This window comes from Elaeis guineensis, chromosome 12 (genome assembly GCF_000442705.2).
Source record: "Elaeis guineensis isolate ETL-2024a chromosome 12, EG11, whole genome shotgun sequence".
In the NCBI taxonomy this organism is placed as follows: domain Eukaryota; kingdom Viridiplantae; phylum Streptophyta; class Magnoliopsida; order Arecales; family Arecaceae; genus Elaeis; species Elaeis guineensis.
Genome location: NC_026004.2, coordinates 19,786,463 through 19,930,641, shown reverse-complemented (window position 1 = coordinate 19,930,641; position 144,179 = coordinate 19,786,463). Strand labels below are relative to the sequence as shown.

Genomic DNA, 144,179 nt, shown 5'->3' with positions numbered 1-144,179 from the left:
GATCCTCCGACGCTTAAGTTAGATTCAGAGAATAACATGAGCAGCAATGAGTTCTCTGAGAGGGATTGATTGGCTTACCTTGGTCCTCAGAGTTTTGGTTGCTTATATAGAAGGCTGTCGAACAGCTGGTCACACAGCTATATAAAGATTATGAGATCTCGAGATTGCAGAGTTGTTCAACATGCCATAACGGATGAGATATTTCAGCCCTCAATGATTCCTGTGAGATTAAGGGAGTTAGTTATGCCTGAGTCTATCTACTCAAGATGGACAGCTGTTGCGTACATTATGAAGTAAATCGACTGTGATAACAGGAACAGCCCACGCACTAAGGGATCGGTCTGCCAAGGCAACAAAATATGCCGGATAGACTCTACGATAGACCAAACGCAAACTACTCTGCACTATATATGGCTCTGCTCTTAAGTCAACGATTTTGGAGATAGCTTGAAGATCTGAGATGTCCCATGATTAGCATGCCCATCTGAGGTACTCACGATAACCATCGTAACAGCTCCCATAATAACAGTTTAATTGATCTTTTTCCTAACACTAATAGTATTTTTATCATTAGGTCTGCAGAAACCATGGATCGAAAGTCCAACCACATGCTCGGGACTACCATACAATGTTTAGATTCATTAACAGGTAAAACCATTTCATTGAAAGATAATGTCAAGTTTTAATTAATAGTAAAACAATTTTTTTGGAGGACGATACTAGGAATTTCTCACCAGAGCTTTTCCAACATTGACGTTCCTCAAAGATGCATTGTCGCACCCAAATCTATCACCTAGGTTGACCATGTGACATGGCCAAATAACCTAAAAATAAATCCTAAAGGTCATGCTCAATCTATAGTATAACAAGATCTCCAAGAATCATCAAACTAATCATTAAATAAATAAATATATTATTATCAAATAATAAAATTTATAAAATTCAAATGTCTATTTAGTATTAGAAAATCAACTAACTAACTAAAAACTTCAGCACTCGAAGCTTCATGTCCATCCCGATCAATGTTATGCATCCTACAACTCTGAAAGAAAAAAATATCATCAGTAGTTTCATCTGACTTATCATTCGCATCTCAATAATATGATTCAAGCCAATAGTTATCTTTCAGTTTTCAACTAACCACAACTACACCTCGATCTCTAATTGATAAACCATAATTCATACTTCAATCTATGGTAGCAAATCAAAATATCTGTACTTTGACCCACAGTGGCAAATCAAGATTTTCGTACTTCGACCCATGGTGGCAAACCAAGATATCCATATTTTGGGCTACAATGGCAAACCAAGATATCATGGTTTGATCTATAATTGACAATCCAAGATATCACAATATAGCCCCCGACTAATAGTTCACATCATGGCCAGTACAAATCCACTTACACAATTAATAAACTATTCAATAATTTTGAATTATATTTCTTGCTCAATTTTAGAATAGCTGATGTCTTATACCAAACAATCAATATGTGATATATGTATATAATAAAGAACCATATACTTATGTATTCTCATATCAATAATTATACTCTAACGATAATCATTTGGCACAAAATCAAATCCTCACACATAATACAAAAAATATATATACATACATATAGGTGATCATGTAAAGGGATCCTTATCTTCATCGATTTTAGACTCAAGCACAACAATGGATCAATTTCTTGATCTACAAACTCCGAGATAAGATGTTTTGTGGGACATCTTTTTGTGTAGACTGTTGCACCTTTACATAATCAATGTCAATATAAAAATAAAAAATGATGGTGGATGGTGGAAATATTAAGATAGGTGGTTATAATACTACAGGTGTGGGACTCCTCCTAGGATCAATCAATTAATCTAGGTTTGTGTAGATTCTAAATTCTCCATTGATCCATAGATATCTAGAGAGATAAAGTAAGAACATGGAGAGAGAGTGTAGAAGAGAGAGAGAGAGAAGGGAAGAGAGTATTCTATTTTTTTTCTTTTTCTCCTCTCTCTCTCTCTCTCATTTTTTTTTGTTATCCATGGAAAGGGAAAAAGGAGAATCTTAGGCCGACCAACTTCCACGGCCGTGTCCCTTGATGGCAGTGACCCCAATGATTCCGACAATAGTGGTTCTGGCCCTAGACTATCCGATCATGACTGTGTCTTATGACGGCGGTTGTCCTAGTGAAAGAAAAGAAGAAAAACAACAATATGGGAAGGCCCAATCCACTAAAAAATCCAATGGCTAATGACTCAATCAGGCTGTCATAGGCTTTCTTGGGTTCGAAAAAAAAAGTGAAGAAGAATAGGAGAGCAATACCAAATGATAAATTGATGGTGGCTCATTGGAGGCACTGATTGAAAAACCCAATAAATCTCATGGATTTTACCAGAGGTTTCACTAAAGATTAGGGCGATGCTTAGAGAAAGAAGGGAGGGGAAATTATAAGCTACGTCTTAGGGCTTTCCTTAGAGTTCGGTGAACCTTAGGACTCCTCTTATCCCTCGGAATCGAAGAAGAGGAATACTCCATTTACGAGTCTTCAACCCTCATGTTGGGCATATGAGCAGTGGCCTAGGTGGCCATTCTAGGCCCATATAGGCTGGACCAAACACAACAGGAAGCGGACCATTACATGCATCAACTCTACGCATGATCTCTCTAAGCATATATGGGGACTGCAAATTTGCATGCATTCTCCACATCTGTGCAGAGGAATATGTGAACCACAATCTCATCAACAACCACAGACTAACATGCAGGAGTGCATCCTCCTTTGATAATCAGATTGCGTAGCATCAGCTAGCCGAAATGGGGAAAAACAATTACTTGGGCAAGAAGACTGAAGAGAACAGGATAAACCAAACAACAAATCCAAACATGATCAACAGAGGATGCAGTAGCATTGTGGAAATTTCAGCAAAGCATCGACCTTCAGAGTAGCTCTCATTTCAAACAACTTGTGCAGGTACCAACTAGCATATTTCGACAACAACATATCTGACATAACCAGGCAAGAAAAGAAGTCCACAACCCCCACCCCACGACCCTTGGAAAAAAAAGAAAAAGAAAAGAAATAAACAAACACACAAAAAAAAAAAAAAAACATAAAACTAACCAACCAATCAGACATACCTCAAATGCATCATCAGATATATATATATATATATATATATATATATATATATATATATATATATATATATATATATATATATATATATATATATATATATATATATATATATATATATATATATATATATATATATAGAGAGAGAGAGAGAGAGAGAGAGAGAGAGAGAGATGAAAAAATAATATCCTAAAAGAACACCTAAAAGCACTTCCTGTGAAAAACAATCACTACCAGAAATCAGCCTTTCACCAAAGGATACCACCCAGGGATATGTCCTTTTGAAAATCACTAAGGGATTACAAATAGATTTTTAAGGGATGTTAAGTTGTGTTCAAAGTTCAATTTCACTAAGAAATCTTTAAGTGATTTATGAGAAACTTATTGCCCTCGATAAATCCTTTGGAAATCCTTCAATAATCTACAAGGAATCAGTGAGTGATTATTTTAATAATTTTCATCAAGAGATTTGTAAGAAAAGTTTTATCCCTTGAAGATTTATTGAGGGATAAATCCCTTGGTGTTCGTAAGATATTTTTAAAAATAAAAAATTATATTAAAAAGGGATTTTTTCTTAAAAATTTCTTAGTGATATTGAAATCTAGTATCAAGTAAAAGTCACTTGTAGATTCCTCCATTGATATAAAAATAAAATTTATAGGCAAAATTAGTATCTTATACTGATCTCTAATACCAATTAAACCAAAAAGCTCCTCCAACCCCCCCTCCCCTTTCTCGTTAACCCATTCATTCAGATCTCATCAGAACATCCCTTTCTTTTTAACTTAAGAACAAACCATCCATCTCTCCCTCTACTCTACCACCCCTTCATCCCTCCATCTCTCCAAGGTGCCAAGTTGATAGGATGCAGCAGCCGGTGATGGTGGTGCTCCCATTGCTGCCATTTGCACCTCTTTGTCGATGTCGGATGCCATGGCCCACCACCTCAAAAACCCCAAATTAGTGGCAGCTTTGCCCATGATGGTTGTCGGAGAGCATGAATCTAATGGATAAACTCGAGAAAGATGGTGAACTAGTTGTTGGATGGTGTGGCAATGGTGCTTGTCATTATTGCACTCCTAACCTCCCTTTCTTGCTTCCCTTTTTTCTCCCTTTCTCCTTTTTTGGGATGGTGTTGTTATCGAAAGAGGCACCAGCACGAAGGCTTGCTGCTCTGAGCCTTGCTCCCCTCCTCCTTCATAGGGTTCATAAACCCTCAAAAGATCGTGACCGACCCAAAAGAGAAGGAGGTGCATGTTTCGGTCACATGCCCTTTTTAATTAATTCTTTTAAAAAAAAACGGAGGAAGGAGTGGTGGTGACATTGGCATGTGTGTGAGTCTCCTAGCTGATGTCCTAATGTCAAGACTTCGAGCCTTAGCCACATGCACCAACATAGATTTTTCTAATATATTTTACACTAAAAAAGAAATTTAAAATACAAAAGGTGAGGAGAAAAATAAATATATTTGGCATAGATAGCTAGCGTGTGGGTCCATTATACTAAGATCAAGAGTTCAAGCCAGTCTTAAGCCATTAATTTTTTTCATATTTTTCATGGATTTTTTCTTTGAAAATTCATAGAAAATTGTGTAAAGCTGGGATTAATATGCTTTTTGTTTTAAAAAATTTTCTGATTTTATGCTCGTATTGCTATAATGATCGATTGGTGTGACCTATTAATAATAGGTAAAAGTATATGCTCAGACCCAATTTGGTTTTGAAACTTAGCGATAATGATTATAGTATTGGACTTCATGACTTATAAGATGAATGTAAAATGCATAATGAATCAACATATATGGATAATGTGGGATATGATTTTTAACCTTGGAGATGAGGGTATCATTCTCAACAAAGAGGAGCAAATTCTTGGCTTGATTAACTCGTTGTTGGAGTCTTGGAATATAGTGAAGCTTGCTCTAAGACAATATGAGGCCATCAAATGTTTTCTCAATGTCGCCTATGACCCTGAGCTAGAGTGCTGAGTACCAAGGCAAACAATTGTGCTATCAATGTTCCCTAACCTTCATAAAATTAGGCATTTGGGTTTCAGCACAAGCAACAAAGGATTTTGGCTAGATTGGGTGGGACTAAGAACTTTTCATAAAGAAACAGTAACACAAATATGCGGTGAAAAAGAATACAAAAAATAGAAGAAAGATATAGCAACATTAAGGCATGTCATATGAAATCTAGGGTTCAGCAAGGCTTATTGATTGTACTACGTTTAATTTCATAATTATGTATTGAGTAAAAAAATTGTATTTTTGTGAATATTAATGGCATGTTGCCTATATATTTTTGAGTAATGGAATATATTTGGATGCGTTTAATTTACTACCCGAGATGAAATTATGCAATTCTCGTAACATGCCCCGGTGTCCTATTTTGAGTAGGAGTTTTTCAATTGGTAGGATTCCAAGGAAATCTCATTTAGAACTGAAATTTTGTGCAAATAGGATTAAGTTATGATAATTAGAATTTGTATCATGAAAGACGATCAGGAGCATAATAATGAATTTTTTTATTTTATCTTATGTTAGATTATCATTAATTTAGCTTATTTTCACTGCAAAACAATCATGTGATGTGCTAGTATTAAGTCAGCATGTTTGTGTTTCAATGCAATTAGCATTAACCATAACTTCAGCTTCTAAGAATATTGTAGCTGATTTAAACAAAGGTGAAAAGTTGAACGGTGACAATTTAATATATGGCACCAAAAGTGAGAACTAAAAAAAAAAAAAAAAAACCCTCCTTCGAGACTCTTGTTTTGAATGAAATAAAGGAATTGGAGGGCTGACCCTTCCTCTGCCCCTCCATGCCTCTCCCCAATGCTCTGCTAGCCATCAGCCACCCTCCATCTCACTTCCTCCCTTTCACTCCCTCACCCTTCTCTCTCTTCATCTCTCCCATTCTCCCTCTTCCCCACCTTCTCTACCATGTTGGCATAGGCACGGCAAGGAACGGTATGGGAGCATAACAAACCACGATGCAAGCAACCGATATAGATCATGGTATTAATCACACCCCAATCCAACACCCTGGTCGGCCATGCATATGCGACAGCAGCACACTCCCTAGAACAAGGCTCTAAAGAATATACAAAGCCTTAAAATTTGTTACAATCTCAAAATCTTATAAATATTATTGATCTCAATTCATAACAAATATTCTATATTAATAAATATCTAATCTTATACAATTTACAAAACTCGATCATCCAACTAATATTGATCGTACTCTATCTAATCAATCCTTTCAAATCGAAATCTAAACCTTAGCCAAGTACAAGCATCCTGTAGCTCTGAAAATGAATCGAAAGAAGAAGGTTGTAAACTTTATAACCCAGTAAAAATCTCCGCACATCCACACCAATAAAATAATATAATTTAAAAATAGCAATAAGCATAAAGTAGAAAATCTTATATCGAATATCTAAAATAACTCAAACATCCATATAAATATATATCAAGTATCTATCTTATCAAAAGAGATGTATCACAACATGTCAATAAGTGAAATCCTTTATTCAGAATTAGTTTCATATATGTTATAATCCATTTTTGTTATCACAATTCTAGATTTCTTAATCTTTTTCTTTTTAAGTTTGGACTAATCAAAATCATATCTTATTTCATGATTGATCAAATTTCAATGTATAAGCTCATAGATGCTATCCCATTGTATAAACCCATGAATATTGTCACAGGCATAAGCACCTGACCGACTATCCCATGCATAAGCTTATGGTGGTTATCCTAGGCATAAGCTCTTCACTGGCTATCCCAAGCTAAACCTGTGGAGGCTATCCTAAGTATAAACTCCTAACCAACTATCCTACGCATCAATCCATAAAGGCTATCCCAAGCATAAGCTCCTAACCAACTATCCATATCACGAGGTTAGTCCAAATTATATATTTTCCATCTAACTATTTCGTTGATTTCATCAAATCAATTTCAATTTATAGTATGATCAACATAAATATAATCATTAATATACAAATATAGTTAACACAATATACTCATATCGAGAAATTGTATAAGAATAATAGCATCCCAAGCAAAGACAATCCATCAACACGAATCCAATGATACAAAATCAACCATATAAATAGTGTATATATAATGGTGATTATATATAGAGATTCTTATCTCTATCAATGACAATTCTAAAACAGGCTTTATCGGTCCACGACTAGCATGTTAATCAATAACATAATCCCAACACATCCTTGATCAACCATCAGCATAATCAATAATAAATTATTATTAAATTTTTATTTTTAAAGCTCTAATATTTGAATTACTGTATATTTTAAATTTCTCAACTCTATCTAATACATGAATAATTAATAAATAAATATTTAGATATTTATCTTGATTTAGCAATCAGAACTTCAACCCCCCTTTTCTCAATGTCTTCTCATCCATTTGATTGTACTCATATAGCACTGAATCAATATCCAAGAATTTAAAATAATTAAAACTAATTATCGTTTAAATCAAGGATGGGTAACGTCCAATAATCTGAGTGATTTAGATTTGGATGACTGTCATGACCAAAGCAAGAATGGAGAGATAGAGTCATAAACAATGAAGTTCAAAGATACCCAGTACTGATGGATGGAACTCAACAGATAACACGATCACAAAGGGGACTAGTCCAGAACTCTCTACTATAGTTCACTAGGGATCTAGTGTCAAGTCCCAATCCCTCCCCACTAATAGTTTGAAAGAAAGAGAGAGGAGAGAGAAAGTAAGAAAGAGATAAGAGGGAAATGAGAGACATGGAGAGAAAAGGTCCTCTTCAAGCAATGACCATGGTCGATGGGTGGTGGCCCATGGCAACATCCCTTAGCAACGGCACAGCAACAACGACGGTGGTTGGTTGGAGGAAAATAAACTCAAAAAGAAACTAGGAGAAACAGGGGACCATGGAGACTGTGTTCGGATTGATTCCGTAACCACTCAGTGGTGACTAATGATCTCCTCCTAGCACATATAAAATATATAAGTTCTGACGGCGACCAACATTGGCGGCGGTGATGGTAAACAAAGAAAAAGGCTGAAACAGGGCACTCCTGTTTCAACAATATTTCGACAACTCGCCAATTCTAACCAAGGTGGAATGATAGCCATGGGATCCAGGAAAGGAGGCGAACAAGGGCTAGGTCCTTATGTAAGTCCAATGAGGCATCGCAGTCGGATTGATGGAGAAATCGAAGACAATCTCACCCAAAAAGAACTTGAAATCAGCAGTGATCTTCTCAGATTCTGGTGAGAGTCCTAAGAGGAGAGTAACCCTATATAGATGCGATCCTAGGGTTTAGTTCGAGATTGGAAGCCCTAGCATCCCTTTTTTCTCGACTGGAATTGGAGAAGAGGAAGATTGCCGTTGGAGTCTTCCTTCCTCAGTTCACATGCATAGCACGTGCAGATCCTCTTTTTTGGATACTTTATAATTCGTGCAAAAAGCAAAAGGATGGGTTCTTACGCTCACTCCTCAGAATAATTTAGGATAACTCACTTGAGGCACAGACTCCAAAAATATATATCTATCATGTCATCCTTGTGCTCTCAAATTATTTACCTCTCAAAGTACTTGCTTCACAAGATCTCAACATACAAAAAATATGACATCCCAAAACGCGATCCTTTCGTTTTACCATACATATCAAATTATTTAATTCTCTTTTAAAAGAACATTAGCATCCCAATTTTAAATTAAAATATCACAATTGCTTGCCTTTAAAATTCGTAGCTTTTGATTTATTTCACTCAAAAAAAATTATTGGCCCAATCTATCTTTAATAGAAGGCTTGAGTATCAGTAGCCATCTTTCTTCCCTTAGCATCATCCATGTTTAACAATTAGACTTTTCTTTTAGAAAAACCTCAAGCCTCTTAAAATGGATGGAGCAACAGTTTCAGAGCTTGAAGGAGATCAAAACATTCCAGATTTGAGCCTAACCATCAATCCATTAATGCTAAATTTGAGATGCTCAAAATCCATAGGATTGTTAATAGTGAAAATCACCTCTAGATTAACCAAAGCATTTGCAATATTTAATTTCACTTTACCAATAAAATCCTTTTTTGCTAACTCAAGTCTTCCATTATGATAACTTTCGAATCAAAGGATAATATTTTTAATTAGTTCAAACCACCACACTTTCGCTGTGTACTTTCATCTAAATTTATATAATTATGTAGGTTTATTGGATGAATTTTGACAATAATACCGCTTTACATCAGAATCTTAAAAAAAAAAATCTAACTTTTCAAATTTTTGATAGAACTAGAACAAAACTTTTTACTTTTTTTATCATTACTATGCCTCGAGCATACTGCATCAAGATTAACCTTATCCATTTTTCATATTTGAAGACCCTCAAATAAGCTTCATCACTTATCTAGAACACCATAAATCTAGAACAAATTTGAAGTGAGTTAATCCAAGATTCACTTGACTATCAATTAAATAATTTCAGACTGATCTTTCTTTTTAAAAGAATTAACTCCAAACATCAATAAATAGAAAAGTTCAAATTAGCATCTTTATGAGTAGAATCAACCGATTATTTCATATAGAGCTTCCTTCACCACAATCTTTAGCATCAATCCATAAACTCACTTGAAAGAAAAAAAAATAAAAATAAAAATAAAATAGAGATACAATATGAGGACCGTGATAATATGAGGATCGTGACAATACTTTCACTGATCTTTTTATAAACACATATTTTCCTCAAGAAATATTTGGTCATGTCAAACTCACATTCTTTATCTTCCACAAGGAATACTTTCTCTATGTCCTCTGTCAAATACCTAAGTATTTTGGAGTAGGATCGGAGATTATAAGATGGAGGGACTATATGTACTGACTCAATATGAATAGATTTTATGACTCATTGCTCTTAAGAGACTTTCTCTTTAAGCTCAGTTTTTCTCTCACTATTTTATCTTAAACAAACTATTTCTCTAAGAACATAGCATATTGGGCCACAATCACATTGTGATCCTCCGAGAATAAATTAGTATTCCTAAAACTCTTTAGGATACTAGAAAAATGAGTCTCATAGATTTAATCTCTAACTTGATTCACATGTCAATACTTAACATAGGCCGAACATCCTAAACATGCCACATCTCATATGGTAAAATAGAAAAAACTTAGAGGAAACTTTATTCATTAAGTTAAGCTTATTCTTAATAAAAATAAGAGATGATCAATGATGCTCATCATGGATCGAACTATATTGAATAGAGTCCAATTCCTCCTCACCGACACCCCATCAAGTTGAGGTGCACTAGTAAGAGTCTATTATGAGACTATGCAATTTTTTTAAGATAGATTAGAAACTCCCACTAAGGCATATACTTCTTCGATCTTATCGAACAATCTTAAGGGTTTTTCAGTTTATTTCTTTACTTCATATTTGAATTCTATAATCTTTTCAAGATTTTCAAATTTGTATCTCACACATATATCCATAGTCACCAATATGAGTTATGAAGTAAAGAGAATCAATCCTAACCAGCTCATCAAATATGGGATGAGCTCATATCTTTCTAATTTATTTATTCTGTCCTCTTCAATATGACCAAACTTGAGGTACCACATATACTTCAGATTTATCTTATCTATGGATTTCTCAGATTCTACAACACTCACTATCTTTTCACACATTCTAAAGATATGTCCCTTATCCTTATCTCTATATTCTCCAGGTATACTAGAACCCTTCTCCTTGAACTCTTCAAGGTCCCATCAATAGTCACCAACTCAACCAAGGTGCAATCAATTTTATTTATTTGATAGTTTACTATAAATTGCCCATATGAACTAGTAAGAAACTACGGGATCAAATCCATTTGCAATTCCTTGGCTTGGATATACTGAGCTTCTCAAGCTCATCCAAGTCCTTAATCATTGTCAGATAATAATCATGAACTGATTGCTTTTTGATCAATATCGAACATTTGATGACTTAGGGATATTCTGATTAGCTCAACTTCTCGAAACTTAAAATCATTTTAGGTTCCAAAGCCAGTCTTTATAACTTGATTGGTTAGTCAATCGATTCTAAGTTTATGAGGATTGAAAGATAATTTTTAATTCTATTGGAGAATAGAGATTCTAGTTAAATATTTGTACTTAATTTTATATTTGTTCTACAGACTTTTAAAATAAATATGCTCCTACTAATTTTTTGGATCCCAACACTCCTCGAGTTGGGAAGCGAAAACTCCTTTGCAAGTTAGGATTTCTAATGGATACTGTAGTCCCACCGACTGGCACACCACCTCATCTGACAGATCTTGGTAAATATGTCAATCAATGAGTGAATAACTCTTATCCAATGCTTCTCAAGCAAATTACAGTGGACCTGATCTCTAAGTGCTGAGACTTCACCTAACATATGTTGGCTTTATTTTTTAGTTAAATCAGACCCACCATTGAGCATGAGTGAAGCCGTTATTGAACTCTCATCTAATAAATCTTGAACCCAACCCTATCTCCACACCGTATATAGAGTGATTGCTTCTCCTCTGATGCAACTGAGCCACTGTATCCAATCGAGAACAATCAATATCGGAGAAGATACAGCACTCTACAACGGTGGAAGGACCCTCGACTTAATATTATTGAAGAGATTTTAATTTAGTTTTCTTTAATCTTTTAATTGCTAATTTACATCTCATGTAAATGCACAATTATAATGGATCTAATCCTAATTAGTCATAACTGTTATGACTAACCCTAAGGACATGGGCTAGCTTGAATCACCAAGCAACCACATCAAGACTAATCAACCAAATTGATCAGATAAGTGTAAGATCGGTAAGGGTCCCCTGATTATTTTTCTTAGACATCAATAAATTGATCAGGTCAGCGAATGAAACTAATTAAATAACCATCTTTTTTTAAATCATTTTCCTTAGATACCAATAGGTCAATCAATTTTGAATAGGTTAGCTTGTATAACTCAGGCTCGAGTCACTGAGTCAAATCAGATCTTCGAGTTAATCAATCCAATATGAGGCTGTTAATCAATGTGACCAATCTATAATTATTGGGTTGATTTTGAGCACTCTTGACCTAATCCTAATCAACTTTTGATCGAGTTGAGTCAACCACTCATCTTGATTGACTCCTACTATGTACAAATCGATTACTCAAAAATAATCAAATTACTAGACCTAATTAAACCACTCAAACCTAAACCCTCATATTTTATGCTTAAGATTAAGATTTTAAATTCTTAATTTTAGATCTTTAATTAAGTACATTATGAACATGAGATAGCTTAGATATTGAAACTATTTTCATATCTAAATATTTAATTATGTATCTCATATATGAATCTAGAGATTTAAATTAAAGGGTCTTATCTCATAACATCCTAAGACAACTATTCAGCATAATTTTCATTATGCCAGGACAACCTTATATCAGGATAATTTCGGTTAACCCAACCAATTTAGATCAAATCTAAAATAGATTTGATCATTTATACATCTCATGTATATTTAGATCTAATAATATGCATCTCATACAATGTCAAATCAGATTATGTATCTTATACATAACAATATCTACACATATCACATATGCATATCAATTATACATCTTATGTATAAATAAAATGTAATACATCACGTGTATTTAAATTAGATCTAATTTAATTAACTAAATCTAATTTTTAGATCTAAAAATTTAATTTTCAAATCTACACATATCACATATATATATATATACATCTCATGTTTATTTAAATTAGATCTAATCTAATTTATTAGATCTAAAGATCTAATTTTTAGATCTTAATAACATGCATGTGAAATAAAACTATAGCTCTGACACTATTTGAAGAAAGTATGACTTTCGGAATATGCATGCAGAGATCAGAATATGCAGATTTTTAATTTTTAAAAATTATAAATATAGCAGAAATTGAAATTGACCTAGATTTAAAATTATTTTAAATCTAATATGTATAAAAATTATAGATCTAATCTATACATGCCAGAAAAGTTCACATACTGAAATTAAGATGTTGAAAAATAAAAATCAAATTTAGATCTTTACCTTTGCATGGGTAGATCTTCACCATGATCCGATGGTCTATGATAATCTGGTGAGATTCCTGTAGAGTCACACACATGTTCGATTTCTATGGATATCCACTGAGACTGATCTGATCAGGAGGACTCGATCTCACCGAGGTGCTAGCTCTTTTACAGAGATCGCTCCCTAGATTGTCGAATCGGGTTGATTTATAGGAGGATGATGAAATCAAATCACATCTGATTTTTTTTTTTTTTATCTTCTCAAGAGAAAATCAAGATCTATTGAAAAAGATAAGAGATCTAATCTCTTTTTTCTTCCATCTTGTCCAACCTATGGACTAGATCTAAGAAAGGTAGAGGAGAACCGTCCATCTCATGGATCAAAAAAATTAAATCTGATCAAATCTGATTTAATAATGTCTAACTCTTGAACATCTTTAGGAGAGAAGAAGAGGCTAAAATCAGATCAAGTCTGATTTTAATATCCAACTCTTGGACAAAGGAGAGAGAAAATTTTTGTGTCCATCTCATGGATCAAAAGGGAGAGAAAAATCAGATCAAATCTAATTTCTATATCCAACTTTTGGACATCTATGGAGAAAAAGATGATGGAGATATGTCCAACTCTGGGACACAAGAAAGAGAAAGGAAGTTACCTGCAACAACCAACCTTTGGTTGTTAGAAAGAAAGGATGTTGAAGATGGGCATCCCATCCTTTCTCTTACATGAAAAATCCTTCATGCCAACCACCTTGGCGTCCTCCCTATCTCACACACACCTTTTCACATATGGGGCGTCAAAGCCCTTATTCTTATCCCTTAGGAGCCGCCCACAACTTCTCCTATTTAAATACTGGTGGTTAGGGTTAGTTAGGGCTTGAAAAGTCCAACAAGGATTGGACTCTAAAAATAGTTGCCACCCCTCCCATTTTATTTCTTCCTATCTCCATGCCAAAAGCAACGTAGAAATATTTTGGGCATCCCAAAAATAGGGGAGAGTCCTTCTCACGTGTGAATTCTTCTTTGGATTTGGTTAAGGGGTGGTGTGGGTTCAAATCCAAATCATATTTGGAGTCCAACTTAGTTTAAGTTTCAATATAAATTAAGTCTAATCCCATTAGACTAATGAAACTCAATCTAAGTCAAATTCAAACCATATCAAGTCAAATTAAATCTGATTTAAATTGACTAAGACCCTATCCAAATCAAACATGGCTAAAGATTAGGTCAAATCTAATCAAGATAGATTTGGATCAAGTGTTCATTAGGTCTAATCTCATTTGACTTATAAAATCTAATTTGAGCTAAACTGAAATCAAAATTAATCAAATTAAATCTGATTTAATTCGATTAGGATCCAATTCATATATTTGATCAAATCAAATAATCTAGCAATATTTATAATTTAGTCTTCCTATAATTTACTAACTCTTAATAAGTCCTTATGTAACTTTTATATTTTAGTCCAATCATTAATCAAATTAATAATTAAGATCATTTACAATTTATGATTCAAAATCATGATTCGACAGTCCGATCAATCAGGATCTTTTTTATGTGTGATCCCATAGATTCTATTCTGTCTGATAGTGAGAAATATTTTGATCTCCATCAAAATATCATTGAAACTCCTTTCAATGGATTAGAATAATTTTAACTCACTAATTAAGAATTCTTGACTATCAAATAATTTTTATTGATCTCATAATCCATCAGTGATGTCTAGCAATATGTAGTGATAATCCAACAGAATAGAAGGATGAACCTCTAGGTGTAGTTACTGTGTGATTCAGTTCTTCTATTGTAAGTTTTGACAAGATAGAGATCATGAAAAACTCATCAAATTTTATTGTCTGTCATATGTAAGATTAATTCAACTTGAGTTCATTTATGAAATCTGATAAATTTTTTTTTCATCATTCATACTGTCCTGACCAAGATCTTTCGAACTCAATCTCATAAATTACATAAGACTACTCTTTTACTACTAAAGTCAATAGATCCTATCTTAGTGTACATCCTATTCCTACAATGAACCTACTACAGTCAACATATACCTTGAGATTTTGTATGGCTCGAAGATCAAGTTATGGTACAATCAAACTATAGCAATCTCATTGTGAACAGTCAATGCACCATAGGTTTAAGAACCACTCACACAATTATAGCATCGAGAATGTCACTGATGAGTGAGTAGACATCTAAGTGACTTCTCGTGTTGATCATACTTGGTATCATTATTCTCTAACAACCACCTCCACTCTTGCTCCAATGTCGTCGTACTATAGACTCAAAACTCATCTATCCTAAGGAAAGCGATCCATGTACCAATCTTACCGGATCATTCACCGTCTCTATAATGATCCTTCGATTAGAAGTAATTTAAAAATTAACTATCAATGACACATGCCTTAAATTTTTAACTTTTGAGAATATGTGCTATCATCTTATTAATTTTCTCGATGATTCATGGATATATACACTACATGAATGAAATTAACTATCCTAATTAATTAGATCAAATATAAAATTATATTCTAAAAAGAATTAATGTGTCGATTCAATTGACTTCTAGGGCACACATCTAATAACCACCGCCTCTCATCCATTTTCAAATAGACATGGGTCAGATTTTGCCCACCATGGGCACCCAACCCAATTTATATCTAACATCTCTCACTCGCACATGATGGATAAACATACCCATAATCTCTATGATTTTATACAAGCAAATAAGTCGTATGACCCACATGCAAACCTGCAATTGAGAGCTCTTGCTATATACTTGTTAGGGTTAGCATAGTGGCTACTACCCCTTTAAAATAAAATTTTATTATGCCCTAGACATGTTTAATTACGTTAGATTAAAAAAAAATATAATTCCGAAAGATCATGTTTAATCCTTAATCATGCCTATGTATTCATAATTATATCATAACTAATATTAAATGATCTAATTGGTCGACCAATGAATGCACAATCAACATACTCTAAACAGTCTTTCTTTTTGCCCTTATGTCTTTCAATTTTCAACAATCACTTTCCTAGATGTCTCGTAAGACTAAATTATTTCATCACCATCGAAAACATACTAAGGTAGCAGACATTAGCCCATTATATCAAAACATAGTCAAAAGTGACAAAAGACATAAAAAAGATAAAATAATATTTTTCTTTTCCTCAAAGAACTCACATAGTGAGGATGCATGATTTTTACTCATTTTCCTCATGGTCACTTAGCGCACATGATATGAAACATGTGCTATAATGTAATATCTCCAACAATGAGCATTATGTCCTGTATTTAATTATAAATATGATATAGATCTCAGTTTAGTCACCATCATGTGCCTAATTCGAGGTCTTCTCAAAATGCCTACTTTGCATCAGAGATCTTGTATCTGACTAAAATAGGATCACATGATAGTGGGAATGTTATATTCAGTCTTAAAATTTGACCTCATCTTTGATTTACATCAAGGCCACAACATTTTCTAAAAATATGTACACTTCAAACTCTCTCTTAATTAAATAGTGTATTAAATGTCTCAAATTAGCTCACTATGTCAGTGCCTGAGATAATCACTCATGTGAAAAATCTGACTAATGACTTGATGACATACCTTTTAAAGTATTTATGTTTGTGCTAACTATAGTATTCACAAGTTATATGATATAAGATAAAAAAATACTTCATAATTAACAAATTGATCTTCACAATGTACATGTTACAAATCATATTCTATGCAAACCCAAAAACTCAACATGAGTGGAATATACCTCTAGGTATGGACTTAGTAAATGGATCTGCTAACATCAGATAGGTAGAAACATATTTAAGGACCACCTCCTTTTGTACGATAATATCTCTAATAAAGTTGTTCTTAATATCAAGTTATTTTGTCCTCCTATGATACTTTAGATTTTTCATATAGGCAGCTGCTTGGCTTTCACTATGAAGAGTCATAGGTTCATTTGCATTCTTTGCAATTTCTAAATTTGCAAGAATCTTCTAAGTCAAACTACCTTTAGCACCGTAGCCGAACAAACTATAAATTCCGCCTCCATTGTGGATAATGCAGTGCAATTTTGTTTCTTACTACTCTATGAAATAACACATTTATTAAGCAAGAAAATATAACCAAAAGTAGATTTGAGCTCATCTAAATCTCCAATCCAATTATCCCATTAGCTGCAAATCATTTCTTTGATGACGAAAGGAATAGTCAACTGTGCCTATCAAATATCTTAAGATCCTCTTGACTGCTTTCCAATACTTCTTACCAGAATTTGATAGATAATGACTCACCAATACCAAGACATAACATATATCAGATCTTGTGTACATTATGGTGTATATGAGACTGCCAACATTATTAGATGTGTGCCCTAGATGCCAGATTGGCTGACACATTTTTGTACAAATGTAAGGATAAATTTATAATTTTGACTATAAATGAATAAAAGGGTTATTCTACTATCACATTGTGTACATTATGTCAATGATACATCCTTTGAATTAGTAGGAATGTTAATCTATATTTTCAAGAGTTGAAAAATTTAAGGCATGAATTTACATAACTAACTCATAAACAGCTCCTAACCATAGGATCATCACGGAGATGGTGATCGATCTGGAAGGTTAGTGTACGATCGCTTTCTTAGGGTAGATGTGTCTTGAGTCTACGATGTAGAGACACCGGAGTGAGAGTACAGATATTCATTGAGAATGAGAATACTGAGCGTGACCACCTCGAGCAGTCATAAAGAAGTCTACCTTTTTATCGATGACTAGCTCGATGCTGCAGCCGTGTGTCTAGTTCTTTGACCTAAGGTACATCGATAATTTACCTTGAGTGTGTTATAGTTTGACTACACTATAGCTCGGTCTCCTAGCCATTCGGAATCCTGAGGTGTATGTTGGCTGTAGCATATTCATTGTAGGAACCAGATCGCACCAAGAAGGGATCTATCAATCTCGGTAGATGAGAGGAGTAGTCCTATGATGATCGAAAGATCAAGTCCTTAAGCCCATGGCCATGGCAGAGTGAAATAATGAAAAAAAAAATTTCATTGAGATTTCACATCTGACTCGGATCAATCGATTGATTCATATGACTGATGTTGGATTTGACGAGTTCACCTTAACTCTAATTCAGTCGGGACTCATGATAGAAGAACTCAATCACACAAGTAGCTGCACCGAGAGGTTCGTCTTCATTTCTGATGGGTTGCCACCATATACTGCTAGGTGTCACTGGTGGATTTTGGGAGCAATTAGAATATTCTTGATGATCGATCATTCTAATTGTCTGAATCAGAAGAGTTCTGATCCATCGAAAGGAGTTTCGATGATGTCGATGATGAGATCACGACATGTCTCATTGCCATACGAAAATGAACCAACTGGATCACACAAATAAGAGTTAGAATCTGGATGTCATCAATTGAGCTAGTCCAGTTTGATTGATTTGGATTAGATCCAATTAGGTTCAAAAAAATCATGCTAGCACACGATTGAGCCTAACTTTTTTCTCGTGTAATCTTTTCTATCTCGATTGAGCCAAATGTGATTTGACTCAACCAGAGAATCTTGAGAAAGTTTCTCACAGTCTGATTAGAGCCAGTCCAGCTTAGAAAGGACTTGTCTTAATTCATGAGATGAATTTAAGACAACACCTACTAATTTCTGTCACCTGCCATTTTCGTTTTAGGACATTGGTCAAACGTTGACCCATGGACCTTGGACTGAAGGCCACTTAGCAAGAGGTTATTGGAGAGTTTTTGTGGAGTGTCCACCTGCTAATTTTACTCTCAAAGTGGGCGCCATAATCAGATATGACGTGCGCCTCAAGTGGATAAGGATAGAGTCCCATGAGATGAGGACTCTGGTCTCTTGATCAACTTGGACTGTGGGGCGCCAATCTCACTGTGCTTATCCAGTGTTGGCATCAACAGTAGGAGGGATTGTAGAGATTCTTATCTAATATGATCAGATAACATCACTCTACCAATCAAAATTTTTTCAAAATTAATTGAAATTTTTTGATTGGTCGAATGATGTGGCACTGCATGGCGCAGTAGGGTCTATTTAAACCCTGTCTGCGCCTAGGGTTTTGAGACTCTGCTCAATACCCAGCAAAAGCCTGAATCCTCTCCACTTCTCCATTCCCTCTATGCTCCTCTCCCTTCCCTCTTCACGTCCAAGAGGTTGGGCATCCATCTGGTACTTGTCCAAGGCGTGGTGGCTTCCTGATTAGAAGCTTTAGGAGCAGGCTCCTCAGGTGCCAGATCCGTTATCACATAAAGGATCCGCTCGTGCTCTAAGACTACCTTTAGCTTTCAATATTAATTATCAAAATTCGATCCGATTAGCTTCTCACTATCCAACAGTGAACGAAGCGATAAGTTTGAGGCCATATCTGCACATACAAGGATAAACCAAAACCTAAGTAGTATATAAATTTATTAATCCTAAAGACTTGGACTTTAGTCTAAAGATCCTCCCACTATTTTATACGAATTCATATCTCTACCTCCAATTCGAGGAATAACCTTAATTTCTTAGTAGGTACTAGAATCCACAGACTACATATAGGCCCGAGGATGGCTCGATCAACCCATATGCACCTATAGATCGATTCTCAATCAATTATTTCTCTAAACAACTTCTAGTATTTAATTTAGTCCTAGATTTCATTTCAGTAAGTGATGGGCCTCCACTGAAAGTTTCGAATAGGTCAAACCATTAACATGAACCTACTCAGTGATTCTACCTAATGAGTGATCAGGCTCGAGGATTGCTCGATCAATCCAACCATCATCAGATAGTTCAAAGAGTCATCATATGATGAACGATAATTCGATTATTCAGAGTGAACACCAGACAGATGACGCCTGCAATATCAATTATAAATAATAGATCCATTATCACTCATCTTAATTGAAGGCTATGAACTAGTTATCACCACAACCAGCTCATTCTAGGGACCTAATAATTTAGAAGATTTAATTAATTTAGAGGAGAGAAGAGAAGATCAATCAGTAGATTATTATCCTTTCACTGACTTCACCAAATCATTGAATAAGGTTAGATCATGTTGATTGAACTAGCACCTAGATCAGTCATACTGATCAACCTTAATGACATGGGCTAGCTCGAATCACTTAGTGATCAAATCAAAATCTAGTTCACCAAATTGGCCCGATAAGTGAGATCGATGGGAGGGTCTGCTAAGCTTGCCTTAGACACCATCAAAATAGTCAGATAAGCCGCTCCCAATTAAAAACCACCAGTGAAAATGCCAAACTTATCTTAGATACCAATTGGTTAACTAGTTTCGATTTGACCAACCAAATGATTCAGGTTCAACCATTGAGCCACAATCAAAGTCCATTTGGTCTAATCAAAGACATGGACTTGACCATCTATAACTATTATACTAGAAAAATCCTGATTAATCTATATTTAGTTAGATTTAATCAATTTCTCTACATGATCAAGTAATTCTTTGATTCTAACCTTAGGTCAAACCCAATTAAAGAGAAGGACCTGATTTGAGCTAACCCATGCCCCATGTTTTATGCAATGTTATTAAATTTAAATCACAATTCTAAACCTATTGAGTTTAACACTTAATTTTTAATTAAGTTTTGCATCAACATGATTAAGATTTTAAAAATAATTTTTCATATAATTTTTTTATATTAAATCATAAAATTTTTTTAGATCAAATCTAAATTTTTATGATTTTAAATCAAAATAATTGTGATTAAACAAGATTAGATGTAACTAGTTTCTTCGCAACTTGCATCACATACAACAACACCTAGAATTTCAAGATCTAAGATTTTATAAAATGGTAAGTTTTCTCTTTTCACTTACTTTTTTATGGGACCTCACAGTGGCACCTCTATATGCCATGAAGAGCACCTCATTGAATGGAAGGAGAGGGTTATAAAACTCTACTTGCTCCTATGATCGGACGGCCTAGTGATTACAAAATCTCAATACTTTACCACTCAAAACATCTAATCTAAATAAATAATAATCAGATCTAAAAATAAACTAATTTAGATCTAATCTAAATCATAAATAATCAGATCAAATAAAAAAATATCAGATCCAAAGTCATATTAATTTATATCAAAACAACATGGTACTGATACCAATTGAAGAAAATATACAGTAGTACAGTACATACGATTTTAAAAATTTTGTACAGTAAAAATAAATAATTTAATAATTTAATTCTAATCACATACATAAAATCTAATCTTAAACTATCATATTATGATCTTTGATACGAAAAATATATATTTTAAATCTGAAAGTAAAAACACGCATCGATCTCATCGATGCTGAAAATTTAGATCTAACTATTAGATCTACCATAGCGATCAAAATAAGTTAGAGATTGTTATCAAACAATTTTGATATTAATCTTTTCTGATCCAATGATTGAAGAGGATATTCTTTAGATCACTCATAGCCACACGGAGTCGTTTGGCCTCTACGAAAAATCAATGCAAAGACTGGCACAGATCAGGGGCTCGGAGATGCTAGTCTACAAGCAATCCTTCTTCTTCAAGCACCTTGGACACTCCAAAGTAGTAGAAAATCTAGAGAAGGAAGAGAAGAAAAGGAGAAGAGCTTTGGAAAACCAAAGAACAGCAAGAAAATTGATCATGGGACGTCCAAGAGAGAGGACCCCTTTTATAGACTAGGAATTAGGGTTTTTTTTCAAGGAAGGGCACCAAAAGTCTACACCAAAATCATCATTTGGCATCCTAAAAAAATTCAGAAAAATTACTAGGATGTAGAAAAAGATTCTGAAGTCTCGCACATCAAAAAATTCTTCAAGAAAAATAAAGAAAAAAATAATATGGTGCCAACAAGATTCTATGTATGAAAAAAAAAATTTCTAGTTAATATTTTATCTCTAATTCGGATCGCATTTGAATTAGACAAGAGATAAGATTATGACTCATCAGCTATTGCCACCCACCCTTATTGGATCTTCTCTCATGATGTCAAAAATCATAATCCAAATCCAATTAGGCATGGAGAAATTGGCATGGATCTAGGTGTGGCACAAAAGATAAAGATAGAGTCTAAGTTGACAAGAACTCATCATTTTCTATTCTGATTCTAATCCAAATCAAATTTGGATTGAACCTACTAATAGAAATGAACCTAATCCAATTAGAAATCCAAATATTTCATCAAATTTCTAACCCAATTGGAAATTAGTAGTGCCAAAAACTCTTTTCGAATCAAGATCAAATTTTTTTTGTAATCGAGCTTGATCATATCAAACCCAATCAGAGTCGAACTGAATCTAATTCAATTAAACTTAATTCAAAATTTTATACTCAATCAAATTGAATCAATTAGTAATCTAATTATTAATTAATTCTTCATAAATGATAGAGTCTTAGTCTCAGTGGGACTCTCCCACAGAGTCCTGATCCAAGTAGGACTCTATACCAGAGTCACAATCCAATTGAACTCTTCAGCCATCAGATCTGACCAAATTTTCTAATGCATGTGATCCCATAGGTTCGAACCTAAGCTGATAGTATAGAAATAACTTTCTATATCAATCGACGTAACTATCTAGCAATGATGATCCGACGATCAGATAGATCGAAGTATTGTAATCTTTTAGAACTTATTGATGTATGGTTACCATATAATTCATCCTTTTGATCCAAATGCTCAAGGTGACCTAGGATTTAACTATCAACCCTAATTTAGTCATCTACATTAGATTTTAACCTTTCAAATCCATCTTATGGATTATCTTGGCAAAGATTTTACTAAATTGAAATACACTGATACATATCTCTTACTAATTCAGAGAGATCAATTCCATATTGACTCACATACCGACTTCATAAGTATTTGACTGCATCCAGTATCCTTCCATCATCGAGTTAAAAATTCAGATGGTCCGATACTAAAGTACAATGAGTTGCTTATAAATCATCATGGTGGTCTTAGATCGGAGAAACACTTATACCTATACTCTTCACGAGCTACTCTTGACAGCAGAGTACTTGGCACATGATCACGTTCTATATGAATGTACTCCTACATTTTATCTGCATACCATAACAATATCTTCACACTCCTTGGTTAAGAGGACAACCAACTCATATGGCACGTAACAATCTATCCTCGATATTGCTATCGTCCTATTAATAGCATATCATTTGATCACGAACACTTTTAAGGACTTAACGATAAATCCTCCTTTGTTGATTAATTATAGTCCTAAGAACTTCATTACAATGCAAGAGTTCAAACATGGATAATTTATAATAAAAATATCAAATAATTTTTATTAATAAAAATTTATATATAATTTATAAGATAAGCACAATCATCAATAGGCTGACGATTGGCTTTGGGGTATATTTTTCAACAAATATTTTTTCAATCTTCCACTTGCACTAAAACCAATCCCCTCTGTATCTGATGTCCATACAATCAAGATGGTGAATACACTGCTACTGTATCAAGACTTAGTGATCTGGTCCATAATATAGTTCTTTATATCAACTCACTCTATGATTACATCATGAATAAGATGAAAGTGTCTTAAAATGTGCATGGATTTTTGATGGCACCACATCCAACTCAATGATGAACTCTTTTATCAGATGACTTTTCTTAGCAATTTTCACTTGCAGCAGTATACTGAATCAACTATAGTTTTGCTGTTTAGAATCCTTCCAATTTACTACTTCTTTAGTACTTCTCAAGTATTTGAGAATGCTTTTCATAATTTTTCAATGATCTTTTTCTGGATCTATCTAAAAACTAATGCACAAAGTATAAGCCACATCAGGCTTGCTATATAACATACATAGGTAAATAAACGTTTACACCCATCCATGTTGAACCTCTTCAATATGAGATTAATGTACTGATAGGATCGTGATATTATCATTAATATGGTATATCATCACATATCACTTATTGAAGAGCATCTGCTACGTTATAGTATGGACAAGAAGTACACTCACTGGATATGGCACAAGAAGGATGATCCGAATAAAATTGTGCATGACGATGACAATATTGAAGATAATAGTAATATTGCTGAATCTATCGAACATGGTGTAAATTCACTATTGGATGATTTATATCATGGTGTTCGCTCAAATGTACCCATGAGTACTAGTGCATCTGAAAGCAGTTCTGATCATGAACATAATCTTAATGAGGCAGAAATAACTTCTGCACAATTTGTAAAGCTTGTAAGGGATACACGAGAGCCACTCTACCCAAATTGTGTAAAGTTCTCCAAGTTAGAATTTTTGATTCAATTATTTCATATTAAAATCGTGAACTAATGGAGTCAAAAATAATTTGACAAAAATTTAGCATTGATTAAAACAGCTCTTCCCCATGGAGAGAGACTTCCGAAATCATATTCTAAAGTAAAAACATACATGTAGAAATTGAGACTTGACTATATTCCTATACATACCTGCAAAAGTAATTGTATATTATTTTATAAAGAGAAGGAACAAACAAGTGAATGTTCGAAATGCATAAGCTTAGGTACAAAATCGATAATAAGAAAGGAAAGAAGATACCTCATAAAGTTTTGAGATATTTTTCATTGATTTCAAGACTTCAAAGGTTGTATATATCTACATAGACAGCTGAAGATATAAGATGACATCATAAGTAGTAGGTTCCAAAGGAGATCATACTTAGTAACCCGATCGACTCTACGATATGAAAAGACTTCGATGCAAAGCATCCGCACTTTGCGAGCAACCCACGCAATATCCAGCTTAGTCTAGTGACAGATGGATTTAATTCCTTTGGCAATTTGAATACTTCCTACAGCATGTGGCTTGTGATGCTAATACCATATAATGTGCTACCTTTGAAGTGCACGAAAAAATCATTTATTTTTATATCATTGTTGATTTCGGATCTGAAAGTATCAGATAATGAAATTGATGTATATCTACGACCCTTAATCGATGATCTGAAGGAGCTATAAAAAAATAAAATACAGACATATGATTCTTTCAGCCAAAAAAATTTTAAATTGCATACTTCGATTTTATAGACCATAAATGACTTTTTTACATATGAAAACTTATTTAGATGGAGTACCAAAGAATATCTAGTATATCCAATATGCAACAAGGATACATCCTCCTTACATTTAAAGCATGAAAAAAAAGTCTGTTTCATGGATCATCAGCAGTTTCTACCTGCTAATCATTCTTAGAGGACCCGTTATAACCAATACTTTGATCGTAAGTCCGATCGATGTCCACCACCTCAGGAGTTAAGTGGAGCAGAAGTTTTAGAATAACTTGAATCCATTAGAAATGTGAAATTTGAAAAAACATCGGGTACTCATAAGCGAAAGCATACTGAAGCTGCGCTGAATTGAATAAGCAAAGCATATTTTTCAAACTACCATACAGGAAGCAGCTACTACTTCATCATAATCTGGATATAATGTACATTGAAAAGAATATTTGTGATAATATCATCGGTACAGTGTTGAGCATCGTAGAAAAAATAAAAGATAATTCAAAAGCTCGCTTTGATTTGCAAGAAATGAGAATTCTACCGGAGTTGCATTTAGTTCGCTAAGATGATAAATTTTTTTATACCACCTGCATGTTATTCACTATTTAGCAAGGAAAAAAAAATTTCTGTGAATGGTTCAAAATCGTAAAATTTTTTGATGCTTATATTACAAATGTATCGCGATATGTTGACAACAATGATGGCAATATCTATAACATAAAAAGTCATAACTCCCATGTGATGATGCAGCGCTTACTTCCTATGATCATGCATGGCTATCTGAGTGGTGATGTTCAAGCTACATTGATTGAGCTGAGAATGTTCTTCCGAGAACTGTATTACTGAAAATTGAAGATTAACTTATTTGAGAAGGATATTGTGCTCATTTTTTATAAGTTGAAAAAAAATTTTCTGCTATCATTTTTTGATGTTATAGTGCACCTGACTATTCATCTCCCAAAAAAAGCTCTTTTGATCGGATCGGTATATTATTGGTGAATGTATCATATTGAAAGGTAAAGTAATCATAATCTCTTTGTCATATCAGTTATAAGATATAAATATATTAGTTAAATTTAAATTTATTTTTATTTACAGATTCTTATATACCTTAAATAAATATGTGCGCAATAAGATACGGCCTGAAGGATCTATAACGGAAGTATATATAGCTATGAAGTATATCATATTCTGCTCGATGTATCTTGATGATATCAAAACAAGCTTCAATCGTGCAGATTATAACACAGACCATGAATAGGATGATGATGAACCGACACTATCCATATTCAAACAAATGGTTCGACCCATGAATGAAAGGAGATATGAGTTTATGGACGTAAGTAAACTATCCAAGATATACTTTTATATTCTAAATAATTGTAAAAAAATTGAAGATTTCATTAAGTACCATCTTAGCATACTTTTTAGTATTCTAATTAATTTTTTCATGTCGATGTAAAATTAAAAATTATGACTTGTTATAATAAGCATAAGAGTATACTATTTAGAGAAAATAGTATAGATGTTAATGATCGACATAGGAAAAAATTTACAAAATAATTTGAAAACTATGTAAATTCCACTAGTATTACATTATATTTTAATAATTATAAAATTAATTATTTGAACCAACATAAGTTTTTATGTTATGTTGTAGATGAAATCTAAGCATTTTAATAAACAAGAAGGTGCGATCGACGAGTTGTACGATTTAGCATATGGCTCCGATCGAAGGATTAACCACTATGCATCCTATATCATTAGAAGAATGAGATTTTATATAAAAAAGTTTTAGATACAAAGACAGACCTAGAATAATGGGATTGCTATGATAGGATATAAAGGAGAAGAGAAAATTGAATATCTTGGTGTATTGGTAGATATCATAGAACTGAAGTATAGGTCCAATAATTCGATATTCTTATTTTAGTGTAAATGATGGGATATTAGTAATAAGAAAATCGGTATTCATATCGATCTATACTTTATCAGTATAAATTTTGCATGAACATTGTACCAGAATGAGCCATATATGTTAGCAACTCAAACGAAATAAATAATATATTCGAAGGATCTGAAGTATCGAGGTGATTGGTATGTTGTACTAAGAATAATATCTAAAAGCATATATGACATACCAACCCGACTAGAGAAACGAAAATTCAGATCTACTTGAAAAGGAAGCTTTTCAAAAGGAAGAACAAATATTGATCAAGCTCTTTGTTGATGAAGAACTTGTGACAACTCCTTTGAATAAGACTGATCTGCCACCCAACAAAGTTGAAGCTGATTTTATATTTAATCTCGATGATTCGAAGGACGATGATCAGTTCATAAATGACAATGAGATAGAAGACGATACATTACTTGATTATTATGATTCAGAGGAGGACCTACAAATTAAGGAAGATACGGATATTGATAATTAGATCTATATTCTTTGTTGAATCTTCTCTTACAATAATGGTATGCAATATAATTCTATTCATTAGCATTTATGTATTTTCTGCTATTATTATTTATTATTATATATATTTATATGTCCAGTTAGTTATATACATGGTTTAAGCATTGCAAATATGGCGTCAGGAGGAAGACGGTCACGTTCGAGTTCCTAGCCTATCCCTAAGGATGAGCCTTCTCCCATTTCCACTGCCGCACCATCAAAACCGTCAAAGGGTACTGCAAAGATGGATCCAAGTGATATTTTAATATTTTTTATATAATAATTTTTTTTTTAATTGTATCTATTAGATTTATAGATAGCTATCGTACTAATGAATTTATTCATTGTCATTTTAAACCATTCGGTGCAGGTGGTGAGATGAGGGTGAGGTCAGTCGAAAAATCTCGCCTTGGAGCGTTGGAGATACGAGTGCGAGGGACAGTATCTCCATATCGAGATTCCACCCAACTTCACCACGTCTATTAGAAGATGGTGTGAGCCATGGCAGACTAAGCTGGGTATCACATGCCACAGCTATGCCTCTGTGATGCTCTTCCATTGGCATCATGTTACACCAACTTAGAGGGAGGTCTTCTATAGCTACTTATAGGCAAAATAATATTTAGTGAAATATTTAATTAGCATCGTATTCTTATAATATTTGTTATTGGCAGGTCATATTTGATATTATTGATTTTGAACAAAATTACGTATGACGAGCTTTGGATGATCATCTGTGCTCGCATTTCAAGGATTATCGGTATCACATTCATCACCACTGGTATGCTGTGCTGTAGGATCAGGAAGTGGAGGCAATGCGGCAGCGGCCATATGATAGCATCAGTATCGAGGACTAGGCTGCCATATGCCGTAAGTATGAGGACCCGACATATCAGGTTAAGCATCCAAATTTCTTTTTTTTTAGAGTTTAGCCATTGAATCATTTATTCTTAAATTCAGTTAGTAACTTACTAATTTAACTGTCAACTGTACACGATCGATATGTCCGAAATATCACGAATTGAGCGAGACAGACCGTCTCGCACTGTGGGGGTTCGAGGCTGTTCGCTCGCCATATAGATCAGATAATAAGTAATTTTTATTTGAATATTTTAACTCTTTAGCTATTTAAAAAAAATTATTAATTATTTTTAAATTACAGAGAGATATAGAGAGTAGCGAGCTTCCTAGTAAGATTGAGATCTACCAGTGAACCCACCAGCGACGGTTAGAGGAGTGGATAGCAGCAAACCAAGAGCTTTATATAAATTTTTCCAACTATTTTTTATTAGCATTTTAATTTTTAGTACAAACTTAGAATATCTATAACTTTAATTTTCATGATCGTATGATAGAGATGAGATCCCAATCTATCTCTAAGGACTCGACCGTACCCACAGATGATGAGATCTGTGATTAGGTGCTTGGAACAAGACCCTATTACGTTAGAGAGCTAGAGCATGGGATCAGAGCTCCCCCATCCTCATGCTTGTCCAAGACTGACATCCATACTGCCTGCGATATCTGACTGATGGAGATACAGAGACCGACTGCTGAGGATCGACAGTAAGCTGATGAGTTGACTGTATGCATCGACTCGTATCAGTTGTTCCAGATGCAGATGATGAAGTGAATGGCATAGATGGAATAGACGATGGAGCTGATGAGACAGCAGCAGGCCAGTTCGTCATGCTCCATCCATTCTTCTTCTTCAGATGCTGATACTTGACGGCCAGCAGCTTGTCTTTATATTTTTTTTATTTTTATTTTGGACCTCTTATTATTAAAATTTTATTTTTTTATAATTATATTTTAATATAATGAAGTGATCAAATTTATTTATGGGTTCATTATGTGAATTTTTTATTTTAATTTAATAGATTATTAATATAAAATACTAAAAATATAAATTAAAAATAAATATTTATAAATTATTTTTTATAAAATATTATATTTTAATTAGCAACGAAATTATTTGCAATGAAGTATTATCGAAAATAAATTTATTTACAATAAAAGATTTTCATCATAAATAATTTATTTTTTAAAATTTAAAAATTTTTAAAAATTATTTGCGATCGATGATTTTCATCATAAATAATATATTTTTTACAACAAAAATATTTATGATGCAAATTTTTTATCACAAACAAATAATTTATTTTATTTTTTAAAAATATTAAATTTATTTATTAAATTATTTAAGATGAAAATTTTCATCATAAATAAATTTATTTACAATGAAAATATATTTTCATTGTAAAATCACCTATTTGCCATCCAAATTTTTTCATCATAAATAATTTAAAAAATTAAAAAAAACCGACAAATTTTTCATCACAAAAAATCTATTATTAACACAAATTTTGTGTTTCATCGTAAAATATTATCTGCGATCCCATTTTTAGCGACTAATTATTAGTGATGAAATTTTCATCGTAAATAATTATTTGTGATAAAAATTTAGTATTTGCGATACTTTTTTTGCATTGTAAATATTTTTTTTTATTATAGTATAAGATGAGTTTGGAAGGTCTTTGAAGCATATTATGAACTATACCATATCTCATATGAGGTGTCCATCTCTGACTTGAGTTATTATTAACCTTCAAACATCCATATGTATAAGGCCTAATAGCTTGTTCGTCTTCTCCCATGTCCAGTAAATGAGATCTTGATCATTTTATCCATCAGACAAAATTTATAAATTTTATATGATTCAAAATCATACAAATCAAAAAAAAAAATTTTGTATTACTTGTTTATCTTTGACTCATTAAAATGATCAAGTTGGCAATGCAAAAAATATATGATATTTATATTTTTTTATTTTTATTAATATAAAAAATAATATCATTGAGTGATAGAAATATAAAACTATTATTATAAAATCCATAGCCACAAAATTTGCCATAAAATTTACTAGAAGGAGAGCAATCTTTGTCCTTTACATTAATTTCAAAACCATGTTATAATAAAAAAAGAATTGAAATATGTTTTTGATAAATTTAGGCATATAATAATAGGCTATTAGTTTCATAACCTTGCCAAAATGGCAACAATGACAAATAGGTTTCTTCAGCTTTAGCTTGGATGGACTCTCCACCAGTGCTTAACAATATGAAGTCACCTCTCTTCAACTCTATAGTTCCAGCAATGATTTGCATAAATTGGATTCACACAAGATATCTTATACCCAAGAATCTAAAGCTGAAGCACTCAATGGTAAATTAGTGTGTATCATATACAAACTATTAACAGATGCAACTTTTAGATCCTGCTTCTGCTTCACACTTGCAAGACAACTCTTGTAATTTATTTTTCAATGCTCAACATTACTACAATAAAAATAGGTATCTTTGGTGGAAGCATTCTTCACCTTCTTCTCCTAGGAGATGCTATTCAAAAACTAAGAGAAGAAATCAGATAGCGATTGCAGGATCAAATCCTGCTTCTTACCACCATCCATGAAAAGAAACTAATTGACTTAATCGCATGATTAAGTTAATCAGGATACACTTGACAGTTACACTATCATCCCGCCATATCTCATATGTGATTTTATCTCCTTTAAAGCATCATTCCCAATTAAATTGAGAACAAAAAAATAGGAATCTATCTCCTAAGTGAGAACTATTCTCAAATTTTTCAACCAGTCCATGTGGTTTGGATAATTTAAAGATATCAAATATACCATGCGGTGATAGTGAAGATACAGATGAATTTATAAAAATAAAAATATAAAGAGACTACTCATGATGACATGCACAATTTAGATGAGATCTTTTATCTAATCGTATCTCTCACTAATTTAGCGAATTCCATAGCCCTCTAGTATCGAAAACGAAAAATTCTATCGTCAAGTTTCTTAGTGGGGTTGAGATTCCAATTCCTCTTCAAAAGTCTTATGGTTGCACAATAAATCTTCGATAAGTTCATGAGTAGGACATTCTTTTCAATTGCATCTCATATAACTCCCAACATAGCTTTTGCCTCTAAAATACTTATAGCTTTGTCGTTGCACAATAAATTATAATATTTTAATTAAATCATACTCTTCATTACCATTAAATAATACCACCTTTATGGATAGCACAACAAGATAGCAGTACCCAAATATGCTATAAGCATCACCAAGTCAACATCACATCAAGTTCTATAACAAACCTTATGGTTGTACAATAAACTCAATATAGTTTTTTATATACTCTATTGATTTAGTATGAACTAAATACCATAAGCATCATTATGTATCAAGACAGTATCACATCAGTCCCCATAATAAGCCTTGTAGTTGCACAACAAACTTATTGTAGTTCCTAACATAATATTGGCTTAGTATGAAGAAAGGCATGGATAGTATTCTTAACACTTCGTCATTATAATTTAATATAATTTAAATAAGAGACTTAGATCTCAAACATATCTATAACATATAAATCCATCACATACAATTTATATTAAATTCTAACTACCAGTATATAAGAGCATAAAAAAAAATCAGATGATTATGGACTTTTCTAATATAATCCATCCGAGCCACTGGAGGGATTAAGGATCTAATCTTAGATGCATCACAGACTGAACCATCTCATGGTCGATCTACATGCATCTCTACTCTCCAATCATCTGGTAGTCCAGTCTTCATCTCCATGAAGATTTCTACGAATGCTCCATCTTTATCCGAAAATAGAAAGAAATAATTTCTATCTATTTTCAAATAAAATTTTCTATCCTTAATTTTACATCAATATGTAAAAATCTTAATCAATAATTAGGAACATACAAAGAAAGGAACAGAAAGACACAGCTAAAAATATAATGCATCAGGGGCACCCAGCCTATATTGCAACCATTACAGATGCATCCATATAATCAGCCATCATCGATACATTCATACATACATCCATCACATGGGTGTATGAAGTCTATAATCATACATCATATATTTTATAACAATTATACAAAGTATAAAAATAAACTACCCATGTTATTCTAATTGTGATATCATTCATGCATATGTCACTTAAGATGTTTAAATTCATAGACATAGGACCCATCTAGGATTTTGATTCGAATTCAATTCTTGACTCAATTTTAATTTTGAGTCAACCATATGTCACCCTCTTGAGTTGAGTTAACCAATTCTTAAACAAACCCTAATCAAATTAGATTTGCTAAGATTCGATCAACTAAGACTCAAGTCCTAATCAAATTAGGTCAATGATAATTAGGTCAACTTTAATTAAATATAATTTCTAATCTAATTAGAACTATGAATCTGATTTAATCTACATTCATAAAACCTAATCGCATTGGATCAATGAATTGTAGTCAACATCAAATCCATCAATCAAAACCCTAATTCATGTTTGAAGCATCTTTTTATCATGATCAGATTTTTTAGCCGCCTATATGCTAAGGACAAAAATCATGATGGAAAACCCACCATGACAAATGCCCAATCAATGGTGGCCGACCCTTGGGTCTAGGGTGAACGCATCATATGCAACACCCCTAAGTCTTGACAATATACATCACATGTAACATTCCAAAGTTCCACGCATCGCATGCTCAAGACTTATAATTCCATAAAAATGGATCGCAAGATCTATCCTAAACTTATCACACAAGTTTAAAGGTCATGAAATTACATATCAAGGTTTGATCATGGATAAATAACTTTTATTCTTAATGAAGGATGCAACAAAACAATAATTAAACATCTTGAAAAATCAAATTTTGACATAACATGAATTTGATCTTATTAATATCACAACAATAATATAATGTTTGATTGAATCAATCAAAGATGGATTTGATACCACTGTTGGATTTCGGTTGCACAGCGAAATATGATTTTCAAAAATTTTTCACGTGCATTCAACTATTGAAAATAAATTTTAATACTTAAAACATGCAAATCGAAACACAAACCCTAGGATTACCTTGATGATTACAATCAAATAATTCAAGCATGCAATAAGGTAAGAGATTATACCTTCCTAAAGATAAGGATCTAATGATCAACGATCTCCACAAGATACCAAAGTAAGCACCCTCCAATGATGATCCAAATGAGATAGATCAGGATCCTTCCCAATTCGATGTAGTGCCGCAGCCATCTTCACAAGTGCACTGCTAAATTCCTTCTCAAGAATCAGATTGCACCACTACCTAATTATCTTTTATCCTTCACCGAAACCACACAAGAGATCTTTTCACAAAAGATCTCACCACACAAATCAGATTCAGATGTCTAACACTTGAACAATCTGAACCCTAAAACAAGCAACAATTGCTTTCCATTTTTCCTCTTAACTTTCTTTCTATTTTTCTCTCCTCTTTTTTTTTATCTTTTTTTCAGACCTTTTCTATCTTTTTCTCACTAGACTCCACGCCCAAAGACCCATGAAAATAACACGTCACATCCAATGTAGCTGTTGGAAAACATAAATGATTTTATGCATATATTTCAAAAAAAATTTGAAATAAAATACAGTGGAAGGCAACTAGATTAATCATATTATTCTAATATGTATATGATCAGATCAATAAATCAATCTACTCTAAGATCTATGACATGATATGATACATATAAAATCTGAAAAATTCAGAAGATAAAATCTGCATGCATGGACGTAAGCATTAAGTTCAGAACTCGATACCTGAGCACGGATCGACGATCGGCACTACTGAAAGATGTGATAAAGATGATCCTTACTGGTTACTCACAGCCGCACATACATTCGACCTCTACAGAAAGTTCACTCGAAGTCCCAATCTGATCGATCTTCTCGAGAGTGTTAGCTCACGTGAAGACCATCTTTTTCGTTGATCTGGATCCTTTCTTTAAATCTCTCGAACAATTCGAAAGTTGAAGATAAACATCTGGAGGAGATGAGGATGTAGAAGAAAGAAGGAGAAGAAAATAATTCTTCTCTTATTTTTCTCTCTTCCCAAACCCTTGGTCCAAACCCTAATTTTTTTTTGATCATACACTCACCCAAGAGAAGATAACTCTCCTCTTCTTTTTTCACTCCATAAACCCACGCCCAAGGCCTTCACCGTGAAGACCTCTTCCTCTGGTCTCTAACACTCACAAAAGAGAAATAATTCTCCTTTTATTTGGGCATGTAAGGATGTACGGTTGGAAGAGTCCATAAGAAGAAGAACTCCTCAAGAATTGTCGCCTCCTCACAATTCCCATGCCCAAAAGAAATATGGGACGCCACTTCTCAAAATTTTTCACAGTAAATCAGTTCTCCAACTGATTTTCCATGGTGAGACCTTCCTCAAAATGTTGCACAAAATAAAGATAATAAAAAAAGTAAGTGCAAGATTTTAAAGATAATATCAAATATTATCCATATGATAATTAATTCAAATCTAATTTGAACATACCATTAACATCAGATTAAATCCAAATTTGGATGTGAGAAAAGGAGGGTGGAGGACTCTTTGACATGAAAAAATCTCATGCAAAAAAACTTTTGGGCATGAGGAATATTGGCATTGAAAATTGGTGGCGTAAGGAAGACTCCAATACAATATGGACTCTTGATTTTCTTATTTGATTTCAAACTAAAGCACATCTGTTTTAGCCCAAATAAATAGATAAAATCCAATCTAATTAGGTTCATAATTTTTTAATCAAATTCCAATCAAATTAGAAATTGATTGAACCAAAGTCCTGATTAAATCAAAGACAACTCTTCCCTAGCGATTAGATCATCTCATAACCTAATCGGATCAAACCTAATTAAATCTAATTCAATTAGATTTTATCTAATCCTCTTTGCTCAATCAAATTGAGCTAATTAGCAATCTAATTACTAATTAATCTTCTATTAATTCACTAATACTTGATGAATAAATTTATTGTAACTTTTGTATCAGATTAATCATCAATCGAATTAACGATTAAATCTTTGAACGATTCTCAATCGTTGATCAACTACATGATCAGTCAGAAATTTCTTTTGAGTGTAATCCCATACGTCCAAATCTAAGCTGGTAGCATAGAAATAAATTTCTAAACCAATCGATTTAACTATCTAGCAATAGGATCTGACGTCCGGATAGGTCGAATGATGGTGAAGCAATATTTAAGAACCTACTGGCGTATAATTACCATATAATTCATCCCTTTGACCCTAATGCTCAAAGAGACCCATGATTTAACTGTCAATTCTAAATAAGTCATCCATATTGTATTTTAATCTTTGAAATCCATCACATAGATTATCCAGATCCAGATTTTACTAAATTAAAATACATTAATACATTAGCTCCTACTACTTCGGAGGGATCAATCCCATTTTGACTCATACATTGACTTGACAAGTACTTGACTGCATTCAAAAATTTTTCGTTACTGAATTAAAAATTCAGATAGTCCGATACCAAAATACAGTAAGTTGCTTGCAAGTCATCGTAGTGATCTCAGATCGAAAGGATACTTATATCCATACCTTTCATGAGCTACTCTTGACAGCAAAGTACTCTGTAGTTAGTCATATTTAGTGATGATGTACTCCTACATCTCACCTACATGCCATATCAGTGTCTCCACACTATTTGATTATAAAGATAACTAATGCATATAACATACAACGACCTACACTTGATATCACTATCATCTTAGTAATAGCATATCGTTTGGTCGCAAACAAGTTTAAGAACTATACGGTAAATCCTCCTTTATCGATCAAAATAATTATAAGAACTTTATCACAATATAAAAGTTTATTAGAAGATGTAATCTTATGATGAAAAAGATTAAATAACTTTTATTATTGATTAATTTATATGCATTTATAATTAGCACAATCGTCAAATGATTGACTTTAGGACACAATTTCCAACGGCTCCCACTTGGATTAAAGTCAATCAGTATAGTATCATATACCCATCTTCGATGTATCATTTTAGAACTCTTAAATACTGAGGCTTCGGTAAATGGGTTGGTCAGGTTCTCCTTTCTGTCAATCTTCTAAAGTTCGACATCACCTTAATAGATTTTCCGAATAAGATGGTAGTGATGCAAAATGCTTAATAAGCGAATGAGACTTTGGCTCCTCGGCATAAACTATATCTCCGATGCTTTATAATACAGCAAAACCATCATTAGAGAGTGCCACTTCTAGCTTGCCAGTGAACCTGTACAATCATATAGCTTCCTTACAAGCATCAAATGCTGCAACGTAATCTACCTAGTAAATTGAATTGGCTATATTGCTCTACTTGAAACTTTTCCAGCAAATTACTCAATTATTTAGGATAAGAATGTGTTCCAACATATTCTTGCTATTATGTCCAACTAAAAACTGAAGTCATACTCTACAAATTTTAAGTCAGATTCTTTATAACTGAGTTACTGGTCCTTAGTATTTCTCAAATACTTATGGATGACCACCAGCGATTCGCATCTGAATCTTGCAGGTATCCACTCACTACCCCTCATGAGTATACTATATCCGTTCTCATACATAGTGTACATGATAGAATAAATTCTACTCATAAACACCCTATATACGTAGACTAGGATAACCTAAGCAGCCACTTAGATCTATCTCTATAGATCTTCATCTCTAGGATGAGAGGTGCCTTCCTCAAGTCCTTTTATGGAGACCAATAATAATAGCGAAACATTTATTCCCTATAATATAAGGAATGTCAATCTCGATTAAGAAAATTTCATTCACATACAAAATAAAAAATATACTCACAAAACTATTAACCTATTTATATTTATAGAATTCATCTTCATTCTCAACGAAACCATACGTTTTGATCATTTATCAAAATGCATATTCCAATTCCGAAATATTTAGCATTGCCTTAGGAGAAAATGTCTCATTATAGTCAATACCATAATATTGACGATATCCTTAGGCAACCAAACAGGCTTTGTAGGCCTCCATCTTTTCGTCTACGCCCTCTAATCCTATTAAAGATTTATTTACACCATATGGACTTTATCCATTCAAGTGGATCAACGAGTGTCCATATATCGTTGACCATTATGGACTCCATTTCGGACTTTATGACTCCAAGCCACTAATCGGAGTTGGATCTCCGTATGGCATCTATGTAGGTGATCAAATTCTTATTGTTCTCATCGAGTTCAACAGGATCATGTCTCGAACCTAGAAATCGAAGATCTATCTGACGGACATGGTACTCTACTAGATCTCCCTAATGGTACCTTTACAATGGGTTCTGGATTTGATCTAATCAAATACGGTTCTATGGGTTCACTAGATTGTGCCGGTTCTTCTACATGTTGAACTTCATAAATTTCACATTAAAGGCATCAGTTCTTTCACCAAGGTACTCTTTTTCTAAAAGAAATGCTGAACAACTCTTATTCTTTAGCAAGGTAGAAGTTATATCCCTTAAATTCTTTAGGGTTACCCTACAAAATAATACATATAGGATCGGAATCCAAGCTAATCGGTCTGCAAATACTTGACATAAAACAAACACTCACAAATCCTAAGATAAGAAAGTATCGACTTATGTCTAGTCCATATCTCATATAGAGTCTTTGCGACTGATTAATTCGAAATTCAGTTGAGAATATGACAAGTAGTCTTAAGAGTATAACCCTAAAAAGAGACTGACAGACTTGTAAACCCTATTATGGATCGAACTATATCTAACAAAGTTGATTTTAATAAGAGAAAATTTTATTTTCTTCTAGATATGTCAAAAACTCATCAGAAAGGCATTCTCCTCCTTGTTCTGACCGAAGAGATTTAATACTCTTCCCAGTTTGTTTCTCTACCTTATTAAGAAATTGTTTGAACATTTTAAATAATCCAAACTTTATGGCAAATATGTTCGTAGACCCAATACATCAGTATGTATTAAATTCAGAACATCAATGTCTCGTTCACCTTTTTCAGCAAAAGGTAACTTGATCATCTTATTAAGAAGATACGATTGACAAATTGACAATGATTCACAATCACTGACTTTAAGAATTATCTCCTATTGATCATATTCTTATTTTACATGACTAAACCTTCAATGCCAAAAGTAGTCATACCTGATATTATCTATTTTAGGATATTTGATTGATATGTACATTACACTAACAGGCTGTGACTATTCATAAATGCTATTTCTCAGTTGTCTACACATGATTTTAACATCATTCATAATGATATCACAAAAATCATCAGACAATAGTGACAATCACTAAAATGATATTGTTAGAATTGAAAATAATCTCTATGATTCTTAAAATCAGGATTGGAACATAACTTTCATCTCCAACGTTCAGAAATATCTTGTTGTTTTCAAACTTTCTACAAATCTGAAGTCGTTGCAATAATTTGTATGGACTTTCGATATCCAATACTCATGTAGTAGTACTACAGATAGAGAAATCACAATGTGTTATCACATAAGCACCATATCCAGCAATCCTTTACTAATTTTTCTTTCTTAGCCTGTTCGAATTAAGAAACTCTACCAGACTGGATTAACCATAGACTCTTTTGTTAGTTCGAGCTCCTCAGCTCAAGTACGACTCTCTTGCACCTTCTTTTTCTTTCTCAAAAGATTATTACCTCACTGAAGATACATCTACAGAGGTGAGACACATCTACAGAGATGCAAATGAACTTCTTCAATATTTGAAGAATTTTCTTCCACTGAGTATCATCGAATTTATAACTAAATTCATATTTTTTGCTGCTCTCAAAAACACCACACGATGATACTATTATTTGGTCATTTCTAATAAGTGCCTTTGAATGTATCATGTGTGTTGGGTGTGGGAACATTAGGTGCTAGATTCGTAATCATATATAAGATCCATTCGTGCTCTTGAATATTTGCAACTTTCGATACCATCTATCGAAGTTGGATCCTATAAATTAGTTACTGTCAAACAGTGAACAGAGCAACGGACATCTAGCCATAATTAAAAGAAAAATACAAGACCTCTATGTTTATGAATTGATTTAGCCTAAAGAGTTGAACTTTAGTCTAAAGATTTTCTCACTATTTTAGTCGAATTGATAGCCTCTACCTCCAATCCGAGGAATTACTCTAATTCTTTAGCAAGTGCTATAATCCATACAGACTGCATACGAGCCCAATTTTGATCGACTCATCCATGTATATCTATGGATAGATTTTTAACTAATTATTTCAGTAAATAATTTTTAGTAATTGATTTCACCCTAGATTTTATTTCAGTAGGCGATGAGCCTCTATTGAAAATCCCGGTTAGATCAAACAATTAATATAAACCAACTCAATGATTCTAATTAATGAATGATCAGACCTGAGTATAGCTCGACCAACCCAACCATTCATCAGATAATACATCAGAGTCATCATATAATGAATGATAATTCCATCATTCAGAGAAACACTAGACGGATTGTGCCTACAATGTCAATCAGAAATAATGAGCCTATTACCATTCACCTTAATGAGAGGCTATGATCTAGTTATCACTATAATCAGCTCATTTTATGGACATAATAATTTAGAGGATTTGATTTATGAATTAAAACAAGAAAAGAGATCAACCAGTAAAGTACAATCCTCCCATTGACTTCACCAAGTCATTGAATTGGATTAGGATCATGCTAGTTGAAATGGCACCTAGATCAGTCACACTAATCAACCTTAATAGTATGGGTCAACTCGAATCACTTAGCGGTTTAATCAAGACATAATCCATCAAATTGACCAGATAAGTGAGATCGATGAGAGGATATGCTAAGCTTGCCTTAGACACCATCAAAATGGCTAGATAAGCCGCTCCCAATTAAAAACCATCGATCGAAATACCAAACTTACCTTAGACACCAATTGGTTAATTAGTTTCGATTTGACCAACCTAATGATTCAGATTCAACCACTGAGCCACAATCAAGGTCATTTGGTCTAATCAAATATATGGACTTGACTATCTACAACTATTGTATTAGTTCTAGAAAAATTCTGATTTAATCTAATTCAATATTTGGTTAGATTTAATCAATTTCTCCACATGATTCATTAACTCTTTGATTCTAACCTTAGATCTAACCCAATTAAGAAGACCTGATTTGAACTAACACATACCCTATACTTTATGCAATGTTATTAGATCTTAAATCATAATCCTAGATTTAATTGATTCTACACTTAATTCTTAATTAAGTTTCACCATCAACATGAGTTTAGATTCAGATTTGAAACAATTTCAATTTTTTATTTTATAAATAATTTACAATAAATTTTATATAAAATTTTTTTATTTTGAAACTAGATCGACTCAATTAATATTAAGCCGGATATACAAGGAGACTGGGTCAACTCAGTTCAAAACTGAGTCGGCTCAGTAATTATACGAGCACGATTCAAAGAATTTTAGATCTGAAAATTCTTACATAATCTTGAAATAAAATCAATCATAATCATCCTTTTAGATCATATCTAAACCATTTATGATTTCATATTTTATTTTCTAATGATTAAATAATTTTAATCATATAGATTAGATATTTTACCTTTCATACAACTTTGTATCACATACAACAAACCTAGGATTTCAAGATCTAGGATTTTGTAGAAAAATAAGTTCTTTCTTTCGCGTTCTTCTTCATGGGATTTAATCACATGGTACTCCTACATGCTACAAGAGCACTCCATTGAATGGAAAGAAAAAGCCTTTAAACTCTTTTTGCTCCTATGACCGAACGGCTTGGTGATTAATCCAATCCAAATACTTGCTAATCGGATCATCTAATCTAATCACACATCATATATACTTAAATTTAGATCTAATCTAAATTACGTCAGATTTGATTACAACCTTAAATCATATCTAAATCAGACCATAAACATCACATGTAATATGTAAAATCAGATTTTATCAAAGATCAACACAAACTAGGACAATCTGTTCACTATAAGAAATAAACTCTACAGCAGAACAACCTTATTTCAGTTTGTGCGATCAACCATTAATTAAATTCAGATCTAAAATATCACATACCAGATCTAAATTAAATTAAATTTTAGATTTAATAAGTACACATAATATGTCATAATGAATTTAGGTTCTGATACCATTATTGAAAAATGTAAGGAATTTCATACATGTATTTCAAAAATTTTTGAAATAAAATACAGTAGAAGGTAACTAAATTAATCATATTAATCTAATATACATATGATCAGATCAATAAATCGACCTACTCTAGGATCTATGACATGATATGATGCATATAAAATTCAAAAAATCCAAAAGATAAAATCTGTATGCATAGATATAAGTAGTAGATCAAATCTACATCTAACTGAGTTCAGAACTCGATACATGAGTGCGGATCGACGATCGTCGCTGTTGTGAGATGTGGTAAAGATGATCCTTGCTGGTTGCTCGTAGCCATACATATATCCGACCTCTACGGAAAGTCCACTCGAAGCTTCGATCTGATCGGTCTTCTCGGAAGTGCTAGCTCACACGAAGATCATCTTCTTGACTGATTTGGATTCTTTCTTCAAATCTCTCAAATCTTTCGGAGGTTGAAGATGAACATCTGAAGGAGATGAGAATGTGAAAGAAAGATGAAGAAAAAAATAATTTTTATCTTATTTTTCTCTCTTCCCAAACCCTTGGTCCAAACCCTAGTCTTTTTTTATCTTACGCTCACCTAAGAGAAGAGGACTCTCCTCTTCTTTTTCCACGCCATGAACCCATGCCCAAGGCCTTCACCATGAAGATCTTTTCCTTTGGTCTCTTATACGCACAAAAGAGAAATAATTCTCCTTCTATTTTGCCGTGTAAGGATGTAGGGTTGGAAGAGTCCATAAAAAGGACTCTTCAAGAATTATCGCCTCCTCACAATTTCCACGCCCAAAAGAAATATGAGACACCTCTTCTCAAAATTTTTCACAATAAATCAATTCTCCAACTGATTTCCTACGGTGAGAACTTCCTCAAAATATCACACAAAATAAAGATAATAAAGGAAGTAGGCGCAAGGTTTTAGAGATAATGCCAAACATTATCCATATGGTAACTAATTCAAATCTAATTTGAACATACCATTAACATCAGATTAAATCCAAATTTGGACGTAAGAAATGGAGGGCAGAGGACTCTTTGGCGTGAAAAAATCTCATGCAAAAAAATTTTTGGGTGTGAGTAATATTGGCATTGAAAATTGATGGCGTAAGGGAGGAAGAGTCCAATACAATATGGACTCTTGGTTTTCTTATTTGATTCCAAATCTAATCATATCTGGTTTAGTCCAAATAAATAGATGAAGTCCAATCTAATTAGATTCATAATTTTTTAATCAAATTTTAATTAAATTAAAAATTGATTGAACCAAAGTCCTGATCAAATCAGGGATAATTCTTTCTTAGCGATTAGGTCATCTCATAACCTAATCAGGTCAAATCTAATTGAATCTAATTCAATTAGATTTTATCTAAACTTCTTTGCTCAATCAAATTGAACTAATCAGCAATCTAATTACTAATTAATTTTTTATTAATTTATTTATACTTGATGAATAAATTTATTACAACTTTTGCATAAGGTTAACCATCAATCGAATTGATGATTAAACCCTTGAACGATTCTCAATCATTGATCAACCACATAATTAGTCAAAAACTTCTTTTGAGTGTGACCCCATAGGTTCGAACCTAAGCCGGTAGCACAGGAATAAATTTTTGAACCAATCGATATAACCATCTAGCAATAGGACCTGACATCCGGATAGATCGAATAATGGCAAAACAATATTCAAGAACCTACTGATGTATGGTTATCGTATAATTCATCCCTTTGACCCTAATACTCAAGAAGACCCAGGATTTAACTATCAATCTTAGATAAGTTATCCACATTGTATTTCAATCTTTCAAATACATCACATAGATTATCCGGATCCAGATTTTGGTAAATTGAACTACATTGATACATTAACTCCTACTAATTCGAATGGGTCAATCTCATCTTGACTCACATACCGATTTGATAAGTACTTGACTGCATCCAGAAACCGTCCGTTACTGAATAAGAAATTCAGATAATCCAACATCAAAGTACAGTGAGTTGCTTGTAAGTCACCGTGGTGATCTCAGATCGAAAGGATACTTATACCCATATCCTTCACAAGCTATTCTTGACAGCAGAGTACTCCGCAGTTAGTCATGTTCAGTAATGATGTACTCCTACATCTCACCTGTATGCCATACCAGTATCTCCATACCATTAGTTATAAGGACAACTAACGCATATGACACACAACGACCTACACTTGATATCGCTATCATCCTAGTAATAACGTATCGTTTGATCGCGAACCAGTTTAAAGACAACGTCATAAATCCTCCTTTATCGATCAAAATAATTCTAAGGATTTCATCACAATACAGAAATTCATTAGAACATGTAATCTTGTGATGAAAAAGATCAAATAATTTTTATTATTGATCAATTTATATACATTTATAATTAACATAATCATCAAACAATTGACTTTATGACACAATTTCTAACAGTAACATCCCTTTTTATAAGGTGTGAAGCGACACAACCTTAAGCACTAAAAATAATTTCACACGGGGTCTCATCGATTTCATCGGAGAATTAATTCTCCGAGAGGAATTTGTTGGGCATGGAAAAGCCTTCATACATAAGGACTCCTCCATATCAGCGCACAAAATCCCATACGCCATCAGATGGTGTGAGAAATAAATCAGGCGTGGGGAAAAACTTCCCTTGGCGCACACTTCCTTTCACGCGATTCTTTGATTTGTCTTCCACATAATAAAAGCATCATATGGAAACCAAAATGTAGAAAGAAGACCAAGGGAAGGACTCTTCCTTACCTAATCCAGAAGCCATGGTGCCATCAAATGGTGCATGAGATTAGGTGTTAGCATGAGAAACAAAAAGGAGAGTTAAAAGGAGTAAATAAGGACTTTCTCCTTCTAAATGCCAAATTAAATGGGGCATCCAATTTATTTGATGTGAACTTATGGCATGGAAGAGGTGGTTTCTCATGGAACTCTTCCATAAAAATTAGATAAGCCATCTAAATGTCCATAGGTTCAAACCTGATCCAATTAGGTCAAGGCAATAGGAATAGGATTAGCACAAATATTTTTGCACCAAATCCAATTAAAAATTTGAATTAATTCATATGCTAGCAATTCAATTAACCCATAAAATTTACAATAAATCCAAATAGATTAGATCAAGATCAAATTCCTAATGTGTATGACCGATTGGATTCCATATCTAGTCAGTAGTGGACTCAGACTCATGATCTAAACCAATTCGATTAAATTAGATCAATCCAAATGCACCAATTAATTAGAATACTTTCTAATTATTTTTTTAATTAATTTTTTTTAATTTTTGCAAGTCCACAAGTCAAGATTGATGTCTAGTAACATGTCGTGTCTATCCAGAAGATATAAAATTTGATAAAAATACTAAAATTATCCTTCCGTGATGAATTACTATGCAATTCAATTCTTCGATCACATAACATTCCAGACAGACTATGAATATGAAATCATGTCAAGGCCAAATATCTATCCATATGTATCTCGATCTGATGATAATGACTCGATTGATGAACCAACAGAAATTTTTTCTACTATTTATCTCTGCTTTGGTCAGAAATTCTTTGAGTCATCATCCTATGAAACCACATAGGATGTTCTCTCCTCTTACAAAGAGTGATCGATTTTTTGTTAACCACTCATAATTTTCATACATACTTCACTATATCCAAAACATCCCACACATGTCCCAAAGAGTCATTCTAGGGAATAAACCAAAGTAGGGATTCATATACATAAGGTATCACGATGATCTCAGGTCAAAAGATCACTTACACCACTCCCACTGGAGAACCATCTTTTGACATGCTGTAAAATTCCATCAGATGTTTTCCCTGTAGATCAGTTCAGTGAACTCATTCTCCAATAAGCACCTACATTCTTGTATTAGTGTCACCACTTAAGTGATTGTGAGATTGATCATCCTCTCCATCAAGCATATATAAGATGTACCAGTTTTAGCAACATCATCGATCTCCGACTCGATAATCCTATAATTGAGAATATTTTAGACTGAAACTATTAAGATTTTAAATCTTACTGGCATAATTTCATCATGACCTTAAAATTATTATCCTAATTTATGAGTTCATCATAATCATAAATAAAATATGATACAGCAAATGACAAAACACAATGTCTTAGTAATATAAAATAATCAATGTCATGCACACGAGAAGCGAGATTATACAGAATAGTCCCATCGCATCACCCATATGATTGACTTGTAGGGCATTATTCTTTCATCGACTTAATCTGATTACAAAAGAGCAAGAGGAAACAATTTCGGATAGTTGGGAAACCACCCAAAATCATTCAACATAATCAAAAATTCCTTTCCCTTCAGATCTTAAGAGTGGAAATAGTGAAACCAAAAGAGTCCTCCATGGTCCTAGGAAGACATGGCTCTTACGACTAGAGATTGCCTTCCGTTCCTATGGTTGTTCTCCGACGTGAGCAACTCTTAAGAGCCAAAATAAACCAGTCATTCAACTGATGTTTCCTTCACACTTCTGGAAGGCATGCGCTTTCCTTGTTCTTAATATCTTCCAAAAAGAAACGCACACACTAAGACAACTTGATGTGCATTCTTGTTATCCTCCACTATTAAGCAGCTTAGTGGTTGGTAGTTGGCCCTCAGCGTGGATAGCAATGCCACAAATGTGCTTGAGTCGAAAGGGAAAAAAAGGATAGCTTTCAATGATCAAAATTAAATGGAAGATAATTTTGCCGATATAAAATTTGAAGGGGCATGTAAATGGGAGCAACCTCCAAGTGTACTCTATCACGACCAAGAAAAGAAAGAACTGAAGTCCTATGGGCTGGTCCATTACAACAGTTTTGTCATTAACATCCAATGCAACTATGAAATTGGTGTGAAATGGAAACTGATAAACACAAATCTTGAACCAAAACACATCCATTCACTTGCTAGTTAGAAGATGGAAAATTTTCACTTTGAAGAACGTCACAAAAAGTTTTAATTTTTTTAAGAATTCAAACAGAATTATCAACATCAATTTGATAGTTGTTAAATAAAAGTAAATATTAGAATGAAGCTAAACAGTTTCTTTCACCATAAGTTTCTTACTTATATTAAAATAGAAATAATTCTTGCTCAACTTAATGTGAATATATGTGAGGAAATATCATTCTCAAAACTACAAGGAAGTTCTATTTCCACGATAGTTTGTGCAAGCAAAACTAATCTTGTGGCATGTGCTGATATAACTTCTACCAAGGTTAGCTTAAAGCAATAATCAAGAAACTTTGTTTCCGATTGAATATGCAATAGCTATATTTTCTTCAACACATTATTAACATTATCAGCCTCCCAATGGGCTTCACAGGATCAACAGATATTTCATGCTTTTAATTTCTTCAATTCAATATCAACTCTCTAAACACCACTATGGTGAAGACATTTGTACCTGTAAACACGGAGATAGCTCGTTCGCATGCCATATGTTTCCTAACTTTGAATGAGAATATGCCCCAAAAGGTGCATACCTGCCAATAGGACAAGCCTCAGGACGTGAATCTTTTTTCCTTTGTTTTGGATGAAACTCTTACCAATGAATCTTTAAAAGCAACTATAAGGATCATGTCACCTAAATTTGATCTCGAAAAAGTAAAACATATTACAACAACCATCTAACATATAAGGCAAAGCTAATATTTAGATTGATCATTTATTTTCTCTAGATTAAACCAGGATTCGTCAAAATGTCTGGTATGACCAGAGGATGAAACATTGACTATCCTTCCCTGAATCCCTGTTTCTTTGGCAGTTTATCCTGTCCAATAACAGATTTGTTAGTTGAAAATGTCCTGCATTTTATATAATAAAAAGACAACTTTAAGACCACTACAAGCTTACCATAAGGTATCCCTTCTTAAGAGTAACCTTCAGTAAGCAATTGAAATAGCATAAAGAGCAAAAAGAAAATCTAGAAATCCTAAATTTAGTATTATTTTAACTAAAATTTCCTTTTCATTCATTGAAATTATTAAGCAAGAAAGCAACAATCTGCTTCATGTTTCAAATAATGTTTTAACGCTGACCGAGATTTCCCCTTGGAACAATTCTATTCGGGCACTCAAAATGAACAAACGATCTATAATTTCAACTAGTGATACTTATTTACCAAGGTGATTCGTAGCGAACTGCAGCTCTACTCCATCTTTGGATAGCTGGAAAGGACAAGCCATAATCCTGCATTATTACTGTTCAAGCAATGCATTTTACTAAGTGCAAGCTTGCATCACACAATAAAGTGATGAATAAGTATATAAAGGAAACCAAACTATTGATTGAAAAAAATCCTAAAGATCCTTACATATAAGAAATGGCATGCTTACATGAGGATGTTTAGGTGCTGATATGACGAATTAAAAGCGCGAGCAAAAGTCTCAACCGAATCAAGTGAGCTCAGATCCATCTCCACGATATCAATATTGGCATCGGGGTTTTGCTCCAAAATGCTTTCTTTCACCTTCCTGCCACTCTTCAGTGTCCGGCATGGAATGACGACAGTGGTGCCCCTCAGCGCCAGAACTCTCACAGTCTCCTTCCTAATCCCACTGGTTGCCCCTTCTCACAGACCCACATTAACACCAATCAACCCTCTCAGACCATCAAGGAACCTTTTCAACCAAAATCTACTTGACAATAGAGCTCAAGATGTGGCTTTTCCAGAGGTAAAAGGAGCACCCGTGACTATGGCTGTGAGATGGCCGGCGTGGATGCCTTGGGTGACCTCCGCGGTGGAGGAGGACCCGAAGCCAGAAGAAGGACCTTCTCCTCCTCCCCGGAAGGAGCTCCACTTCCAAAATCCCATCTTTTGATCTCTCTCTTGAAATGAAAATTTTCACCTATATCGGCTTCTGAGCGCTATTTAAAATCGGAAAGAAAGTTATGCTGTTCGGGTTAGAATGCCAAATTCGTATATACCTAATAGAAGACTCCCACGTGTCTCCGATACACGCGGTGGGGTGAGGTACGGCAGTAGTTGGAAAGATTAGCAGTCTCAATGGAATCAGAGGCCGCCGCTTGTCGAAGAAACTAAATTCGGACGCCAAATTGCTTCCATTTTGGCTTACTCTTCTTTTAGGGCTCCGTCTCTACATCTACTTCGGCTACCGGCGCGATTTCTTCCAACTGGAGTTGTAGGGTTTCTAATTCTCCCCTTTCCTTCTTCCCATTTCCCTCCTCTCTTCCCGCCTCTCTCCAAGCTTTCTCTCTGCCTCTCCTCGCCATTGCTAGCTCTTAGGAGGAGAGAAGCCGCTTCTACTCGAAAAAGTCTCGCCTTTGAGGGTGGACTGGACTTGGGAGCCATATCAGGTAGTGTGACACCCATCTGATATCTTAAAATCGTATTTTGTTTTACTTTCTATCTCTTAGGAGCCATATCAGGTAGTGTGACACCCATCTGATGTCTTAAAATCGTATTTTGTTTTACTTTCTATCTCTTATATTTGGAGGTTTTTCCTGAATTGCTCTCAGATAGAAGTTTGCTTTTGTTTTCTCTCTTATGGCAAATTTGTTCTTTTCCTAACACGTTTGGGGTGCATGTTGCTTTTCCTTTCGTTTGTCACATACTCGGATAGAGAGTTAGAGACTTTGTTTCTGACTTAATCCTCACGGTTTTTTTTTTTTTTTTCCTCCTTTTTTCACTTATTTAGTTTTAAAGCGTGTTTTTTACTTGTTAAAGACCAGATGCTGGAATATGGATTGTTTTAATGTGGGATTCCTTCTCCTGAATTATGCCTTTCCATTCTAGCTTCTTCTCTGAAAACAGGGGGAGGGGGAGGGACTCAAAGAGTTAATTTTTTTTGTAGATCATCTGATAGCTCGACTTTGGTTTCTAAAAGGTTAAGCCTATACTTGTTTAAAACCAGATATTGGGCTTTTGAGAGGGAAAAATGTTGGAGCCTAATCCTCTGAAAGATGGTTCTGATGACAGTTGGGTGCCAAAGGTTGGTATGGAGTTTGAAAGTGAAATGGAAGCATATCAGTTCTATGATAACTATGCAAAAAGAATAGGATTCAGTATTCGGAAGAATCGGTTAAATCGAAGAGCTTCTGGTGTTATCTCATTGAGGGTGTACGTGTGCCATAAAGAGGGCTTTCGTGGGAACAAGAAGGAGGAGTGGGAAGTAAAGAACCCAAAGCTGTATGAGAGAACTGGTTGCCTTGCGGCCTTGACCCTCAAAATTACAAACAATGGCAAGTATCGTGTGACTGACTTTGAGGCAAAGCATAACCATCCACTTGTTATACCAAACAAAGCTCACATGATAAAATGGCGGAGAATAAGTAAGGATCGTGGTGTTTTAGCTGAGGATTCCAGGATGATACCAAGAGCTGATGATGAGGTTATGAATGGGCATGCTGGTGACCATCAGCATTTTATCAACCCTTCTCTAACTTATAAAAATTATTTACAGTCAAAGCGTGCAAGTGCTGTATTGCCGGGAGATGCAGGTGCTGCTTTGCAGTATGTGCAGGAGAGGCAAATTGATGATCCATCATTTTTTTATGCTGTACAGCTTGATAAGGAAGATCGAGTGGCAAATATTTTCTGGGCAGATGGAAAGTCTATAATTGACTATGATTACTTTGGAGATGTGATGTGTTTTGACACTACATATCGATCAAATAACTATGGTAGGCCATTTGCACAATTTATTGGTGTGAATCATCACATGCAAACGGTATTCTTTGGTGCTGCATTGTTGTATAATGAAACACTTGAATCTTTCAAGTGGATGTTTGAGACCTTAAAGGCGGCTATGTCTGGGAAACAACCCAAGGTAATTTGGATAGAACAGTCTACGGAAATTAGCGATGCAATTGCTGCAGTGTGGCCAGGTACGGTTTGTCATTTTTCTATGTGGCACGTCTACCATGATGCTGCTAAACATCTGAGTTTTGCCTTCCAGGGCTCCAAAACATTTGCACTTGATTTTAGCAAATGTGTCTATGAAATTGAGGAGGAGGAAGAATTTCAATCATTGTGGAAAGAAATGTTGGAGAAGTATGATCTTAAAGACAATCAATGGCTGGCAAAGTTGTATGAGGATAGGGAAAAATGGGCCTTGCCATATAGCCGGCATATATTTTGTGCAGACATGAAAAGCACATTACGGAAGGAAGACTTGAGCACTGAGCTAAAACAATGGTTATGTCCGGAACTTGATCTTTTGCAGTTTTTAAAGCATTATGAAAAAGCAATAGATGATCGCAGGCATGCTGAACTACAAGCTGATTTTCAAGCTTGTCAAATTTCCCCAACCATACCTCCTACAAGGATGTTAAAGCAAGCTGCAAATGTATATACGCCTGAAGTGTTTAAACTGTTTCAGAGGGAGTTTGAAATGTCTATGGATTGTTTGGTCTACACTGGTGGTGAGCTTGGACCCATAGCAGATTACAAGGTAGCAGCTGAGGGGGAGCCTACCGAATATATTGTTAGAGTTGACATTTCAGATGGTACACTCATTTGTAGTTGCAAAAAATTTGAGTTCATGGGAATTCAATGCCGTCATGTGCTGAAAGTGCTTGATATTGTTAATATTAAAGAACTACCACAACGTTACATCTTGAAGCGGTGGAGAAAAGATGCTAAGGCTGGGAGCATGAGAGATACTTGTGGATTTGCATTTCTTGGTGACTCCACATCATCTAAAGCAAAACGTTATGGTTCTTTGTGTCGCATTTTCAATAAAATTGCAGCAAGGGCTGCTGAATCTTTGGAGGCATATACATTAATTGAAGGGCACCTAGATCAACTTATGGACCATGTATACCAAATTATGCAAAATAAACCTTTTGAGAAACATTGATTTAAGTTTACATACCTGTTTAAGAGAGCTCATGGTTTGCAGAGAACCTGTCATTGTCTTTTCTGATGTGTAGTTTCTTCTAAAATACAATACAGATTCTATTTTGTTTTTGATGTATATTAATCATCAGCTGGCAGTAGCACTCAGTTGGGTGAGGCTAGATTGGTTTTAAATCCAAGTACTTAAATTCACTTTGTAACTGACATTTTGATTTTTCTTAATGATCGTCCGGCCTGCATATCTCAGAACTTGCATTTCTAATCAATTTTTTTGAGCAGTTTTCTGGTGGATTACCAAAAACCTGTGTGAAGCTTATTTAAGCATTTGATTCCTGTATTTTCAATAATGTAAGTTATACCATCATATTGCTTTGTTAATACCAGAACTGTTATTACCAAATCCAGCTTCCTTTTATCAATTTCCCTTGTTTTTGGGTTGATTATGGTTCTTTAATGCATAACCCATTGGAGAATGGTTAAAGTAATAGTAGGAAAGGATTGTCAGTGTAGGATCTCTTGTTGACTGGTACATCAACCATCATGATACATATAACAGCTAACTTTTTTGTACAAGAAACTTGAGATCTGGAAAGGGACATATCAGTTACTAATAACAATATAAGACCCAGAAGCAGAAGAACATATTGTTGATTTAGATTTATCTTATTTGCATGGTAATGCTACTGCTGGGTGAAGTACGATATGTTGTTTCAAAAAGGTCTTACAGATGTCATCCCTGCCTTATATTCCCTTGTTTCTTTCAAAATGGTTCTGGTCCTGGCATCTACCTTTGATCTGACTCCTTGCCTATACTTTTGATCAGTGACTGGGGGATGATGCAATGCTGTGCGCTTTTTGTGTTGCGTTTGCCTGTATCTTTCTTGTCCCACTTGTTTTTATACTTGAAATCTCTGGTCTTGTCTTCCATTTTGTCCGGGACTGGGTTTCTGTATTGATTTCCTCATTTTCCATTGGAATAGCAGTTGTTTCCTGCCGTCACTGTATGGTACCATGTTTGATTTGATGTAGTCTTCAAGCATCAAAATTAATAAAAATCATTCTAGATATTTTGAATATTCAGTTCAAGATTAATGGTTAGGATTAGTAAATTATATAGTCCATAATATACTTTTGCATGCTGGCTATATTGCTGCTGTTCATTTTGCACGTTTGATATATAGGTGAAAGATCTGTAAAACCTTCTCATGAATAGCAATAGGCTGTTCATCTTAAGCCTTAGGTGTTCCCGGTTATATCTGACCAAACCTGTGATGCAATTCACTAGCGGCCATGATGTTGATCAAGGTTCATCCTGCTGCTCCTCCCGGCATGGAGCATTTGATTATTTGATCTTCGATTACCCTCGCCATTCCACTATGAGATGCTCTTCCTCCCCTCCTTGGCATTCGAATGAACCACAAAGCCATCTCAATCTCCCTTCTTGACCCCTTCTGGAAGGAAAACTAAAACGTTTTGTTCTCGATAGCTCCTGTTTCTCTCTTTGAAACTGGTGGCCCGTTGTCCTCTGATGCCCCTGACCATCTTAGCTTCACCCTTATCAAAATCCATCATACTCCCTGTGACGTCTTGGCCACCTTGGCATCGCATCTCCACATTTATATTTGGTTTCTCTACTTTCTAAAAGTTTCAAACTTCCTCGGGATTCTTGTTATGAATTTGGTAGATTGTTATTCAATTCTGAACTTCTCAACCTTGAGTTATTCCCGAATGCTGAACTTGGTACTATGGACATAAAAGCAAGAAGTCTCCCATCCATCCACATATGCGTTGAAGGAGATTTAATAAAAACAAAAAGAACTTCAAAGCACTCTTCTTGATCCATTAAAAAATTAATGATTTCAACTTCTTTTAGGTCTCAGCATGTGCGAAATCCTTAGGTTTCAAGAAATATTGCAGCACGAGTATCATGGAAATTCTAAGAAAATGATTAGACCAAGATGGAAGATGGAGATTTTTTTTTTTTTTAAGATAGGGGAGGCCAGAGCCACCCCACCCCGCCTCAATTTGAACGTAGGCTCTAAAGTAGACCGCGTCTATGCTCCGAAGACTTTTGCCAGAGAAGGATAAACCATATCTTTTAGAATCGCTACATACTCTGCGAACTTACAGGACTTGTTTATGAAATAAATATGTACGTATACATATGTTTTTCTCTTTTCAAAAATTTACAAAGAGCATTGCAAATGTCGACAATTTTAAATTTCCTATTAAATAAGTCACTAAAAAATCATTAAATGCAGAATGAAGGGCATGATCATGTAGTGGCCGTTTAAAAAATGTTTCTATATAATTCAAAGATTTAAATAATTCAGTTACTAGATGACTTTGATTTCTTCAATCCCACGAAGACAGGCTTTATATGCTTATGAAATTATTATAGTGCAAACTTTAAAAATTAACTGGAACATTAGACATGGGACAAAGCAAAATATTATGGATTGCAACATAGGGGCCTAACCAACATCTATTTCTACTCCGTTATCATGCTTCCGGATCTGAAAGCAGCACTATCCAATCTGATGATTGACTGCATGAAAGAACATATAATATTCTTTCGCATGAGGGATACAACTAGGACCCTAAAGGGGCGTTTGGTGATACAAATCTTAGAGTGATCTAATTTTTAATAATCTAAGATGACTATATTTGATTTGCCACAATGCAGTAATTAAAAATTTTTAGATATATATACAAGCTACTTATTTTGATATACTATAAAAATTCAAGATTATCGACTATATAATATCAAAAATACTCTTGATAACTTATTTGAGGGTTGAGATTGAGAATTGGAGTAGAAAAAATTTTAGAACAAAACCAAATAGACTTTTCCTCTTTCTCTTCTGTGGAGATGACGTTCCGAGTATCCACATGCATTTCTTTTCTTTCATGGAGAAGACGCCTCAACTATCCACTCTACGTGTGCGGAAAAAATATTGCAGCAAAAAAAATAATTTTCTCTTTCCGAAAGTTTCTCAATCATGAGGATATTTTGGTTAACATATTTTAATATAAGATTACCATGATGGAATGATGTTAGATATCCGTCCTCAAGAATGGATTTTCAATCATCGTGTTGAACAGTGATTTGAGGAATGAAAATGATTTGAAAATATCACTATGTAAGATTATCATGGTACAATCAAACACGATGATTTCATCACCTCCATCCACATCATCCTTAATTCTAGATAGATCAACCCATACCAAATGCCCCCTAAGGTGAATTCATCCGCAAGCCTTGTACCTTCATCCCTTTCCATGTTTCTTTTCATAAAACCTAACCTCCTTTCACAGTTAGCATCTCAAAAACTAAGAAAAGGAGCATCAACAAGGGCATTAGGTGCTGCATCTCTCTCCTGCCCCTCTCTCCCTTTTTTTCTTCTTTATTTTATCTTACATAAATCTATATATGTGTGTGTGTGAAGATAAATTGGGCTCTGATTGATCGAATTCCAGTCCAAATCTGATCAACTCCCTATCCCTTATATCGGTGCACATCTCAAAGCATGAAAAAATGGCTAATGGAGGGCGTGGGTTACCATCTGGTTGACATGGTTTTGTTTAAAAAAAAAAAAAAGAGCTCAGCTTTGAATGGGACATGACGTAAAGTCAGGCGCACCCCTCGTACCGTCTCTTTTCCCTTTCTCCCTTTCAAAATAGTCACCTTCTTCTCTCCCTAAAACCCATGCTTCTCTCTCCCTCTTCAACCACCATTCTCATCTCCTCCGAAGCCTCCCACCTGCAGCCACCATCTTCTCTACTTATCTCTCTTCGGCCACCATTCTTATCTCCTCTGATGACCCCCAGCTGCAACCATCGTCCTCACTTCTTCTCTCTCTCTCCGATACCGTTCTCATCTCATCCGAAACTTCCCAACCCATGGCCACCGTCCTCTCTTCTCACTCTCCGGCCACCATCATCGTCTTCTTCAAAATCCTCCCACCCATGGCCACCGTCCACATCTCCTCTGAACCCCCCCCCCACCTATGGCCACCACTGTCCTCTCTTTGTCTCTCTCTCCGACCACCGTCCATGCCTCTTCTGGAAGCTTTGAAGGCCACATGCGCCTTCTTCCTCCCGTCTCTTATTCTTTTAAGGCTATGATGTGGTTGTTATTAAAAAATAAAGAAACACCTTTATGTACGGGGATGAGGCTCTTCTCTTTGTTTCTCCTTAGATGAAACTCTTCCCTCTCTCTCTGGCAAAACACATTTCTTCCTCTCTCTCCCTCTATTTCTTCTGGGAAGAAATTCTTTCAAATGAAACCCTTCCCTCTCTCTCAGTGGCAAAACATATTTCTTCCTCTCTCTCCCTCTATTTCTCCTCGAAAGAAACTTCTGCCCCATCTCTCTCTAACATAAGTACCTCCAAACTCTCTCTCCATCGTAAATACGTCGTTGACTCTCTACCTCAAGTGCAAAGACATTGTCGATTTTCTCTGCAATACAAATATGTCACCGGCATTTACTTCACTCCCTCCCTCTTTTTCTCTCTGGCGCAAACACCTCATTGGCAAGGTATATTTTAAATATTGTTACTTCATTAGAGGTTAAATATTTCATTAGATGTATGAAATATTTATGTGACATTTCAAAAAAATTATGATATTAAAGGTATAGAGACTTTTCGATTAGAATAATCCACACATAGCTTAATTCATAAGAGGATAGATGGTTAGTCTTTGAAATTTTAATTAATCTTTGAAATTTTGATTTGTTGGATAAAAATTATTATTATAATATAAAAAATAATCATATTTAATATATTTATTATTGTATTGTTTAGATAAAAAAAGTATTTAATAAGAAAATTTTGTTCTCGACAAATGTTAATAAAAACTACATGTTAATAATTAATTTATATTTATTAAATTTTAATAAATTTTTATTTTGTAATTAGTGGATAGTTATATTTTATGCAGGTAGATGATTTTGAAACCTATATCAGCAACAGTTCATTTGAGGAAGAAAAATTCGACGACCGTGTAGGCTTATCAGTGTTTTTGATCACATGGTTATAATTTTGTAACGATGGATACTATTTTGAGTTGGATAGATGATTTAAGTAAATAATGTATATGATTTAATCTATCATTAACATATAAAGATATATAGTTATACATAGTTATGAATGAATGTATGGTTCTTACATAATAATATGATTTAGGCTATTAGCTTTTGTGTGTCTAATATTACATTGATGATTGAGAAGTTGAGATATTTACTTTATATGTTATGTTATGTTTGGTTTTTTTAACTTAATGGTGCAGGAAGATGATTTAAAAGCCCAGGATAATAAATACAAACTATCACAGAATAAACACAAACTTGGGTTCCAAAAGTTGGGTGATCCAATGATCCTTCCAATATAAATAACAAAAGAGAAAGATAAATACTAACTCCTGTTGAAATAAATACAAACTATTCAAAGATAAACATAAACTCCAAATATTAAACACAAACAGATCCAAGATAAATATAAATTATCCCAGATTGCTCTCTATCCTTTATGCATCTATAACAAAATAAATATAAACTGATCAAAAATAAATACAAATTTTATATAATAAATACAAACTGGTCAGAAGCTCTACAGTGATATATACAAACCATCCAGAATAAATACAAACTCTGTTAGATGTATATCCTAGAAGTCAATCTTGATCGATACATATCATAATTGTAAGACATATTTTATACTTGTTGGACAGTTTTTATAACCATTCATGTTATATATGTTCATAAATTATCTTAGAAATAAATAAAGATGATTTTGTATATTCTCAAAATATTAAGAATTGAGACATACATTATTAATGATTAATTTCTAAATACTCTCAATTGTAGAATCATCACAAAGGACAGTGATCGATCTCATTTATATTGATACATGGATCACTTTCTTTTCAGATAGATGAGTCTCGAGTCTGCAGTGTAGAGACACTGAGATAAGAGTACAGGTGGTTGTTAGAGAATAACTTACACTGAGCGTGATCAATACGAGAAACCACTTGGATGTCTACTTACTCATCAGTAATTTTCTTGATGCTGCATGGTGTGAGTGATCTTTTGACCTGTAATGTGTTGGTTATTTACAGCAAGACTACTTAGTTTGACTGCATGTTTTCTTAGTCTCTAACCATTCGAATCTTTATTGTGTATGTTAGCTATAGTAGGTTCGCTGTTTAAGTAGGATGTACCTAGATGGAATCTATCGATCTTGATAGAAAAAGAGTAGTTCTATATGATTTACGAGATTGGATTCAAGAAATCTCTAACTAGAGTAAATGTGAATACTAAAAAAAATTTTTACAAGATTCATAAATAAACTCAAGTCGAGCCAATCTGACATATGACTGACAATGGAGTTTGACGAGTTCTCCATGACCTCCATCTAGTCGGAATTCACGATAGAATGACTATATTACATGAAAACTGCACTTAAAGATTTATTTTTCTGTTCTGCTGGGTTGCCACTACATGCTGTTAGGCATCACTGATGGATTGTGAGAACTCATTAAGATCATTTTCGGATCAATGATCCTTGTTGGGGTGAGTTAGAATCGTTACAGCCCATCGAAGGAAGTTTTGATGATACTATGATGGAGATCACAATATATCTCACTACCAGACAGAATAGAATCTAAGAGGTCACACATAAAAGGAGCTTGACTCGATCAATGGCTTGGATTAAATTCAAATTATCAAGTTGATTGATAGTTTGAATTTAAAAATTACTAATTTGTAAGTGTTATAGATTCAGTAACTACTAATTATTAGTACAGAGACTTAATTATAAATATTATAATCTAATTAGGATATATTAAATTATGGATCAAGTCTTAATTAATTTAAATTAGATTTAATTTAATTAAATTTAATTTAATTTAATACTAATTGGATTCAATTATCCAAATCAAATTTGGATTTTAATTCTGATTGAATCAAGCTTAACAATCTTTCGAATTCGATTCGATCATGCTTAATTTGAACTCAATTTGGATCCAGTTTGATCCAAATTGACCCTGACCCTTTGAGCCTAGATTCTCTAGGCTTCTCTCTCCAAGTGACCGATCAGAAAAGAGATGGGGTGGTGATTTTTCTCACTGATTTTTTTTTGGCACGTGTGAAGGGGTGCGGAGAGGTTGTTACATGGTTTCTTGATTAGTTAGGATATCTATCTAGATAGAGATTGAGCCTAATTAATTCAAACCAATTCTAATCTGATTAGAGTTGGTTTTTACTATGGAAACTACCTCTGATTTGTGTGACAAAATAAAAGAGGGGAGTTGGGATGTGCAGTATTTTTGAGAGTTCCTTTTCTTTCTTGCTGCAAGCCTATGTTCCACGCCCTCTTCCCTCCTTGTTCCCTCCCTTCCACACCCCATATCTCCCTCCTCTAGATCAGATCTGAGAGAAAAGGGAGGTTTTAGAGAGGAAAAAAAAGATCAAAAAGGGTTCTTGATCTTTCTTGGTGATCAGGTTCAATCCCTAGAAATCTACCAACGATTGCTTCAAGTAATATAAGTAAAAGGGCCTAGATCCAAGCCAAAGAATGAAACTTGCAAGGGAGCTAGCACCCCGGGGGTTTCGAAGTTCTGATTGGGATCATTTTTGTGTAGATAGCAGCAGAGTCCGGGCACTTGTGCGGCTCAGATGCAAACCCTGGACATCCGCAGGATCCGATCTGAGGAAGAAAAAGAAAAAGCATTCAGGTATAATTTTTCTTTCCTATTTTATGATTTCAGATCTATGTCTTAAATTTATTTATGTATGTTAGATGATTTTAGGGGTAATTTAGATTTTGAATCTGCATGCTTAGATGTAAAAATTATTTTTATATCTGCTTCCACTATGATTAGGATATTCAAAAAAATTTTGCATGCGAATCACCCTGAAACCAACAAACTCGGGATCCAAAACTTTGTTCATCCAAGGCTCCTCCCATGATAAATAATAAGAGAAAAGGATAAACTTTAACTTTTGCTGAGATAAACACAAACTATCTGAGGATAAATATAAACTCCAAATAATAAACATGTATAGGATCAGAATAAATATAAACTATCTCAGATTACTCTCTGCCCTTTATGCACCCATGATAAAATAAATACCAACTGGTCCATAATAAACACAAACTCTATATAATAAACACAAACTCTATATAGTAAATAGAAACTCTACAGCGATAAATACAAACCGTCCAAGATAAATACCAACTCAAGATCCAAAACTTAGGTCATCCAAGGATCCTCCCATGGTAAACAATAAGAGAGAATGATAAATACTAACTCCTATTGAAATAAATATAAACTATCTGAGGATAAATATAAACTCTAAATAATAAACACAAACAAGCTTAGAGTAGACACAAACTATCCTAGATTACTCTCTGTCCTTTATACGACCATGATAGGATAAACACAAACTATTCCATAATAAATATAAACACTGTATAATAAATAAAAATTTTATATAATAATTATAAACTCTATGACGATAAAAATAAATCATCTAGAATAGACAAACTTGAAGTCTAAAACTTGGATGATCCAAGGATCCTCCCAAGATAAACAGCAAAAGAAGAGGATAAACACCGACTTCTATTAGAATAAATACAAATAGTTCTAGAATAAACATAAACTCTATATAATAAATACAAACATACCCATGATAAATAGAAACTTTGGTGATTGCTCTCTGTCCTTTATGAACCTATGATAGGATAAACACAAACTAACCCAGAATAAATACAAACTCTATATAATCCCAAACTGTATATAATAAACATAAATATCTATAGCAATAAACACAAATAGTCTAGGATAAATACAAACTCGAGGTCCAAAACTTAGATCATCCAAGGATCCTTTCAAGATAAATAATAAGAGGAAATGATAAACACTAACTTATATTGGAATAAACACAAACCATTTCAAAATAAACATAAACTTCATATAATAAATACAATCATACCCAAGATAAATAGAATTTTCAAGATTGCTCTCTGTCCTTTATGGAACCATGATTGGATAAACACAAACTGTTCCAAAATAAATACAAATTCTATACAAGAAATAAAAATTTCATATAATAAATACAAACTCTGTGATGATAAATACAAACCTTGTATCGAAGTTTCTATTTATCCTGGATGGTTTGTATTTATTACTATGGAGTGTGTATTTATTGTATCGAGTTTTTGTTTATTATATGGTATTTCTATTTATTGTGGGATAGTTTGTGTTTATCCTACTACGGTCTCATAAATGGCAAAAGGCAACCACCAAGGTTTGTATTTATCCTGGATATGTTTATATTTATTATGTGGAGTTTGTATTTATTTTTAGATGATTTGTGTTTATTTCAATAGAGATTAGCATTTATCCTTCTCTTTTATTGTTTATCATGGAAGGATCCTTAGATCACCCAAGTTTTGGATCCTAAGTTTGTATTTATTCTAAATAGTTTATATTTATTATTTCAGAATTTCTGTTCATTATATGATATTTCTATTTATTATACGGCATTTGTGTTTATTCTAATGTGGATTATATTTATCCTGTCATAGGATCAAAAAAGATAGAGGACAACTAGGATAGTTTGTGTTTATCCTAGATATATTTGTGTTTATTATATGAAGTTTATGTTTATCCTAGCATGATTTGTGTTTATTTCAGTAGAGATTAGGTTTATCCTCCTCTTTTGTTGTTTATCATGGAAAGATCCCTTGATTACCTAAGTTTTGGATTCCAAGTTTGTATTTATTCTGGATTGTTTGTATTTATCATCTCAGAGTTTCTGTTTATTATATAAAGTATCTATTTATTATATAGCATTTGTATTTATTCTGGAATAATTTTTGTTTATCCTGTCATAGGATCAAAAAAGACAGAGAGCAACTAGGATAGTTTGTGTTTATCCTGGATATTTTTATGTTTATTATATGGAGTTTGTATTTATCCGAGTATGATTTATGTTTATTTCAGTAGAAATTAGTGTTTATCCTTTCCTCTTATTGTTTATCATGGAAGAACCCTTGGATCATCCAAATTTTAGATCTCGAGTTTATATTTATTTTGGACCATTTATGTTAATCCTGTCATGGGATCATAAAAGACAACATTATAACTTCCAAAGTTTGTATTTATCATTACGCTATTCATATTTACTCTAGCGAGTTCATATTTATTTCCACCTAGTGAAGCATCCATAATTTCTAAATGAAGAAGATTAGAACTCACAAATAATGACAAACGAGATCCATAATGCACAATAAAAATAATTCCATACATAGAAGCACAAATTGACCTGTTATAAATTCGAGCATAAAATGATCTAGAAAATAATAATCACAACAACTGTAAAATTAAATAATTATCAGACCCATCAATAAATATGATAACAACCTATAAACAAACTTAAAGAAACACAAAAAATAACTCAAATGTGATCAAATCCATTGCAACAATTGCACAAAACAAACTTGATTTACCTATTACAAAATATTTTCATACTTGAAAAAAATTGATCCACCGTAGAATAAAAAGTTTTTACAAGAGATTTCATACAACTTTATTCACAAGAGATTCACAATACATCCAAATGTTTTGACATAATACATATCTTACAAATGTATACAAAGAGTAGAGCCAACATAGATATGGTCACAAAGGTAGCACAAAACAAACTATAATGATCCCACCTTGCCATCCTTCACGATCATTTGTGCAGTATATATGACACGTATGTCCGGTACATGAGTATTCATAATTATGATCTGGGTCTCCATCACCATAGGCTCCATAAAATGCATGACATAGATGGCACGAGCCATTTTTTAGCATGGATCATTCGTTAGCACGATGCATTAGTTGGCACGGACATAATTCAGTATGAAACATTAGTTGGCACAAAAAAGCTTAGTTAACACTTATAATTATATAATTTGGTACATTCCGTTATTTTTTTTTTAAAAAAATATAATACCTCTTTTACATATAATATAAAGATACAAAAAAAATTAATTTATTATAATAATTATCCGACACTCTGTTGTGGACAGTCAACAAAACAGAGTAGCCGACCATCCATATCAAGGGAGTAGATATCTCGTACCATCTCAGTCAATCAGATTATCTACAAACATAAGATTAGAAATCAACCATATTGTTAGCAATGTATGGATGTATACAACATCCGATAAATATGGTCACTACTTACAAATCTTCTAGTGACTACTTTATACTCTATACCATTCATAGATGTGTAGTATTTGAAGCATGTGTCCTCTATATCCATAATAAGCTGATGCCAATGCGAAGACGAGCATATGGACACGAACATTTGCTTGACTTTAGCCAATGAATGTGGTATGAAGTCTCGCATAGCTTTATCGAAAACTTTCCATGTGCCAATCAACATGTTCTAAAAGGATAAAAAAATATGAAACATACATTACCATACATAGTGCTAATCCAAAACATGATATTACATAAAAATATAAAATAATTACTATAAAGAAGGGTCGTAATATAAAGGTAAACTCCAAATGTATTGAAGGATCGGTCAATATACGCTACTACAGGAGGGATCAAAAAATATCTATGACCTACATAGTCCATTGCAAAAAATAGAAATTAACTTGCATATAGCTGTTGCCTAAGCAGTTTAATCAAAAAAAAAAAGTTATAAAAGATAAGGGGGGTCTCCAAAACAATCACCATAGCTATTAAACATATAGAACCTCTTATAAGGATCATTCTGGGACTTTGGGTCATATTTTGGAAGATGTAATCATTCTTGGCCATCCAAATATTATATGCAAAATAAGCTATTAGAATTGCCACCATACTTTGGTCAATCCTACCAAATCTTTGTGGAATAGATTGGAAGAACTTTAATAGAAAGAGTAGGAATGATCCCAGCATCAAACAACAGGGCTTGCCTTGACTCCATATTTGGGATGCCAATATGCAATTCAAAATAACAAGGAAAAGGACAGTATTTTACATCCAAATATAAATCACAATAAATAAGAATATGCAAACCATGCTGGTGTAATAAACCCTAATATAGAGGTCAATTCCATGCTAGTTTAAAGTCAATAAAGAAATCCTAAGATGAACACCCTCTCTTTATAACCAACCAATGCTTCTAATCGAAGAGGCTTCAATCTTACAAAACCTACTGAAGCTTCTTAATCCAATCTATCTGTACTATCTCCATCAGGTTTAAGAATAGAAAGAATTCTCCGTACCAATGACTCTGAAAAGTGTGGATGAATTACAACAATATTCTATTAATTCTTAGCAGCTAGCATAAGATCATTTACTTTAAGATTTTTCAAAGGCAAAAGATCAACTACAGTGGGCTACTTTATAATTGGAATAGATAAAATCCAAGAATATTGAATCATATTAGTAGATATCTCATTACTTACATGACACTTGGTATTAGAGAAAATTAGTAGGGCAAAAGAATACAACCGCCGCTAAATAGGTGAGCTAGTTCGGGAGCACATAGGAACAGACATAATAGACCATGCTCCAGGCTTCATGCTCTTCAAGGATGCCCACAACTCCTCATTAGTTAACATAAATTGTGTAGCATGTTTGGCCACCAATGCATCATGTTGAGCAATTAAGGATAGAAATCTCAAATCATATGTTCTGGTAGGATGATGTACATAATCTTAAGAAATCAAGTGTACTCATCTAGAGTTATCTAATAAGCCCTGCTAGAAGATTCAAGAATACAATATAGTGTGACCCAAAAAAATAAATTTAATTAAAGTAACCCTCTCCAAATAAACGTATGAAAGCTGAAAGCAAAATATGCCATTTTGATCCTTAAAAGATCAAAATACTTAGCATTGACGACTACTACTGGTAAACTATCTAGCACCATCCTTTATTGCACATAGAACACAGTAATTCATGTCCCAATGGAGCTATTGATATGAAGCAAATAAATGAAGAAGATGCTCACCTGATATGGAAGAGGTGGACCTCTAGCAGTACGTGAGGGTGGCGGCGACTGGTGGCAATGCTGGATGGGTGCAGCAAGAGGTGGTGGCTATGCTGGTTGGAGGCCACGGTGGGTGGCGATACTAGTTGGGTGCAACGGTGGATGGTGGCGATGTCGGTTAGGGGCGACATCGGTGTTTACGGATGCCAAAGAGAGAAGATGATGCCGGGGAGTGGGAGTTGGGAGTTGGAAATTGAGAGGAGATAGAGTGCGGTGGGTGGGGAAAGTGGATGGGAGTTGGGGTTGGGGACGAGCCAGTGGCAGATGGATGCGATGAGTGAGAGTTGTCTGTTGGAAAGGGGAGGAGGTAGAGTGGAAGAAGTTAGAATTGGGGATGAGAGGAGAAGATGGGGGCAGCACATGAGAGCCGACGGCGGGTTGGGCAAAAGCCAGCAGTGGATGGGAGTTGCCGATTGAAAAAGGGAGGAGGTGGAGTAGAAGAAGTTGGGATTAGGGATGAGAGGAGAAGATGAGGGCCGCAAGTGAGAGTTGATGATTGGGGAAGAGTTGGTAGTGGGTGGGCATTTAATAGTGGGAGAGATGCATTTTGAAAGGAAGAAAGAGGGAGAGAGAGGAGAAGAAGGTGAGAGTTGAGGGTTCAGGTAGGGATTTTGGGTCGGCTAGGATTTTGATGGGGAGAGAGGAGAAGAAGGTTTGAGAGAGAGGTGGGTTTTGAAAGGGAGAGAGAGGGAGAAGAGATAGGAGGAGGGGCATGCATGGCCTTACATCATGTCTTATTCAAAGCTGAGCTCTTTTTTTCTAAACAAAGCCATAGCAGTCAGATGATAACCCACGCACTTCATTAGCCATTCTCCTATGCTTTGAGATGCATGTCGATCCAAGAGATAGGAAGCCCATCGAATTTGGACTGAGATCCGATCAACCGAAGCACAATCTATATATACATATATATATATGTGTGTGTGTGTGTGTGTGTGTGTGTGTGTGTGTGTGTGTGTGTGTGTGTGTGTGTATATATATATATATATATATATTAAAATAGAGGCATCAGCTTTTATTCACCATGTATATGTTTTTCCAAGGCACCATCCACTACGTATATATTTTGCCAAGGCATGGGGTTTTGGGCAAAGTGGGAGAGAGCCGTGAGTGAAAAGAAAAAATGATCGCTCCCACTCCGAGACTATGTTCATAATCAAGAAAGCCTTCACCTCCACCTCTGATGTCGAGGCATGGAGGAGGGCATCATGGTGGCTAGTAAAGGCGGTGAGGAGGCGGAGGGTGGTGGGAAGGCCATCAGTGGGGAGAGAGAGAGGAGGATGCGAAGGAGGGTGAGGGAGGAAGGAGAGCATAGAGATTGGAGGGGTTTCTTAGGTTTCGATTGGAATTTTTTGTCCTTTCCCAGAGGGATTTCTTAGGTTTCGATTGGGTTTCTTTTCAGAGGAGATGGAATTTGTGCGAGTTGTGATGGTATGAGCATCCCTAAAATAGTAAAATGTGGATCCTTCTCCCATTCCTTTGTTCCCCTCCTCTTCTGTCCTTATCTCGCCCCAACTGTGGTGCTCCAATCGCATCCCTAAGGGCCGCCATAGATCCTGTCTCTCACTCCCTGACGTCCATCGTCGACCTCCATCATTTTCTCTAGCGCTTAGCTTTTGGTATAGCTTTCTTCGTCGCACTCCACCCGTTCGATCGTAGGTCTAGCTATCAGATTGCCCCAAAGTTGAGGGGTAGTCTACAAGGTGTGTCGATATTCTCCTTCTCTAAACTCTAGAAGGTTTTAAAAGAGCCATGGAAGTATAACAATGCTGTTTCTTAACTAATTGCATCAATAAGAGCAATGTACGGTGCTTTCTCTCTAACATCCCTTTCTTCTTCTATGGTGACATTGGGTTGCCTGAGTATTGAATGATTTGATCGAGTTAAGGGTATTCTTATATGAAGTCAAAATTATAAGATTATTGTTAAAATAAGATTGCTTAGTATGAATTTAAAATTGTCAAGAAAACTTCTAATTGCTATTTTTACAGCATTCCATGTTGGCTTGCCAGTATGTGCCAGCATTCCAACTCCAAATGCAAACTGAAAATGATGTTTGAGACATGAAATCTTGATGCCAGCATGAAACAAGGAGAGAGCAGGGAGGAGACATTGGGTTTGGGCAGAGTAAAGGAGTGAGCGAGAACGGGGGGTGTTGTGGAAGGAGAGTCATGGGGTCTCAACGAGAGGATGAGTGTAGTGGCATTTTGGAACTTGAAAGGTGGTTCTTTATCCTGTTATCCAAAAGCTATAGTTGCCTGGATTTTTTTTTTTACTTCGTTAGAATATAGGATGGGTCCCTCCTCTTTCATACAAAAAAAAGATGACGCCAACATTTGACTCTGATAGTTATATTATGTTAAATCCCTCGTTTTAATTATATACAATAAATTTGTGTTTAGAACAAATATAATAAAATAAATAAATAAAATAAAATATTTGTTAAAAAAATTATATCTCGTGCATCGCATAAGGTTATAAGCTAGTATAGTCTTAAAATGGAACACTTGTTTGCCTTTAGAACCTTCTTTTAAGGAGGGGTGTTGGACTTCACCCGTAGAGTTCTTACCTACCACTAAACTAGAACCAACCTTGAAGCCTTATTTTCTGTGTTCTTGGCTTATCTCAAGCTAGGTAGCAACTCTATATGCATGTAGTACCCATAAACTACAACTAGAGATTACATGGGCAAAGCCCTTTGAGAGATAGGCTTTTATTTTAGCCATTACTCTAGTCATATAGTAAAACTCTATGGACTTATTTGATTCATGAAAAGAATTTTTTTTATAAAAAATAAATTTTTAGGAATTTACTTTCTGAAAAATTATTTTTTAAAAATATAATTTTGATATATTTGATTGACTATGGAAAAGTAGTTTATTATAAAGTAGCTTATGTTTGGTTGAGCATCCATTTTTTTGAGAAAACAATGTAAAATACATATTATATCCTTAATAGATATAAGATCATAAATTTTTATTCTTAAATTTTATATAAATAATAATATTATATATTAATATAAATATGAGATTAATATATTATAATATAATATTAAATTATAATAATTTAATATATTAATATAATACTAATATATATGTATTAATATTATATTAAAAATATTAATATTTTAATATAAAAAAGTTATTAATACATATAAACATAATATTATATTAATATTAATATATTCATATAAATACTATATTAATATTAGTAAAATATTATATTAGCATAAATAATAAAATAATATTATACATTATAAATATTATAATATTTATATTGATATAAATATTATATTGTATCAATATAAATATTAGGATAATTTAATATAATATTATATTAATATTTATAAGAATAATATTTAAATGATATTTTTGAGAATCTATATCCTCCACGATCATATATTTACAAAATCATCATCATTTTCTATTTACAATCTTAAAAGGGTACTTTTGAAAAGAAAAAAGGACCATCAATTTATGTCTTATGGAAAGTCTCAAAACCCACCTCCCCCATGGACTTCTATTTCTCATAAAATATGAAAAGTATCTTTCTATGAAAAGAACTTTTTCTATTCTCTCTTCTCTTAAAATTTCAATCAAACAAGAAGACTCATCTCCACTTTTCAGAAAGTATCAGTTCCCCCCTCCACTTCCCATGAACCAAATGAGTCTTAAGTTTCTTGAGAGGGTATCCTAGCTACTTTTGCTATTTATGGAGCCCTTGATCTTTATGGAAATTTTGATCTTTGGATCGAGGGTGACTTTCCTATAGTTATTTTCTATGTAAACTTTAAAGAGCACTAATTATGGATAACATCAAGATCCTAAATCTTCTCATTCTTTATAATGTTTGGAATAGGGATGGTAATTTTTTGTGATCTGATCCGATCTGAATGGGGTGGATTTTATCCTATCTGATTAATAGATGGGATGGGTATAGATTTTAAAAGAAATACTTGAAGTGGATTTAGATCAGATATGAATAATGGTATGCCCCCACCCCGATAACACCTCTCTTATTTAAATTATTTAAAAATATCTCTTTTGTTAACATAAAACCCACCCCCTCCACCCTCCACTTACCCGACCACACTATCACTCAAGGTGCTGCGATAGCTCTGCAGCTGATGGGTCACCACTACCTCCCCCCCAGCCCTCCACTCCTAGCGGCAGCCCGGCCATTGTCTATGCTTCCTTATTCGGCCGCTCCATGCCTCCCACCCCATTGAGACTCTTGAGGATGGAAAAACAACAGAAAAACCTAGGGAAAATGTAGGAAAAATCAATGAAAACAAGGGAAAGATGAAAAATATTGAAAGGTAAGTCCTTTTCCCATGTAGATTGATCATTCTTTTCTCTTTTCGCTTCCTTTTCTTTTTGGGAAATCCATGGGGAAGGAGGGTACCTAAGGGAGATCAGAGGGCTTTCTTAGGTTCTGATTGGGGTTTTTTCTTAGGATTTTGTGCAATTTGTGGTGGTGTGAGTTGGTCTCGATTGGAGAAGGAGAGCACCTAAGGGAGATCAGAGGGGTTTTTAGGTTCTGTTTGAGATTTTTTCTCGAGCATATGGGATTTTGTGAGAGTTGTGGCAGTGTGAGTTGGTCTTGGTTGGAGAAGGAGAGCACCTAAGGGAGATCAGAAGGGTTTTTAGGTTCCAATTGAGGTTTTTTCTCTTTCATATGGGATTTTGTGCAAGTTGTGGCAGTGTGAATTGGTCCTGATTGGGGAAAGAGAGCATCTGAGGGAGATGGAGGGATTTTTAGGTTCCAATTGGGGTTTTTTCTTGAGAATATGGGATTTTGTAAAAGTTGTGGTGGTGTGAGTTTGTCCCTTGAGATTTTGAGAGCTTAATCTTGGTGGAAGCATGATATTTTGTAGGGTTTGGAGATAGGGCAATGGGCGGTGGTGGGGTGGTGGTAGAGATGGGGAATGGAGAACAGAGGTCAGAGAATATTGCCCAGAAAGGTAGCAACCCAAGAGAAGGATGAATTGAGTTTTTTAAAAATTTCAATCAAAGATATCTAAGATAATTATATGCTTCAAATTAATTTAACTTATGTGATTATGAGGTAAAAACAATATACAACAATGGGATTGAGAGATAAGATAAGCTATGCAAAAATCAAGACAATGCTAAGCAAGAAATAAAAAGCAAGTAAAGCAAGCACAATAAGGCACGATACAAATACAATTAAATTTATAGTGGTTTGGTGCAATCCCATACCTATGTCCACTTCCCAAGAGCCCCTTGAAAATTCTACTATAATCTTCTCGATTATAGCATGCTTGTTTTATTTGAGATCACAAACAAATCCAGTTAATTTTGTGGGATCACTAACCATAACTTATACACTGATTATTTTCTGAATTCACAATCAATCTAGTTGGTTTTATGGACTCACCAATCAAAATCTATAAAGTCTAATTTCAGACTTGGAAGGGTCTAACCTCAAATTTTTTTTCTCCAAAAAACTTGTAGAGAAAATGAAATACAAGATATAGAAATTCATAAATAAAAATAAAAAATATAAACTCTTTAAAGTTCATAGAAGATGCTAAAGGATTGCTTCTTTGATGCTTCACTTCTTTTCTTTGATGCTTCACTTCTTTTCTTTGATGCTTGAGAGAATGTGAAAGAAGTTGATGATGATCATTCTTTGAAAGCTCTCAATTCTATGTACTTATCCCTCTCTTTTTTTTTTCAAAGATATTCAATGATCGTCACTCAATTTGATAATTTTTTCTTTTTTAAGTCTACTTAGCTTACTTTTCAATTAATTCCCTAGCCTTTAACATGCTTGACAGTGACTGGAGAGTGAATCTTGATCATTGGAACCTTTGAAATATCTATTAGATCTAAAAACTAGCCGTTAGAAATTTATAAAAAATTAGTTATTATTGTTGTTCTTATGCCAGGGGTCCACTATAATTCTTCAGGGTCAATTTTCTGTTGCCCACGAGTCAACTCAAACTCTATATGAGTCGGCTCAACCACAAGATCTAAAAAATCAACTTTCTATCTCTTCTGAGACAGTCGATTAATCCTTCATGAGAGTCAACTCACCTACATACTGACCTTGTTTCAATATGCCAGAGTTGACTCTTCTTCACTGAGGTCGACTTTTTATCGGCCTAAAACTTAAGAATTCTCTATTTTCAGTCTGTTTTAAGGTAGGAGTCGGTTTCCAACCTCCTAGGATCGACTCCACTAAGTTTAAAATTTGAAAATTTTTTTTAAAAATCTTTGACTTAGCTCCTTTTAACGGAATCTTTTCCATGGATAAATTTTTCAATTTAAACATCTAAAAAATTTTATATTCATCCTTGAAATACATAATTAGACTCATAATTATTTAAAGTTTGATAATCATCAAAATCAATTATAGAATCAATAATCTTTCTTTTTTTGATGATGACAATTTTTTTAGTATATGTGCAAATAATAAACATAATATATTTCAAATTAATTGCTAATATGAATCATGAAGTGACCACGTAATTGCATATGAATATGTACTTCATAAATATTTTATTAAAATTATAAATTTGATATCAAAATACTCATTTCATATGATTTCAAGCAAGCACATGAGCATATCGATCAATTTAAGAGCATTTCAAATATTTTTAGCATATACTCATCCTAACTCTCCTCCTTTTTGATAGCATCAAAAAGCATAAGGGGAGGATAAAAAAAAAATCATCAAAATCAAGTCATACATTCAAAATTTAGAAATTGATTTGTTTTCCCCCCTTTTCAAGCTTAACATGAATTTACCTTTCAAATTTAGATTAAAAGCTTCTTCTCTTTTTTGAAAGAATTAAAGGCTTGTATCAAATTGAGATTAGGGAAAAACAATTGCTTGGTCATTTTTAGAAAGTGCAAGCACTACAATAATCCTTTTTCCTTTTCTCAAAACCATAGGTTCAAAAGATATCTTTTTTTTGCCTTTAAAAGTATCAACCCATTAAGTTCAGAAATAATATAAGTTTGTCTCAAATGACATCATATAGAAAATATATCAATGCAAAATAGATTTGAGACCAAATATTCAATTCTCTTACCAAAGATGAAGCAATATAATGTAAGACAAGAATGAGCCATTAGATACCAAGTGTGAAAATTTTCTTAAGTAGAATAGTCTTGATACCAATTAGGAAAAGCATTTTTAAGTTCATTTTTCAAAAGATGATCAATTAATGCAAGATATTTTTCAAATACCAATTAAATGTCAAAAAGAGGATACAATCAAACTATGCAAAGTATGAATAAATCACACATGGTTGCTGAAATCAAAATCCAAATATTCATCAATAAATTCTCTTTTAAGTTTAGTAATGATTTTTCAAATAGATCAAGATAGGCGAACATCAATAATTTCTATTTTTATTAAGTTTCAAATTGATTTCTCTTTTAATGTTCCAATAAGATTATCTCCCCGTATTTTTTATAATTATTGCTAGAAAACTTAATCTACTTAATTCTCCTCCTATTTTTAATAATTAATGCCAAAAGATTTATTTATCATAATACTCCTCCTTTTTCTTCTAAATTATGCATAGTTAGATAAATTTAAAAGAATGATCTTTACACATTTCTCCTCCTTATTCTTATAAGCAAAGCACATTTCTAATCAAACAAATATTCAAAAATAAGCATCAAATAGATAGTCACACATTGAATTTTTATAAAAGGAACAACATTCATTCATTAATTTCAAAAGGGTTATTACAAGAAGTGATTACATCAATGCATCCAAAATGTATGTAACCAAAATGTAGGTTACTAGGAGAACTATAGCTCTATAAGATGAGTCCTAGCATACTATGAAGGTAGATCAATGAAATCCTAGGTAGAGGGTCTAGACTGAGATTGTGAGGATAGACAAGTATCTCTAGATGGTTGTCCTTGAGCATCAGTCCTCACAGTAGAAATCACCTGGATCATCCATGCAGTCTCCTCTATGAGTAAAGATATAGTCTTTGAGGTAAGCCGTTGAATCTTTGTACTGACCACAAAAATAATCCTCGAAGAGATTCACTCAACCAGTGAATTCTCATCCAGTTTGATAGATGATATGTCTGAGCTCTCTGAACGATCCTCTGCCTGTGCTGCTGGTGACTCCTTAGATCTGATGTCTGCCATAGGAACAGTTATCGAAGCCTCATCCTCATCTGAATCCTCATCTCTCTGAGTTGCTCCCTCAGGAATCCAATGACCGTCAATTTTTTGAAAGCACGTTCTTTTAAGTGACTGGTTATTATATATGTCTGTATGCATCAGCTCCTTGATCGTCTCTCCTTCAAGATCTATCTTATGCTCCTAGAAGACCAAAGTCAGAACTATGCCATAAGATAAGGACACACTCGATCGGTTCGCAGCATCATGCATTAGCCCAATCATGAAGGATGGAAGATTCAGGAGAATCTCCCAAACAATTTAGTACATTAGGGTGATGTCTCTCTCTAACATGAAATCAAATCTTTTCATCTTAAGAAAAAAGATCCGACCGATCATATGATGAAGCAATCTCATTTCCACACTCAGTTGGTTTGCTCTTACTTCCTTGATTCCTTCAATATCCTCACGCTCTAAAATGACTTTCAAGCCTATTTCGTACTTCGTGAGATCCTCTAATCTATTTCCAATAGTAGGCATGTGAAGTGTGCATCCAAGACTCTCCACATCAACTTCAATGCACACACCCTTCACTTTCAAAACTGCATTACCTACTCCCACCTTCATATTATTATAAAATTCCCTTACATGATTGGGGTAGGTTAGAACATCAAGTGAGCACAAGTACTTCCAACCTAAGTTTTTGATTTTTTGCCCAAATGTGAAACCTTCTGCTTCCAAGAATCCAAAATCCACTTTCTTTCCCATGCATACAACCTTGGAAGAAGAAGTAGACCTAGAGGGAGTTACCCATAGAGGAGAAGATGCCGGAGGAAACATAGATGGTGACTGCTAGGTTGCAAAGGTTCTTCCCTATTTTTCTCTCTATTTGGATCGGTATTCACGGATGGGAGGAGGGCTCGGAGAACAGTTGGGGCTCAAGGGTTCTGTACGGTAACACTTCCTTCTCTAGGCCATTTTCTTTAGGGAGCAATTGAAGATCCAATCCATGAAAAATGGGTAAGAATCAGAGGGAGAAGGCTTGATTTGAGTGGAGGAGAACTTTGAATAGGGTTTTGGCTTGGGAGATAAAGGATAGAAGGAATAGAGCTTCGGGTTGTCTCAGGTTAAAAGATCCATCCCCGAAATAATAGTCAACTCTTGTTAAACACGAGTAGACTCCTGATGAGGGGTCGACTCTAGTAAAATTGGGGCCGACTCCTCGCTAAACTATTTTTCTACAAGAAACCACAAGTCGACTCCTCGATTTTAAGAGTCGACTTCTCGATATAGAAAACAATTCAAGGGATTTCAAATCAAGAAAAAGTGATCAAAATGAATCAATGGGCAATCAAGTTAGGGATCAAGAATGATATTCAATTCAGTTTAGGGGATCAAACCGTTAATCAATTGGGTGGTTTATAATCAGTCAAATCATATAGGATCAAATCAAAATAATTTGGAGAGATGAAGGCTCTATGGTTTAGGGTCAACTAGGGGATTTTCAAAATCTTAAAGGTCAGGCTATAATGCAATGCAAATTCATAACATCAAGTATACAATTTTTTGTGACTGAATGCATTATCTCAATATTTTTCAAATCAAGCAATTTTTAAGACATTTCAATGATTACATATCTTATGAAAATATCAAAAATTAATTTGTAAGTTTTGCACCCAAATATTTTCATATGCCATCAAGCTCATTTTAAGTTTCATAAGTGATACCATCTTACAAAGAATTGAGAACATGCAAAAATTAAAATAAAACTTATACTTATAACAATCAATATAATACTAAAATTAAAAGAATAAATTTATCAATACATTGAAACCATGAGAAATCATCATAATATCATGCATATGTATGAAGCATCAAAATAAATCATTCCTGCAAAATAATATCAAAAATTAGTGGTGGTATGATTTGAAAAAAAATTAACTTTTATCAAGCAACATCACCCATTCATCTCAAGTCCTAAGCATCTATTTTTGAGAATTCACTCCTTTCATGCCCCTGCATATTAGGTATACCTATAAAATTATTTTTTAAATTTTAATATCTAAGCTATCTTGGATCCATTGGATTTAGTATATATAGTTTCTTTTGGAATCTAAATTTGTTTAACCAAACTATGACTAATTCTTTTAGTATTACATTCAAAAATTTTATTGTCTACTTGTTGCATTTAAAGCAAACTATACAACGATTTTCATGTAAAATTCTTGTAAACATATTTTTACTAAGTTGCTATTTTTTTGAAGAATCAAAACCAATTTCTGCTTTATTACAAAATAGCCTTTTGATTATTTGGCATTAATTGAAGATTTTGAGAGCTAAAGATAAATTTTTCTACTATAGCTTTCAAAACTTCAATTTTTTTTCTAAATTTTTTATTTTCTTCAACTAAAGATTTTTTTAGATTTTATATGATTCTCTTTTCCTTAGCCAAGGCTTTCTTTTCCTTCAAAAGTTTTTTTTTTCATTAAAATCTTATTCTTTTCTTCAGCTAGAGATATATTTGAACTTTTAAGCTTCTTATTTTTCAGTCTTAACTTTTTATATTTATCCATTAGGTCATTAAAGGCTTTACACAATTCATCAAAAAAAAATTCAGAAAAATTTTCAAGATATATCTTATTATCATTAACTATGAGGCATAGATTTACAATACCTTTCTCTTCTTCTTCTTCATCTGAACTAAAAATATCACTATCTCTCCAAGTAGCCATTGTAGCACTTTTCTTGCTCTTATTGGGATCTTTTTTGAGTAGGGGGGCAATCCGATTTGTAATGCTCCAGTTTGTTGTACTTGTAACAGATAATATTTCTTCCTTCATCCTTTTTGTCTTCTTTTTTCTTCATCCATTTCTTCTTGAGAAATTTTTTAAATTTCATAGTGAGTAGCACCAAATCCTCATTTTCATCTTTACTTTCTCCTTCATCTTTATCCTTCGACTCATCGCTATCTTCAAATTTGATAGTTGTTTTGAATGTAATGATTTTCTTCTTCTTTGACTCTTCTTCTTCCTTTCTTTGGTGCATGTTCAACTCATGAGTCATGAATGAACCTATCAACTCTTTCATAGACAGCTTAGAGAGATCCTTTGTTTCTTGTATCACTATCACTTTAGCTTCTCAAGTCTTTAGCAATTACCATAAAACCTTGCAAACAAGCTCATGATTAGTATATATTTTGCTAAGATTATTTAAAGTATTGATGATATTGATAAATCTTGAGAATATATTGGAAATAGACTCATGTTGTTCCATCTTAAAAAATTCATAATTATGAACAAGCAAATTAATTTTAGACTCTTTAATATAGCTTATTCCTTCATGAGTTATTTCTGATTTATTTCAAAATTTTTTTATGGATGTACAAGTAGATATTCTATTAAACTCATTTACATCCAAAGAGCAATATAAAACACTAATGACTTTTGCACTTAATTATGTCATCTTTTTATCAAATTCATTCCATTCTTTTTTGAATTTAGTAGAGGGTACTCCATTTACTTCGGGTGTGTGTGGTCTATTAGTTATGATTCTCTACATATCATAATCTAAAACTTATATGAAAATTCTGATTCTAATTTTTCAAAATATATAGTTGGTGCCAGTAAATAATGATGGTCTAGATGTAGATTGGCCTTCAATAAATGAGGAATCAATTGGGGTTGCTATGATCTTTAACTTAAGAATGCTAGGTTAACAAACAATATTAGAGCACCTGCTCTAATACCAATTATTACTCGAAAAGATAGCAGCCCAAAAGGGAGGTAAATTAGATTCTTTAAAAATTTCAACTAAATAGATATCTAAAATAATTTTATGCTTCAAATTAATTTAATTCATATGATTATGAGATAAAAATAATATGAAATATTAGAATTAAGAGATAAAATAAGCTATGCAAGAATCAAGGTAATGCTAAATAAGAAATAAAAGTAAAGCAAGCATAACAAGGCACAACACAAATACAACTAAATTTATGGTGGCTCGGTGCAACCTATTTCTTATATCCACTCCCTAAGTGTCCCTTAAAAATTTCAGTATAGTCTCTCCGATTACAATATGTTTGTTTTATCCGGGATCACAAATAAATTCAATTGATTTTATGGGATCATTAATCACAACCTATACATCGATTGTTCTTTGGATTTATCCAGTTAGTTTTATGGGCTCATCAATCAAAATCTATAAAATCCAATTCTAAGCTTGGATAGATCTAACTCCAAGTTTTTTTTTTCAAAAAAATTATAAAAAAAATAAAATACAAAATATAGAAATTCAGGATTCTCGATCTTTTCTGGAAAGTGAAGTTTAGAGAGAGACGCTCTAGTGCTCTGAGTGAGAGACCTCTTACACCACCCCATGACTCTCATAAAAAAACTCTGACACCCAAACGACTTCCCATGCATGGCTTCTGAATCACCTGCATCTCAAGCCTTTTCAAAATCCAGATGACCCCCTACTGAAACATAATAACCATCTCTCCACCACTGCATACCAACCCCACCTCTCCAAGTTTCATTGTGCTAGTAAGAAACACCACCACACCTTGCACCCCCTACCTCCACCTCCAAATAGGAACACACCTATAAACACGTACCCTAACAATCAAAAATGATTCCTTAAGCCCCCCATCCAACCTAGCGTGATGTCACCCCTCATTCTAGGAAATAGTGCCCACCTCCCACTGCATTGCCTTGTATACCTAAACTTTGGTGGTGGTGCCCTACTTCTCAAGTAGAGTTTTGGGAGCATGGATGGTGCTTTATAAAATAACATGATGGTGACAACTGTACTTATGCCGATGTGTTGAAAGGTGTTTGCCTCCCCACCGAAGCATCGAAAGGTATGAAGCATCATCACACCCCTCACCACATCTCTCAAAGATCCATCGCTTTTAGGTCGGAAGGTGTTGTTAACTTTCCTCTCAACTGACCGACAGTCGTGAACTCTCTGTCACGCATAGTCCCTCCTACCCCACTAAAATCCTGGGTTACTCCCTTTAAAAAGGGTCTCTACTTCAGATGTGGTGGCTCAGATCATCTTAGATCAGCCTACAAAAATTCAATTCATTGTTTTTCTTGTTGGAAATTTGGTTACAGAGCTAAGCATTGCAGAATTTCAAAAAATGAACCTATCCCATACACCCTTTCAAACTCCCATCATGTAAGGTAGTAGGAGTCGCCCACCTTCCTCACCCATCATCCCAAACCCAAACCCCTCTCACCTCGCTTCATTGAAAGTTTTTCTCCCATTCTCTCGTAAAATGAGTAGCATTTATTGGTACTTGTCGAGCAGTATTCGTCGAACCTTTGGCTGACAGATTAAAGTAGATAACATATCTTACACTTTAGCTCGCAAATCTAAGGAGTTTGGTTTATGGACAACCTAGAAGCTCTTCGACAATAGCTTCTTTGTCTCCTATTTAGAACAATATTTTGTTCAAGCTCTAATGGCGGAAGGCCACATTCAAGGTGAAGGGTTCACACTTATTGTAAATCATTGCAACTTGTTCCAGGGAGGAGGACCGCACAGACTCAAGCTCAAAGTCCATACCACCTTACGTAACCTCCCCTTGCACTACTGGACTGCTGTGGCTATGGCTTCAATCATATCTAGCTTCGATGTCCCTCTTCGAGTTAGCTGATCTAGCCTCTAGTGGAAAGACCTCACCGATTTTGATGTCATCTTCTTCTACAAAGACTTTGACAACATTCCAAAATCTATTGACCTAACTATGGGATCTAAAACCTACATCATTTTTATAGAGATTAAGTTTGTTTCTGAAGAGGAGCCTTCTTTTTCAGTTTGTCATCGGGCTCTCAAGGAAACGATGATGAAGGTTATGTTGGTTGGGAGTTCTGGAATGGAGATAAAGGTAGATCCTGTCGAATAACTCTAGGCGACATCATGCCACGCTGATGGAGGAAAGTCCAACCCCTGACCAAAGAAAAGGCAGTGGAGTCATGGATCACCAGGGATCCGACGCGCCTTAAGTTTCAATGCAACAACTCACAACATACCACTGTCTCAACCAAGCCTTCACTGACCCAAATCCATGCCTGAACTTGACAGAGCCAAACCCAACCACCTTCTTCCCTAACTTCTTGTCCTGGATACTCATTATCCTCCAGTTAGAATCCTTCGGTCTAAAGACAAACATTTCAAATTCATGCTTTTTCAGCATTTCAATCGTCGAGCATCACTAGATTGAGTGGAATTCAAACACAGTATTGGCTAAACCTACCATTGCGAATATCGAGTTGCACACAATTTCTACTAAAAAAATATTTTTATCCCTAAACTCCCAGCTACTACTCATCATACTATAGTCATCCTACCCAAAGAACCATCGATCTCCTCCAACTATGTGACTCACACTGGATCTATTGTCAGCCCCCCTAAAGTGGCCAGTTATCTGAAGAAGAATACCTTTTTCTACTGAAGAGAACCACTAGACTCCAAGCAAAAAAGGCTAAAATTCTTGGGTTGGCGGACTTTGAACTGGGTGCAGAGGATATTTTCTTCCTTAATTCACTCACTGCCAAGGACATGCGAGATCTGGGATATAAATGTGGGATTTTATTCTCACCTTTTGAAGTTGCTAAAGTCAACAAGCTAAAGGGTATGGAAATGGCCCGTTGTCGGAAGGAGATGGGCCTCACTTGCAATGGCTAACATGTTCCAAATTTAGGTTCTTAGCTTCTTTTGCTAGGTTTGGTAGCTGAATATATCTATGGAACTCTTGTATTTCACCTTCTTTTGCCCCCAGAGCCACATGGATGTGGAACCCTCTATTCTAAATAAAGAAGTAGACAGCTTCATCCTTGATCGAAATGAAACATCTCATATATGTGGTTTACTTGAGTCAGCTTCATGATCTCTTTATCCTAACAGTAGCAATGATCCTCAATTTGAGTTCAGTTTGGTCAACCCAAGAAAATGACAACTCTCTTGTGGAATATAAGAGGTCTAGGTTTGAAGCAAAAGAAACGTATGTCATGAGACACCATCATATCCTCCCAATGTCATATAGTATGTTTGCAAGAAACAAAACTTAAGGAAGTGCTAAAAGAAAACATCTCGAAAATCTGTGGATGTGGCTTTGACTCTTGGAAAGCAAAGGGCTCCTTAGGAGCCTTAGGCAGTATCCTAATATGTTGGAATTCAAACTTTGTATCAGGTGATCTCTTCTTTGAGGGCATATTCTCATTGTCAACTCACATAGCCTTCATCCCAACAGCAACCTACCAAACTGGCTTCTGACCAATGTATATGGGCCTAACGACTCCACGCTTCGGCAAAGCTTCCTTCAGAAACTACTCTATATCAGAAACTTCTGAAACAGTCCGTGGATTATCATCGACGATTTCAATCTGACCCACTTTATTTCCAAAAGAAAAGGACTAACAGAATCTAGTATATCATCTTTAGACCTCAACAGATGAATCTTTGACCTACATCTTATTGAAATAAAGCTCAACCAATTTTCATTTATCTGGTTAAACCATAGAGAAAATCCTACCCTGGTTAAACTGGACAGATGCTTAATATCAATGGAATGGGCTGTAGCTTTCCCCTCCTACATCTTATGACCTCTGGCAAAGATAACATTAGATCACTGTCCACTTCTTCTTGATCTTGATTTGCAAAGGAAAACCCAAAAAAAATTATTTTGAGGACTTTTGGTTTACCATAGATGGCTTCAAAGATCAGAACACCAAATGGTGGAAAGAAGCCCCATCAGCAATGGATGCTGTGTTGCGAAACTACCTTGGGGTGTGGAGATTTGGAAACAAGCAGCAAATACCTCCAAAAAAGGGGCGGCAAGGCTTAGAGGCACTTGGAATTAGGGGTGGCCAAGAAAACCCTAGGTGCTAGGGTTTGTTGGCTTCCAAATATGGCAAGTAAAGGGGGGTGACTAGGGTTTCTTGGAGAGAGGGGGGCGACAACCAGATGAAGGGAGAAAGGACAAAGAGAATTAGGGAGAAAGGCTCTTTTCATTCCTCTATCATTTGACTTAATTATATGTACACATACGTACACAAATAGATCAAATCCTAGCCCAAAAACTCTCATGGCTAACCCAATGTGATTGCACTAAACTCAAGCCCATGTACACCTATAACTCGACATGCTCTCACCCCCTTGGACCCAAACCTAGTCTAAACATAGATTAGCCTACTCAAGATCCAAATCTTTGGGGTCTCAAGATCCTTAAGGCTTCAATCCCTGGGCCTCAAAGATCGTGGAGGGTCGAATCTCCATCCTAAAATCAAATCGGTCCTAACCCTAGGACCCAAATCGGTCCTAAACTTATGGAGCAAATACTATGGCTCCTCACCTAGCCTCCCAAGGCTTAAGAGCATCACACCTAAGCCTATAATCTCTATCTTGGTGTCTTAAAGCCATAGCAAATTTAGCACAGTCTATCTGCACCAACCTGCTATCGCCGTGCATCCTGACAGCATCCTGTGCAAATCCTATCACCAATATTAAACCTTTCAGCCTTGAAGCTCCCTTGGAGGCCTCTAACATGTCTGCCTCCTTTTGGACTGAAGGTCCTTCCTTGCATTTAGGCACCCACTTACATCCTGTAGACTTTCTTCTACTAGACAGCTGCACCAACCGATGCTTCAGGCTCTCCTAGAGGGACTACAGCTCTTCTGACATGTCCTAGACCCCATCTATCTTCTCTTTAACTTATCTTAGCCTCCTTGTAGGTTTCAGGATCTTCTCTCACTGCAATCAATGTATATGACACCATCTGCTCAGAGCCATTCCTTTCCTACTGTCGCATATTTCGCATCGACTTGTGCGATACAACACCGCCACTGGTGTTGGAATTTTTCTCCTTAACTTGCACCTCTCGGCTCTGAACTTATGCTAAACCTTCCTCCACATGTAGAGGCACCTCTGGATGGTGCTCTACCTGAATATCGAGTTCTTTTGGTGCACCTATAAAAGGCAAAACTAAAAATAAGGTTAGCTACCCAATATTATCCTGTTGGGCCTCCTACTGCTCCTCCACCACTGCCATTACTATTTTGGATCCTCTACACATCGTGGATCCTCTACACATCGTAGACCCTTCCGAAACTGTCAAGAAGAAATTCTTGTCCTCTAAATTAGCAACAACCTTCAGAGAATCAGTTCCTTCTCTTTCTCGCTTGCACTTCTTCCAAAGCGAACAATCCTATTTAAAGTGTGCTGCTTCATTACACTTGAAGCACTTTGCCTCCTTGCTATTTTTTGAGATTTGTACGATCCTCTATGCTCGCTCCAATCCTTCCCTCTCCTAGGCCTCTCCCCTATGATGAGGTCCTTCCAAGAAACACCCTCCTTTATCATCTGTTCTCTCTGCTTATTAGACCTGAGAACTAAGACTATATCTTTATAATATAGTATATCCTTACCATACAGCAGGATCATCACTAACGGATCAAAACTATTGGACAATGAGCATACCAAGAGCAAGCTCTTGTCCTCCTCTTCCATCTTCATTCTAAGGTTCAACAAATCTATGATCATCTGGTCGAACCATTGAATATGACTCATAATGTCTCCATCTTTATATATCTGAAGATTGTACAATTACTTCTTCAGCATCAACTTATTGCATATGTTCTTTCCCATATATATGGTATGCAACCTCGACAACAATCCTTTGGGTGGCCTTTTCTCTAACACGTCATACAAAATTGAGTCTGCCAAATAGCCCCTAATCATCGAACATGCTCTCTTTTTCAAGAAACTCCACCACCTATCCATCATATCTTCCGACCTTTCCTCTAAGGCTGGATCCAATCCGAGTTGGACCAACAAATCCTCTACTCTAACCTTCCACATTGAGAAACTTTTTTTTTCATCAAACTTCTCAAACTCCACCTTGGAAGAGGAGTTTTTTCTTGGAAGAGGATATGCGGATTTTTTTTTTCTTGGAGAACTTCTTTCTTTCTTCCTCCCCATGCAACTAGATGTTGAGAGGCTCCTTTTCTTGACTCCTACTACGTACATTTAGAGGCCCTCACCAAGGTCAAAAAAATTTGGAACTAGCAAAAAATGGATCCAAGAAGGGTGCAAATAGAGATTCCTAGTGTGACTAGGACTTCTTTTATTGGCTGCCATGCATTGCACCTTACACCCCATGGGCTTCCCTTCCTTTCCATCTAAACTTTGGCATCTTCTTGACTCCTATCACATGTAGAGATACTCACCAGATCTTTAAAACCTATAGTCAGCAAGAAAATGATCCAAAGAAGGGACAGACAAGAATTTCTAGCAAGACTAGGACTCCTTGTTGATTGCTGCCTTGTGCTATATCTAGTTCTTCAAGATCGAACTCCTCCTTTCCTCTTCCATGCCCAACTAAACCCTAATACCAATTATTGGAAAACTAACTATCTTGGGGTATGGAGATCTGAAAACTAGTAGCAAATACCTCCAAAAGGAGGTAGCAAGGCTTGGAGGTGCTAGAAATTAGAGGCAGCTAAGAAACTCTAGGCACTAGGGTTTGTTGGCTTCCAAATATGGCAAGTAAAGGGGAGGCGACTAGGGTTTCTTAGAGAGAGGGGGTGACAGCCAGATGAAGGGAGAGAGAAGAAAGAGAATTATGGAGAAAGGTTCTTTTCATTCCTCTATCATTTGACCTACTTATATGTATATATATACTTATATAAATAGATCAAACCCTAGCCCGAACACTCTCATGGCTAACCCAATGTGATTGCACTCAACCCAAGCCTATGTACACCCATGACTCGACATGCTCTCATCCACTTAGATCCAAACCTAGCCCAAACATAGATTAGCCTACTCAAGACCCAAATCTACTGAGCCTCAATATCCTCAAGGCCCCAATCCCTGGGCCTCAAGACTGTGAAGGGCCAAACCTCCATCTTAGGATCAAATCGATCCCAGTCCTAGGACCCAAACCAATCCTAAACTCATGGAGGCAACACCTTGGCTCCTTACCTGATCTCTCAAGACTTGTGAGCACCACACCTAAGCCTACATGCTGCACAAAACTTAGTTCTAAAATTTTGATTCTTGAGGTCCAAGCTCAAACAATGGAACAAAGATGAGAATGGCAACATGATTAGAAAAAAAGAAGAAATTAAATTAAGAATCCAACAACTAGACAACTTGGAAGAAAGTGCTCATCTTCAAAAAATGGAGTTAGAAGAAAGAAGTAGGCTATAGAAGCAACTCCACGACATCCTACTTCAAGAAGAAATCATATGGAAACAAAGATCTCATGTGTCCTGGCTGAAATATGGGGATCAAAATATGAGATTTTTCCATGCCATGGCATCTACAAGGAAATGGAAAAATACAATCACTTACCTTGAGCATCAAGGAGAGGCAACTCATGATCCCATGCTTTTAAAGAAAGCATTTTTTGATTATTTTGCTAACCTCCTAGGAACAGCCACATAAAGTGAGATGAATATTGACTGGAGGAAGATCTACCAAGAGAATAATACCGACCTCAAAAATTTAGATAGTCCATTTTTAGAGCAAGAGATCAAGAAGGCAGTTTTCAACTTATCGAAGAACAAATCCCTAGGAACAGATGATTTTTCCTTATCTTTCTTCTAATAGTTTTGTTTCATCATCAAAGATGATTTATACAGACTCTTTAATGTAATACACTCGAATTCCACAGACTTAAGCAGGCTCAACTACACTCATCTAGTTCTGATTCTAAAGAAAAATAGCTGCAATTCAGTAAGAGACTTCAGACCAGTAAGTTTAATTAATGGAGTGATGAAAATTCCATTGAAAGCTCTTATCAAAAGATTTTCAAAGCATATTTCATCCCTGATTTTAGAATCCCAATCTTCTTTTATCCAGGGAAGACAAATCACGGACAGTTTTGCCTTGACATTAGAGTTAATTATTTACTAAAAACAAAAAGGAGTGATCTTAAAATTAGACTTTGAGAAAGCGTTTGACAATATTAGATGGGGTTTCCTTCTAATGTTGCTCAAAAAAAGAAGTTTTGGTCCAAGATGATGTTCTTGGATCAATGGCATTCTTCAAACAAGGTTGCTCCCGTTATCAATGGGGAACCTCTAAATTGGATTATAGCTAGAAGGGGTCTAAAGCAAGAAGATCTCCTCTCTCCTTTCCTCTTCATCCTAGTCTCTGACATGCTTGCTCGTGTCCTCATAACAGCAGCTTCTAATGCACTTGTAGCTGGGATTGGTCCCCCACATATCTCCAATAACATCCACTGTATCCAATACGTGGCCGAAATGCTTATCCTTTATAATGCATCCAAGGTACACATCTTTAACATCAAATTTATCTTCTATTCATATGAATTTTTCACAGGTTTGAAGATAAACTTTGAAAAGAGCTTATTAATTGGCATCGAACTTCATGAGCGCCACTATCAGTCTTTTGCAAAACTTCTTGGCTGCTCAACTTCCTACTCCAACTCAAAGACAATAGACTGGGCTTTTCTAATTGAAGAGATAGAAAACTCCAATCTTGGAAGGGAAGGCTACTTTCATTGGGAGGGAGGTTGACTCTTATGATCAATACCATACTAAGCTTAATACCAACTTACTGGATGTCATCATTCATTCTACCACAAGAGGTGATTCACAAAATTGATAGAAAAAGAAGAGAGTTTTTATGGAGAGGGGATAAACCTTGTTTTGGAATCCACTACTTGGTGAGTTGGGATAAGATCTGTCAACCAAAATATCTTGGGGGATTGGGAATCATTAATCTAAAAATATTCAACCAATGCCTCTTGACAAAAAGATGGTGGCGCTTATCCACAGATTGCACAAATTCTTGGCAAAAGTTGATTTTAAATCTGCATTTCAATAGTAACCCACCAAGCAGCTTGGACCTTCCTATAAGGTCACATGCTTCTAGTGTCTGGAGCATCATAAATTTTAAAGACTTCTTCAATCAAAGTTGCCAATTTGAGGTAGGCAATGGCACAAATATCTTCTTTTGGAGGGACCAATGGTTGACAGATTCTCCACTTAAGGATATTTTCCCAGACCTTTACATTCTAATGTGGGAACTGAGAATTTCAATAGCAAATTTTTGTAACAATAGTGACAAGTAATTTTTTTCAGAGAGACTCTAGGTAGATTTGATGAAGCTAGGCTCTCTCAGCTCATGATCTTGCTTAATGAGGTCAAAATATCAAGCAACCTAGACAAGCCATTCTGGAAATGAGACACAAAATGAAAGTTCTCAACTAGGAACTGCTACAACCTACCCTCTCATGGTGGAATGACTTCTTACTTCTCATCTATAATCTGGACAATACCCCTTCCAACCAAAGTCTAAATTTTCTGTTGGCTTCTCTATAATAATAAATTATTGATGATCAAGAACCATGAAAAGAGATGGATAATAGCAAAGGCAAAGTGCCCACTTTGTGCAGATCAAGAAGAAATAGCTGATCTATTTATCTCCTGCATCTTTACTAAACAATTATGGGATCAGATTATAGACAAGCTAAACATTCAGTTTACTCCCAGCACGATCACCCATCTCTGGAGTGAGCAAAGATAATTGCTCCCTACCCGAGTCTCACTGAAAGCCTGGGACTTCATTATGGGGACTCTTTGCTGGACAATATCGAAAGAGAGAAATAGAAAAAAATTTCATTTTGAAGCCTTTCTTCCCAATGCCACATATAATCAATTTGTTACCACAGCCCATGAGTGGATATCCTACTGCTCAGGTAAGCTTAATCACAAACTCCACAATATTCTGTCATTACTGAAATGAGAAGGCAATATCCAATTATAAATGCAAACTACCTAAAAAATGAAGACAGATTGAATACAGACTGAAAACTAGGACAGTCTGAAAAAACAAAAGACATTAATGCATTTTAGGGAATGTAGGGCTGTAGTGCTGATAATCATCTGCTCCACCTTCGACTCTATATAGGAGCCACAACTTTTGCCTCAACAATGTAACTATTCCTGAATGGGAACCAATCGTAGTAGCTCAATTTTTGATAACTCACAGTTAATGAGGCTACACAATAGTTAGGATCAAGTCGCATGTGCAACTCTCATAACTAAAGATCACATCTTCGTGATCACTAATGTAATCTTCCTCATAAATAAAATTCACAGGTGGTTTATCCTCCCAGTTCATCAAAAAAAGATATAAAAATTCAGTACAAAAAAACAAAAAATATAAACTCTTTAAAGCTTATAGAAGATACCGAAGGATTGCTCTTTTGATGCTTCACTTCTCTTTTTTGATACTTGAGATGATATCGAAGAAGTTGGTGATGATCATTCTTTAAAAGCTCTCAATTCTTTATGCTTAATCTATCTCTTTTTTCTTTTGTTATGGATATTCAATGATCCTCACTCAATTTGATGATTTTTTCTCTTTTTTTTAATCCACTTAGCTTACTTCTCAATTGATTCTTTAGCCTTTAATATGCTTGAAAGTGACTAAAGAATGAGTCTTGACTATTAGAATCCTTAGAATAACCGTTAGACATAAAAACTAGCTATTAGAAATTTATAGAAAACTAACTGTTATTGTTGTTCTAGGGCCATGGGTCGACTCCAATTCTTCAGGAGTTGACTTTAGCTGACCACGAGTCGATCTTTGTATGAATCGGCTTAGCCACAGGATCTAAAAAATTAGCTTTCTGTCTTCTCTAAGAGAGTCGACTCATCTTTCACAGGAGTCGACTCGCTTGCATGCTAGTATTATTTCAATATGTCAGAGTCGACTCCTCTTTCCATTGATCCTAAACTTAAAAACTCTCTATTTTCGGTCCATTTCAGTATAAAGGTCAGCTTCTAGCCTTTTGGGGTCGACTCCACTAAGTTTGAAACTTAAATTTTTTTTTTTGAATCCTTGAATTAATTTCTTTTGAGAGAATCTTTTTTATGAATGAATTCTTCAATTTAAACATCCAAAAAATCTTATATTTATTTTTGAAACACATGATTAGACTAATAATTACTCAAAATTAGATAATCATCAAAAATCAATCATAGGATCAATAGAGAAGGAGATTGATTTAAGAATACCTGATCCGACCCGATCTGTCTATGGAGCTCGACCCAAGATGGATACAGTGTGGGTATGAGTATGAATTTTTTTCTAGGAGGATAGATATGAATATCGATCGATCCGATCAATATCCGACTCATTGCCACTCTTAGTTTGGAAAGCTTCATCATATGACTTTATATGACTTATCGCGCTTCTTGGTTACTCATGTATATCAAGAAGCCAATCAAGTTGTATATTAATTAGCAAGGTGGGCTGCTAGCATTAGTTGTAACTTTGCCCAGGTACAAATATATCCTTTTGTACAAAACAAGGATTTTCATCCTCCACTCCTATAGATCATTAGATCATTTTGCACAAATCTCAATGCTCTCCAAACTCTATCATTCACCACTTTCATAGATCTCAACGTGAGCAGTGGATCATCCAATGGTGGATGGATGCGAAGAAAGGTGAATCTTTCTTCCGAAGGATACAACTACAATCCAACTTTTTTTGGGACTCGACGTGCTAAAAGAACTTTTCTATTTTCCAATCGCATAGGTGCTAATTTCACAATGAGAGTGGCCACCTACCCGCGGCACTTAAAAACCCTCATTTAGAGAAGAGTATTTTCATTTACCAATTTGGCATCACCAGCATGACGTGAAACAATTTTACACTTCAATATGTGGTGATGGGAAATGACCTGCACCTACCGGTTAGACTAGAATCCATGCGAAAGCGTGGAGTATGAGAACCGGCCATAGACCCATAAGCCGGACTAATTTTTACAAAACCAAACCAACCGGTTTCAGAGAAACCGGTCAGTTTTTCACTAATCTTTGGAAATGCTTACTACACACCATAGTTTATAGTCCTTCAATTTATTAATTTTTTTCTTACACCGTATTCTTCTTTGGCTTTGTGGATAACGCCATTGATGGCAGACACCCTCCTGCGGTCTGCCTCCAGTTCTTATTTTCCAATATTTGAGATTTCTTCAACGTAAATATGATCAGATCAAGTTGATGTCCAGTCCGGTTATGATAATTATGCTTATACTAGCATGTAACTCGTGCTTCACGGCAGACTTTAACTGAAGTCAAAAATAAATTTTAAAATATTTTATCAATGCATATATATTTTTTATATAATATAATATATAATATTTTTAATATTCAATAAACTTACATTCATGCTAATCTTTATCTCCTACAATCTTATCATTCAAACTAAAAATATGAATACCAAAATATTTTATTAAAATAATACTGAATGAAAAAAATTCTATAACAAAATATAAATTAAAATGATTGAAGAAATAAGATGTAATATTTGTAAATAAATTACCTCTAATAGAATAAAAAAAAGAGAGGAAAGACTAATAACTAAGGTATGTTACTAGATTATGCTAGAAAATTTTTTAGCAGGTATTTTTTGAAAAAATTCTATATAAATTTATTTTTAAGAGTTGAAATAATAAATTTTTGATAATTTATCAACTTGAGATTCACTTTTTGAAAATATTTTAGTGACCTTAAAGCTTTGTAAATCATATATATAATTTAAAACATATAAATGCCACTAAAGATATTTTTAATAACAATTGAAATACTAAAATTGTCACATTTTGTGTCTATTGCAAGATGAAGTACTGGAATATCAATTAGTTGTTGGGCTAAAATTTTTTAAAAATTATAAAGATTATTATATCAGTTTCATCTTCAATAGTATCATTTAATTTATAATTTAAGGTAAAAGATATATTAAAATTATTTTTAAATTAAAATATTTTTATTTTTAATAAATAAAATATATTTTTAAAAAATATATTACAATTTTTACAAAGAACTAATTATTTTTATCATATTAATTATATAAAAAAATATTATCATATATTAATTGTACTAAAAAGCATCGTCATAAATCTTTACTGCAGCCCTATAATTATAACCTACTTTATACCATCAACTATAGAAGACGTCAATTGATTTTAAACTTATCTTGCAAGTAAATTTATCCTCTAAAGTATAATTAAAAAAATTAAATTTTTTTATATATGCAAATTATTAGATATAATAATTCTAATAATATTATTTCATACTTGAAATATTATGAATCTAATTCTAAATCAATCTTAGTTGAACCAACAATGAATCTAAACACAATTTGAAAAAATAAATGAACCTCATATTTTAATCCAATCATGGCTAATGATTTTTTGAGCCCAATCACTTGCATAACACTAAAGGATCTAATCTAACATGTCTCAGGCAAACCCAAGCCCATAAATAAATTATTTATTATTAAATATTAAATTTTAAAATTAATCAGTAAATATAATTCATAATTTTTAATTTATATTTCTTAATATCAATTTTTTAAACTATATATACATATATATGTATATGTAAATATTATAATTTCATACAATCAAAACTATCAATTTTATTTATGTTGATCTTTGGATATTTTTTGAATCATATATAATAAATTTAAATATGACTATATATTTTAATCTAAGATTATTAATTTTATTTATACTAATTTTTGAATATTTTGTAAATCAAATATAATAAATTTAAATATTTCTACACGTTACAATATAGAAATTTTAAAGTTAATATTAGAAAATCTAAAAATATTTTTTTTGATGAATTAGTATCATCCAATTAATATAATCAATTTTAATTTTTTCATTTTTTAATCTTTTCATTTGCACATATTAAATCCAAATATTTTATATGAGTAGATATAAATTTTTAAAATCCATCTTAAAAATTTAAAAACATTATGTTAAAATATAACACAAGGGCCAATTCGGCATCTGATGCTATCATGATCTTAAGAACGACAATCAGATGGATTTTTATAGGATAATTGATTTATCATGAATTCTAATAAGATCTAGCAATAAGTTATAAAATTTAGAATAGATTTAAAATTTAAAATTAAAATTTATTTGAATTTAAGATAGATTTAAGGTTTATCATCGGATATTTGAACTTTAAATTTGTAGATGGCCTAAATCAATTAAATTATGACCATTTTCAAATTATTTGATAATATTAATATATTTATATCCTTTAAACTTTCACAAATAATTACCAATACAGTAACATGGACATCATCTAAAGTTCCCTGTTCGGCCGCTCTAAGCCTCCCACGGTCAAAAACAGAGGAAGTGTCTGGGGAAAACGCACGAAATATCCACGAAAACACCGGAAAGACCGAAAAAATTAAAAGGTAAGAGCCTTTCCCACATATATTGCTCATTTTTGTTTTTCCTTTCCACTTCATTCTGTTTTTCGGAGATCTGTGGGAAGGAGAGCACCTGAGGGAGATCGGAGGGGTTTCATAGGTTCCGGTTGGGGTTTTCTTTTTCCAGCATATGGGAACATGGGAAAAATCAACAAAAGATAGAAAAAAATAACCCTTTCCCACATAGATTGCTCATTTTTGTTTTTTCTTTTCATTTCATTCTTTTTATTCTTTTTTTTAGAGGTATGTGGGGAAGGAGAGCACCTGAGGGAGATTGGAGGGGTTTCTTAGGTTCCGGTTGGGGTTTTTTCCCAAGCATATGGCATTTTATGGCATTTTGTGCGAGCTGTGGCAGTGTGAGTTTGTCCTTTGAGGTTTTGGTAGCATATAGGTTTTGGGATTTTCTGTGGAAATTCTTTGGCTACACAATTTTCAGTTTATAGAGTTTTGTTGTCGTGTAAAGGTACTCCGTTCTTTTTTTTTTAAAAAAAAATGCTGTACATGCCCCTTTAATGTAGTGTGTACGCATGTATATACATATGTATATATACACACACATATGTATACACATATACATGCGCGCGCGTGCGCACACACATATATATATATATATATATGTATAATATATATATATATATATATATATATATATATATATATATGTGTGTGTGTGTGTGTGTGTGTGTGTGTGTGTGTGTGTGTGTGTATGTATACATGTATATGTATATGTATATGTATACATATCTATGTGTATATATACATTTGTATATGTGTATATGTGTATGTGTATATGTGTGTGTGTGAATATATATATATATATATATATATATATATATATATACTTACTATATATTAAAATGCGTCCCTCCACTCTCCCTGCGTGTCATGTGGGAGGGCTATATATCTATATATCTATACTATACATTAAAGCATGTCCCTCCACTCTCCCTGCATTAGAGCTAACTATGCACACACGTCAGATGCGGGAGGGCTATATATCTATACTATACACTAAAGCATGTCTCTCCACTCTCCCTGCGTGCCATGTGGCATGTAACATGTCAGAGTTGATTGTGCGCATATCAAATGCCAGAGGACTATATATATATATATATACTTTTTGTCTTTTCTTCGGCACGCTTTGTACTCTCCTGAGTTTTTTTCCATCGAATCATTCTCGAGCCCTCTCGAACCTTCTCTGCCTCTCCCGTAGGTGTTTTCTTTCCCACAGGTCTTGATTTTTTTTGCTTGGAACCCTTCCAAATCCCTCTCGCCGTAGCCTGCCGCTGGTCTCTACTGTCACCTTCCTCCGTGGCTCCATCGGCCGTGGCTCCCCCTACCCCCCACCTCCCCCCCTCTCTCATGGCTCTACCAGTCGCCATCCCCACCCCTGCGGCTCCACCGCCGTGCCTCCCTTCTTGCGGCTTTGTCGGCCGCCGCCCCTGTGGCTCCACCAGCCGCACCTCATCTGCTGCGAAGCGCGGGTGACATCCTAATATGTACATACATACAATACATTAAAGTTGGGACTAGGATCTTCCCAATGCGACAAGTGTAACCTCTCAACACCACGTAAGCGCGCCATGTGTCGAACCCTTTTCCCTTCTTCTCTTTTCTTCTTTGGCTTCAGACCTCTCTCGAGCCTTCTCGAAGCTCCCCGGACCTCTCCTGAGCCTTCTCGAAGCTCCCCGACCCTTTGCGGATGCCAACCTCCTCTTCAACGACCCCGCGCGGATGCTAGCCTCCTCCCCGCCCCGCTGTCCTCACTGCCACCTCCCACCGGTCTCCACCATCGCCTTCCTCCCGGCCTTCCCCTCCGATCTCCCTCAGGTGCTTTCCTTCCCACAGGTCGGAGCCAACCTTCTCCTTGCTCTCCTTGCTGCCATCTCCCACCGGTCTGTGCCGTCACCTGCATCCCCATCATCACCGGCATCGGCCTTACACTTCGATCTCCCTCAGGTGCTTTCCTTTCCATGTCTTCGAAAAAGAGAAAGAAATGAAAAGAAAAAAAAGAGAAAAAGGAAAAAAATGATCAATTCATGTGGAAAAAGGTTTTGCATTTTAATTCCTTTGTTTTTGACTCTTCTTTTTCCAATCTCAGGAGCCTCAATCGAGCTTTCCCATAGATCTCCGAAAAAAGAAAGAAATGAAAAGAAAAAAAAAAGAAGGAAAAAGGGAAAAAAACTGATCGCGGGGAAACATCTTGCCTTTCAATTTTTCCACCTCTCTTTTGTTTTCATTAATTTTTTTTCTATGTTTTCCCTCAATTTTTCCCAAGTGGTACATGCTATTGGCTGAATGAACTTTTCATAGGTAGTAGATCTAATGGAATCTGTTTTTCCAAACTGATGTAATGGAACATATGATTTTTATCTTTCAAAATTCTTTCAGAAATCTTTGGCAGGTAGGTGAAGTTTGCTTTTGATGTGAAAAGTAAAAATCAATTTTTGGATTAGTATTTAAAGAAAAGAAAGATAGATATATAGATGGTTCAATACTTAGATATTTTACGTCTGGCTCATCTGTTACAGAGATTTTTTGAGATCTCCATTATTCTTTGGCTGCTGTCAAAGCTTTGTGATTTTTGGCATGCAGAATGGGTCGTTTCAGTGTGTCCCTCATCATTTAAAAGAGCTTCGAATTCTTCTTCTCCAAAGGACTGTGTTCATCTTAATTTTGTTACTTCTACAGGAATGCTCTATTGATGTTGATATTCACAAGGTTATTTGGGGGTGGTCTCCTTGGAGTGCTTTTATGTTTGCTCATTCTGTAATTTTGTAATCTTAGTGGAGTCTTAGTGGATGGTTTTCTCCTTTAAAGGTTAAAAATCATGGTTGTTTTTATCCAAAAACAAGTTGCTTAGTCTTATTAAAAGGAACAGGTCTGCAGTGGAGATTTGTATTTTGTGATGCTATATCAGAATCTGCTAATCATCTATTATGTGGATGTTTCTTCAATTGCAGAAGTCTGGAACTTTTTTGCTCTTAAACTGGATATTCTTCTAATGCCATTGTTTTTTATTTCGATTTGGTCTGACTGGTAGATCGCTGATGTTAATAAAGAATTTGAAAAAAGAAGGGATTTGATAATGCTTGCTACATCATCGCTAAAATTTATTGAAATATGTTATTTTTCATAGATTATTTTTTAATGTTTTGTGGTAGTTTAAAAAATTTATTATTGTCTCGATGCTAATTTAAAGTAGAATTTTAAAACCAAAGGTGAAGTTCTAGATAGGCATAATACTTAGTGTCTTATACATGATATATGTAGCTATTTGTTATGCCACTGGTAAGTACGAATTATTTTGTATTGAATAATCGTATGTTTCTAGAGAGTAGAAATAGGATCGAGATAATTTTTTAGAAAACAAATTATATGTACCAAAAAAATTATTAATTTTTATATTATTGTGTTTTATTATTTTCTTATCATCATTTAAGCAGAATCCGCTGCATAGCGCGGGTTACTTGCTAGTATAACATTATATCTCTTCTCCTTCTTGCATCGGCTTTCCTCCCCAACTTCCAGCTTTCGAGGTACCAGATCACAGGAAGGACAAGAGAAGGAAGGGTTCAATCAAATGGCTTCTCGGCTTCAACTTCCAAGTGATGACTCTGTAGATCTCGTCGTCACTCATTCCAACATCAAGAGCTTCTCCGCCCAAGTGCGCTTCTCCCTCCAGGTAAAACCTAAAACCCTCCTTCACTCGATCTTAGATGACAAGATGCCTGGTTCCATTCCTCTCTTTCTCTCTCTTAGACGACGGTGGAGTCGGCCAAGGAGAAGCTTTGGAGAAAGTGCGGGACGTCTGTGGACTTGATGCGCCTTGAGGTCTACGATGATGCCGGGTCCAAAGTGTGCGACCTGAACGACAATCTGAGGCCACTTGGATTCTATTCCCCTCAAAATGGGTTAGTGAGTCCACAATCTTCATTGTTCGAATGTTGGTTATCTTTTATTCAGATTTGTTGCTATCTTTTATGTTTCTCCTTCTGGCTTCTTTTTTTTTTTTGTCTGATTGTTCTACTGGTTGATGAAAGAGTGTGATTGCAAGCCTCAAAGTTGTGAAGGTTGTAAGCAAATTTTCTGTAAAGGCTCCTGCTAATGACCATTTTGTAGAACCCAATCTCTAGATGATTGAGATGCAACACAGAGAAGGTCAAGTCCTTGATACATCTTTCAATGCATGACCTGAATCTGGGACCCCATTGTAGGAGACCCTCCTCTGAAAGATTTCATTGATTGTAGAGGTTAATTGAAAGAAGACAACGTCAAAAAGATAACTCTTCTATCCTCCGATCAAATTGGAACCTGATTTTTCCATTATAGGGGAAGAAAGAAACTTAGATTCAGAATGACATCCTTCACTTTGTGTTTCCCACACCAAATAGAAGAACTTCTAGGAAAAGAACTTTTGATGAAATTAGAGAGGAAAAAGACAAGAAAAACTCTGAAAGCCATGTTTGATTGTGAAAAAGATTTTTCACAATTCCCCATTGAAAAATTCTCCATCACTGTTTGCTAAACAAGGGTCAATTAGAATTACAAATATCCAAAATGCTGAATTCCCTACTACTTTGCCATATGGTGAACCTGCCCTTTGCCATTAGAAGAACATCTTCCCTTCTTCTGGTAAGTATTGTGATTCAATCTCACAAGCAGAATATAATGAGCTTGTTTAGGATCAGATGATGCCTCTGGGAAATTGAGAGATTAATGGATGGGATTCATTCTATATGCATAAGCTCCTCATGGTCATTTTTCAATGCAAATATAATAAACGAACATTGCTTGAACTAACAACTATTGTTGCTTGATAATATCCTTAACTAATTAGTACTAGAGTTCTGGAGTGCTCCAATCTCCATAAATACTTATTGTTTGGAGAGTCACAAACTATTTAAAGAACTAGCTGCAATAGAATTCAAAACTTTGCTCAGGATTACTTCTTATGTTAAGTTAGTTAAATGATTTTATGGATTCCAGGTAATGAGGTAGTGTTCATAACTCAAGTAGTACATAATTCACAATTTCATGCCATGATTTTAATTGCAAGTACTTCTTATATTGGACTGACTGAAACGGTTAACTGGATTCCAGGTAACTATACAGCTACTTAACTACTGTGTATTTCATTTATTGTCTATGGAACAACATATATTTTCCCTTTTACTTATTGAATTATCCATGATAATCTGAAGGTACCGACTGCATATTATAGATCTAGACCCCTCATCAGTAAGCTCTGGGGGCTGGTTGGATGACACTTCGCTAGTGGAGAAATATAAAATTTCTGAGGAAGCCTATAATAAACTTGATCGTAAGTTCCTTGCAGGTTTTTTTTTTTTTTTTTTTGCATCTAGCATGAAAGATTAATAATTACATGCTTGTGGAATTTTATGTTTCTTTTTTAATAGATAATGCATGCCTTTTAATCCTCAAACATCTCTCTGATTGTTTATTATTTTTAAAATCAAGTATAATTTGGACGTCCATTTTATGCCATGGATATGGATACATGTTCATGTGTTAAGCAAGAATTATAAGTTCCATCCAATTAGTTTATAGCGTAAGATGTATGCAGCTGCACTAAAATGTACTAGCATAGTTGGCATGGTGGTGGGATCACCATAATCTATTTATATACACTTAACCAACACCAGGGTATTATCCATTGGAAATTTGAAACCTTACCAGGTGATATGAGGTCTAAAACCAAATTTTTTGCAAGTAAGCCTTGATACATATGGTATTGCTATCTGTATATTCAAATGAAAATAGTCAGTGTCAGTACAAGCAAACTGTATTTGATAGTGGAATATTACTGGTCTTATGAACACCTATGATTTTGTTGCTCGGTGAAAATTATATAATGATCAAGACTTTTCTTCTATATTTTTGGTTTTCATGTGCATTGCACAACTTTTTCATTAACCATATATCTGATTTTCTTTATTTGATCAGGCAATTTTAGGAAATTTAAAGAAAAAATGATATCTCAAAATCCACCAAGCGGTGAAAGCAAAGTAAGCCATGCAGGTTTTGCCTCTTAATATTTCATTGTTTATTCCATCTATTTGTCCTTCTTCTGATTATTTTCCTTTGTGCATGAAGATGGTGCTTTGATACTTCTAAATCTCTCTCTCTTTTTTTGTTTGTTTTAATAATGGCCTTCTACTGATCTTCTCTTCTTATAATTTATGAAAGGTTTCTCCTATTCTAACCGTTTGTTGTCTTTAGTCCGTCCAAGCAGATTTTTCAAGGTGAAGCATATATGTTCTATTAACTTTTAATTTTTTGTGATTTTTACCTCAGCTACCGGACAGTTACATGGAGGACCTATGTGCAAATATCAAGGTCAGTAATCCACGATTGATTTTACTCTTATATTGTGAATATCAATGTTTAATCTAGTTAGCATAAAGGTGCTGCTTTTGTTGGAAGGCGAAATGTGACAAGGTGATGAATGCATTTTATCCTAAGTATATATGTCACAGAAATCAAATCTCCTGCTCTTTGGGTGAAAGGATTGTGGTGGAGTCTATGTATAAATAACATTCAACTATTACTTTTTGGGAAATGTCACTCTCTTTACTAGCACTTTTTATAAGAAAAAAAGTTTTTCCCTGTTTGATCAGCATATCCTTGTATAAGTTGAATGATTTGTAGCCATGTGAGCCTTACCAGTATGTTTTGCTTATAAACATTGTAACATATGTGATGAAAGAGGAAAAAGACAGTTGTTGAAAGAATAGTATGGTTCAAGTGGCATATACAATTGGAAGAGATACACTGCAGAAATATAGACACTCTACTCAGCATATACACATATACTATATTACATTTTCCACATGTTATTCTTAATAATTTTTATCATCAATTGATGGCGTACATGGTACAACCATTTTTACCTAAATTAATCCATTACATCCTCTTTAGAATGAAATTATTCCCTCAAATTTGCAGGAGGTCTTCATTGAAAGCAAATGTAGCTAAAAGCATATGCCACTAAGGAACTTAGTAAGTTGGGAGGAGCCGTGCTTTGAAAGCTCACTTTTGAGCATAAATGGCTAGCAACTTTAGGTGAGGCCTGAAAAGCTAACAAAGAGAGGTCCCAAGGATTCTCCTCACTGTCATTTTTTAAGGCTTATGCATTAGAAAAGTGAGGCACCCACTTCTACTAACTTCTCAGTGGAGAAGGGGCATAACCTCATTATATAGTTGCATGACATGCTTCAAAGCTAGAAAATTCTAATTAAATTTAAATCCACTATCATTTCCATGTTAAAGAAACCAGTCATTCAGCTTTCTTTCCTTTTTTCTGCTCTCAGATCTGAATTTTAAGTACCCTTTACCCTAAATTGGAGTCTCACTCCTTTGCATTGGTAGAGGTAGCTGTTAATATGGGAACCCTGGGAAGCTTAATTCTGAAACTAGTCGGAGTATCTAGTATCATATGTGAGCATTCTAGGCATGTCCTTTAGACTGCCTAAGGCTTATGTCTCACCTCCTTTTTTACGGCCTGACCGTTTTTGTTGTGATTGGAGGAGAAACTGGACAAGATGTCTTGGATGTGGCTGAAGTTCAGGCTTATCTAGGGACCCTATTGGTCTAAATATACCATGTTCATTTTGGAGATATCAGTTCATTCAACTGTTTTCCTTGGTCATCTTCTTTCAAATCTGAATTTTTAATAGCCCTAACCTTAAACTCAAGACTTCCAGGTACCATGCCTTGGCAGAGGTGACCAATGATGGAGCGGACCCTGTGAACCTTATGGCTAAAACTAGTGACACCATCTATAACTATCTTTTATAGATGTTCAAGATCTACGCTTCAAACTGCTTTGACATTAACATTTCTCCCTTTCTAGATTCAAAGATTTTCTTCTTTAAACATGGGAAAGAATAGTGTGCGCCAGCTGGTTGAGTTGGTAAAGTTGCTGGTTGTTGGATACATCAATGACCTGGGTTCAATCCTACCCTCACCCAACCTCAGCGGTCAGCAGGGCTTCCTCTTGTCCTAGTTGTTGAGAAGAAAATGTTTTAAAGCAGCCTAGAAAATAAGAAGTTATTGAAGTGGTGGAGCAGATATATCAATTACTGAAATGCAGGTTTGTTTAGATGCACTATTGGTCCAACCATCTTTTCTTTTGTTTGAGGCTTCAGGAATCCCTTGCCACCAAATTTGGAGCTTGTTATGCTTCTTGCTCTTCTAAAAGTTTAGTTGGCTCTGAAGGCAAAAGTTGTGGTCGTCGTTGATATCTGCATCTCAATTCATGGTCACTGGAAGGATGAACTGTGGCATTGGCTTCATGAATCTCTTTAGATGAACCTAGGTGAATATATATAGAGGCTGCTTTCTAGAGGCTTGGTCACAGATTACATACTTTCATATGTGACCTCTTGTTGTCAATGATTCACATCCACTTAACTGATAATGTGGTCGAACATCACATATGTTTGTTGTATGATGACTTTAACCATATTAACTGCTAAGTAGGTTATCAAGTGCTGCTTAAGCAATGGAATTATAAATCTTGGAAAGATACGTGATCGTTTATATTTAGAATCATATGTATTTTGGATGCATTTCTCTTCTAAATGCATCTGTATGCTTATTTTTTATATTTGGAATATCAAGCAAAGGAACTTGAATGATATACTCTAGATTAAATTGTAGTTCCTATGTAATATTTATATGCTACCTCTCTCATATTTTTTAACTTCATTATTTCTTGATATAGGTTGGAGATAGATGTGAAGTTGAACCTGGGGGAAAAAGGGGAGTCGTGAAGTTTGTTGGTCAAGCTGAGGCTTTAGGACCTGGCTTTTGGGTTGGAATTCAATATGATGAACCTCTTGGGAAACATGATGGCATGTATGTGGCCTTATACCTTTTCCATTACTATAATTTTCCTGAAATATCCTCTTATGTCTTTCCTTGTCACATCTGTAGTTTGTACGGTTAATGTTTGGGAACTCAATGAATACAATTGATCTTTCATATAGTCATCACCTAAAATCATAGTATTATATTTTGTTGATTGTATTGTTACAAGGAACATAAATAGGTGCCTTTAAAATGCTAAATGTAAGCCATAATGACAGAAAAGAGTAATGAATTAAGATGTGACTGATCACTAATGATAATGGCATTATGATCAAGGATTGAAGTCTTGGTCGGACGGGAGCCATCCCGGCTGTTCCGTCCCATTTCAGTGAGATCATGGCATGTAGGATGGGTGCAAGACCTTGAAAGTTACTTTTGGCCCCCGTGTTGGCCATCTTGCTTTCATCTCAGTTGTGTCACGTGGCAATATAGCTGTCCTGGTGAGCACATATGGTTCTTTTTTTTTTTTTTTTAAAAATACCGGACAATGCTTTGTCCTCCAATTCATCACTGGGAGGAAGGCCTTATCTTTTTTTTTGGCTGATGCATCGACATTGGCATCGTCTTATGGAGGGAGGAGGGAGGAAGCTTAGTTCACAGAGAAGTTCTGTATTTTTCCCACAGTGCCATAGATTGCTTCGGAGGGAGGAGTACGATCCTTTTCTTCCTCCTGAACCCAATCACAAGGGATAGTGGAGTCCACATGCAGCCTTAGCATGGAGTGTGGCTTTTTTTTTTTTTTCTTTCTAACCCTATCACAATAGATGGGGGAGTCCACGACCCCTACTCAGCCTTACTGCACTTATGCATGAGGGGTTCGAATTGTATCTTTCGTGCGAAAGAAGATTTCGTGACATCATCCACAGATCGCATCTGAATAGGTCTCAAAGCATTCTAAACTCATGCATCAGGCTGCATAATTCTCAAAGCCATCATAGCATGATTGAATTCACGTGAAGAAAGGTGAATCCTTCTTTTGCATGAAAGATACGATCTCTAGAAGAGTCGGGCATCAGAGTCACAGGGGTCCTCGCTCCCTATTTTCCCCTCTGATGCATTACCCAAGAGTGGGCTACATGCACATGGGGAAGAAAGAAGCTAACTTTACCTAGAAAAAAAAGAAAAAGCCAAGAAAAAGAGAGATACTATCCATATGAAGGAAAAAAGGTGGATTTGCATGGTTCATTCTTATGAATTATCCTTTGATCATCGATCTTTCCTCTCGCTTCAATTACCATACTTGCCACCTATTATGTTTGAAAGTTGACATCATTTGAGATTTGAAATAACAATCTATTGTGAAATACCTCCTATTCCCAAAAAAAACATTCATGATGATGTTTGATCCCACTATCAATATATTAAGATGGTATAAGCATCGGATCATTACCATTGCAACCAATAAATAAGAGAAAGAGGAGAAGAAAGGAAGGGAGAGGAAGGGCGAAGAAGGTTGCTCCATCTTCCATATTAGAAACACCTTGCTTAGTTAAGGTAAGCTCTTCTCCTATCATTTATTTAGTCAATGTAAAGTAAAATAAGATAATTATTATAATTTTTCCGCATGAAATTATGATATATTATACGATCAAGATGAATTTTTTTAAAATATGTATTATATTTTGTAAGATTATCATATTTTTAAATGAGTCTAATATATGAACTTAGGCTTGATCGAGCAAAAAGTTGAATTTTAATAATGGGATAATGTTTATTTTTGATGTATTGCATACTCGATAGTCTAAAATAATTTTCTAAAACAAGTAAATATCTAAATCTCTTTTATTTCTCCAATAAATGACCCCTCTTTGAAAATATGTGCCATATTAAATATCTCTACTTAAATGCAAGACCTCTATTTAAGTATTATCATTTTCTTGTCATTACTATGACCCATTGGTTATAGTTGACACGTGGCTTAATTCATGTGTAAAATATGAACCATAACTTGGAATTAACATATTCGACCTACTGTTAACATTATTTGGAAAAAAATGTAGAAGGTGGATATAACATTATGCAATTTAAATCAAATTTCCAGTTGCTTATAATGAATTTTAATAGTTACATGAAATAATAAAAATAAATTTTTAATTTTAAAAATTATAAAATGTTGTAACTAGTTTATAGCTTGTTCAATGCATGGGATACAATTTTTCCTTGCAAATTATTCTATTTCATTTACTTATTCTATCACATTTATTCTATATGAATTTCAAGAATAGCTAGAAAAATGATAAAAAACTACACCTGTTCATCTCAATATGGGCGAGTTGGTTCTGGATGCGATCAAATCCTGATCAAATCAGGAACTTTGACTTGTTGCGAGGAAGGGGTAAAGATCTCGACCTCATCATCGTAGCAGAACTTGAAGCTGTTGAAGGCTATGCCGTTTGAACCGGAACCACCGCCCATGGTCAAGGATAGTAGGGCCGGCAAGGAACTACTGATGACTGGTCTCCCTGACAACGATGAGGCATGGAGGGGTCTACACATGGAGGAAGATACCCTTGCAATGACAATAGGCAGTAGCATCCTCTGGTCACACCCTCATGAAGCGGCTGCACTTGTAGCGCTGGTACGATGACACTATCGCCATGATCTGAGGAGGCAAAGAAGGAAGAGGGTTGGGAGGTGATCGGGTTGGAGTTGATGTGTTCTTAGTTTTTGGGAATAGTTTTCATGTGCGATTAAATACCATGCATTTGATCATATGTACATGTTAGATGGAGGATTTGCCAAGATAGAGCCACACATTTTAATATATATATATATATATATATATATTATATATTATAATATATATATATATATATTATAGATTTCTAAAATATTATTTGTAATTTCTAAATATTTTATGTAATTAATAAAATTCATTTTTATCATTTCATGTAATTATTAAAATTCATGATAAGTAACTAAAAATTAGATTTAAGTTGTCTATGCTATATCCACTCTACATTTTTTTAATAACTTCAACAAGAGGTTGGAATCTCTTAATTTCATGTTAAGGTTCACATTTAGGCATAAACTAGTTTTGAGCCTGTGTGTTGCGCACGGGTTCTAAATCATATAATGGATTATTTTTTTAAAAAAAATTATGTATAAATAATAAAATAATATCCATCCAAATTTCTGATGTTCATTCATATTCTCAACTACATAGATGAGTGAACTTTTATTGCAAGAGGATAATAACATTAGACTTTAAGAATATCATTTAAGTCACATAAATGGGCTTTAATAACATCATGCTTTAATTCAATACTTGAAGAATTAAGAATTGTTGGGTAGGAGAGTTTAGACACGTGGCATATTGCAGGTTGATTTTGATCCAAATGACATTCATAGGTGATAATGTGCTGCTTATGTGCACAACCTAAATGGCTAATCCATCTTCTCTCAGTTTCTGCTTTCACACACACACACACACACACACACATATATATATATATTAGATTGAGCCACATGTTAACCATGGCCAATTGCTCATAGTAATGACGAGATAAATAACGTTACTCAAATAGACATCTTGTATTTAAGCAGAGATATTTAATATAGCACATGCTATGAAAAAGGATCTATTTATTGGAGAACTTAAAAAAAAATTGGATGTTTTTTAGCTTTTTTTGTTTTTTGAGAAAAATTATTTTAGACTATCAAGTATGGAATATATCAAAAAATAAACCTTATCTAATTATTAAAATTCATCTACTTTCTGCTTAATCAAGCCTAGGTTCATATTATTAGACTCATCTAAAAATTTGATAATCTTAGAAAAATATAATACATATTTAAAAGTAAAATTTACATCCTACTCTTATTATATATCATAATTTCATGCTGGAAATTATGATAGGTTTAGAAAGTAAAATTTACTTTATACTACTTTGGCTAAATTGATGATAGGAGAAGAGCTTATCTTAACTAAGCAATATGTTTCCAATATAGAAGATGGAGCAACCTCCTCTCTTCCTCTCTCTTTTTTTTCTCCTCTCTCTTGTTTTTTGGTTGCAATGATAATGAGTCAATGCTTATAACAGCTCAATATCTTGATAGTGGGATAAACTTCATAATGGAATCTTTTTCAGGATAGAAGGTTTTTCGCAGCAGATAGTTGCTTCAAATCTCAAATCATATCAACTTTTAAACGTAGTAGGTAGCAAGTATAATAATTGAAAAGAGAGGAAAGATTGGTGATCGAAGGACAATTCATGTGAAGAAATTGTGCAAATCCACCTTTATTCCCTTGATATGGATAGTTCTCCTTTCTTTTCTGGCTTTTTCTTTTTTTAGGAGAGTAAAGTTGGCTTTTTCTCTTCCCCATCCGCATGCTGTCTGCTCTTGAGTAGCGTGTTGAAGGCAAAAAAAAAAAGAGAGCTCCCATGACTCTAGTGTCTGTGACTCCTCTAGATATTGTATCATTCGCAACAAAGAAGGATTCACCTTTCTTTGCATGAATTTGCTGATGAATCGCGCAGTCCTGGCTTTAAGATCGATGCAGCCTGATGAATGAGGGAGTTTGGAATGCTTTGAGATCTCAATGGGGTGCGACCTATGGACGACGTCATAAAATCTTCTTTCATGTGAAAAATATGATCTGAACCCATCACGTGGAAGTGCACTAAGGCTGAGCTGGGCACGTGGACTCAATTGTTCATTGTGATAGGGTTCGGAAGAAAGAAAAAGCTGTACTCTATGTTTGAGGCTGAGCGGGACACATGGACTCCACTGTTCATTGTGATAGGGTTCAAGAGAAAACAAAGGCCGTACTCCACCCTCCCTCCCTCTTGAGCGGTTCATGGCACTGTGGGAAAAACATAGAACTTTCTGGCAAACTGAGCTTCCTCTCTCTCTTCCAGTGACAATGTCGATGCCGATGTATCAACAGCAAAAAAAGGTTAAGTCCTTTTTCTCTGCGACGAGTTGAAGGTTGAAACATCATCCAAAAAAAGGCATTCCTGCTTGGAGGGGCCTATCGACAAGTGATCTAGCTGAGGTGAAGATGCGACCATCAGGATGGGGACCGAAAATGACTTTCAGGGTCCCACACCCATCCCATGTGCTGCGATCTTGCTAGACTGGGACGCGATGGCCGGAACATTTCCCGGTCGTCCCTCATCTTGCTGGGACTTCAATCCTTGTTTCTACAATTATTATGACTATGACTTCCACCACTCATCCACAGTAATTGCCTTTTGTTTTGAAGTCTCTAAAAGCTGATAATAAGTTGACAAAAAGTTGGTTTTATAATCAGTGGCTAATAGTCTTTTGTATTTACTTCTTTGCAAGTATAAGTATTTGGTTTTAGAATGTTAATTACCATGTGTATTATTGAGATATTATATATATGATGCATCCCTTATTTTATGTTATATTGTCTTTATTTATTATATAGCTAGTGTAGTTTTCTTCATAGTTCTAAATGCCAGAAGATGTTACCACTATTCTACGACATTATTTCTCTTAGATTGAAGAGAATTGTAAGCTGGAATAAGTGAATCAAACCCTAATATCTCATTTTCCTTGCCTTAGTTTTCAGGCTTTAATTTGTTCATTTTTTTTGTATTTTGGTTATTTTTCTAGAGGTTTTTGGGGTCCTATTGCAGTCAAATTGAGGTTATGTTGGGGCCTGAAGGGACCCAAATTGGGTTGTTGATGGGCATCATCAAGTCTTCATACTGGAGGATTTTTTATCAAATTTGGTTTCTATTTATCTCTATTTTCTTAGAGTCCGATGTGGGAAAGGAAATTGGGTTGGTTATCTTTATTTAAGGGATTATATGGCCTGCAATCTGGGCAGGTTCATGGGATTGAAATTATGCAAAACAGGCTGCTGGCTTTTCTTGTCATTTCTTCTTCCTTCTATTTCTCCTATTGTTCTTCTTCTTCCTCTCTCTTTATCCTATTTTTAATTTTCTGCATTGCTATGATGAGTTTCTGCTGTGCCGAAGCAGGTATCTGTTATATAACCTAATTGAGCTGTGTTTGGATGTTTGGATGTTACTAAGAAAAATCTAAAGATTGCCAATGAAGTTCAGATCAATGCAGATCTGCATCAACCTATGGTTTTTATTCATTGTAGATCCTTTATTCATCCAAAAGGCTTTACTGGTTGACCTCTGGTTTAGGTATAAGTTGGATGCAACTTGAATTAGATTCATTCTTATGAGCTAGGACCATATCCATTACTTAACAAGTTTTGAAGGTTTGGTTTGATTATGAGTGAGATGTGACATTTTAAATCATTTGGTTTGTGCCTGCAATTTTTAATGGGTTCAGGTTCCAGCAGTCTGTAATCTTGTCTAGATCTGTGACACCCCAAGTCCAAATTTACTATACTAAGGCTTGAGTCCTGTAAAGGTCTGCTATACCGTCTTGCACCCTTAGCTAATATTATCCTAATTCCATTATCACAATTTGGATGACATGTCAATTTCAAGGAAATGATAAATTAATATGATAATTCAAGTGTCTGGCAACCTCTACCAACTAATGCTTTTCATTTTTCACCTTCTTTATTATCTATCAGATAGCATTATATTTTTCTCCACTCTTGCATTTTGGACCCACTATCTGATAACTTGCCTTTGCAGATGATATCTCAGCAAAAGTAGTTGGAGGATTGGACATAAAGTTAATGGCCAATCATGAAATCCTGCGATCTTTTTGTGCAGTCTTCTTTTGTAGAAACATGTTTAATAACTGGTCCAAGCTTGATAGAATGAGACTTCAGTTTTCTTGTTGGACATGATTCTAGGATGCCTTTTTTTTTTTTTTTTTTAAAGAAGACTTGTAAGATGCTGGTTAATGTCATTTTTATTTTCAAGATTTTTTTTTCCAGAAGACTTGATGGATGCTTGGTAATGTCATTTTCATTTCAAGAAAATCCATCCATCTTTTATGTGTAGATTATTTAATATGTCCTCATGGGTAGCATATTTATAATTTCTTATGTTCATCTACTGGCCTTTTTCGTAGTTGATCCTTTTTGTTGTTGCAGGGTGAAAGGTATTCGCTATTTTCAATGCCTGCCACAACATGGTGCCATACTTAGGCCAGACAAAGTCAAGGTATATGTGCAATACTGGTTCCGGAATACTTGTTTCAGTCCTGAGTACTTGACCCAAAAGCATAATTTTGTGAAGTAATATGCATGTAGAGCCTGTATGTAAAGTGTAGTTTATGTCTTAACCCCATTTGCTCAAGCTTCTTAACTGGTGCATAGCGATTGAATTGATCAAGCATGTGTTTATTTGTGCATGAATGTGCTTTTTGGTCAGAGGACAGGGCTGATACTTTGATTCCTATTCATGACACACAACGTAGAAAACACATCTAACTGAACAGAACCTTCTGAGATCACCCTGAAATCCCTGTCCAGAACTAGTACATGATGGGCTTGTCATCAAAGCCCTAGAAGCTGGCCAGCAGAAGCAATTCTCTCTCAGTAAACATGTAAGAATCAGTTGATTTAGTGCAACCCTTTCAGCTTTGCTGGCCAAAAAGAATTTTTAGACCTGCACAAATGGAAGCACATATACGCAAGAGCATACAAGCGAAGAAACAAAACCCTCTGATCTGCTCAGTTCATGAGGTACTGCTGGTTGATTTGAAAAAAAACTTCTAGATGTGCTTCTGCAGGCCATCTGATTTTGAAAAGAATGTTACTTGTACCATGTACAAACAGTTGTTTGGGTACAAGGTGAGCGTTATTGTGGTACATTAATATAATCAACATGCTCGTTGAATCGCTCATGTAATAAACTAGTTTGTAAATGGTGCGATATACCCCTGTGGTCCAACCTTACCAGTTTGTTAGATACCTGGTGACTGGCTGACAAGTTTGCAATAACATAGCTGACTGATCTGTCCGACCTCGTACAAGTATTGAAAATACACCTCAGTTGTTCAGCCTCCAGAATGAAAAATAAATAAATATAAGTGAAAGTGAGGGAAGAAACTTCAGCTCTTACAAGTAGACTGGATGATGTGATTTATTGATAAGGGCACCTTTATCCATATGTATGCACTTCTATAGTGAGTTTCTTAACATTTTTTTGGTGATTTACTTTATTTGTTTTTGTAATTTGTGTTCATTAGTTTTTTATCACTCTACCAATTTAATTCAGTGCAAGGAATGCAACACCATACCAAACTGCCCCATTTGGTCAGGATTGTTCTCTATCGATCATAAACGGGGATGGTTTGTAGTGTCAGTATGGGATTTTTCATAAATTGGTGTGAATTGGTCCTTACTGAGTGAATCTCCTAGAACTGCTTGGTTCAAAGTGGTTCGACTCATTAAGGGCCCCATGCTGGGGCGGGGCCTCAATAATTGGGGGAGAAAGGGACCCCCCCCCCCCCCCCCCCTTTCAAGGAAAGAGAGGAGAGGAGAAAGAGAGGAGAATGGCTCAGGGGAATGGTGAGCCATTCCCTATATCCAGGTTTCACTCGACTTGGAATTGATCAGATGTTGCCTTTCCAATTTTATTTAATATAAGTATTTTATATTTACAGTATTATACTTAGTTAATCTAACATGTATGATATAGTCAAACCATTCTTTAGGTATGTAATATAAAAAGTAAAGCATATTGCATTTAAATATCAAAAATGAACTCACAAAATCCTATTTTATACTCAAAAACAAATAAAGAAAGCTTAAAAATTTTGAAAAATTTAAAAAATATATTTTTGGTATACCATTACAGTTTTGTATGAATGTAGCAGCCTCTTACTGGTATGGAGTCAGGTGCCAAGAAGGCAAATCTTTATCCAGAGTATGTGAACAAAGTTTATGCTATTTTATTACAAAAAGGAACATAGCTAAAATTTCTGGTGTCTCGAGTAGAACTTTTCTTATTTCATTGTTGGCTTTCCATGGGTGCCCACATCAAAGCACAATCCATACAGCCCATGCCGGACACAGGATGAGGCTTATAGACGAACTTTTGATCATTACTAAAATGTTTTTAGTTTCACTTGATAAAACAGCTAGTCTTAATGCAACATTTTATAAAGATAAATATCAAATGTTCAAAAATGGAAATACTGTAATGAGACAACATATCTGTGCACATAATGTGTAGTAATAGCATAAGATATGTAACCTAGCCCCATTTTTCCCTCTTTTCTAAATCCTGAATCTTTTACATTTTTATCATATTGGTTCGCTGCAAGACATCTGTGGAAAAGTTGCCAATAAAGTTGAGGCTAATTAGCATTCATTATGCAGGTTGGAGACTATCCTGAGAGGGACCCATTTGATGAAGAAGAGATATAAACAACCGCGGAGTTGTACATACAGCATCTTCAGAGTCCTGTTAAAACTGTGATTCTCATGTTGGCCCCTTAGAAACTCTTTGATCATCATAACCTATTTTCGTTGAGTTATGTCCAATCATGCGTGGCATTGTTGTTATGATGACATACATTCCTCTGTAACTGCAAAGCATCGCAAAATACCTATTTGTTTTGAAACTGCTGTCGGACTGATACCTTCACTTCTGGAAAGTTTAGTCATTTTTTTGGAAGTACCGTATGGATGATAGATGATGGAAGTATGTGTAAGGATGATATTATGTTTCTGGAAAATAAATGGATGTGATGATGAAAGTCGAAAGGCGGTACTAGTTTTACAAAATAAATGGATGTGATCCATTTGCTTTCCGTATCAAAGAGCATATATATTATTATCACAAAGCCTGTAGTGATAAAAACAGGGCAAGAAACCTGTTCAATCTTTAAGATTTTTGCAACACTGCTGATGCCATATACATCCAACAACCATCAGATTAAGTTTTTTTGTCTGAACATTTTGTCTTTGGTCCAATTTTCAGAACTACTAGAGGCTTTGGTGTCCTTCAGAACTAAATCTTCTGCATCTCTTTAATTTGATCTTTACATGTTTCTAAACAACAGCGCAATCAAGTACACCGGATCCGACTTGCAAGCAAAGATTGCAAGCCATGTGACGCGTCAATCTTAATTTTATGATCACAATATTTGGGGCAGACTGATGGATATGGGAATATCTAGCACACTTTAAAATTTCGGTAGGCATGACCATCACAGTGGATATATGGGTGCACCTTGTTATGTTCTTGTCTAACAGTTATAATTATAATTGAGATTGTAACTAAAATTACAGTGACTACTATTTTGTAAAAGAATTGAATCTATGAAACTAGACTTGAATTTAAATGAAATTGGACTTGGATCAAACCAGCACATATGTCAACATTATTAAATTGAGCCTACGGTGTCAGCTAAGACCGCACCAGACCCAATTCCGAATACAAAGTTTTTTTTTTTTTTTTGATGGTTGAACATGGTTAGGAAAACAGCCACATGTCCTTTGTTGAAAAGAGTAACATATATACAATGGAGGTTACTAAAAGACAAAAAAAAATAGTTACATCATATCTTGAAGACTAAAGAAAACAAATAAAAGTCAATTCCTTCTAAAAGGCTCTTCATCCACTAAAACATTCAGATAACTTTGTAAGCCTATTTTGGATCCTTAAGAATTTCATGATTATTTTGAAATTACAGTGGACCAAAAAAAAAAAAAAAATGCAAAGCTTGCTCAGCAACTGCAACGATGGAGGTGCGCTTGTTGAGAAACATCTAAGAGTTCTTTTCTCTCCAACAAGTCTAAGTAACGGCACCAATTAGCATTAACACAACATGCTGGCAACTGCTGTGAAAAACTTCTCATCTCATCTACAGCCCACTAGCAACTGCTGAAATTGATGAGGGTACAAGAGTCTTTTTACATAATATTGAGTTATATTTCAGTTCACTTACACGTTGGTGATATATATCGTCGAGCCACTAGACTGCTATGTAAAATTCGAGGAAGAGCTCGAGAAATGAATGGGGGATAAAACAGAGAGCGAAACCCTCCTCCATAGGAATGGCAATTGTAACCGGCTTACAAGATATTCGATTTGATCCAATCTAAATGGGGTAGGTTTTATCTGATTAAAATCTGAAATGGATATGGATTCTAGATAAAATTTTGAAGCGAGATCAGATCGGATGCAAATAATGATATGCTTCACTCTGAATCCAACTTGATTTAACCTTAATCTAAGTCATGTCTTTTAAAGTTATAATTATTTTTAAAGTATTTGCATGTGAGTTCTTTACATGACTTGACCCTACTCAAGATGGATACCAGACGGATATAGATATGGGATTTTTAATTATGAGATGGGTATAAATATTGATCGATCTGATCTATTGCCATCTCTATAGACCGGCAATAGAGGTGGCACTACTTTTAATGGTGGTGGTGAAGAGTGCAATCTTAAGTGGAGGCAAAGGTAAAGTGGGGGATGGGGTGGAGGAGATGGTGCTGACGTGTGGTGGAGAGGGATATGCATGTTATATGGGTGGGGTGAGGAAAGTGCCATCCTTCCCAAGGGCCAAAATCTCCTCTACACCAAGATCCCCATCAAGCTCAACTCTCCTTGCTTAACGCATGGTATTGCCGATGGTTTTGCTTTGTTGTTTTGGCCCATGTATAGAGTGGAGCTTCTGAAAATACAGTTGATAATGTAAAAGAATAAGGCCACTTAATTGTCTATAGTGAGCTGATATGTCCCAGATGCTAGACAGAGTAGTAGCACTACTGTTAATCCCAAAGATTGATTTTGATGAATAATAAAATATTTGAGTATATATTTGGACTAATGATTTCTTTAAGATTATATTTTAGGAAAGTTATAGAGTATAAAAAAAGTAACTTTCAAAAGTGCAATCAAAAATAAATGAAAAGAATCTAAAAATTTTTGGATGTGACACACATCTAAAATAAAATTGGAGAAGGATATCTAAAGATTAGAATCAAAGAATATTTCAAATGAAAAAGTTTACAAAAAATTTAGTGGAGGGTACCTCGAGTCGACTCAAGGTGAATTCCAGTCGACTCAAGCTAAAAAAAAAAGAATCTTGATATGCAAAAGTTTCAGCCGGTATGCTTTCGAGTCGACTCAAGCATGATCCGAATTGACTCAAATGAAGAATGACAGAAATATAATTTTTCAGAACAGAAAAATTATGTACCAAGCAGTAGATCGAGTCGACTCGAGTAATTCGAGTCGAAGTTACAGGAAAAAGACAGAGAGGTGTGTTTATGGGAAGGTAGGCTCGAAGACCATTTGAGTCGACTTGAGGCTCTATCCAGTCGACTCGAGGCTCTGTCGAGTCGAATTCTAATGGCTAATTCTGCAAAAATTCAGAACTATGCAGCCTTCACTCTAACGGCTATATTTGGATTTCCAACGGTCAAAAACATCTCTCCCACCTACCAAACAATGGAAAGCTCCTGCAAAACTGATTGAAGACAAGACCTTTCATAAGAATCAAAGGAAGAAGCAAAAATCAAGTGAAAGAGTCCAAAAATGTATTGAAAAGAGAGTATTCAATTCTCAACCATTTGAAATATCAAATCAAGAGATTTTTCTTAGCAAGAAGACAAGCTAATCCCTCCAAAAGCTTCCATAAAAGAAGAGTCATAAGCTTCAATGACATTTATTTACTCATTAAGGAGCTTTTTTGTTTTCAATTGTCACTCTTTCTTTCTCTTCATTGTAACAGCTTCAATTGGATTTTAAAGCTAGGGGATAGGTCTATCCAAGCCTGAAATTTAGATTGTAAGCCAAGGGTTGGCTTTATGAAGATTGAGGTTGGTGATCTGATGTAAAACCAACTAGATTTTGGATAGTGAACCTGAAAAAATTTATCCAGCTATAATTTTAGACAGATTATAGTGAAATTTTTAAGTAGATCTTGAGGAGTGGATGTAGGTGCTGAGGGCACCAAAGGTTCGATCAACTCCTTTGCTCTATTATGATATCCTCCTGTTATTGTATTTATTATTTCTGTAAGAGGTCGATGATGAAAAAGAGAAGGAGCTATTTGTTTTTTATTTTTTCTTCTTACAATCAAGAGTGCGTACAAGGATCTATAAATACAAATATGTAGACCCAAATATAGATAGGAAATAACAAGAATATGCCAGAGACCCAAATATAGATAGGGAATAACAAGAATATGCCAGAGAATAATCAAGAATATGCTAAGGAATAAATCCCTGGACCTTTAATTGGATAGTTTTTCAATTAAGTTCAATCCTTCCAATACTCCCCCTCAAGATGAGGCGAAGATATCTCGAAGCCCCATCTTGTCAATCAATCCAGAAAAAGACACTGAGCTAAGCCCTTTGGTTAGAATATCTGCCACCTGATCAGAAGACCGAATATAGGTAATGCAGATCTGACCCTGATTAATCTTTTCCTTGATAAAATGACGGTCAATCTCGATGTGTTTAGTACGATCATGCTGTATTGGATTGCTTACAATCTCAATTGCTGCTTTGTTGTCACAATACAACCGAAGAAAAAATTTGTTTAGAAGTTGTAATTCCTTAAGCAACTTCTGAAGCCAAAGAAGTTCACATATGCCTAGAGCCATTGCTCTATATTCAGCTTCTGCTGATGATCTAGCCACCACTGATTGTTTCTTACTTCTCTAGGTAACTAAATTATCCCCTACATATGTACAATATCCAGAAGTAGATCGCCTATCATCTAATGACCCAGCTCAATCTGCATCAGTGAATCCCTCTACCTGGAAGGTGTTGTGTTGTGAGAACAATAAACCACGATCAAGACATCCTTTCAGATAGCGTAATACTCTGAAAGCTCTCTCCATGTGTGATTCTCGTGGATCATGCATGTATTGACTGATGATACTGACAGCATAGGCTATATCTGGTCTTGTATGTGAAAGATATATCAACCTTCCAACCAACCACTGGTACCTTTCTCGATCAACAGGAGCTCTACCATCTGTCACTATTCGATGATTCTGATTTATTGGAGTAGTAGCAGGCTTACACCCCAACATCCCAGTCTTAGAAAGCAAATCTAGTACATACTTTCGTTGTGACAGAAAAATACCTTTGGATGATCGTCCAACTTCTATACCCAAAAAATATCTTAGTGGACCCAGATCTTTTACCTCAAATACTTGCTTTAGTTTTTCTTTGAGTTGTTTAATCTCATGATGGTCATCTCCTGTTATTACAATGTCATCAACATAAACCAAGAGTATAGTTTTCTTTCCCTTGAGATGCCTATAGAATAGAGTATTGTCTGTATTACTCTGTTTATATCCCATTCCTTTTACAGTCTGACTGAATCGATCAAACCATGTTCGAGGAGACTGTTTAAGGCCATAAAGTGAGCGCTTTAGTTTGCAGACTTTTTCAATAGTTGCTCTGGTCTCAAATCCTGGTGGTATTTGCATGTATACTTCCTCTTGAAGATCTCCATGAAGAAATGCATTCTTCACATCTAACTGATGTAATTCTCAGTCAAAATTAGCAGCACATGATATCAGTGTTCGAACAGAGTTCATCTTGACCACTGGAGCAAAAGTTTCATCATAGTCTACTCCATATATTTGAGTGTAGCCCTTTGCTACTAGCCGAGCTTTGTATCTTTCCACCTTGCCTTCTGGAGTCTGCTTTATAGTGTACACCCACTTACACCCTACAGGATGCTTACCAGCTGGTAGAGTGACCAGATCCCACGTCTGATTTTTGGATAAAGCAGTCATCTCTTCTAACATTGCTTCCTTCCACTTAGGTTCTGCCATAGCCTTTTGCCAGGTACTAGGAATACAGACAGAGTCTAATACAGCTACAAAGCTTTGATAAGATGGAGACACATTTTTATATGAAACATAATTAGCGATATCATAACGGTAACGAGCAGGAGGAACAATTGAGCGAGTACCCTTCCGTTTTGTAATAGGAATATTAATATTAGAAATGGAAGGAGTAGTAGAGATATTGTTACCATTAGGAGACTCTGGAGAAGAAGCTTCAAGCGGTGGAGACACTTGGGCAGTTGGTGGTGAATGCACACTGGACTCTTTTTCACTGAACTCTTCTTCTTTCTCAATACTAGGCTCCCTCTGAACATCATTACTATGATACTCCTCCTGGGCATCAGAATTTTTTGGTGTATATACAAAGTCATCCGGAAGAAGTAATTCTGGTGTCTTATTATCAGATAGACGACTTTCATAATAAGCTTCAGTTTCTCAAAAAGTAACATCCATAGTAACAAACATTCGCCGCTCAGGGGGATAATAGCACTTGTATCCCTTTTGAGTAGCAGGGTAACCGACAAAGACACATTTTAATGCTCGTGGATCTAGTTTTCCTACTGAAGGTCTATGATCGCGAGCAAAACAAACACATCCAAAGACTCTAGGAGTGACTACATAATCAGTAGATCCTTTCAAACATTGTATGGGGGACTTAAATCCGAGTGTTCTTAGAGGCATACAATTGATCAAGTAAGCTGCAGTCAAGACAGCCTCACCCCACAAAAATTTAGGAACTTGCATGGTAAAAAGTAAGGATCGGGCTACTTCCAATAAGTGCTGATTTTTTCTTTCAGCAACTCCATTTTGAGCAGGAGTATCAATACAAGTGGTTTGATGAATAATTTCGTGAGTGTGAAGATACGCACGGAACTCCTGATTAATATATTCTGTGCCATTGTCAGAACGTAGAATTTTAATTTTGACACCAAACTGAGTACCTACAAGTTTATGAAACTCTTTAAAGCAGTTTAAAACTTCCGTCTTTTCCTTCAATAAATAGACCCAAGTCACTCGACTAAAACAAACAATGAAGGTAACAAACCACCTATGGCCCATGAGAGTATTAGTACTACATGGTCCCCATACATCAGAGTGAATTAAAATAAAAGGTTTAGAACTTCTAATTCCAGATATAGAAAATACTGCTCTGGTGTGTTTAGCCAACTCACAATGATCACAAACTAATAAATTTTTATTGCATTTAGTTGATAAAGACGGAAATAAGCAACTAAGAATAGAAAAAAGAATGTGACCCAGTCTACGATGATGTAACATAAGTTCTGAAGTGGCACCTTCAACAGACAATGCATACCCCGTCAAAGAAGAATTCATATTTTTCTCATCAGTTGATAGATAATAGAGTCCATTGTGCAATCTACCACCCCCAAGTATCTTCCCCATTTTCAGCTCCTGAAATAGACAATGAGAAGGCCAAAAAGTGACAGAGCAATTCAAATCTCTAGTAACAGAGCTGATAGAGAGTAAATTTGTAGGAAAGGATGGAACATGCAATACTGATGATAATCTTAAACTAGGAGTACAGTCAATGGATCCTTTTCCTGAGACAGGGGTAAAGGATCCATCAGCTATTCAAACTTTGTCATGTCCTGAACATGGTGAATAGGAAATAAAACTGTTGGTGCAAAAATCTGCTTGCGTCGGAGAAGCTGGAGTCGAGGAAGTCGCGGTCGCCGTCGGGACCTGCAAAGGAAGTCTAAACCGGAGGTGGGGTTACTCCGACAAGACCCTCCGACGCTCAAGTCAGTTCTCTGCCTCAACAAGAATGGAGTGCTCGAACGGAGAATTTAGTAGAGTTTTGAGGTAAAGAATGAAAGCTTATAGAATAACGTATCTGAGGTCCCCCTTATATAGGCGGTGGGCTCAACAAACTGATAGTGATGTTCATAACCGTCTCGTAGTGGGCTGCCCACCGTCAGGAGGAATTTGCTGCGAGGAGTAGTGGAGTAGACCCGTGGCCCTCACTGCAGCGCGCCACGTGGAGTCTGCTGCAGGGAGTGGAGCAGCGTCCGTTGTCGCGACTTGCCAGCGGATGGAAGGATCACACAGTATCTGTTACAGGAGGTGGAGCAAAATCGTGAGCATCATAGCGGCCTGCCCGAGAATAATGGAGCCGCGCGGGATCCGTCGCAGGAAGTGGAGCAGAGTCGTGGCCGTCATAGCGGTCTGTCAGGGGATGATGGAGCTGCGCAGAATCCGTCGCGGAAAGTGGAGCAGGATCACGGTGGTTGCTGGGTTGCGCCAGAAAGTACAGGTTCGTCGGCTGAAGTTCGACAGTGGTCGGAACTGGTGATGGAGCCTGGCTCTCGTAGGAGCCCGGGCGGAGCCCTCCTTGTGGTTGAGGTCGTGGATGGAGCCCGGCTCCCGTGGGGGGGTCCGGGAGGAGTCCTCTCGGAGTTGAAGTCGTGGGCGGAGCTCGGCTCCCGTAGGAGTCCTGGCGGAGTCCTCCTTGAGGCCGGGGTCATGGACGGAGCTCGGCTCCCGTAGGAGTCCTGACGGAGTCCTCCTTGAGGTCGGGGTCGTGGACGGAGCTCAGCTCCCGTAGGAGTCCTGGCGGAGTCCTCCTTGAGGCCGGGGTCGTGGACGGAGCTCGGCTCCCGTAGGAGTCCTGGCGAAGTCCTCCTTGAGGTCGGGGTCGTGGATGGAGCTCGGCTTTCGTAGGAGTCCTGGCGGAGTCCTCCTGCAATCAAAGTCAGGTGCGGAGTCCGGCTCCGGTAGTTGAAGTTGGCGACGGAGCTCGGCTCCCGTAGGAGTCTGAGCGGAGTTGTTCTGTAGTCGATGTTGGCGATGGAGCCCGGCTCCCGTAGGAGTTCGGATGGAGTTGTTCTGTAGTCGATGTTGGCGACAGAGCCCGGCTCCCGTAGGAGTCCGGACGGAGTTGTTCTGTAGTCGATGTTGGCGACGGAGCCCGGCTCCGTAGTCGATGTTGGCGACGGAGCCCGGCTCCCGTAAGAGTCCGGGCGGAGTTGTTCTGTAGTCGACGTTGGCGACGGGGCCCGGCTCCCGTAGGAGTCTGGGCGGAGTTGTTCTGTAGTCGATGTTGGCGACGGAGCCCGGCTCCCGTAGGAGTCCGGGCGGAGTTGTTCTGTAGTCGACGTTGGCGACGGGGCCCAGCTCCCGTAGGAGTCCGAGCGGAGTTGTTCTGTAGTCGACGTTGGCGACGGAGCCCGACTCCCGTAGGAGTCCGAGCGGAGTCCTCCTGCAATCAAAGTCAGGTGCGGAGTCTGGCTCTCGTAGGAGTCCGGACGAAGCTTACCGATAGTTGAAGTTGGCGACGGAGCCCAGCTCCCGTAGGAGTCCGGACGGAGTTGTTCTGTAGTCGATGTTGGCGACGGAGCCCGGCTCCCGTAGGAGTCCGGGCGGAGTTGTTCTGTAGTCGATGTTGGCGACGGAGCCCGGCTCCCATAGGAGTTCGGGCGGAGTTGTTCTGTAGTCGATGTTGGCGACGGAGCCCGGCTCCCGTAGGAGTCCGGGTGGAGTTGTTCTGTAGTCGACGTTGGCGACGGGGCCCGGCTCCCGTAGGAGTCCGGGCGGAGTTGTTCTGTAGTCGACGTTGGCGACGGGGCCCGGCTCCCGTAGGAGTCCGGGTGGAGTTGTTCTGTAGTTGATGTTGGCGACGGAGCCCGGCTCCCGTAGGAGTCCGGGCGGAGTTGTTTTGTAGTCGACGTTGGCGACGGGGCCCGGCTCCCGTAGGAGTCCGGGCGGAGTTGTTCTGTAGTCGACGTTGGCGATGGAGCCCGGCTCCCGTAGGAGTCCGGGCGGAGTCCTCCTGCAATCAAAGTCAGGTGCGGAGTCCGACTCCCGTAGGAGTCCGGACGAAGCTTACCGGTAGTTGAAGTTGGCGACGGAGCCCGGCTCCCGTAGGAGTCCGGGCGGAGTTGTTCTGTGGTCGAAGTCAGGTGCGGAGTCCGGCTCCCGTAGGAGTCCGGACGAAGCTTACCGGTAGTTGAAGTTGGCGACGGAGCCCGACTCCCGTAGGAGTCCGGGCGGAGTTGTTCTGTAATCGAAGTTGGCGACGGGGCCCGGCTCCCGTAGGAGTCCGGGCGGAGTTGGCTTCTTGCTGAGAACTTCGGCTGAGGGTATTTTATACCCAACAAAAACTATTAGATGCCCCTGTTATGTGACTGGATGCTCCTGAGTCTATTATCCAGGAGTTAGATATTCTGCAAGTAAATGCATGTGATAATTTATATGGAGTACCTGAGTGTGCAAAAAGAGAGGAGTCAAGATATCCGTCCTGGTGGCTAGACTGTTCCAGAGTAGGTGTGGTGTTAGAAGATGATTCATACTTTTCCATCATTCGTCGGAAGGTCTGATACTCTTCTGTAGATAAGCTGTGTACAGCACTCTCGGTCTCTTCAGAGAGATTGGCTTGGACAGATCCACGAACATGATTCTGTCCTCCAGTTCTTCCACCACTACGACTACCACGACCCCGACTACTACGCCCAGGCTGATTTGGGCGGCCATGAAGATCCCAGCAAAATGCCTTAGTGTGCCCAGGCTTTTTACAATGAAAACATACCTTCTCACCTACCTGCTGTGGCTGTACAGTAAGAGCTGATCTTACAGAACTATTGGAGTCAGAAGTCACTCGTCGCCGTGTCTCCTCGCTTAAAACAGTAGAGAAGACTTGACCTAAATTAGGTAAAATATCTCTGGCGAGAAGCTGAACTCTGACAGATTCATATTCCGAATTCAGACCATATAGAAAGTCTTGAACCCGTTCTTCTTCTAAATATTTCTGAAATCTATCAACATCGATGGAGCATTGTGGAATAAAAGTTCTATAATGATCAGCTTCAGACCAGAGACGTTTCAACTCGGTGGCATATTCAGTGATAGATAAATCTCCCTGACGAAGATGACGTAATTGAGAACGGATCTCAAATGCTTGAGCAGAATTCTGCTTTTGTGAGAACATTTGGGCCACTGTCTCCCAGACTTCCTGTGCAGTCTCCAGCAGTTGCACACTTCTGGCCACATTCGGTGTCATGGTATTTAGAAGAAACACCAGAACAGCAGAGTTCTCCATTCTCCATTGAGCCATATCCTGCTCATTATTAGCAGGTTTCCTCTTTGTGCCGGTGAGATATCCCTCCAAACCTCGTCCTTGAACAAGTAGACGAGTGCTCCTCTCCCATTGTAAATATGTCACTGGGCCATCAAGTTTTACAGCCACTTGAAGAGCATTCAGTGATCCACTATCTCTTGACGAACCCCCTGATCGAGTGGCAACTGTAATAAGCCGATCCAGTAGACCTTCAAGATCTTGCATAGTAATTGGATTGGCCATACAGACAAAATATGAATGATAATCTCACTGGCACACTATCAATGAATCACAACACACACGAATCATCGGAGACACATTATCAATGAATCACCAAACACACGAATCACCAGACACACTGTAACTGCGGGCTTCTTAAGTATCTAGCCATAAAAGTTTCTCTTTTTTCTTTTTTTTTTCTTCTTTTTTTTTGTTTTTTTTTTATTTTTTTTATTTTTTATTATTTTTTTTGAAATAAATAAAAGGTTAAAAGAAAGAACTGTGGTTTTATTTGTTACCGACTATGTATCCCGTGAAGCACGGGATTGTCGAGGGTGATGCCGTCGTCGGTGACACCGTCGGCAAGGAAGACGATGGCTGGTGTCGGGGATTCGGCCGTGAAGAGGTTTTGGTGGAGGCGTTGGAGGGATTTCGGGGCTGCGGTGGCGAGCTGCGGATGGACTCGGCGAAAGCGGAGGCTTCGGAGGGATTTCGATCGGGAAGAAAGGGGGCTGCGGTGACTGGGAAGAAGGGGGTTGCAGATGACTCGACGGAGGGCAGCTCGTGGAAGGATCGGACGACGGCGATGGTTCGGTAGAGCACCAGGAGCGAGATACCGTGGTTGGTGATCTGGAAGAAACCCCAGTCGTGGGAGGCGGCGCGGATGAGATCGACGGATCGATGGTGGGGATGATGGGCTCGACGGAGGCGGTCGGGGAGGAAGGGAGCTGCGATGGCTGCGGTGGCAACGATTCGCTGTGAATCAGGAGGAAGCAGCGGTGGCGACGGTAGAGGTGGTATCAGCAATGGAGGGAAGAGAAAGGTTTTAAGAAGGGGGAAAAAAATGGAAGAGAAGAGTTTTAAGAAGGGAAAGAAAAAAATGGATCAGAACCTGAATGCTCTGATACCATGATGAAAAAGAGAAGGGGCTATTTGTTTTTTATTTTTTCTTCTTACAATCAAGAGTGCGTACAAGGATCTATAAATACAAATATGTAGACCCAAATATAGATAGGGAATAACAAGAATATTCTAGAGACCCAAATATAGATAGGGAATAACAAGAATATGCCAGAGAATAATCAAGAATATGCTAAGGAATAAATCCCTGGACCTTTAATTGGATAGTTTTCCAATTAAGTTCAATCCTTCCAATAGTCGATCTCTAAAGGGTTCCCTTTATCGTTGTTCTAGTGGGTCGGGTGATCTTTGTCGTTCTTCCTGCCGCTCTTATCGATGCCTGATAAATTGATCCAAGCACCCATGCCAAATGAGCTCTTCTATCTTATCCCGAAGCTGAATGCAATCTTCAGGGTCATGGCCGTGGTTGTGGTGGTACAGGTAGTATTCATTGTGGTTTCGCTGGCTTGGACTAATCTACAGCTTACCTACACGGAGGATATGATCCCTGATCTCCATCAGCACTTGTGCTTAGGCGGCGTTCAGTAAGGTGTAGTTCATAAATCTCCTAGGCAGAGATACATGTCGCTCTCTTCTAAAATTATTCTTCTGTCGAGGGTTCCATGGGGAAGTTTGGGATCTCCGATGTCTGGGTAGAGAGCGAGAGCACTGTCGATCCTTTAATGGAGATTTCGATTTGTCTTCTTTCCTTTCTTCGACCTCGTTCACTGGGGGCTCACCCTCAATTGCTTCGTTTGCCCTGACGTACTTCTCCATCTGAGCCAATATATCGATGAAGTCATGAGGGTAGGTCTTCTTCACAGGGTATCGAAGACCATTCTTCAGTAATCCATCCTTCAGGATAGCCATTGTGACTGACTAATCCAGGTCACAAACTTCTAATACAATCGCATTGAAGTGATCTAGATAGGATCGGATAGACTCTCCTTCTTTCTGCTTCACATTCATTAGGGAGTCAGATCCTTTCTACTGTCTTTTGCTGCTCACGAACTGGCCCACGAACAATCAGCTCAACTGGTCAAAAGAATAGATTGTTCATGACTTCAGACTAGTGTACTAATTTCGAGCTATGCCCTTCAGAATTGATGGGAAGGCTCGACAGAGGGCGGCATCGGTTGCCTCATGAATGAGCATCAGGGACTTGAAGCTTTCTAGATGATCCACGAGATCGGTGATCCTATCGTATCTCTCTAGCTACAGTATTTTGAAGTTTCTGAGGAGTGGCTCCTGCATAATCCGATCATTAAATGGTGGGTTGGTATTGTACCCATCATCACGTGTCGGTGTCTGATGGTGGATTGCTTCAATCCGCTCATTCATTTTTCAAAATTTGTGATCGATATCCGCATCTTGGATGGTATAGTTCTCCAAGCACTGTGGGGAGATCATCGGCTAGGAGTTGAGTTCTGTCTAAAACAAAGACTCGAGGACCATTATCTTCCCCATTCTAGACTGTGGGGCCAACAGTGATGAGTTTATCTCCCCCACTCAGGGCTTGGCAAGGGGATCGATGGTCGTTTGTGGGATATCGGTATAGGTTGTTGTGTAGGATTTGCTGGCTGTGGATCCATCATCGGTGTAGCATTGGTTGGTGGTGATGCCACCGGCAATGCCGATGCTGGTGCTAGTGCTGCTGCCATCAGTATAGTGTGAAGCTGCTGTATCATCTAGACGATGGTAGATAAAGTCTGGATCTACTGGAAAGTAGATTGAACTGCTCCATCTGGATAGCTGTTATCTATTGCGGAGGTGGCTGAAGAACCTTCGGTGGTGGAGCTTGTTGACTGGCTACATTCTCCGCTGGTTGGGAGGTAGCAGCGGTGACTGATCATCAGGAAGACATCTTGTGCGGGGCCATGGTCTCAATCTATCGCTTCTTCTCAAAATTGGATCAAATATCCTTCCTCTAGCATCAATCTGTTGCCTTAAAAATCTGAAACTCAGTTGAAAAGGCTAGAGCGATGGTGCATCCTCCCGAAAAAAGATCCTGCAAGATAAGTCTTGATTGGAGTTGGCTCCGACGTGAACCTTCTAATGTTCAAGTCAGAAATCAGAGAAACATATGGGAAAGAGTGTAGAGAGAACATTTGCTGCACACCTTAGAGGGCCCCTTGGAGGTGTTTTTATAGGTAAAGGTTGGAAGACTATTTTTGGCAGGTTATGTGGCCGATTTAGGCACAATGTGGTGGAATTTTTGGTCAAAATTTTCGAGATCGGATGGTTGCACGTGTCTTATCAATTTCGAAACCATCGCAGGCATCTTTAAAATTTGAAATAAGGGCATGAATTGGGTTGGATCAGCTTCTTTCGTTGAAACTTCGGTGTGGCTCAATGGAGACAGATGCTGAAGGAAAGAAGCGGCTAGAGTCAACTGCATTCAGTAAGATGAGACCGATGAAGATTGAAGTATGTTTGCAGCTGAAGTCGGAGGTCGACAAATTCAGGCATCCGATTGTTTGTAGATGCTGGACAGATGTCAGATATCGGTTGTCACAGAGGCTGGGATAGGCTTGACACTGAAGTTGGGATGAGCCTGAAATTAGGACCGGCTGATCCCAAGTGTACATTGGATGGAAATATTCCTTCAAAGTCACATACTTTCATTCCTGACTGCGTTGTGATGTCGACCTTTCCTATCATATCATCTACCCTTCTGTTAATCCATGTCTTCAGCTTAAGTGACAAATTTCTCCCCATTAGTAACCATATATGTTATGTTTATCTATTCATAAATCATAACCCCATCAGTATCCTTGAGATAATCTTGGTGATGTTCATAAATTATGACCTCAACTAGTATACTTGAGGTACCTTGTTGACAAACTTTTAGCTTAAATTACCATAAGCATGGATCCTCTGTAGTGCACGATTTTCATCATAGAATACTATATCGCATTTGGTGCCCAACATTAAAAAAATAAATAGCCATCAAATAAGGTGATGCATTGTTGTTGATAACCATCCATTCCTCGTGGCGACTATGTACAGCACCATGGCGGACCGCGTATATAAAACTGGCCTCGGACCTTGGTCATACCCTATACCTCTTCATGCATGAGAATCTTAATGAATCTAATGACATATTCCAAACATACCCGATGCCTCCTTAATCTTCTCACCATCACCCTCAAGCAAAATGGGCTGGCTGTGCCCCCCACACTTCCACAAATAAAAAAAAATTCCAAAGACTCTCCGGACCTCTTTCCCAAGCCTAAACCGTAAGCCTCCAAACGCCACATGGAACGCTTCTGTAAACCGAATGTCTTGCCTGCTTCCTTTTAGCCCGAGCTAGTTTAGAACCCCGTACGATGCATGGTGTATAATTATTTTTTTAAAATAATAAAATAAATATAATAAAATAGATAAATAAAATTAGATATTATTTTTAAACAATCACATCTCAAAGCATATGCACTATCCACTATGCATATGCTTTGGGACTTGCCCTACTTTACTTGCACTTGGCACATGCAATAATTTCTCCTGGATGCGCCTTGGGCCTTCACTGTTTCTATGAGAAATCGAGCAGTCAAAACTTTCGTGATAGGGCAATCCATGACCATGGAAACCCCTGCATCCATCTCATGTGTGGTGAAAGCCTTGGCCACACTAGCACTACCACCTGCTCTCTCCTTGATCCCTCTTCCGCCTCCACCACCACCACCATGTCTCCTACCCCTCCCTCACCGACGCCGCCCTCGCCCTTGCCCTCGCCTGTGCCGTAGCCACCCTCCTCTTCAAGCTCTCGATCGCCACCACCGTTGTCGGTAGCGTTCACCGAGGCTTCTTCACCACTGAAATCTTATGTCCACCTCGCGTGTGACGAAAGCCTCGGCTGCACCACCACTACTGCTACCACTACCACCTCTCCCTCCCCGATCCCTCCTTCGCCTCCACCATTACTACCTTTCCTACCCCTCCCTCACCGATGCCGCCCTCACCCTTGCCCGTGCATGCATTATATATGATTATCCCAATCTCAGCCTATTTCTTCAAAAAAAAAAAGATAATAAAATGAAAGGAAAAGAAGCAAATAGGGAAGCTTAGAAAATGGCTGGGGTTTTTTCCTATATTTTCACCTATTTTTTCTCTATTTTGTCCATCTTCAAAAGTCCCAACTGGGTGGCAGGCTTGGAGCAGTCGAATAGTGAAGCTTAGATGATGGCTGGGGTTTTGTGTTGGATATTTTCTTTCTTTTTTCATTCTGGGAGTCTCTTCATCTCTTCCATCTACCCCACTGCCGACCTTCCTCCAGATCGACACCCACTTCTGCAACACCGCCTCCATCGTTGCCATGGATCCCCATCGTAAGGCCTTCAAACTCTAGCACCTCCCTCTTAGCTGAAGCAAAAAACACAAAGGACGTTATCTTCAAACAGGTGGTGGATGATGGCTTTGGGAAAAATAGATACATGGAAAAAATATAACAAAATAGCTTATAATCTCATGCAATGCGTGGGATGTGATTTTTTTAAAATAATATTTAATTTTATTTATATATTTTATTATATATATTCTATATATATTTTTAAAATAGTTAAAATAATTTAAAAAATTATATTTTGTGCATGGCATATATTATAAGCTATCGAACAAACTTTGTGAAGATGCAACGCTCTTGATTCTATAAAACTTCTTCCTAAATCCATTATTTCTTATTATTTTTATCTTTAATTATTTTTAAATCCTTCCATCTCTCTTTCTCCTTCTCTTTTAATCTTATCCTCTCATACCTCCAACTTTCCTAGTGGCAGCATCAGCAATGTTGCCCGTCGGCCATCATTGCCATTAACGACGTAACATATTCGAGCTTGACATGGAGAGAAAATATATTAATGTACAGAACTTGATCATAAAAATACCTTTGACAATCATATTTCCATCTCTTATAGGAAGAGCGGTCATGCAAGATTCCAATCAAGAATTGGTTTGGGGGCGTATCTCTAATTGTTGGCCCGATATTGTAATTATTTGCTCCTGAATTTTGGATGCAGCAAGAAATTTTTAAAATTAAAAAAAAAATAAAAATATTATTTATTAATATAAATAATGTGCAAATAAATAACATGATAAAAAATGAAATAGTATTTTTTAAAAATTTATTTGAAATATTATCTATTTATTTAAATATCCATCATTGAACTATCTATTTTACTATATAATATTGCTCTCAAATGATTGTTATTGGGCATACCTTTTGTATATTTATAATTTTTTAGATGTAATGTTGACCCACATATCCTCAATGAATCTAATATTATATGCAAATTTTTTTTAATATACAGAATATCAATTGTACTGCATATTAGCTTAATTGGGTAGCACATCTACGTCAAAGTTAGTCGTAATGTTTATTTATTTAGTTTACTAAATTTCAATACTCTCTTTTTTTTCCCACAGGAGAAAGCAAAAACACTAACATCCAATGTGCCATAAGGGGAGGGGGGTGTGTGTGGCGGCGGCGCTAGTTGGAGTGGAGAAGCCGTCATAATATCTAGCGCTAGCCCTCCAACTAGCGCTAGCCATTTTTGGCTCACCTCCTAAACTACACAAAAGAGAGTGGAGTAACTGCTCTGAAAGAAAAAGAGAAGCCTAGCCAGGATCAAAGCAGCGCTGCCCCATGGATCCGGCCAAGTAGCATCGGTACGCTGCCCCATGGATCAAAGCAGCGCCCTTCCCGAGCTCTCCTCGCAGGCATCGTTGGCTTCTCCGCTCCGCTCTCGAAGAAGATGGCAGAGAGGGGCAACAGCATCAGCAGCCATAGCCGTCGTAGGACAATGTTGGGGTCGCCGTCGCCGGCATCATTCACCGAGGCTTGTTCGGCCGCCCTGTCAAGCTCCTCTCCCGCCCTCCACTCCCCTTTCTCTCTTGCTTTCTCTCCCTTCCAAGCAAAAGTCTCAACCCATGCGGTGGCTCCACCCATCGCCACCACCACTACCACCATGGCCACCGTGGCCGTGGCCTCGTTGTGGCCGGACATGCTCGCTGGCGTAATTCGTGATTCGCTATTTTCCTTTCTTCTTTTTGTCTTTTCTTGGCGTCACCGGATCCTGACGCGATCGAGCAAAAGTATCCGGTCACCTCCTCAGTGGACTGTGTGGGTGGCGTCCAGGCGGAGATGGAGACGGTGACGGCCCTCCTCCTCCAATCTCCCTCAGGTGCTTTCCTTCCCACAAATCTCTCCTCGCCGCCACCTCCCGCTGATCTCCACCGGCTCCTCAAGCCCTCCTCCAGTGACCCCAATGGCCCCTTCCCCTCCCCTTCCTCCGCCGCCGCGGCCTCCAAGCGCCGCCCTCCGCACTCGCCTGCGGCCGCCAACGGCCTCTTCCTCTCCCCTTCCTCAGGAGTCTCAATTGGGTGCATGCGCTCGGCTTGCAGCGTATCACGTCTCGAACCCAACTCCCGGGTCGGATACGTGATGGCCGCACACTCCTTAGAGCAAGCCCTAAAGAATATGCAAGGCCAAATTAAATCATTACAACCTCATCAACCATAATATTTAATTTCAATAATAATTCATAAAATCTTACATAATTACAATTTAAATTTCTTCAATTTTCTGATCAGATACTATGACACTCTATTTATCCTTCTGCTCACCCGTAAATTCAGATCATAGCCAATCATAAGCATCCTGTAACTCTGAGAAGAAAAAGAAAGATGAAGAGGTGTGAGCTTTACAGCCCTGTAAGAATTCCCATATCACACTGATATAGTAATATAGTCTGAAAATAAGAAATAGCAATAAAATATAAAATCTCATGTTCAATGTCCAGAATAATGCAAACATTCATAAATTTTCTGTCTTGTTAAAATAGATGCATCATCATATGTTAACAGGTGAAACCCCTTTTATTCAACAATTATTTCATGTCTTATCTTTCATTTTTCCTTTCGTAATCACATGATTTTTAACCTTTTCTTTCTAGTTCTGGACTATCCAATTCTATACCTCAGTCATCATCCGGATCGAATCCACTTAAAAAGTCTTTCAAGACTGTCCCAGGATGAGCTCCTGGCCGGCTGTCCCACGTACCAAAGCCCGTGAGAGACTGTCCCAGGCATAAGCTCCTGGCGGGCTGTCCCAGGCATGAGCTCCTGGCCGGCTGATCCACCTGTAAGCCAGTGGGGGCTGTCCCAGGCATAAGCTCCTAGCGGGCTGTTCCACATGACAAGACTAGTCCATACCATATATCTCTTTCTTTTCATTTAATCATTTTGTATTGATTTCATCAAATCAATTCCGACTTGCATTATGATCAATTCAAATATATCATATCCATATAATTATGCCATCAATCTCTGATACATATATATTGGCATAACATACTAATGCTCAAAATTAAATAACAGTATCTCAGATATAATAAATTCATCGATCTCAAATCCGACAATGCAAAACCAATAATGCAAGACCAACAGTAAAATAGCATATATATAATAGTGATCATGTACAGGGATTCTTATCTTTATCGGTGACTGATCCAAGCACAGAAATCAATGTTCTTCTTTGATTTATGAATTTCTTTAACAAAATATTCCACTCGATATTATTTGCAGACAATCATCTCTTCGTAACCCTGATCAAATATAAAGATCATATATGGAGAAAATTACCGATAATCGATCCTAATAATACAGATCGAGGACTCTCTTAGGATTAATCAAAATTAGAATTTGTCTATGTATCTGGATCCTCCACTGATCCATAAGACTTCTAGAGAGAGAAAATTCATGAAGAGAGAAAAAATTCTAGAGAGAGAAAGTAGAGAGAGAGTGGAGAGAGAAACCTTCGTATCCTTCCGATGAGGCACTTATGATCGAGATCATCAGAGGTCCTATCAGGGTGACTCAATATGAATCAAGTGTTACAATTTCGAATAGAATCGGACTGGGATCAGATCTATCGCACGAATTTCGGAGCAATCTCAGATCATCTTATTTTCATCTCAATTTTATCCTAGGGTTCATGATGCAATCAGAGAGGAAGAAAAGATACTAGAGAGACAAAATCTGTAAAGAGAGAGAAAAGTCTAGAGAGAGAATCTAGAGAGAGAAAATGTAGAGAGAGAAGGTAGAGAGAGGATGGAGAGAAAATTTTTCTCTCTTCTTCTTCTTTTTATTTTATTTTATTTTTATTTTTATTTTTCTCTTTCTCTTTTTTTCTTTTTCCTTTTTCTTTTCTTTTTCTTTTTCCTTTTTCTTTTCTTTTCTTTTCTTCTTCTTCTTCCTTCTTCTTTTCTTCCCGCGGCCTCCCTTGGCTGAAACAGGGGAGGACCGTGAGGTCCCCCACCCCCTCGGTGGCTCGGGCTCCGGCGGCTTGGCCGGAGATCCGGCAATAGGTGGAGGCAGCGATGGGCAATGGACGGCCGGCGGCAAGGTTCGGCCGGCAAAAATCAAAGGAAGATTCAGAAACAGGGGATTCTTTTGCGACTGATTTTCGGCAAAGACGGTGGCCGGCGGCGAGGCTTTGGGCCAGGGAAGAAAAGAAAGAGGGAGAGGAAGAAGGGGAGGGGCTTACCTTGCTCCGGCGGTTGAGAAGAGCTCCGGCGAACCTCTTTTTCCCATCTAAGAACTCGCGGATCCTCTTGGAAAAATCCATCAATTTCTTAAAAATCTCTCCAAAACCAATTGCAGAGACATAAGGGAGGGTAGGAGGGTTTTATAGGGGAGATTTTCTATCTCTGATCGGACTTTATCGGTCCGATTTCATCGTAAACGGAGAGGAAGAAGACTCCGGTTAGGAGTCTTCCTCCTCTATTTTTTTTTTTTTTAATTCTGGGTTATTACACAGCGAGATGGCCAGCGAGAGGCTGCCGTCGCTGTCGAAATTGGGAAGCACAAAGACCAGCCCCCATGAACACCGGCCGGCCCCATCCGAAGTCGGCGTCGTGGATCGGCAGCCGGACCCAGCTCGTCAGCCCGATATTCGGGCAACAGAACGTGTGGTCGCATGCGCGGAGGAGGGTGCGGTCGATGAAGGGGGAACGGAGGCCGAGAGCCGCGTTCAGATAATTTCCTCTGCTTTTCCCAAGGCCGCAGCGCTCACACACGCCTTCCTCCGCTTTTCTCAAAAATACACATATCAAATGGAGGCTTCTCCACCGAAAGACGTCCATTTTAATATATATATATATATATATATATATATATTAGATTAGAAGTCTCTCTTTTCTCTCTCATGTCCCGCCGTTGCTCCTTTGGCCCCTTCTAATAATTCTTGTTTCTTTTTTGTAAGAAAGAAGCGAAGCAGGCAAGAAATAAAAATAGTAGAGCGGGACACCAGCATCATCAATATCACACTCCCCGGAGCGGAGCCCCGCGTCCGCTGCTTCTTTCCTTCCCCGCCGCCTCGTCCTCCCCCGGACTTTCTCACACGCCTTCTCCTCCCCTCTCCCGGCGGTTTCAGCTGGGATTTAAATCCGGTTTCAGTGGAGATTTAATTCGAACAGATCTAGGGCAGCGGAGTATTAATCTTTGGATAGGCCGTTACGACTTGCTCGGTGGGCTGTCTTGGGTGGTGAAATTTTTGGGTGGAGGCGAGGGGATTGGATAGAGAACGATCGGATCGAAGCAGAGAAGAGATGGAGGAGAGCCGGATGCTGCCTTGGGGGATGTTCCGGGCGATGCTGGCCATCCTCCAGTGGTGGGGATTCAACGTCACCGTCATCATCATGAACAAGTGGATCTTCCAGGTCTCCTTCTTCTCTCCTTTCCCTGTTTTGAGCTAAATTAGCATGTTTTTTTGTGGTGAATTTGGATGATAATTTAGTGTCCTAGGTGGGATGTTACTGGAATCTTGATTTTGGTTTGCTAATTTGCTTGTTCGAGTTCTGGGATTTGTGAATCGGATTTGATCTTTAGGTTCCAGTGTGGATTTAATGCCAGATTTGATTGTGATGTTCTATGATTATTTTAGTTTTATAATCCAATGCATTTCTTTGATTTTTTTTTTTTTCCTTTCATGAAGTTCTTGTCTTTTTATGCCTTGTTTTTGGAGAATTGTCTTAACATGCTTTCTTGAATTAAAACAGCTGCAGAAGCTTAGTGGGTCGAGAGTTTAGTGGAGAGGTGGGGAGAAATTCCCTTGAAACTGTTTTCCAGTGGTCAAGGATGGCTTAGAATATAGTCATATTTTCTAGGAGAGGAGATTGAGGAAAATGTCATCCTCATGTGCATAATTCTTTTAGTAGTAGTGCTCTCTAGTATTTGTTCAAGTTGGGCTGCTCAGAAGAAGGCAACTATGATGAATTGGAGGAGACATGGGTGAAAAGGATTGCATGTACCAGATAGTAGTTCCCTCGATAGGATCAACTAGAGGAACTCTGTGGAGGTGAACACAATTCATCTCCTTTTAGTAAGAAGAGGAGCAAAAAAATATTTGCGAACAAGTAATAATTGGATTCTTGTAGTGGAGGTTTTTGAAAACCCTCATATCTTTATGAGAAGGATTTTCACCTCCAATTGGCAAGTGCAGGTAAGCAATGTTGATAATATACTATCAGCATTCATGAGGTGGAAGGTTATACTGACCTTGATATGCCCTTCACAGCCTCTTCTCCAACTAAAATGAAGAGAGGTGCTGAATATATCACTAGGGGTAGGAATCTCATTAGCCAGAACACTGGAAGGTGCTTTGATTAGGTTTTGTGGTCTGAGCAACAATACTTTAGTCAGCTCAACTCTCCAAATGTCCGTGAGAAGTGGCTGCTTGTTTGTCTTACCTTTAATCATGAGCCAAGGGGATCTTAGATTGAAGACAATGATTACTTTGCCCTTCCTTTGCCCTCCTTCTTTGTTGGCCCTTGTAGCCTGTAGGACCAAACAACTATCTGTCTAGTTGAGGTTTTACCATAGGTTAAAACAGGAAAGCACCTGTTTCAATCTTTAGGTGGAGATGATGGTCTCACTACGTTGAATATTTTGCAGATTCTTTCTACTTACTGGAATGGTGCAGGAAAAAATCCATTTATAAATTGTGATTTTGTGATTCATATTGGTACACTTTCTATGGATCCAATAAAATGTCCAAGGTAAAAGGTTTATCCACTATGGATAAGGATCCTCTCTCAAGGAGCTTCTTGGCAGTCATTTGTTCAGTATCATCTATGGGTGGATATTACCAGACTGGTTGCCATTAGCAAGTTAGATTTTTTGGTTGTTTCTTGTTTTTTTTTTTTTTCTCCCTCGCCTTCCAGTTCTTGTTCATTTCATATTTACTCTATGTGTCAAAGTATGTGTGTCTATATTTACCATTGCAAGGGTTAAGTTATGGTAGCACTTCAGTTGCATTGACCAAACAAGTTTAAATGTAATGCAAAATTAATATCATCATTATCTGTTCATACTGAGAAATTGTCATTATTCTTTAGTCTTATTGATGGGAAACAAATTTTTTATGATCATTTTGAAATTATTATGCTGAAGAATATAGGTTATGGATCATTGTCTTTTTCCAAAATCATTTAGTATTTCATAAAAGTAAAGATCTTTAACATATGAAACCAGCTTCTTCTTCTTCTTCTGTCATGCCCCAAACCCAGCACCTGGGTTGGCCACGTGACACGGCCACACAATCTCTAGAGCAGTGCTCTATAGATCATGTAAGGCCTAAATAATTATACACTCAAATATTTTAAATAACCAATTAAATACCAAACATATCAATCGAATCGTAACTCCAAATCAAATAGTAAATTTTGTTCAAATACAATCATTCAAATGTTCATTTGTATCAGAGAATTTAAACTAGCTAAACTACTAAAAGCTTCAGTACTTGTCTTCTCTCGCCCAATCCATCCAAACTAAGCATCTTGTGGGTCTGAAAAAAACAACAAAGGAATATGAGCTTCCTCAGCTTAGTAAGAATGACTGCATATGTACATCAGACTAATGGATAAAGTGAGAAATATATTAATACCAATACAATTTTATGAAGACTCATATATATATAAAACAACTCAAATACTGGCATAAACATGCATTTAAATAAAAATAGATCATCATATACCATCACATGAGGTCTTTATTCAACATTAATTTACAAAAATCTTAACATTTGATTCATCTTTCCACAATTTCAATTTGATAATCTTTTATCCTTTTCGGCTTTAGGCTAATCTCAACCATGCCTCAGTCTCCATCCGATCAAATTTTTACTCATAAGCCTTTCAAGGCTGTCCCAGGTATAAGTTCCTGGCGGACTGTCCCAAGCATGAGCTCCTGGCTGGCTGATCCACATATAAGTCCATGAGGGCTGTCCCAGGCATAAGCTTCTGGTGGGCTATCCCAGGCATGAGCTCCTGACCGGTTGATCCAGGTATAAGTCCGTGGGGGCTGTCCCAGACATTAGCTCCTGCTGGGCTGTCCCAGACATGAGCTCCTGACTGGCTGATCCACATGACGAGGCTAGTCCAAACCATATCTTTTTCATTTAATTATTATATGTTGATTTCATCAAATCAATTCCGATTTATAGTGTGATCAAAATAGATATGTCATATCTATGTAATCATGCCATCAATCACTGATACATATATATTGACATAACATACTCATGCTTAGAAATCATATAAGCAAATAATGGTGTCTTAAGCATAGCAAATTCATCGATCATGAATTTCAACGATGCAAAATCAATGATACAATATCAACGGTAAAATAGCATATATAGTGATGATTATGTATAGGGATTCTTACCTCAATCAGTGATAAATCAGACTCATTGCCTTATGCTCTGAATGTTAAAACCCTACTCACTGCTCTTCTGTCTGATGGACTGTTCTCCTATTAAATCAATATTATAAAATAAATTAAATTAATCAAATTAATTTTCTAAAATCTTCTATTGAGGTTTATCAGGATCCTCACCCTTGTCCCTAACATTTTTTTTTCAAATTCCTCTAACCATCTGATAAATTGATTAATTAATTATTTAATTTATTAATTATTTGATTTTATTAATTATTTGAGAAGAGAGAGAAGAAATCTCTTTTTCTCTTCTCTTTGGCCAAAATAGGGGATCCGATCCCCCTCATCCTCTCTTCCACCACACACAGCCAAGGACGGCCGACTTCGGCCACCCCTGATAGCTCCCAACGACAGCGAACGTGCAGCCCCGATGACAGTCCCAACGGTGGCTGTTGCCGGTGGCACATGGGGGAGGAAAATAAAAATAAAACAGGGATGGCCCTGTTTGAACCCAAACCGGCAACTTGCCGGCTTCCTTGCACGCTGGCGGTGGGGAAAGGTCTGGAATAAAGAAGAGAAAGGGGCTTACCTTGCTCCGACGGTCGAGAAGAACTCCGGCGACCTTTCTTTCCGTCTAAGAGCTCGTGGAAAAACCTCAAAAAAATCCCTCTAATCTCTTAAAAATCTCACAAAATCTCGTGGTAGAGACCTAAGGGAGGGGAAGGGGGTTTTATAGGGGAGTTTTTCTAATCCTTGCCGGACTCTATCGATCCGATTTTGCCGGAGTCGGAGAGGAAGAAGACTCCGGTTAGGATTCATGCTCCTCCCATCGTGGGTTCTTTTGGGCTCAGCAAAGTTTGCCAGGCCCAAGAGCCCTATGGGCTAGGCCATGACATCTTCTTTTCCCTTAGAGAAGAAGCCAAGCCAGTTTTAAGGAATGCTGAAGATGTTGAAAGAAGTGCCGAGCACTAATGTCATTAGATTGTACTTTTAAACAAAACTACATGTTTGGCAGATAGTTTAACAAATAGAGGTGAGCCCGGGTGTAATGGTAAAGTTCCTCCATCATGACCTAGGTATCATGGGTTCGAAGCACAAAAATGGCATCTCCACATGCAGTGATAAGGCTTTGTATATATGACCCTTCCTAGACCCCACAGCCACCCTTTTACAAGTAGTTTAACATATTCCTGTACAAGCATGAACGATTTCTACATAACTTGTACTCATAGGATGTTCTGATCCAATTTTTTGGCGTAGATTTTTTTATTTAACATTATTCATTCATATGCTTGTGCTCATTTCGTCATCATCACAAACATATGGTCAAAAGAAAACTTTGTTTTGGTTACGTACTGTTCTATGTAATGACATGACTTTGTTACACCTTGAACTTACAAGCTGGCTAACCTGAAGACAACTTTTTGAATACAGAAATTGGAATTCAAGTTTCCTCTGACATTATCATGCATCCACTTTATATGCTCTGCTGTTGGAGCATATATTGCCATCAGATTGCTTAAAATTAAACCACTAATTGAGGTTGATCCTGAAGACCGTTGGAGAAGGATATTTCCTATGTCATTTGTGTTTTGCATCAACATTGTGTTGGGGAATGTGAGCTTGCGGTACATTCCTGTTTCTTTCATGCAGGCAATAAAATCATTTACTCCTGCAACAACAGGTTCGCTATGACTTGATCTGCTTGGATTTTCTTTTTCTTTTTTTTTTTTGGATTTTTATCCATGACCTCTGTTTTTGTTTGTATGCCTTTTCAATTTGATTGATCTCCAGTTCTGATGTTTTTTTGCATCTGAAACAGTCATCCTGCAGTGGTTAGTGTGGAGAAAATATTTTGAGTGGCATATTTGGGCTTCTCTGATACCCATTGTTGGGGGGATTCTTTTGACCTCTGTAACAGAGCTTAGTTTCAACATATTTGGATTTTGTGCTGCCTTGTTTGGTTGTCTGGCTACATCTACAAAGACTATTCTAGCAGAGTCGCTACTTCATGGATATAAATTTGACAGGTAGCAGATCAATATATGTTATGATGTAAGATATTTGCACTTTAAATTTTGAATATTGAAATTGTGCTGATAGCTACTTACCTGATTCTTTTGATGCTGTATTGTCAATATTATTGCAACCTTGTACATTTTGTTTAGATTTCATACGTCAAAGCTAATAAATACGGTTTCCATAATCGAAAGTTTATAATATAGGAAATTTGTGTTTGCTTGTTGAAGGTTTAATTTACTTATTGCTATGACACAATTAAGCATTTTTTTAAATTAGCTGCTAGGTTATTTTTCTTGTCCTCATTTTTCTTTGACTCTTGATTAGAACTCCTGTGCTTTAAAATGTATATGTTGAGTTGTTGATTAATTGTATATTAGTAATTCTCTAATTCTTAATCTTTTGGGAATCACATATAATGAAAGGTTGATCTTCTGGCGTGTGATCTGTAGTTCGGGCCAAGCATCATTTCATGTTTGTAAGTGCATTGCTTGGACTGTGCTCTGGATGCTGCATTGGGCAACCGCAGGGATGTCAAGTTCTTCAAATTCATAGGATTTTGCAGTTATACTATATATGTACGTATTTCACTTGACCTCTGTCAATGGTTGAGGAGAATTTGATTGATAGAGTTCTTTATTTCTTTAAAATGAGTTAATAACAAAGACCAAGAGATAAGTCACTTTTTTTAATTTGTAACATGTTACATAGATTAAGACAACATATAACATTTCCACCAAAAGAAAGTCTTATATAGACCTTTTTTTGATGAAAGTCTGGTCACATCATCCAAATTTGAGTTCTTTTTCAAACACTAGAACATTGTCTGTAATTATGAATTTGACAAGTATTTCCTGAGAATCTGGTTGAGAGACAAAGTTGACCAATTTGTGTGGTGGTCATGATACAAACAATTCCTCTGAAGGTTTTGGATAAAGAAACAGTGCGATTATGTGGTTAATAAAATTTTTTGTGACATCAGAAAAATGACAAAATCATGTGGTTTTTATTAAGTAAGAAATTACTTATATTTTTCTTGCAAGAACACTGATTCCTGCTTTCTTAGTTGTCTGGGTGCTGAAGTCAAGAGTGCAGAAGGGTAAACAGTAGAAAACTAGTTGAAGCAAGAGAGATGTTGAAGTACAAAATGCTGGGTTGCTGGTTTTAATCATCGAGACTATAAATTGCTGAACAGTACTGTGAAAAAAAAGCATAGCATATGTTTTCGAAGAAATGAATCTTAGAATTCCATGTGCTTGTGAAATTGCTTGAATACGAATGATGGCAAGAAGATCCTTTCAAATTTCTATCGTGGATAGAACACAAACTCTGCCTCTTATTTCTTTTAGGAGGGTGTAACTATGAAACATGTGAACTAGATTACTGCATATCACTTAAACTATACCTTATTGAAGAAACGTATATGGTTTACTGGAAGGTTCAGATTCCTCTGGCTTAGAATTTTTCCAATTCCTCTTGCTTGTCTATTAATATTTTCTCTCTTGTAGCATAAACACAGTATATTACATGGCACCCTTTGCAACCATGATACTGGTTGTTCCAGCAATGGTGCTCGAAGGAAGCGGAGTTATGAACTGGTTTTACACTCACCAATCAATTTATTCGTCATTGATCATCATTTTCTTCTCAGGAGTGCTGGCCTTTTGTCTCAATTTCTCTATATTTTATGTCATCCACTCAACAACTGCTATTACTTTCAACGTTGCTGGCAATCTCAAAGTTAGTTTCGATTTACTATTCTTCCATTAACCTTTCACAACATTCTGTTTGCTATGAAGTGATTACATATTTTGTTTTGCAGGTTGCAGTTGCTGTTTTGGTCTCATGGCTTATCTTCCGGAACCCAATTTCTGCTCTTAATGCTGTTGGATGTGCAATCACACTTTCCGGCTGCACGTTCTATGGATATGTTAGACACAAGCTTTCTCAGCAACCTGCTGTTCCTGGAACACCACGTACTCCACGCACCCCCAGAAGTCGAATGGAGATGCTACCACTTATAAATGATAAACAAGAAGTTTAACATCATACAGATATTTATTCACCTGATCTAACTGTTGATTGGCATTGATGATAGATGTACTTCAGAGGAGAGAAAGTACAAGCTGTGGTTACCTTTGTATTTCCATGTTCCACAAACCCAAGCCCAGCTTTTAGTCAGTTACAGGCACTACATTGGAAGCAAAAAAATACAGCAGCTGTGAGGGTGGTTTGATTTTTCAGTTGCCATGTACTCGTTATGGCTGTTCAAAATTATACTCAAGAAAGAGGCTTTTCTTGTTGTTCCTCGTGATTATATCAACTTTATCTTATTTAATACAAGGATATGCTGTTATAGGCATGTACATACTGCACATTTTGAAGGGTCTGTAGAGTGTTGATCTTTGAAGGGCATTTGAGCTGATTCAACTTCATAAACGCTTTGTGACAACTACTAGCTGAAGAGAAGCAACATAGTTACCGAACTTGAGAAAGTACCATGTAATAATGGAAATCAATGAGCCAAATGTGCGATACAGAGAATGATTGATGTGTGTCAACAGAAGCTCATGCGGAAGGCGTCAGGACAGGGTTTTGCTTTGCAAGAGATGAACACAAGGCAAGGAAGGTTATTTTTCGTTAGAGCACTTAGGAATTTATCCTAAGTCTTCATTATTTAGGCCTAGAGCCGCAAATTCTTCCGCCGTGGAGTGCTGACCAGGTATCCTTCCGCTCACTTGCTCTGTTTCCCCGCAGCCAGTATCAGATGGCCGCTTTGTTAACCTGCTGCAGTCAGCAGCGAAAGGTATCAATTAAGAGAAAATAGTTGAACTGGCAAATGCATGCTTCAATTCAGTGATAAGCAATAGCTCCTTTGACAAATGTTCCATTTCAAGATATTAGACTAAGCTTGGGTCCTTCACAAGTGTCTCCAACTCCACCTGACCATGATAGGTTATAAACCAGAATTAGAAACAATAAAAGTTCATAAAATCAAAAACGTTTTGGGCGCCTGAATTTCTCTCCTGTTACTTTGCAGCATCCAAAAATGTTTGGTCCCTGCATTTCTCATGTTCTCTCACCTCAACCAATGGATCATACCTCAAGAAGATTTTGCAGTACGTCATTCCGGGTCAAAATTTGCATAGTTTGAATATGAGAAACTTAAACCAACAAGTGAAGCAAAAAAGATGACCAATTTGTTGGACCAAAATCCATCATGAGTCTCCAAATCTTTTTGGTTGTGGACAAGGTGAAACTATGAAAGAACAGGAACATGAATTGAGAGTGATATGGATGACGAAGGCTGACATCCAGGTACTTGCCTCTATTGGCATTGAGGCAAAGAGAACTTTGGTCCTGCCAACCCAAAGCACTTCAAAAACCTACCCAAGCTAATGTAATGGGAAAGGTTGACCCTTGGCTTCGCGTGGTCTCCCAAATCCTGCGATCATTGATAATAGCCAGCACCGACAGATAAGACAATACACAAACTTTGAATCCCGTAAAATCAGGATGAGGATATCGGAGTGCTGCATCCAGTACGACAAAGATGATGCCCCACGCCCTCGCCTCCTGATGGTGTCCGATTTCTGCCTATAAATACCGACTCCTAAGGGACCCCAAGGAATGCACTCCATCTTTTTCATGCTTATTCCTTTCCTATCTGTTCCAGATTCCTAATTTGAGCATCAAAGAGTCCCTATCAGAACCATCTCCGATTCGAAGAATTTGCAACAATAGATTGGCAATAAAAAAAAGGTCCAAGCCCATTTTCGGAAAGGTGCACGAGATTAGCCACCTAGTGCTGCATAGAGAGACCTCATTGCATCATTCCAATGCCACAACTTTTAGGCCGGTTAAAAAACTGGCCAATACCTCGGCTCAACCAGAAGCACAACCTTTGCCAGCCCAATTGGTCGAAGTGGATCCCGATCAATTCAATCTACTAACCTAGCAGGTACGAGATCTGACCACGATAGTCCAGGTGCTTCAACAACCCGATCCTACTCCACGAGGAGCTACAACTAGAATTGCCTCAGCTCGCCCCCTACAGCCCGGAGTGGGGAAAGCATACATGACATAATTGGCCTAAGAGCCCCAAGCGATGGAGGAGGCAATCTTCGACTCCACGATCAGGCTAAGGCTCTACCTTGTATCGATCTCTTACATGGCACTTGGAGGCCTATTCTATCTGAGATGCTAACAATCGACTGCAAGCTACAAAAGATGAATCAGCTGATCAAGACACTCCACAACCAGACCCTTGGTTAGAATAATGGGTTCGGATTTAATATTGGCCCATCTTTCAGCAACAGGATTATGCACAAACCAATTCTCTGCCACTTTAAGATGCCACAGCAAAAAGTACAATGGATCTATCGACCCAATGGACTATTTGGAGAGTTTTAAAGTCATGAGGCTTCTTCATAAGACAATCGATGAGATACTGTGCCGAGCCTTCCTCTCCACATTGAAGAATGTAGCTTGATACTAGTATTCGAGGCTGAAGCCGGGCTTCATCCACTCGTTTGACCAGCTCAATGGGTCATTCATAGCCCACTTCATGAGCAGCCAAAGACAGCATTGGAGGTCTGATTTTTCAGTCAATATCAAGCAGAGGAAAGAAAAATCTCTCTGAGTTTATGTGAGCCATTTCAACATGACCACCCTTGAAGTATGTGACCTGGACTAAAGGTTCACCAACTATGCTATTTTGAATGTCCTTAGGGAGTAAGTACTGATGGAAATAAGAGAGCAGCTTCCAAGGATGAGGAGGATGTGTTCTAGGCCGAGCCAATGCGATCCTAACAAATACTACCTTTATCACCGAGATCATGGCCACAACATCAAAGAATGTCTCCAGCTCTAGGATGAGATTGAGACGTTCATCCGGTATGGGTGATTGGACCACTTCATTAGGCATAGAAGAGAACCACATGAGGCTATGCTGGCCCCACCTTGACCACTAGTACCACCTCGACAAGAAAAAGCCATGAATAGCAACTGATGGTCAGGATAATAATACCATCACTAGGAGGCAGCATGACTGGAGGGCCAAAGGACTAGTGGAGTCAACCAAAAAGCAGTGGATCATGGAAATCTTCTCCTTTTTTGAGAAATATACCTAAGGGGTCTAGTTTTCGCACAATGATTGAATCATTGAAGCTTTAAATATCACAAACTATGATGTATGTTGTATTTTGGTAGATACTAAAAGCTCGATTGATTTATTATTTTATGACGCCTTCTCTATGATGGGTATCTCCTTGGATCAGTCAGGAAGACTTGATCCCCCACTCATGGGATACATTGGAGATGTCGTGCATGTTGAGGGAGTTATCACCCTACCAGTCACCGTGGGTTAGGTGCCTCGACAATCCATGGTATAAGTCGACTTTCTTATGGTCAGAACTCCCTCAACATATAATGCCATCCTCGAGTGGCTAGGATTGAATGCTCTTTGGGCTATGGTATCAATGTACCATTTGTTGGTGAAGTTTCCAATAAGGCAAGAGGTTGGAGAAATCTGAGGAGATCAAGCCTCGGCACGATAATGCTATGCAATCACTCTTTAGGGAACCAGGCCATCCAATGTTCTTCCTATCGAAGGATTGCACATCCACAATGAGTTGGCCGATGAGCGTGGTGAGCTCATGGAAGACCTCATCCCAATTCCTTTGGAAGATAGAAAGGTGGGGCATACGGTCCGGATCGGATCGAACTTGGACGAGGTAACCAAAATTACCTCACTTCCTTTTTGCAGGCAAATGCTGATATTTTTGCTTGATTGCATACCGACATATCAAGCACCAAGCTTGAGGTCATGATACACCGACTAAACATGGATCCCACCTATCAGCTCATCAAGCAAAAGAAGCAAAGCTTTATCCCAGAGCGATAGAAGGTGAATGCTAAAGATTTGGACAAGTTAATTAGCGCTAGTTTCATTAGAGAAGTCATTTATCTGAACTGGCTAGCAAACATGATCCTCATGAAGAAGGCGAACATGAAATGGTGGATCTGCATAGATTTCATTGACCTGATATGGTTTGCCCGAAAGATAGCTATCCACTACCTTGGATCGATCAATTGGTGGATGCTACTTTAGACCACAAGCTCCTCATCTTTATGGGTGTCTTCTTTAGCTATAATCAAATCTAGATGGTACTTGAGGATAAGCAAAAAATTACTTTTTCTACTGATCGAGGTCTCTTTTATTGTAAGATTATATCCTTTGGCTTAAAAAATACAGGTGTTATTTGCCAGTAGTTGGTAAACAAGATATTCAAATATTAGATCGATCATAACATGAAAATATATGTAGATGATACATTGGTCAACAGTCGAGCCTCAGGCGACCACATCTACGATCTTGGAGAGACCTTTGCTATCCTTCGCGAGTATTAAATGAAGCTGAATCTAGCGAAATGTGCTTTCAAAATCATCTCAAAATTTTTTTTCAGATATATGGTCTCATGCGGAGGCATGGAAGCTAATTTGGAGAAAATTTAGATAGTACAGAAATGAATCCATTGAAGTCGATAAAGGAAGTCCAGCACCTCAAAGGCAAAGTAGCCATCCTTAATAGATTTGTCTCTGGGTTGGTTGAGTGATGTCTATCTTTTTTTAAGATTCTCAAGCATCTGAAGGACTTTAAGTAGATCGAGGAATGTCAGCATGCATTCGAGGAACTAAAAAAATACCTTGGCTCTACTCTGTTCCTTAGCAAGCCCAAATCCAGTGAGGAGTTGTATCTATATCTAGAAGTTTCACCAACCGCAACAAGCTCGATCCTAGTCCGTGAGGAAGGAAAGGTTCAGAGGCTAATTTATTATATCAGTAAGATCCTCCATGATGCGAAGACCAAGCACATGAAGCTCGAAAAGATAATCTTCGTACTTGTTATCTTAGTTAGGATGCTCCGACCCCATTTCCAAGCTCATACTATAGTTCTCCTAATTGACTAGCCATTAAAGCCCATTCTGCATCGGCTAGATATATTGGGCTGGATAGTAAAATGGGCAATCGACCTCATAAAGTTTGATGTAAAGTTTCAGCCTGGACCCTCCAAGATGCAGGTTGAAAGAATAGTATCCTACAAGTCAATTACACAGATGATGTAATAGAACTTTTTTATTTTATCTTCCAACTCATATATATGACATTGATTATTTATTAATATTGTGAGATATTATGTTTCATCATATATTGTATCTTATTATCTCACTTATGTCTTAATTAAGATTATGATGAATCGCATAAATTAGGACAATGATTTTAGGATCATGATGAGATCATGCTAGTGAGACTTGAAATCTTAATAGCTCTAATCTAAAATATTTTCAATCATACGATCATTAAATTGGAGATCAATGATACTGATAAAACTAGCACATCCTATGTATACTCAAAGGAGATGATGATTAATCTCATAATCACTTGTATGAGGACACTAAATATAAGGATACGGATGCTCATTAGAGAATGAGTTCACTGAACTGATCCATAGGGAGAACATTTGATGGAGTCTTACTAGCATATCAATAAATGATTCTCTAGTGGAAGTGGTATAAATGATCCTTAGACCTTAGATTACCATAGTATCTTGTATATATGGATCTATATCTTCATCCATATCCTAGCATGACTCTCTGAGACATGTGTGAGTGTTTTAAACATGATAAAATATGCATAAAGGCTATGAGTAGTCAACAAAAAATCGATCACTCCTTATATGGGGAGAGAATATCCTATATGATCTTATAGGATGATGACTCAGAAAGTCTTTGACCAAAGCAGGTTAAAAATTAGAAAGAGCTTTTAATGTTTCATCAATCGAGTGATCATCATCATATTAAGGTATATATGGATAAGTATTTGAGCTTGATATGATTCCACGCCCATGGCTTATCTGAGATATTGTATGATCAAAAGATTGAATTATACCATAACTTTTCGTAGAAGAGTGTTTCAATTTTTTCACTGAAATTCCACATCTTCTGGATAATCATGATACATTACTAGATATCAATCTTGACTTTTAGTCTCTTATGAATTAAAAAATTTAATTTAATAATTAATTAGAAGAGATTCTAATTAATTGGTGCATTTGGGCTTAACATATTTTGGGCCTAATTAATTTGAAAAGTTCTAATTAAGTTAGGTGGATATGAGTCTGGGCCTACTGCTGATTAGATGTGGAATCCAATGGATCACATACTTATGAAATTATTATCAATGACTTAAGATCAATAGCCTATTCAATTTGGATTTTGGCGGACCTATTTGAATAAAGTACTAAAGTTATAGATTTATATGAAATCCTAGAGGGCTTTAAATAGGCATGCTAGCACATGTGTTAAAACCCTAACTATCCTTAAGCCCCACGTCAAAGAGTTGATGCCTAAGATAGAGTTGACACCAAAGAGTTTGAACACCTTAGGAAGCCTCATGCTCCTTAGAGTGTTAACACCCCTAGAAGGGATCACGCGTGAAAGAGGGCTAATGCCCTAACTAACCTCTCACATATAA

The 144,179-nt window shown here is 36.3% G+C and overlaps 5 protein-coding genes across 10 annotated transcripts; 3 read left to right on the top strand and 2 right to left on the bottom strand.

Annotated features, from left to right (window-relative positions):
- Positions 1-47,035: 47,035 nt before the first annotated feature.
- LOC105054797 (short-chain dehydrogenase TIC 32, chloroplastic) lies at positions 47,036-48,699 on the bottom strand. The gene is given in 7 exon segments (XM_073246871.1): positions 47,036-47,350; positions 47,520-47,630; positions 47,632-47,668; positions 47,986-48,051; positions 48,054-48,064; positions 48,200-48,431; positions 48,552-48,699. Coding segments are annotated over 7 exon segments (687 nt in total). The 5' UTR covers positions 48,679-48,699; the 3' UTR covers positions 47,036-47,247.
- A 239-nt stretch (positions 48,700-48,938) lies between these two features.
- On the top strand, positions 48,939-51,933 carry LOC105054719 (protein FAR1-RELATED SEQUENCE 5). 2 transcript variants are annotated; one of them, XM_010936288.4, is made up of 2 exons: positions 48,939-49,181; positions 49,739-51,933. In XM_010936288.4, the coding sequence occupies exon 2, from the start codon at positions 49,763-49,765 to the stop codon at positions 51,683-51,685; it is 1,923 nt and encodes a 640-aa protein (XP_010934590.1). In that variant the 5' UTR covers positions 48,939-49,181; positions 49,739-49,762; the 3' UTR covers positions 51,686-51,933. The 2 variants fall into 2 exon arrangements, with proteins under 2 accessions (XP_010934590.1, XP_010934589.1); XM_010936287.4 differs by having other exon boundaries at positions 48,963-49,181; positions 49,679-51,933.
- A 39,069-nt stretch (positions 51,934-91,002) lies between these two features.
- Positions 91,003-109,658, top strand: LOC105054718 (tubulin-folding cofactor B). 4 transcript variants are annotated; one of them, XM_010936285.4, is made up of 9 exons: positions 91,003-91,123; positions 94,670-94,823; positions 94,901-95,052; positions 96,343-96,461; positions 97,106-97,167; positions 97,457-97,498; positions 99,888-100,021; positions 107,037-107,106; positions 109,272-109,658. In XM_010936285.4, exons 2-9 carry the CDS (start codon positions 94,722-94,724, stop codon positions 109,317-109,319), a joined length of 729 nt encoding a protein of 242 aa, XP_010934587.1. In that variant the 5' UTR covers positions 91,003-91,123; positions 94,670-94,721; the 3' UTR covers positions 109,320-109,658. The 4 variants fall into 4 exon arrangements, with proteins under 4 accessions (XP_010934587.1, XP_010934588.1, XP_073102614.1 ...); XM_010936286.4 differs by lacking the exon at positions 91,003-91,123 and adding an exon at positions 92,606-93,097; XM_073246513.1 differs by lacking the exon at positions 91,003-91,123 and adding an exon at positions 93,734-93,859.
- A 3,536-nt stretch (positions 109,659-113,194) lies between these two features.
- Positions 113,195-120,020, bottom strand: LOC140852826 (uncharacterized). Its single transcript, XM_073246386.1, has 7 exons — positions 118,943-120,020; positions 116,231-116,283; positions 116,017-116,134; positions 115,490-115,662; positions 114,605-114,847; positions 114,068-114,406; positions 113,195-113,482 (listed from the first exon to the last, which is right to left on the bottom strand). The coding sequence occupies exons 1-7, from the start codon at positions 120,018-120,020 to the stop codon at positions 113,195-113,197; spliced, it is 2,292 nt and encodes a 763-aa protein (XP_073102487.1).
- A 9,695-nt stretch (positions 120,021-129,715) lies between these two features.
- LOC105054715 (UDP-galactose transporter 1) lies at positions 129,716-138,021 on the top strand. Of its 2 annotated transcripts, none has more exons than XM_073246702.1 (5): positions 129,716-130,630; positions 135,060-135,309; positions 135,448-135,655; positions 137,164-137,384; positions 137,467-137,660. In XM_073246702.1, the coding sequence occupies exons 1-5, from the start codon at positions 130,520-130,522 to the stop codon at positions 137,523-137,525; spliced, it is 849 nt and encodes a 282-aa protein (XP_073102803.1). In that variant the 5' UTR covers positions 129,716-130,519; the 3' UTR covers positions 137,526-137,660. The 2 variants fall into 2 exon arrangements, with proteins under 2 accessions (XP_073102803.1, XP_073102802.1); XM_073246701.1 differs by having other exon boundaries at positions 129,717-130,630; positions 137,153-137,384; positions 137,467-138,021.
- Positions 138,022-144,179: the final 6,158 nt, after the last annotated feature.

Coding starts and splice junctions, on each gene's coding strand:
- LOC105054719 (XM_010936288.4), top strand. CDS start 49,763: ATGTTGGAGCCTAATCCTCTGAAAGATGGTTCTGATGACAGTTGGGTG.
- LOC105054718 (XM_073246513.1), top strand. Junction 96,462..97,105: donor AGCCTATAATAAACTTGATC/GTAAGTTCCTTG, acceptor TTATTTGATCAG/GCAATTTTAGGAAATTTAAA. Junction 100,022..107,036: donor CTTGGGAAACATGATGGCAT/GTATGTGGCCTT, acceptor TTGTTGTTGCAG/GGTGAAAGGTATTCGCTATT.
- LOC140852826 (XM_073246386.1), bottom strand. CDS start 120,020: ATGCAAGATCTTGAAGGTCTACTGGATCGGCTTATTACAGTTGCCACT. Junction 116,135..116,230: donor GATTATCATCAGTATTGCAT/GTTCCATCCTTT, acceptor TGTCTATTTCAG/GAGCTGAAAATGGGGAAGAT. Junction 114,407..114,604: donor TACCAGCTGGTAAGCATCCT/GTAGGGTGTAAG, acceptor GAATTACATCAG/TTAGATGTGAAGAATGCATT.
- LOC105054715 (XM_073246701.1), top strand. CDS start 130,520: ATGGAGGAGAGCCGGATGCTGCCTTGGGGGATGTTCCGGGCGATGCTG. Junction 130,631..135,059: donor TGAACAAGTGGATCTTCCAG/GTCTCCTTCTTC, acceptor TTTTGAATACAG/AAATTGGAATTCAAGTTTCC. Junction 135,310..135,447: donor ATTTACTCCTGCAACAACAG/GTTCGCTATGAC, acceptor CATCTGAAACAG/TCATCCTGCAGTGGTTAGTG.